Source organism: Lepeophtheirus salmonis, chromosome 6 (assembly GCF_016086655.4).
Source record: "Lepeophtheirus salmonis chromosome 6, UVic_Lsal_1.4, whole genome shotgun sequence".
Lineage (NCBI taxonomy): Eukaryota > Metazoa > Arthropoda > Copepoda > Siphonostomatoida > Caligidae > Lepeophtheirus > Lepeophtheirus salmonis.
Genome location: NC_052136.2, coordinates 5,904,485 through 6,048,663, shown reverse-complemented (window position 1 = coordinate 6,048,663; position 144,179 = coordinate 5,904,485). Strand labels below are relative to the sequence as shown.

General features: G+C 31.7%; 4 protein-coding genes and 2 long non-coding RNA genes across 7 annotated transcripts; 2 read left to right on the top strand and 4 right to left on the bottom strand.

Moving 5' to 3' along the window:
- Window positions 1-23,912: 23,912 nt before the first annotated feature.
- On the bottom strand, window positions 23,913-27,876 carry LOC121119337 (furin-like protease kpc-1). Of its 2 annotated transcripts, XM_040713978.2 has the most exons (8): window positions 27,329-27,876; window positions 27,119-27,241; window positions 26,788-27,022; window positions 26,489-26,721; window positions 26,265-26,439; window positions 25,234-26,077; window positions 24,737-25,174; window positions 23,913-24,662 (listed from the first exon to the last, which is right to left on the bottom strand). In XM_040713978.2, exons 3-8 carry the CDS (start codon window positions 26,859-26,861, stop codon window positions 24,297-24,299), a joined length of 2,130 nt encoding a protein of 709 aa, XP_040569912.1. In that variant the 5' UTR covers window positions 26,862-27,022; window positions 27,119-27,241; window positions 27,329-27,876; the 3' UTR covers window positions 23,913-24,296. The 2 variants fall into 2 exon arrangements, with proteins under 2 accessions (XP_040569912.1, XP_040569911.1); XM_040713977.2 differs by having other exon boundaries at window positions 27,119-27,414.
- Window positions 27,877-30,264: 2,388 nt separating this feature from the next.
- Window positions 30,265-80,347, bottom strand: LOC121119339 (uncharacterized). The gene is made up of 5 exons (XM_040713979.2): window positions 78,240-80,347; window positions 76,236-76,405; window positions 74,698-74,813; window positions 73,546-73,762; window positions 30,265-30,665 (listed from the first exon to the last, which is right to left on the bottom strand). The coding sequence occupies exons 1-5, from the start codon at window positions 78,493-78,495 to the stop codon at window positions 30,507-30,509; spliced, it is 918 nt and encodes a 305-aa protein (XP_040569913.2). The 5' UTR covers window positions 78,496-80,347; the 3' UTR covers window positions 30,265-30,506.
- Window positions 80,348-83,900: 3,553 nt separating this feature from the next.
- Mad (Mothers against dpp) lies at window positions 83,901-85,758 on the bottom strand. The gene is made up of 3 exons (XM_040714415.2): window positions 84,521-85,758; window positions 84,218-84,458; window positions 83,901-84,156 (listed from the first exon to the last, which is right to left on the bottom strand). Exons 1-3 carry the CDS (start codon window positions 85,527-85,529, stop codon window positions 83,997-83,999), a joined length of 1,410 nt encoding a protein of 469 aa, XP_040570349.1. The 5' UTR covers window positions 85,530-85,758; the 3' UTR covers window positions 83,901-83,996.
- On the top strand, window positions 85,747-88,573 carry LOC121119681 (uncharacterized). The gene is made up of 6 exons (XR_011780822.1): window positions 85,747-85,888; window positions 85,954-86,237; window positions 86,305-86,720; window positions 86,854-87,093; window positions 87,406-87,906; window positions 87,977-88,573. It is a non-coding gene; the product is annotated as an uncharacterized lncRNA (long non-coding RNA).
- A 4,593-nt stretch (window positions 88,574-93,166) lies between these two features.
- PMCA (plasma membrane calcium-transporting ATPase 3) lies at window positions 93,167-122,335 on the bottom strand. Its single transcript, XM_071889495.1, is given in 17 exon segments — window positions 93,167-93,382; window positions 94,366-94,589; window positions 103,919-103,987; window positions 110,516-110,666; window positions 112,454-112,605; window positions 112,669-112,880; window positions 113,004-113,064; window positions 113,066-113,203; window positions 113,270-113,476; window positions 113,551-113,745; window positions 113,814-114,500; window positions 114,606-114,860; window positions 114,933-115,300; window positions 115,374-115,647; window positions 115,894-116,315; window positions 121,616-121,784; window positions 122,028-122,335. Coding segments are annotated over 16 exon segments (3,585 nt in total). The 5' UTR covers window positions 121,761-121,784; window positions 122,028-122,335; the 3' UTR covers window positions 93,167-93,357.
- An 11,988-nt stretch (window positions 122,336-134,323) lies between these two features.
- On the top strand, window positions 134,324-134,775 carry LOC121119571 (uncharacterized). The gene is made up of 2 exons (XR_005864790.2): window positions 134,324-134,463; window positions 134,604-134,775. It is a non-coding gene; the product is annotated as an uncharacterized lncRNA (long non-coding RNA).
- Window positions 134,776-144,179: the final 9,404 nt, after the last annotated feature.

Sequence of the window (144,179 nt, the reverse complement as noted above, 5' to 3'; positions counted from 1 at the left end):
GTTATAATTTGAATGGTTTCTTAGTGTCGAGAAAGATCCAGAAAAATCTAATTTTAAATCTCTTACTATATTAATAAGGATGGAACGAGAAATTCACTATGCTATATATATATAGCATAGTCAATTTATCGTTAGTTACTATATATATTACTAATAATAATATGAATGTTTCGTTGTCGTGGAGAAATATCCTGATAATTTTAGTTATAATTCTCTGACTATGAATATAATAATGGAGCAGGAAATCTCACTATCACACTATATCAAGTAAGTAATTCTACACAGAATAAACACATTTAACAATATCCATGGTAAGTAATGATTTTTTTTATTTAATAATTGTAAAGATTAAAACTTTTAATATAAAAAAATTTGAGGAAGGGCACTCTGTACAGAGATTTGTATATTGACATTTTAAAATTGTAACATAATACGAGGGTCGTTTGAAAATCCTGTGTAAAGTCCAAGAAATGGTGCGTATCGGGATTATATTTAGTTAGGAGCAAGGTTCATAGAAATACAAGGTTATACAATAACGCGTGTAGGACTGATGTTTGACTTCCACTGCGCTTTTAATATTGACGTCATAGTGGATGAATGGTTGCGTGTTTTGTCAAAATTTGTTTTTCTTATCTAGCAGCTGGTACGATATATTCAATGGAAAATTATAGCAATAGACTATGAGTGGTTGCGTGTTGTTTTAACATAATCTGCCAATCTTGCCAAGCAGTCGGTACAATACATCAGATTGAAAATTCTAGCAAGCCCGATTACATTATGGTCTAACCTTGTATTTCTATTACCCTTCGTTAGTAGCATCTCTTGGAAGAACACACACCAACTTCCTGCCAGATCGGTCTATTTCTTTCTGTTTAGCATTTGTTAGAATCGAGGAAGTGCAGTGATTTTCAAAAAATGGACGGAAAAGAAGTTCGTGTGTTGATTAAAAATAATTTATGAAAACGCCTCAGGAGACTAAAAATAATCTTGATGAACATTATGGGGACTCTGCACCTTCGATTAGAACAGTTTAAAAGTAGTTTCAAAAATTTGGAGTGGCCATATGGGCACAAGTGACGTTAAACATTCTGGACACTCAGTTGAGGTGAATACTACAGAAAACATTGATAAAATCCAGGACATGGTCATCGATGACAGAAGAGTGAGTGTGCGTGAGATTGTGAGTGATGTGGACATCTCGAGTTGGAAGCTTATTTTCATTAATTTTCCTACCACAACTGCTTAGGTTTGAGCTGGTGCATTGTTGCGATGGAATAGGACTTTTTTTGGGCCAATCGTGGGAATTTTTCTTGCAACTCAGCTTGCAGTTTCTGGGAAGTTTAACTTTTGTTTGAATAGCTCTGGATATTTGAAATTTTATTACAAAAAATTATTTTTAATTTTTTTTTTAATTAAATAATTTAAATTTATTTTGCTAAAAAATTCAATATTTAAAATTATATTTTGAAACTTTTTCCCAACTTTTTTTTTGAATACCTATGGATTTTCAAAATATATTTTTTTTCGAAAAATTTAATATTTTAAATTTAAAAAACTGAAATCTTTTCGTATCAACTCTGAAATATCGAAATTTTTCTGAATAACTTTAATTTTTTAAATTTCAAATATAATTTTTTGGGAAAAGCTATTGATTTTTGAAGTTTTTCTTACAAAAAAATTAATATTTGACTTTTTTTCTAACAAACTGAATTTTTGGTAAATAGCTATGGATTGTTTGATTTTTTTTTCAAAAAAGTTATAAAATCAAGATTCCCCCCCCCCAAAAAAAAAAAATATATATATATAAGTATAATAATGTGGACAGTCTTGATAATTATAATTATTTAATTTAGAAAATTTTATTAAGTTAAATATTTAACTTTGTCAGGAGGGTTTGATTTTGTCTTCTTTAAGGACCGATAGGCAATAAGTTAGACAGGAATTGACAGCAATCTTTGGTCTTAAATAATGAACGACAAAGCGCTAGACAGAGGGACAAATGAAAAAACATGACTCCACAAACTTATAAATTTAAAAAAATGATTCGTATTAGAAAATGTGTTCCCTCTGTACCTTATTTTGTGTAAGCATCAAAGGAACCGGGACCAATTAAAAAATGGGGCCAGTTTTATAAAAAAAAATATTTCACACCATAATTACACAATTTTTAACTGTCGTATATTTCACAGAGTGAGAGGGGGGCTCTTTGAACCCCAAGTTCTGGCGCCTATGACGTCCACTTATATAATTAATGTTACAATCTCATTATATTAGTTTTACTTCTCAGTTTATAATTTAGGAAAAGAATCAACCATTTAAGAGATGACATCCTATTGTTAGTAGATTAATAGATCGGTTCATTATAATTAAAACTACATAATATTTCATTTACCAATTATTATATTATATATATATATTTTTTTTTTTTTTGACAAGTAATGTCAATAATTAATAGGATCAAAAATAAAGAATTCATACATTGAAAAATGTACCTTTTTCAACAGAAAGAACCAACCTTATTGCATAAATATTGTTTCCTAAAAAAATATTACTTTTTAAAATCAGATATGATCCATTATTTCAAAGAAAAGTGTCAAAAATAACAATTCAGATATTGCAGAAAAAGTGCCTGACGCACCATTTCCCGTCATTTCCCCTTTCATAATGAAGGAGTAATACCGGGATACATTAATGTAGAGTAAATTAAAAATAGTGCCAAACAATTCAGGTGAATGAAAAATATTTAAAGTTTAGCTAAACGAATTCATTTGGTAATATAGATAACTTTACTCTAGTATCAGCGACAATTATGTACCGGGTTGAACATTGAAATCTGAACATTACCTAATTGAATAATTTATGATTTTTGAGTGATTGAAATTAATTCACATTTCCACATATTAAAGCCTAAACAATTAGTTACAAAAAGAACTATGAACTCTCTTGTTTACGTACATTTAAAAAAAATGGCACCAACAATGAAAAAACCTCATTGCCTCCGTTGCAAAACTCTTTTAAATGTGTTTTTAATTAGTCTTTTGAGTTCTTTTGAACTCTTTATTGACACTTTTAGCCCCCTACAGCCCTGGTGACAACCACTTCGCCTATACCTTTTGGGTGCATGTTGAGGAGAAAACCTGTAGTGTCCGGTTACAAAACATTAATCGTATTGACAGAGTTTACATATAGATTTTTTTGTTTTTTTTTCGTCCACAAAATACACGTGATTTTCATCACTAATTATGACTGACGTCACACTTGAAAAAGATCTGCCAGTATGCTAAAAAAAAAATGATATATTCAATTGATGTGGCTTTCATCTCAATTTCAAGGATAATGCCACAGAAGTTCAAACCTCAGAATCTGTTTCATAAACTCATGAAAATTTGAAAGATCTCACAACGTTTTGAACGATGATCAAAGACAAAAATAGATTAGCATTATACCGGATATTGTTTAAGCAAAGTTCCACGATTCGAAACATTTTTTAAACCCAGGGATTCTTTAATATGTAACTTTTAATTTAATATATTATACTCTTCCAGTATATTTTACAGTGATACACAGTTTATTTTTTCAATTTAAAAAAAAAAAATTAAAATAAGATGTTTTGTGGAGAACTTTATTTGACTAAATCATCTGAAAATAGTGCTCGGCATAACTTTTTTTTATTAAGTCACCCCGTCAACTCTAATAATGCCTCAACAAGAGATCTAAATCCTTTGCAGACATTGACTATTTAGTCAGACTCGCTCTAGGCCCAGAAAATATTCTCCATATAATACCTCTAAAATTAGATTATATTTTTTTAAACCACGTGGTTTGAAGACGTTTTACATGAGGCAATAAGTATGAAATTTGCATAATTTTTGGTTTAATGATCCATTGATTATATATTTGTAAGCATGAAGTTTTTGACACAAAAAATTATCAAACTAATCCAATCCAGGATCCCAAAACTGGGATGGAGTTATAGTTTTGAATTATTCACAAATAAATCAAAAGTACAATTGATTTATTTTTGAGAATTTTTTCTTCAAAATAATGACGTCATTATGTATATACAGGGTATAAAAATGAAATCCTGTGTTTTTGATCTATTTACTTTAAATGATAATAAAATTGTCATTTTTTTAGATTTATTCAAAACACAAAAACTGAGCAACAGATATAATGATTGAGAATATATCTAGCCCAATGAAGTCTCCGATGACCTCGATAATAGCATCGATTTGGGTCATGAACTGCACGCATACCCTGAAAGCTAGAGTCCAGTCTAAATTCTTGCATTTCATGAGGATAGATATCTGTATCTCTAATCCCTTTTAGATAAATTCCGTCAACTTATTAATATTTGATTGTGATAATCAATTTTGGCTCTTAAGGTGCGATTTGTAATACACTCAAATAACTAATAAGAATAATTTGTAGATAAAAATTATAGATAATGCGTCAAAAAAAAACAGTGTCATCCAAACTCAATTTTGAGAAAAATCATTCTAGCCTTGCTATTGTGTATACGGCCCAAATATATAAAGTGGAACCTACAATTAGCGTTACGTCGGCCCTTATTTAAATCAGTTCAAGTCTGTCATTCAAAAGGACTTAAGAACCACTCCTGAGGACTGATAGAACCGATCCGTAGACTGGAATGAACCCAATAAATAAGAACGGACACAATATGTACATATATTTTTTTTATACAAGTATCATCTTGTATTTGAAGTTTTTAAAAGAAGGCATAAATAACTGTTCAATAATCAACCCAAGATAATTAATCACTTTTACTGAACGTGTTAAACAAGTCAACTATTAAGTCTACAATTAACGCTTTTATTTCGTTCTTATGAAAAATCACTCAAGTGGGACAAAATATTGGAAACAGGGGAAACTTAATAATTAGAATTGTAATAATAATGATGACCCGCCGGAAAGTTAAAAAACAAGAAACGGAAAATAACTTAATAACCCTGACAATTTGAAGAATATGTGGGAAAAGACAGCTGCGAGGGTAAGAAATAAACCCATATCCCCCTCCGTATATATGTAGAAGGGCATAGTCAGGAAATACTCCGATGTAGATCCTCAATTCATATCCGAGTCCAAAAAGGAGTAAATGTGAGTTGCCATTAATGTTGTTGCAGCAATCCGTATTTTTCGGTTCAGTACAGTGTTACGAGCAATTATATCGGTCCTTGACTGTGAGTCCTTGGTTTTTTATTATTTCTAAACACGTCGATTGTTTCTAAATCAAATAAGATATATCAGACATATATTAAGAACATTGCAGATATGTTACAAAAAAATCCCTTTTTTCATTATAGTGCAATAAAATACGAGCCTAGTATATTTACGGAATAATTATAAAAAGGGAAACTTCAATGACGTCAAGAGAAAGTTTTACTAGATAGAACCGGACAGAACTGGACAGCGGTTCACGGTCCAAAATAAGGACCAATACAATACTAGTTACCACAAGTTTATCATGCACAGGATTATATATATATAAATACATGGGTTTTTTTGTTTTTTTACAAATTACAAATATTATATTTTTCTGAAAAAAAAATTAATTAAAAAATCCATAGCTACTCACAAAAAAATTGTGCATTGTATCAAATGCACTCGCGGGCTGGATTTTGCTTGCGGCCCCTTTTTTAAACCCCTATTTCTCCTAAATTTTTGCATCTTGACAAAAAAAACCTAGTAAAAAACAAACATTTCTTAATTTAGGGTTCGCTACAGCCCTTCCAGACCACCCCATGTGGATGCCTCTGATGCACGTCTAAGAACTGTACAGCGTACATACTAGAATCTTCAAACCTCAACGATTCAACTTTACAAAGTAAAGAAGTTATGTGATTACATACTCCAGCGAAGTTGAATGAAGATTATGTAATCGGCTCCGTTTTTATGTTTGTAGTGATTGCAGAAAAAATTAGGGACCGATTTTGGTAATAATTTGTAGGAAGATATTAAAAGTTAGAGCCATTTAATTACTCTCTTAGAACGCTTAAAAGTATCATCAACGATAACTTTAGAATAAATTTAGAAACATTACTTCAATGAGATTTTAACGGAGTTTTGCGCTCATCTGAATGCCCTTCCTTGTTCAAAATGTCTCTTGTCTGGAGGACTAGAATGTTACTTTAATGATTTCATGCATCTAAAATTTAATTTATCAAGAAAATCAACATAGTAACACACCTCAATAAATCCTTAGCGTAACGTTCCATCTTATATGAGCACACACGGATGTTCAATCAGGTTTTGAATATAAATTAATATATTAAGCAAAGACTGTTCACACCTCAACAGTTAAATAATAATGACAACTGCTTAGGGGGAAAAAATCATTCTTCAAATTACAAATTGAAAATTAACAGGCCTGCTGAAAAACACCGGATTTTCATCATCGATCAATGATGTGGTAACTCACCTTATATTTGAATTACTACCATTCATCCACAAAAATTATATGGTACACCCACAGGTGAATAGAAATACAAGGTTATACTTTCATGTTATCGTAGGAATCAAAGAATTTTTGATTTTCACTATAAATTTTGTAGTCAGAATGAAAAAAATTTAAATAGAGGTAAAAAAAAAAAGCAGTCAACTCAAATTATGCAGCAGAGTGTAATATATACTCCTGGGGATACCCCTAAATCGGGCTTGCCATCAATTTTAATTTGATGTAGTGTACCGACTACTGGGCAAGACAGATATACTTTGACGTCACTATTAAAAAGCGTGGAGAAAGTCAAACATCAGTCAGGGGGTAAAACCTTATATTTCTATTAACCTTGGTACACCCTAGAAATCGAAACTAAGTAAATCTAAACTAATTCAATGTTTATACTTAAATATGTTGTATTCATAAGCTATACATACCGTTGTGTTTTTGAGATAATTTGAACATTTAATTTAAAATTTATTTAGGACATTTTCTTCAAACACTGAACAATGCGTAGTGATGAAAATTGTGTGTATTTTGGCATGTAAAAAAAAAGCAAAAATCAACACGGCACCCCTGACAATATGAATAACACTCATGACGTTTCATTGGATCAGTTACAATCAACTGTGACAAGGGAGGAGAGGGAAAAGTAAATACACAAGAACATTGTCAAAAATTACTCCGATGTCGATCCCCAATTCTTCTCTGAGTCCAAAAAGGTCTTACAAGTATAACTCCTCAAGAAATCCTTAGGGGTATTTTTATGAGCACGCACGAATGTTCAATGAGGTTTCGAGTATAATTTAACAAAGTTCAGTACTCAGGCGTTATTTAATAATAAGGTAATAAAAATTCATTTTTCAAATTAACCTATTCTAAAAAAACAGGCCAGCTAATAAATACACACGATTTACATCACTAACAAAAAACTAATTTTCCCACTGTAAAATTCACATTTGTGCATAGTTAAAGTAACTTACTCATTATCAGTGATGAAAATCCAGTTAGAATTGGCATGTTTAAAAGAAAGAAACCGAAAATCAACGTGGTAACCCAGATAGTTTGAAGAATGTTTTGGAAGAGAGAAATAATAATGTTCATGACGTTTTTGGATCAGGCGTGACAAGAAGGAAGGAGAAAAAGATATTTGATAGAATTACTCCAATATCGATCCCCTTTGAGTCCAACAAGGACTTACATTTATAACTCCGCATCAAATTATCAAGGTTACACTCATGTTTTGAATATAATTCAATCTGTTTATGAGAGGATACTATTCACTTCTCAGGAATTAAATAATAACGAGGACTCGTAAGAAAAAAAAATTCCTTTTTCTGATTACCAATCCAAAAAAATGGGCCAGCTAAAAAAATCTCCAGATTTTCATCAATACTCATTATCATTCTCCGCACACTTCTTCTTCCCTATAGTTGCATAAAATATGATTTACTGGGGTATGTAAAAATAAAAGAAACTAAAAAATGTCTTGGCAACTCTTACGATTATAACAATTTTTTTGGAGGAGAGCTGCTTAACTACCATTACGCATGAATATTGAATAAGGGGGTGAAAAACAACGAAAAAAATCCCAGCTTCGAGAATGAAAAAGGAAAAACGTTTACTGTGTTTGTTCATTCTTTAACCCCTTAAAGGACTGATCTATTTTTCAAATCGGTGTCAGTTTCTTGGCAAAAGAAATTCTAAAACATAACATTTATTTTATTGTAAAATCCACACACCTAAGATTATATAAAAGTAATATGGTAACTCTGATTCCTGAGAGATAGCATATCAGCTGTCCATATTTGAATCATTAGAGAGGGGTGGAGTCATCAATCATCATCAATCTGCAGCAAGAGATACATACATCTTGGATCAAAGAATGGATCGATCCTTTGGAAGGCTAAATCTTGAAATTTGGATATTTGGGGATGCTACAGCCACTCCAGCCCACCCCCACCAGAAACCCCTATATTTTCCCTTTTTATTTCCGGCCTAATCTAATTCGTCAACTTGGCATGTTAAAGACATATAACATATTTTGTTTTTTTTCTGAGTACTCTAATCCCAGAATATTTTATATTACGCAATATTTCCTGATAAGACAGGATATCACGTCAGCGGCAAAGAAAAAGTAAAAATTGAAACGAGGTATATTGTGTAGAATCCGTTAAAGGGTTAATAGATCGTCATGGTGTTAAAATCTTGCTCTGAAAGATGAATTTTCAGCTACTTTTGGTGACATTTTATTTTGGTGGATATATTTCTCTCAACGATGTTGGGTTTCCTTGTTGAATCATTTGTGAAACTGTTTTATCTATCTAACTTTGAACGTACCTATCATTTAATAAAAAATACGATCTTTTTTATTTCTTTTGATCAAGGGTTATAATAGTTCATTTTTGGGAATATTAAACATCCGAATAACTGGTTTCTCGTATATAAAGGAGATCGGTAATATTGCACATAAAATAAAATTATAATAATGACAATTAATAATAGGATCATTAAGTTTTCATCATATAAAATCAAACTTAAAAGGTCAAAATTTAAAGAAATTAAAACACATGTAATTTTCAACCATTTTAGATCAAATAAATATGCATTGAAAAAAAGTATACAGGATTTGGCAGTAAAACGTGGATGTTAATTTTCTCATTAATATAGGAAGGTTTAGTGACTATTTTTTGACATTCTGGATCAGCCATCCATTGTGCATAAACAAACGATTATAAACATTTTGTCCTCTCGTCATCTTGAGTGAGGAAGAAGCCAAAACGCAGCACATCTCAGATATCTTAGATTCTTAAGTTGAGGTGGCTTGGATTATGGACATTGGGAAGTACTTCAGGAGCCTGGTTTTCAAGCACAATTTAATGATATATATTTTTGGGATTCTGGTCCGAAGAGATATGAGCCCCTTTCTCACAAGATTTGAACCCGCTGTACTCTGCTGTGTGGGACACTTTGGAGAGAGAAACCAACAAAACTCCATACCCAAATGTGGACTCACTGAAGGCTGTCATTGTTTTTTGCGCGAATCAACTTGTCTGAGGAGTTTGTTATCAACTCATGCCAGATCTCCGAGACGTGTAAATGTTGTCATTGATCCTAAAAATTACCCTATTTAGTGACCAAGATTGCTAAGGTAATCTAACTTAATTACAAGTTTTGTTAAAATTATTTTCTTATGATATTATTGAAAATTAAAAAAATATACTGAAGTATATATATAAAGCAACCTTTCGAGTCCTCTTTTGGCTGGCTTAACTTGTAGTCTCTATCAAGAAATAATAATGTATTTTGCAAAAGTTTGCTAGCTACTTCAAAATTTAACTGGAGCGTTATAGCGTTGTATTTTGTTTACAACGTTTACAGACTTCGTACTTATTAATATTCCAAATACGTAATATGGGTCAAATCTAATATAAAACTGTCCTCAATTAAATATACATATATTAATTAAATACTTACAGTGACAGATTACTCGTGATGTAACATTACACTTTACAAAAAGTGTTGAAGTTTCATAGCTGTATTATTTATTTAGATTTTTTTAAAACGTCATTGGGATTTGTAGAAATTATTTCTTATTAGTATTGGAGGCAAAATATGCTTTCAGTAATATATGTAATTATATATATTTAAATCAAATAAATAACACTTATAATTTATGGTTGTATTAAATTTTTTAGTAAAAAGAACAAATTCCTTAGTTTCGGGGGAGGATGCAATACATTCAGCCCCCCTGCATACACCCTGCATTTGACAAATTATAGGTGGTGATCAATTCCTTGATTTTATAAAAGACTTCAGGACAGTCTCTGAAATCAATGAATCATCATCTTTTATGGTTGTGGAACACACTTCACTAATATATTTGCCAGTATTATCCTAATACCCACTAAATTATACCCTTTAGATTAAATAAAGGGTATAAGGATAAATATATTAAGATATAAATATAAATAGATTTTAAAACTATATGATTTTAAAACTTTTTAAAACTTTATTAAATATGATTTTAAAACTTTATTAAATATGATTTTAAAACTTTATTAAATATGATTTTAAAACTTTATTAAATATGATTTTAAAACTTTATTAAATATGATTTTAAAACTTTATTAAATATATATTAATTATTAAAAGATTTTAAAACTTTATTAAATAATTTTAAACACGGCCAGTGAATCCATGGCAAATAATTATGGCGAAATTTCCTAAGCCCTTTATTATCTAATCCCCCCCTCCTCTCTCCCCCAACAACAAAAAATAAACATAATATAACAGGCAGGTGAAGTTAGCAAGTGTTTCAATTTAATTAATACCTAAAGATGTCATTTTTGTAATGAAAAAACTCAGTTTAGAAACAAAAAAAGGAAATGTTTTTTCTTTTTTTATCATTATTTAATAAGTCGTGTGAGTGTTATTTTCTCCCTCTAAAAGAAGAACTCTCGCCTATCTTTGGTTTAAATTGATTTAAAAATGCATAATTATATATATGAATTTCACTATAATTAGTATATTTTTTCTGCTCTAATACACTTTTAAATGTAGAAGGTTCTTCTTTTAATATCAGTAATTCACAAGGTTGTGTCTGGTTCAGGTTCAGCGGTTCTATCGGTCCCGGTCTCGGTTCTTTCATTTCAACGATTTCGTTCTCGGTCTTGATTCGGCTTTATTAGTCTTGGTTCTTTTTAATATTATCAGTTTGGTAACAGGCACTTAAAATAAGGGGCGGGGCGTCACTAGAACAATCGGGCCAATGAAATGATATTTGATACAAACTGGGCCACAGTTACCTTTTACGCAGAGTACATCGAATACCAGCAGGGACTCCAAAAACTCGTATAAAAGGAATCTCAGGCTAAAATGTATTAGTGTAGGGGGAGCTTGGCATAGTGAAGTTTGGGAAACCCGGGCTTAAGAAATATTATTGTTATCATTTTATAAGGCTCTAACATGCTTATTAGCGTACCTGGATCCATAATCTACCACACCCATTCCCTCTTCAATTTAAATGTCTGGTGCCTAAAACCCATTTTTCAGATCCATAAGAAGCCCTTAGCTATTTGGAACTCGGATACAACTGTATCCCCCTGGCAACGTAAAATAAACATTCGAAAACGTTGCAATTTCACAGAAAGAAACTCCAAAAATTGACTTATTGATTAAAGCTAATTTTTGTTATATATAATATGTATTATATTTTCTTTATATATTATGTATAGGAACAGAAGCACAAGAATCATTGGTGAACAGCTTAATGCAATTGCACAAAAAAAAAAAAAAAAAAAAACTCAGAAAATTGACTTATTCATTTTTTATAATAAATGTTTCATTTTCCTTATATATTTTATATAGGAACAAAAGCACAAGAATCGAGACAGATAAGCAATAAATATATTGTGGTTTCGGTTCGACTTTGTCTGTTCCGATTCAAAAACCAGAACTGCTAGAACTGCAAGACCGTTAAGGCCACAACTTTGGTAATACAGATTATTCCCCCCTCCCAAAAACCAAAAAAATAATCATATAACAATGATAGTTTTAATTCAGTAATACTATAAGCCTCTCTTCTGCCTTCTCCTCATCCTCATTTTTACTTTACAAAAATGGCATCCTTACTAGTACCATAAATTTCGCTCCTTCCTTCTCCCTGTCCTTTACACAAATCCCATCAATACTTATAAGTTATAACTAGAGATAAGAAAATGGTGTAAAACCTCGTGAGTATAAATCAAAACGAAAAGTATGCGTTGTTAACCTTGAGAGACGACCCATTCCCTAGCTGAGATCACTATAAAGCCTATAGTACGCTATTTGATCGCTAATAAGTAAAGATGGGAAGAGTGTAAAGAAAAAAATATGTATCTATGGTGATAAGAAAGGGAAAAACGGATGCTCTTTTTTTAAATGATGGGCATTACTAATGATTATAGTTGATAATATTGTAGAGAAAAACGCGTGCAAGGAGGAGGGGGAAAAGACATATGGTATCATTGTTTAAAATACTGATGTGATTATCATCTGCCTGCTTTATTATGATTTTTGAGGGTATAACGAATGTATTTATTAGCAAAATGTTTAATGAAGATATACTACGTATAATTGACTTCGACGTTTTTTATCCGTTACAGTAGATTTGAAAACGTCACACTCCATGAAATTGTAATTCATTATGAACCTTATTCTCAGAATAATAGCTAATGAAACGACAAAGTAGAGTATTTGAAATATATTTGAAGCTCAAAGTTTAAAAAAGAAGGCTTTAATTAAATATAATCTACATACTAAAAAATAAACCATTAAACATTTAAGTTAAATATACAAAATTAAACATTTAAGTTAAATATACAAAATTAAACATTTAAGTTAAATATACAAAATTAAACAATTAAAATCATATAACTATTAATAATAATAAATTATAAATACAGAATATTGAAATAATAGATTGATCCAGATAATTTTTTCTTGTTCTAACATCGGAATTCAGTTAAATATGCCATAACTTTAGGTTGCAATACACAAACGAGACATGGAGTTTAATCAAAAAGATAATCACCCCTCTTCTTCATGTGGAAGTTGCTATATACAATTGTGCACAGGATAGATATATCTCTACCGATGAGATCTAACTAATTATTAATAGTAAAGTAAATGTCAAAATCATAAAATTAGACAATAAATATATTAATAAAAAAATGTTAGAAATAAATTCATCGTAAAGATTTAGAGCAAAAGCTAATTATGTAGTAATGTCCGGCGATATTACTCCCTATTAAGAGCATCAAAAAAGATTATTCCCCGTTATTTAGGTATGCTTATATAACAACATACTATTATCATAAAGGATATACCCAATTGTTAATTATAATGCAACACCCAATGCAACTACCCTCGTTGGTGTGACCATTTAAACAGTTGTTTTTGCCTTTTATGAGTTTTCTGAACACCATTTCTTGGAGCCCATCAACCTTAAGTGATAAAAAAGTAATATTTATTGACTATGTAATATTGGAAACCCTAATTATCATACCCAAGTCTTAAAGCGAAGTAAGTAGTCTCAGACAAACTAGTTGCAAACCATCCAAAGCTACTACCCCCGTTGTTGTGACCATTTAAGCAGTTGTTTTTGCCCTTTACTGAGTTGTGTTTCATAATTCTTGATATGTTTAGCTAAAATAGAATCATATATATGGTTAGATTTAAAAAAAAATTGAATACTTACTGTGAGATAGTACAAAATTCAGAGTTCCATTTCGATATTCGTAAATACTTTTTACTGATAACTTGATCGTCATTTGGTGTGGATGACTCAAAACATTTTTATATGTATTTCTATAAATGACATCAGTAACAACATCCTCCATTAATTTAATGATGGTTCCTCGGGAAGGGATATGTTTACCCCTGTATTTCTCCATAAATTTTTTGAACGTAGATGATTAGCAATGGATAAGGTTATACTACATGCAATAAGCATCGTTGTGAGATCAGAGTTAAAGTCTGACTTGATGTATTCATCGTTAAATTGATTTTATAGATGAATATCCATACTCTTGTTATGAGATGAGGATAATGAGTGGCGTGTAATTCTAGACAGGGGACTAAAGGCACATTTATATCGACAAATCCGACAAACCATCTGTTTCTCATCCGGTAATTCCTAGGCCTCCATTTTCAGAAATCCAGACAGAAGGCGACGTTATTTTTTGCATTTTATTCAGTTCTCTATCGACTATCCCCATCTAATATTATTATATTAATATTGAATAATAAAGGCGGGAATGATAACGTTCATGATTGATAGAAGAAGATGTATATTATTTAATCAATGATGCCATAAGTATTTCTTCTCTTCTCCTCGCACGCTTTTCTATTCTTACCAAAATTATCACCCTTACTAATGATGTAAATTCAGTGTGTTTTTAGCTGGCCTGTTAATTTATAATTGGTAATATAAAGAAGGAATTTTCTTTTCTTAGTAGTTGTCATTATTATTTAATTCTTAAGTAGTCAACATCCTTTCCTAAATAGATTCAATTATATTCAAAACATGACTGAACATTTGTTTGCGCTTATAAAAGAGGATTTGTTGCGGATTTATACTATAATTGTAAGTCCTTGTTGGACTCCTACTAGAATTGAGGATCAAAACCGGAGTAATTGCCTTCTCCTTGCACTCTTAAAAACATCTTATCTTTACTAATAAGTTTGAATTCTCAAAATAGGGAAAGGTAATTAATTTTAATACTAATCTCTTGCAGGTTAATAACTGCTACTTTTTTTAAATATATGCACACGAGGATTTCCGCAATTTTCACATACGTGATTATAACTCTCCAATAAATCCTCCGTATTGACCATGTCTTTCATGAACATACTAACCCGTAGTTACTTTACATATAGAGGTTATCTCTTCAATCTTCTCACTAATTCAAAAATATATATCACATGGGTTGTGCCATTTTGGAGCAAGGATTTATTTCATATTTAAATAATAGTTAAAAAATACCATTTTTTCTATCAGGGGCATCCACAGTATTAAATTTTATTTGGAGGGGTCTTGGTTTTGGATTTTTTTTTGAAAAAAATTAGAATTAATAAATTTCAAATATACAGTGATATATATAATTTTTTTGAAAAAATTCACAACTATTCGCATAAAGTTTCAAAAACACATGGCTGTTCTAAAAATTGGTAAATTTTTTACAAAAAAAAATACCAAAAAAGTAAAGCTCTACTTTTTTTTTTTTTCATAACATAGAAAAGTATTAAGTGGTTAAATACCAATCCCATTTCGATTAATTGTCCCATCACTAGTTCAAAGCTTAACAATAATAATATAGTTCAACCAATTAACGTCCAGATAATTGATATGTGAATAAGAAACAGAAATATCTGTATATGGTATCTTTGTGTTAGTGAGATAAAGCCTGTAGTTACCTTTATTGTATCACGAAAACTTTCCTCCAAAAAGAAATACAAAGAAAGCCCGAAATCATCTGGTAGTTAGCCAAATCATTCAATCATATCAACCGCTATTTATCTCTTAATTACTCGTAGACTATCAATTTCACACTATATCTTCCCCATTTTTAAAACGAATTACATATTATTAAAACATAGCATTTTATTCCATAACTTTTTTTATAACATTAATTAGTTTTTTTCAATTAATAAAGTGAAAATTTCAAAAATCTACAGATAAGCAACAAAATTTAATTTAAAAAAAAATTAATATAAATAAACTTCAAATAATAATTTTTTTAGGAAAAATTACAAAAATCCATAACTACTCACAAAAAAAATGAATAATTAAATTTTAAATATCAAATTTTCGGGAAAAAAATTTCAAAAATCTATACCTATTCACAAAAAAAGGATTTTTTTTTAAATTTCAAAAATCTATAGCTATTCACAAAAAAAGAATTTTTTTTTTAAATTTCAAAAATCCACACTCTTTCACAAGAAATTAAGTTTCGTGGAAAAAAAATTGAAAAACTAAATATTTTGAAACAAAATTTGAAAAATTATATTTTTTTTCAAAAGTGAAGTTTTTAATATCAATATATTTTGAGAAAAAAAAATCATCTTTTCTTTGTGTAGCTGTTTGTAGCCAACAACAACAAAAATTGCAAGCATAAAAATACTTAGGATTCAAAACCCTATGTGTACCCTCAGCAATTTGGGCTTTATGAGTGGTCTTAGCTATTGAGTCTAAAAATGTGTCAAAGTCCTGAAAGTATTTTGATACTTTTCAACTAAAAAAATATAACTTATGTGCAAATCTTTTTTGTAAATCAAGTCAAAGTCTAATCAACAACTCAAATTCTAACTTGTGACATGGAATGACAGAAAAAATGAGAATGGATTTATGGGGAAATCCTTTTACAATATTTGATTTCTATTTTGGATATTTCAAATCATGACCTATTGACCTACAATTGATTAATTAACTTCCTTTGTTCAGAATGTGCATGATTTGGCCCTTAAAATTTGTTAACTATTTGTATAGCTCTTTCCCAAATTTGGAATTTTCTAAATTTATTCAAAATCAAAGAAGAAATCGGTTAAAATTGCAGTTTTAGTTTTTTTTTTTTTTTTTGAGGTGCAAAAAAAATGGATTTCCATTGCAATATTGGATTCGTAGATAAAATCAAGGCTAATAGAAATACAAGGTTATACCATAACGCGTGTAGGACTGATGTTTGACTTCCACAACGCTTTTAATGTTGACGTCATAGTAAATGAGTGGTTGTGTGTTTTGTCAAAATCTTTTTTTCTTCACAACAGTCGGTACGATACATTAAATTGAAAATTCTAGGAATAGTTACGTCATAGACTGTGATTGGTTGCGTAGTTTGTCCAAATCTGCCTGTCTTGCCCTGCAGTCGGTATTAGATTAAAAATTCTAGTAAGCCCGAATACATGATGGTCTAACCTTACATTTCTATTAACCTTGGATAAAATAAAGTTTATAGAATGATTACACCATTTTTTTTTTTTTTAATTCGTTATAATAAATTTGATACAATACTGAGATTATAGATGTTATTATGCACATACAAAGAATTCGAAACTTGCTAATTCGCAGACAAACATACAAACACATACTATAATATTATACTGTAATAGATACAGGCTCTATATTACTATGATCGCCATTACATAGAAATAACATTTACCATTGTCAATGTTATTTCCCGCTCCCGCTCCGCAACGCCGGGTACCCCTTTGCTATTATAGTGATAAAATGTTCCTTATTACACACTATTTTACTGTAGTCTAAAGGGCATGAACGTTGTTTACTTATATTTGTCTGTAAACAAAGCGACAGAGAGTGCCGCCATCTTGCGACAAAATAATACAACTCCCTGAATGATAATATTATTTACTATAAACCATGGTTATGTTACACACATCGAGGGCCCTGTCTTTATTTTATTTCGATAAAAAACAATTGTATCAGTTCAGGAACAAAGTTAAGTATCGGTATTGTGGTAATTTTCGATACTTTTAAATTTAAAACAAAAATGTTGTTATATAAAATACAATTTGTAAGCTACGTGTTTGGCTGGAGGATTTGTTTATAATCTATTGGAGCAGCAATATTCTGAACTCAAATATGAATTCAGAATAGTACCATTTAAAAAGCAAATTGAAATTCACAACCTCTAATGCCTCCTAATCCAAATCAAACTATAATTCAGACAGTTTATATGATGGACAAAACAAAAAGTTTCAAAATATTATGTCGAGTTACAGAATCTTAATTTCTATATGACTCGAAATATTTTGTGTTCTTAGAAATTTACCCAGATCAGACAAGTTGCCGAGCTAACGTTAATTTCAAGTCGTGGAATCCAGATTTATGGAGGTCTTATTAGAAATACAAGAATTTTGACAAATAAAAAAATAAACGAATTAAACTTATTTAAATCATTAATTGTTCGCAAGATCAGCCATGTGCCATGCAACTAACAATGCAGTTGCCGTGATCTTGCTTGATTCATGAAAAAATTTGAAATGTGTCTTCGGAAAAAAGTTTATTTGAGTTAAATGAGAAAATGTCTATATAAATTGTATTGATTATTATATAAGGCCAACTGAAAAAATATATAATTATTTTTTTAAAAAAGAGAAGGGGTGTTGGATACATCAGTTAAATAATGCAAAATTAGGGAAGTATCAGAAACAGCTTCCTTTGATATGACCAACATACTTTGCGTTAATTTTACAAACTATATATCATGTAATTGTTGATTTCATAAATACATCCCTTTCGCCCAACCCGTGACTCAGCAATTATCTCATTTTCTCCACTGCAATGAGTTTGCAGTAAAATTATTTTTTAGAAAGACTTTTATAATCACAGCAGAGTTATTTTACTGAAGAAAAAGAAATCGCTTTTGATTCATCTTACCTTTATTGTATCACGAAACCTTTCATACAAAACTGGCATCAAAAAAAGATCACAAATCCGTTAATAGCTAGCCAATTCTTCCAGGCTATGAAGTTATTATTTAATAATTGTTGACAACTGTTCACAGATTTTGTTCCAGATTTATGGAGATCATATTAATAATACAAGAATTTTGACGAATAAAAAAAACGAATCAAACCTGTTTAACATTTATTGACAGCTGTATATTATTAATATTTTATTAATTATTTATATATAATCATAGAGAAATAAATATTATATACAATATACATGGAATTGAAGTCCTTCATTGATATAAATTAATATAGATAATCCAAATTCTATGTTAAACACTTTTTAAGTTCTTAATATGTAGAGTCAGCGGCTTTAAATGTCAGCTGTCCGTATTTCTCCTTATTTTAAACGTTGATTGGCTCAATGCAAATTAACTCTTGTTTTGCTGTGAACATTTTCTTTAGTAATTTTTCTATAATAGTTCCATAATTGGGAGAAAGAAATTGTTTAATTACTTCCAGAACTAATATTGGGCCATTTTTCTGTTTTTTCAACATGAAAGTTTGTGTTATAAAATAAAGATAACGACGTGTACAAGAGTCAAGTTGTGAAAATGAAGTAAAACAGTTGAGAGGAAAATACAGAGGATCGCTGATTATTTCAAAAAGCTAACCGTAATTATTATATTACCCAGGGTTGTTTGCATGACTGGGCCGAAGGGCCTGCAACCCCCAGTCAAATTGAGGAATGTTTACTTTTTACTACTAAATTGAATGCTTGAATTTAAATTAATTTTTCAATTTTTGATCAAAAAGTGTAATTTGTCAAAGTTTTTGTGAATAGCAGTAGATTTCGGAAATTTATTTTTACAAAAAATGATTTTTTTTTGTGAACAGCTGTGGATTTTTGAATTTTTTTCCCCATAGCTATGTGTTTTAAAATTATTATTTATATATTTAATATTATTTAATTTTTTTCCAAAATGGAGCTATTAGAAAGGCTCTGCATATATTGTATGTCAAACGTTCTTGCTCGGACTATGAAATATCCGTTGTTTTATCCGTTGTGAAACTTCACTTCTACAGTTCAGTGTTTTCTTTTCAAGTTTTTGTCTTTATCTTAGCATGATATATTCATTTTTGTATTATTCTTTGTCTTTGATTAAATTTTAGCAGACGTGTGTATGTTTGTATTATTGATTTCAATATTTTTTTAATTGTACTATTAAATTGAATTATAGATAAGCCTTGTCGGACAAAAAAAATCCCCAAAAATTTATTTCCAAAAATTTAGAAAAAAAACCAAGCAACCCTCGCCTTCAAAATATATATATATATATATAATCCTGTGGACCCCTCTGTTACCCTATTGTTTTAATTAGTTAAACGAAAAGGTTTGTGATAGTACGTGCAAACTAAATCCATTGCAAAATGGTTCAATATTCATAGAGTGCCTAATAGTAAATGCATGTAGTATAGACGTGTCATGATAACTATTTTTTAAAATAGAAAAAAAAAAGTTGATTTTAACAACGGTTACCTATCTTCTAAAAAACCTCGAAGATTAATATAATATAATCCTAGCACTCTAGCACGTAGTTACTTTTATTGGCTGTTACATGGAGACTTTCGAGTTATAATTTCAATAACATAATTTCCTATAACAAATTAGTATTAATACAATTATATTTTTATCAATTTTCTTCAGAACATTTACTTCTCAATGCAAACCCCCTTCCCTCCAATGTTCATTCACAGAGGTCTTCAGGGGGACGATATTCGAGTGGTGGATGGTACTGGACATTGACTCTAAGTACGGTCAGAAGATAAAGTAAAGCGTGTACAAGTCAGGTATGTATGGAGACCACATCGATTGGGGTCAAAACTCCAGCCTGTTTCTGTTTTTACAAAGGACCTTTTGTGTGCAGTTCTGGCTCCTCACGGCTGGTAAGCCGCTCCTCGACGATTTCGAATACTGATGAAAATCGTGTATGTTTAAAAAAATACGAAAATCAACATGGGAACCCTAACAATTTGAAGAATGTTATTTATAAAAGCAGCTTATACGTAATGACGGCTCATTAGATCAGCTACAAGAAGAAGTGGGAGTTATTTCCACCCAGAAAAGTGAATGGATATTTTTCCTAATGTATCTTTCTAAGATCAATTTTACCGTGAAAGTGACATGCGATGCAGGAAAACAAAAAAAAAACACGCAGCAGTTTCTTACACAATTTCAAACTTTAACATTGGTACCCGAAACCTTAAGTTAAAAGATTTAACAGGCGTCTCCTAATTTCAATGTGAATCCCAGTATTGTGTTTCGGTGTCTCGAAACCTCTCCTCTAAAAAGAAACATTACATAAAAGGCCCAAAATCCTTTGGTGGTTATTAGGGATGTATCACTTATCATTCCTTGATGTGCGACTCAAAATATGTGCCATAGATATAAAATACATAGAGTAATAGTACAGGAAATTCTTTGACACCCCACCAGCAGACGAGAAAAAAACAAGTTGACCAAAACGATCGAAAACATAGTATTTCCTGCTATAATTTTTTTTAAATCAATTTAAAGGCATAATTGTCCTGTCATTATTAATTACATGTTATCCACCCTCATATAATTACTACTCAAGTATTTTACTTAAATAATATATATATTTATAAGTCTTTTTTTTTTTTGTGTTATCACAAATGGAATCCAAAACGGTCGAATAGATAATTCTGAAATTTATCAAGTAGACGTTGAAATAGCTCAAAATGTTCCGGTGATATTTTTTGTGCCTCTGCAGTCATTAAGAGGCTATTTTTGACCAAAACATAACCTCCTTTCCCTTCTCTCTTTCTGTATCTCTCCCTGTCTCCCCCCTCTTCTATTCTACCTCTCTCTCCTTCTATATTCTTCTCTCTTTTCTTCGCCTTCATTCTTTGTTTCTATTCCCCTATATTCAGCCCTACCACGCAGGCACCCTCTGCTAGTAATATATATATACGTTATTGATGAAATCCTGTTTACAATGGACATGTTAAATAAGAAAAGAAAAAGAAAATCAACATGGTAAACCTGACATTTTGAAGAATTTTTTGGAGTAGAGAAAAAAAATGCTCATGACTTTTCATTAGATCAGCTACAATCAGCTGTGACAAGAAAAGAAGGAGAAAAGTATTAAACATGGACATTTGTTAGAATTACTCATATGTGGATCCCCAATCATACTCCTAGTCCAAAAAAGACTTAGAATTATGACTCCGATCCAAATCCTAAGGGTTAAGCTCAAAGTTTTATGAGCACAGACGAATGTTCCATCAAATTTTTGAATATGATGTAATCTATTTAGGCAAGGGTGTTCACTACTCAGGAATTACATAAATAATAATGACAACTGCTGAGGATAAGAAAATTCATTCTTCGGATTACCAATTCCAAAAAAACGAGTGAGCTAAAAAATTCACTGGATTTACATCACTGTATATCAATATATATCATATATATATGTAAGGTGTATCGATAAGAGATTTCTTTGATTTTCTTTACAATTGTACTGTCTAGTTTGATGAAGTCATAGCAGAGTCAAGAGGAGGAAGTTCAAATTTATAAAACTAATAGTATTTTATTTCCTTATCTATCTGACAATTCTATTAGTGTAAACTTTTACTCTCCAACAATTAAGCAACTCAAATTAATTTTAAAAAAAGATTAAAAGTGGCTTTGAATATAAAAAAAATAGTTCAATACATACATTTTCAAAAAAAATATATCATGAGTATAACGAAGAAATCAATAATATATTAAGAATAAGTGGATATTATGCACTAAATATTATATGCTTATTTGAAAAATATAAACTAACAATAAGATCTTAATTTGTCATTCATCTTGCGTATAATAAACATCAACATAATTATCCTGCTAAAATAACCGAATACAATGCCTTGAATAAGACAATTTTTCCTTGGGATTCCTGATTCAATAACTTTGAAAATTGTTACGACATTCAAATATTCCAATAAAATCTACAGAAGTTAAGAAGTCATTAATATTTTTTTAGCACATAATCACTTAATAGTTCGCAATAACTATTTATATACAAAGACAGAATAGAATAAACTATCGATAAAAGAGAGGCAGTATTCTCCTTCGGCTTCGAGTATTTATACATACTTATTAATTAACAATTATAAGTAGTGAGTAACACTAAACATGTCTCCTTTGTGACGTCCTCAAAAAGTTGTTAGCTAACATCAACCAGACTACCTTGCAAGTTTATTATCGAGACACCTTGTATATAATCACCTTGACTGTATCTTATCCAAGGTTGAATTCATATAATTAAGGTAATACATTTTTATGATTAAAATAAACTGCTCTGTGGAAATTTAGTTGAGAACCACTGCTAATCGACACTGTATATTAATATATTTATCCTTCTTTTTCTTGTGAAGAAATCAAAAAGATAAGTTTTAATCCCACTACTATTTAGTCTTGGTCATGACACTGAGACTAAAGAAGTTGAGGTCAAGATTATATCAAGATCTTCAAAAGTTGCTCTAAAGACAAAAGTTAATCTTAAGAATCATATCATTACTAAGGCATCCCATTAATGAATAATAAATACCGTGAAATGTATGTACTTCATTTTTATTTTAAGAAGAAATGAAAGATTTTAAGCTAATCTTACACATACAGCTCTAGTTTTCTGGAGTTAGGCACCATATTTCCTTTTCCCATATGAGTCAATTTATGAATATATCGTATTCAACATTTATAACAAATTTAAATCTTAACAATTATTTATGCAAAAAAATGAAATAAAAAAATAATGCTTATTATGGATATTGTTGAATGTATTTATTTCTTAAGAATTACCCACGAAAAATGGGTCTAAATACAAATTATGTTTCAAGCACTATAAGTGTATTAACTTTTTATATCAAGAAAGATCTATGACTCAAGTGGGAAAAATAATTTTAATGAAGCTGAAATTGACCTTTTATGCGATATAGTATGGCAAAAAAGAATTCTAAATAAAAGAAAAAAAAGCGGACAAAAGAAAATCATCGTTTCTGTCGAAAAATTCAAATTACTTCGTCGCTGTCGAATAAATTTAGGAAATATGGTCATCATTGAAATTAAGAGAAAGGCTATAATCAAATTAAAACATTAATTATTGCCTTCAAAATTAATTGTTGTGTAATCGTTTAACAAAACTATGGATAACAGAATCGAAAAATAAAGAATACTGTTCACGTTACAGTTACAAAAAGAGCGCGATCTTCTATTTTCATATTTTTTTAAACTATAGTCTAAACTATGAAATTAATGTTCAAAGCTGAACAGAAACTCATTCAAATTCACCTAATCAACACTGATCAAGGGAAAATAATCTGCAAGTCAATGGGCAGCTTCAAACAACAACAAAAAAATAAATTCAAGATAGCTGATGATTTCATAACAAAATGTAGTAAATGATTCAGTTTATATTTATAATTATGAAGCAGATTGAGGTAGATATCAAAATATTACTTCTTATATTTAACTTACTAAACATTTTCTACACAAAATATATATTCATTGGATAACATCATCAGATACAGTTAGTAGATACGTACCACAAAATCAACTTATAATAAGCCTTGTTTTTAGAGGATAGAGCCCCTTCAATTCATTAATTAATTTAATCATATAAAAATATACCTTCAATTCAAAAAAAAAAAAAAAATGAATAACAACATATTTTGTATAGTTAAAATACAAAACTCAGGACACAAAAATAATTAATTATAATAATTTAAAAAAAAAAAGAAATAAGTAATACATAAAGTTCACAATTTATTTAGATATCACAATTATGATATTTATCATATTATAAAAATATTACTATTTTTATTTATCGTCTGAGTATGGATTGGTGTATATAATCTCATCTTCACTTGAGAAATCATAGTCCCTAAATGGAACAGAGCTAGGACTCTGATTTAGTGTGGATCCCGTCTTTTTTGAAGTACTCGGTAAACCAAAGGAGTCTGTCATTTTGAAAGGAGTGTACTTGGATTTGCGCGAGGAATTAGAACAGCTTATAATATAGTTTATGAGGAATACGACAATGATTAAGTTGATAACTAATCCGATGGACAGAATGTAGTACCATCGTGACGAAGAAAATATCAAATTCATCATTGACGTATTAACACAATATTTCAAATTATTCGACTCCTTCATGAACTTTGCATCTCCAAAGCAACTCGTACACTGAAAGAGAGAGAGAAAATCAAAGTGGATTTTTTTTTCGAAACATAGATATAGTTGATATCAATTTTCCATACCTCATAATCATTGGGTCCGCTGCAAGTCTTACATGAATAATAACAAGGCACACAAGTTGGTTTCATATTGGAAACTCCAGCATAGTAACTTTGCGGACATGTCTTTTCACACCTCCCATTATGGAGAATGAAACCCTCTTCACAAGACGAGCACCAGCCCAAAGCTACTTGTGGGTCTATCTCTACACAATTATTAAGATAAACCTGAGGGTTTTTACCATTAGAAGAGTCATTAGAAGAGGGTTTCAACTTCTCAGGAATATCGACAGATGCAACAGTAGAGCTAACTTTTATTGTTGATTCTGTCAATGATTGTTGAGGATGGCCTGACGTGCCATATAATGTTAAACTCCACCGTCTAAGCTGTACCATTGACCTTCCATCATTACTCACTTCGAGTGTCCAAGTTCCAAACGGAGATTCTTCCCAAAAGTGAACCTACAAATAATTGTATTTTCTTTCTAAAATCTAAATTTCATAAATATATAAAATCTTACTGTTAAAAATGGCCAATCGTTGAAACCCATTTGAGAATAATCTTTTGGTCTACGAGCCAACAATTTTGATCTCGTACCCGATGGAGATATAATATAAATAATGATATCTCCTCTACGAGCTGCAGAAATAGTCACATGTACTTGAACGTGCTCCAAATACTTGATACCTCGAGTGTCTTTAACATTCATAGTAGACGTAGCTTTACTTTTTCCATGTATCGATACATCCACACGTCGGTCTCCAGCAATATCTGCTTGGAGTTGTGTAGGTACACTAACCCAATTTTTTGCTAATTTAACCATGCAATGAGTATCCATAATCCCATAACCGAATGAATGTGAAAAGTTTCTTCCCACAGCATTTGTGTCCCAGTCCTTGGCTCTTAGATTAGCCTTCTGTCCGCATCGTAGCGTAATATGTTGAACATCTCTCCAAGAGAGCTGAGGATTTATCTGAAGAATAAGAGCGACAATTCCTGCTGCTAATGGTGCAGAAGCAGATGTTCCTGTATGAGATGAAGTGCAGCCGTGATGAAGATCCGTTGTTACTATTTTCCTTTCGCCTGGTGATCCAGAACTATATGTAGATACTAAAGAGGAAGAACAAGCTTCCGAATACCATGGACTTAGTCCATTTTCTGAGGCAGAACTCACAGAGAGCGTCCAAATAGAGTTTGTGTATCCATCACAGTTACAGTTATCATGATGACGACCGCCGTTTCCAGAGGCCCAAACAAAAATACTACCCTTTCCTCCTCTTCCTTCCGCAATTCCCTTCATAAATGCTTTTTGAGCTAGTGTGCCAGGCCCATCAACTGTTAAACCATCGTCATCAGGTCCCCAACTGAAAAAAGGGAAAACATAAATACATAAGCACAAAGGCAACATTTAAAATCAACCAAATACCTATATCTACACTTATGAAAAAATGTTTAACTCAACGGCATCAAACAAGTAAGGCATTTAATATTACACATTATGACACAATTAAATAATGGCGCTGAACAAAAACTAATAAGTTTGACTTATACCTAGCCGAATATATGTCAATATGTTGATTGTGAAATAGAAGAGAATGTGCTTCAACTGCATCCGTCACGTCACCGTCTAGCATTCGAAGTCCCCCTATTCCTGCTTCATAAGCAACTCCAACTCCACATATCGAGTTGTTTGCAGTTGCAGCAACCTCTCCAGCACAGCGGGTTCCTAAACGCACAAATGTTAAAAGATTCATAGATTATATAGGACATTTTACCATGTTTGTTAGAATCCGAAATATCGTATCTAGGAGTAGGATCATCATCATTATCGTTCACATCAAAGGAAGACATGGGATCAAAATTTTGTCTCAGGTCAGGATGTGATCTTTCAACACCGTCGTCAAGTATAGTAACATGAACCCCTTTCCCTGTAGCTCCAAACTCCCATGCTTTTTGCACATTCATATCCACTTTACCTCCACGATTCAAATACCACATTTGATTCCATCTATTAAGATAATAGTACAACGATGACTTGCATCCAATTTTCACGTCAAGAAAAAACCGTACTTACCTTTCATCATTCAAACGAGCCAAGTCTATCAAATCTCCTCTTGGATATTGTGATTCTTGTGGAGGAGCAGGCATAGCCCATATTTGACGTTTTTTCCTGGATAAAACTCTCTGCTGTTCCCACCAGTGTATTCGAGAATGGTTTGTGAGAAGACTATGAAAATTAGAATGAATTTGAATGGAACGCTTTCGGATTCTCGTATGTGTGAATCTGTAAATATCATCAAAAAGGTGCCCTAATCATCATCATCATCATTGGTGCAAGAAGAGAAAAATAATATTTGTAATAATTGATAAGGAGCCGGACTCTGGATATATATTAAATAGGTTACCCCGATTAATGCAGTCCAATTCCTGGGCTAACCGGTGGGCTTCATGGCTCCCACCCCTCACTTGCACCGCGAATTCATTAGTGTATGAGATTCCGAGAGCGAATGGAAGAATGAGAAGAGGGACTAGAGATAAGAGATGTCTCATTTTCAGGAAGAATAGCAGATTAGAAAGAGAATATATCAATGTACAATGTACATATAGAAAATTACAATATATCCCATTAATTTCTCCTCAACTATTTCTTAATATGCAAGTCTATATTTTCACGTCAGGATTCGAATAGAGAGATAGAAAATCTATTCAAAACAAGTTCCAGTTAGAGAAAAGACTAAAGAGGGAGTGAGATGTTAGTCCACGGCGGCCTCTTCTCTTTTCCCTCCTTCTTCCTCCCACACCAAGAGTGTCGTTACTATCTCCACTATCCTCCACGCTCTTCCACGCTCCTCCTAGGCTTGATGATCACAATACCACAATATTCTTTCTACACAATAAACTTAATATCAAAAAGTCCAGGAGACTTTATTTATATCATTTATGGACTGATTAGTAATGAGTTTCACGTTCTCAAGAACTCTTATCTCTTCCTTGAGTTGGATAAAGGCTTCGCCTCACCTCACATTCAGTGTTCTACTACTACTTCAGGTATCATCACGATGGAAATCACCATTTCCATCGCTTTATCATCTTCCCATCATAACTCAGTTCATTCTCTCCCTCCCTAGCACTCGCTCGCTCGCTCGCTCACTTACACACTCCCTTCACAACTTCCCCTCTACTATTCCAGCTACTCATTCCATTTCCCTTTTTTTCCTATCTCTTTAGTGCATAGACGATGTAGTAATAGTTCTTAGATCTCTTCTTCTCTGGTTCATCGCGCGCCCTCGGAAACTTCAATTTATTTTATAAAATGAATTAAATAATTAGTATCCATATTTAATGAAAAAGCGTTTTCTTCATTTTCACAATCTTAAAGACGAAAATTTGCATATAGTTTGTAAATAAAGTTATCAGTATTATTATGACGGACGTTTTGGTATCCGTATCCCTTTGGAAATTGGGTTAACTTCGGAAAAATCCGTGTTTCAAAGGAAGTCTGCCTATTTTTTTTTTGTATAGATATACATTTTCTGTAAAATTTGCAATCCTAAAATAAGATTAAGAATTAAGAGTATTCGGGAAGATGAGGATATTGAATATTCCTTAGGTGGTTGATATATTAATGAGGGCAATTTTTGACAATTTAGTGGGAAATTACTAAATAATTAAATAAATATATATAATGTACGGATCAAAATAAAATGATAGCATCAATTAATTGTTGTTAATTAATTAAATGACGGATGTCGTCGTTAAATAAGACATTTTAAAGCGGTCAAATTGCAACTTGTACAATAAGCGTGTACAAGTTGCAACATAATATATTAGTTTATAATTATATTATTTTCTATATTGATAAAGCAAAGTTTGTATGTCTGTCTTTCTGTTCTGGCCTCATTTTTGAGTGTACGCTTAATATTTTAGGACTAAATGACGACTGGATTTATGAAACAATGATGTGTCGAAAAGTGTGTGTAATTAAAGCTCAGCTTGTCATATGAAAAGATAAAAGGGAAAAACATAACAAGGGATACTAAGTGCTTGCATTTTTTAGCTCAATTGTTTTTATGAAGTCAACAATCTGAAGAGGAAATTTTCTTTTCCTAAGCTGCTATCATTATGATTTAATTCCTGAGGACTGAACATCCTTTTCTACAATATACGAAACTGAATTAAACATTTGAGTGTGCTAATGTAAGAGGGAGAGTAACCCTGAGGGGTTGTTACAGAGTTGTACTTTTAAGTCCTTGTTAAATTTAGAGTAGAATTCAGGATCGACATCGGAGTTATTCTTGCCTTTATCTTTTTTTTACTTCCTTCCCCCCTCCCCTCATCAATGCTGCTTATACCTGATATAATAAAACAAAATGACGGCTAATATGCTCTATTCCAAAACATTCTTCAAACTGTCACAATTACCTTTTTTATGTTGGGTTTCTTTCTTTTTTTAACATGTCCTAAATACACCCAATTAGCTTCACTGCCATATATATATTATTAAAACAAAGTTCTCTGTCTGTTTGTCGACGCTTAATAACTCCCATTAGTGATCTAATAAGTTAAAGAAAACGGAATTTTACTATGGATTCAGGATTACTATATAAAGAAGTACTGATTCCTTGCCGGAGCTTTAGGGTACAAGGTTTTGGACTCTGAGTGAGGTTATGAAGGGCCTCAAGAAATACATTTTCTAAACAAAGGTCCGCAAATAGTGAGTCAAAATTAGTTGCTTCCCTTCCTCAGGCCCACTTAATGGCAGGGATAGTCTGGCCTACCAATGAGCTACAAAGGTATATTTTTGACATTTTAGTAGGGGCTACAAACCTTCAGCTGCAGCGTCTATCATAACGGTAATTGTCCAGCGTGGTAATGAAAAGATTATGAATCCTCCCCGGGGCGTCTGCAGGGGGTGGACTCGAGGGGTTGTAGCCTCCCCCCCCCCATTTAAGGAACTGTTGCTTATTCCTGGAAATGTTTTTCGTCATTCGGGCAAATTAAGCTGCAGAACAAACAATTTTTTTGAATAGCTATGGATTTTTGGAATCTTTTTCCAAAAAATTAATTTTTTGTTTATAGTTGTTGATTTTTATAATTTCTTTCAAAAAAATCAATATTTGAAAATTCATTTTTGAAATTGTTCTCAAAAATAATTAATTTTTCAAATCCTTTTCTAAAAAACTTACTTTTTCAAAGAAAATTTCTAAAATTTTGATTTTCTGTGAGTAATTGAAATTAAATTTTTGAACTATTTTTTCAAAAAATTTAATTTTCTTTGAATAGCTATGGATTTTTGAATTTTTTTTCAAAATATTTTAATTTTTGGATCTTTTTTTTCCAAAAAAATCCAAAAACCAAGCCTTCCCCAAAACATAAACATTTGGGCACCCCTGATCACTTATTTAAATACTCTTTACAAAATTGCAAATAATTATTTAATTATACTAAGGTTCGTCGTATATACAACTATTTGGGTTTTGAACAGACTGAATATGGACTTTTGTAGAACATATTAATTATTTGATTAAATAAAAGACTGATTACTATGATATATTGATATGAAATCACGAAATAATATTTATAATACAAATTCAAATCAATTCAATTCGATATTATTCAATACACAAAATAGGTATATACAACATATATGAAATGTTATTTTATGGATCAGCTAATGTTAATACTGTGCATATATTGTGTAAAGGCAGTGGAGGAAGGCATTATTTAGATTCTTGCCTCCTCACTCAAATAGCTATGATGGCATTTAATTTGAATCACGTTTGTTGCGTTATTCTACATTTCCTTTCCATACACCGTTACTTCATATCCAAATAGCTGTTCTTCATGTGAGTTGTTGAGTCGTCCACAGAGGGGCTTGATTTGATTATCGTGAACCATGAATCCCAATCCTTTTTCTCCTATCTCATCCTTGGATATGTGTATGGGTATTACCTAGCAATAAATAGGAAAAATGATCATTTATATTTTCTAAAATGCTTTGAAAGAATCCTAATATTAAGTACATAATGTATATTTTTGACGAGAATTGACCTTGATATTTATGAACATCCACGCCTTGATATTCAGTCAGAGATATTTAGTACCAAGGATTCACTTCAAATACAATGAATTCATACGGATATGATATTCACAATGCTACAATTAAAATATTTTCAATCGTTAAACAAATTTCATAGGAAATTGTCCTAGTAAATCGTAGTGATGCTGTTCCTTTGGGATTTACAAAGTATACTAGGACGTCTGCAAGGATAGAAGTGAGGGGCTGTAGCCCTCTCCATAAATTAAAGTAGTTTTCCTTTTTACTAGAAAATTTAGTATTTGAAATTTAATTTAATTTTTCAATTTTTTTTTCAAAAAATTTAATTCTTCAAATTGTTTTCCAATTTTTTTAAATTTTCTGTGAATAGCTATGAAATTTTGAAACTTTTCAAAAAAAATTAATACTTGAAATATTGCTCAATGAAAATTTAATATTTGAAATGTTCTTCCCAAAAATTTAATTTTTTGTGAACAGCTAAGGAATTTTTGCATTTTTTTCCAATAAATTTAATTTTTGACATTAAATTTTTTGTAAGTTTTTGTGAACGGCTGTGAGTTTTATAATTTTAAAACATGCCTCCCTACCTCAAAAAAATGTATTACTGCGGATGCCAATGCCGATACTAGAGAGATGGACATAATTGATACAGCTGTTGACTCCCTCTTCAAAATTCATTTAATTTATTATTTTTCTTTCATTGATTTGTTTGTTATTGTTGTTATTTCACTTTTATGACGTGACAAATATAATAATGAGAATTATAGAGATAAAATACGATTTCTAAGACACCTCGCCGAATTACTATTTTGCCGAAAAAAATAATAAATACATTTGATGATGATGCAATACAATTATCTGCTAAACTACTCCAATGACAAACACATTTTGATAATTATTGAGTCAGGGACAACCTTGGGATACATGAGTGACGATCAGGACTTAAACAAGTAAATAGAACCTCCAACACATTCCATCTAAAGGATTGATCCATTCGGATTTTCCATGGAATCATAACTATTGTTTGATTATTCTTTAGAAAAAAATTTAGTTTCTGATTTATTTATTAAGGATAGTGTTGGATCGGTCCTAGGACTGATGTCGTAATGAATCTTTTGTTTTGTTTTTATCATTCAGATCTTTTTTACCATGTCTTTCAGTCCTACGGTCCTAGCTAAAAAAAAATATAAAGAAACGAAAACTAGAACGTATAATAATACGTTCTAGTCACACACTTCCTACATTACTTCGTGTATCTTTTCTCTCTTTGGAGAAGGTTATGAATTATGATGAAACTTCTGCTATTTTAGTTTCCATAAAAGAGCGATAAGGATCGGTCAGACGACCGACAAATTTTATTAGGATCGGATTAGTAGGACTGCAGTCTTTTTATTTTGACCGATTAATCACTATTGGCCGTTATTATTATTTGTATTACAACGGTTGTAATGGCGGTTCGAGCCACCTGTTGAAGCATCATTATAATAAAAATTTTAATCATTAAAATGTGTGGCAAATAATTAAACATTTTATCTTTTAAAGTTGGAACAACATGATTGGGAAATCAAAATTACATAGTTCCTTGCAATATGAATCCTCTTCAAATATATGTATATTTTTTTCATCAAAGTGTCCGTTTGGCAAAATATCATTTGGGAATAAGGTTTTCAGCAGAGTGCCCGTGCACGATAAAGTACATAGAGTGCTTGTGCTGAGCAAAAATCTATTTTTTTAAGCCGAAAGTTAATGGCCCAAATATTGTTATTTGTACATCAATCACTCTCAATCTTGTTTTTAATCATCCTACATATTACTACATTGTATTTTGTTATCAACTGTTCATGTTTCTCCTTCGTTTCCCCTCATCTATCTGCATAAAATACACTCCATATTCATCTCACATTGAGAGGTTTAGAGTAAACAAATTGTCTAGTTACATATTTGAGGAGTCGACTTCAAAAAAGTTTGGGAAACACTGCCCCAGGGGACGCAAAATTATATTCGGACACAAATAAATTTGTGCATTAATTGATAATTTGGTTATCGTTTTGGAATTTGGTTTTAGCTTTTGTCCTTGAGTAAAAGATGTCTTCAGATAACAATAAAAAAGGAGTGAAGAATTGATCGGCTACAGAGCTTACAAAATCACTAGCCAATAACCTGAGGATAATGAATGTATTTTCAAGTGGGGGGAGGCATTGATTTTTTTTTTTTTCAATATTGACTTTAAATTTGTTATGGTTTGTTATAAAAGCCAATTCCGCAAAAAAAATAATTAAAATTCATCATTGTAAATCATCTTTTTACCTGAGTGATAATGATATAAAAAGCAAGCAAAATCAGGACTTGATGACTTAATAGATTGATGTGTTGTTAGATGAGAAACACTTGGAGGCAATTTAACTTATGAATCTACGTATATTAGTTATGTACATTGAACACTACACGCAGTAAATACTAATGAATCATCAAAAACAAATGAAAGTGATGTTTTATATCATATATTTGCTTGCCAAATCATATTGATAAAATAAATTCTGAGCACGATTTTCGAAAGAACAAAACGAAGGATTTCTACTCAAAATGGAAGGGGATTTATCTTAATACCACCTACAACGGTGTAGATAGCATGAGTAACGTGCTATCCATGATTTCAAATGACAGACTAATGAACTGAAGTGGGGATTTAAACTCAAGACTTGACAATCAACCTGGAATATATTATGGGTACTTGCGACTCGACAATATCACGCAATAAAAACGCCATTACCGGGCTGAATGGAGGGGAATAGAAACAAAGAATCAAGTTAGAAGAAAAAAGAAAGAGAGGGATGTAGAAAGAGACAGAGGGAGAAGAGGAGAGGGGAGAGACAGAGAGAAGGATAGATATTTACGTTTAGGAGGAGAGAAGGTATATGAGGTTTTATTTCCGTCAAAAACTGCCTCTTAATGTTTGGTTATTTTATATGTCCACTTGATAAATTTATGATTGATCTGTCTGGCCATTTTTGGTTCCATATGTGATAACACCAAAAACAGACTTATAAATATATATATAAGATATGATACAAATATGGGGAACGGGGGCTTCAGAAAGTTTTAGAGGTCTCACGTCCCCTCTTAAAAAAGGGCTAGTTACGTGAGACGGCCACACACACTTTACTATTCATTTTAGGAGTTATTTTGTTTTGACATGTCCCAGTAAATGGCATCATCTTTCAGGCATATTACATTCAAGCCAGTTGTGCCATACATTTAAAGAAGGGAAATATTTACTAATTTGGACCTTTTTTTGATGGATTTTTTTAATTTTTTCAATGGCACTCTATTATTGGGCTACATTTTTTGTGCAAAATAAAGATAAGAAAGCAAACTTAGAATACAATCTGTAAAATTATGAGGTAATAAACGTTAGTTTCTAAGAATGTACATGTTTTTAGTAACATGAGTCAATATATGAAATAGCTTTGTGGGGTAATATGAGAGAGACTAATTGGAGTCATATTGGCCATGGCTTTGTGGATGTTTCTGATATTGACATAAGGTTTCCTGGATAAGGTACAACTTTAAATTTCTGCAAAGATTCCTCAAACTGTGCAAAGTAGGAGATATAGCCTTATGAAGCCTAACAAACCCGTGTTCCCCACATTACATGGGCTGTCTAAATTATTTTAGCAATCATATTATACTGTATAAGCATTATACTCTAATTAGTAGCTCAATGAAAACATCAATGAAATTCATTTATACTAATGTAACTTTAGAGGCCTTTCTTACACTTAGCATGGGGTAATATGGACAATTGTAGGTTTTCAATAAATGCTTTTAACTTCAATTATTTTGTCAGTTAGAGATAAATCCAAACAATATGTACGGCACAATATGACACCAACTATTTTTTTTATATTTTATTTTTTTATTATTAAATGTTCTTTTATTTGATCAGATAGAGTTGCACTGATTAAGTATACGTCAACATTTTAATTTTACGTTTACTCGATCTGACCGAAGAATTTAATGATAACGACAACGTCTAAGAAAAATAAAATTATTTATTTATATGACCAATTACAAAAAACTGGGCCAGCTAAAAAATAAAAACGATTTACATCACTAATCATGAACAAAGGTCCAGTTAGATTAGGTGTTAATCTATTCTCCTTTACCCGGACAGGTCCTTTTTTTACATACTGTCCGAAGCATCTAAGGTTTTTTTTTATAAATTTCATAAAGGTTCAAAGAGGTTCCATAGTATTTTTGGCTAGGTTTAGAATCTAGAGAGAAAAATTACCCATATAACAGATATTGAATTAACCTATGGATTGGATGGCATCATTTTAGAGTATTAGTTCCATTCTATTCTTTCCTGAACAGGACTTGGAAATAGGGATATGAGTTGTAGGATTTAGAATTTCTCATTTAGGAAGATTTATCTTTATATTTTATTTAGCGTATTTCTCCTTCCCAAACCATATTATTATGGTGCCCTTCAACTGGAAGAATGACAACCAAAACCATGATAATAAACAAATATAAAACTGTACTCATATTTTGATAAAAATATGAGTCTTAACAAATTTTAAAAGCTACAGCAAAAAATTAAAAAAAAATTTTTTTGGACAAAAATTCGATAAATTAAATTTTTTGGGAAAAAAATCATAAATAAAATTACATACCGGGTATGCACTTATGAAATGAGACTTTTTTTTAAATTTTTGAACATTTATTGAGAAAAAATAGTTCCAAATTTAATTTTCAAGGTATGCGCCTTCGCTAGCCACATATTTCCCCCATCTTTCAGGCAATTTATGGATGCCTTTCAAAAAAAAAAAAGGGACGTCTTTGGCTGCAAACCAGCCATCGATCCATTTTTTGGCTTCAGGGTGAGAATCGAAGCGTAAATCATTGAGTGTGTGGATAATCAATGCAAACATATGATAATCAGAAGGCACCAGGTCTGAGTAAGCCGCATGAGCAAGACGTTCCTAGTTGTACGATTCAACAAGCTGACGGGTGGCTATAGAGCGATGCAGTGGAACGTTGTCATCAAGGAAAGTTACGTTGTGTTGCCTGGCTTCATATTTTGGGGTATAGCATGGTTCAAATCGGCAAATGGTTGTTGGTAACGATGACCATTAACGGTTAGACTGGGTTGGAGAAGGGCATACCATATGACACCCCACTGGTCCAAGAACACACACAGCATTACATTCTCACCGAAATTGTCTGGCCTAATGGTCGGTTTGGCCTTGAGCCACAGTCAACATAAGATCTTTTTCGTTTCAGATTCTTGAAATAGACCCACTATTCACAACCAGTTACGATTTGATACAAAAACGACTTTCTTTTGTACCGGGCGAGCAGCATTTTACAAGTAGTTTTTCGGTTTTCTTGCTGCCTTTCATTCAGTTCATGTGGCAACCATCTACCGATCTTTCAAATTTTTCCCATTGCATTGAAACATTTCCCAATGTTCCGACGGTCAATGCCCAATTGTTCATCGAGCAATGCCTGCAATTTGGCGTCTTCAAACTTTTTTGGTGGCCCGCCGCGCACTGCATTTCTCACGTCAAAATCACCACCTTGGAATTTTTTAAACCACCTGAATCACTGTCTTCTGCTTAGAGCATGTCCATCGTAAGCTTCTATAAGCATTCGATGGGCTTGAGAAGTGTTTTTCTTCAATCGGTAACAGAAAATCAATTAGGTCCGGACATCGTAGTTTGTAGGCACAAAATTAGACATCTTTACGAGCAAAAAAAAGGTGCATTGTTAAATGAAACTATACAATCAATGAATTAAATATTGTTGACACATGTCAAAATAAGCATTTAGATCTTAGGACCGATTTCTAATGTCTAACTGGCGACACCTAGGGACCAATAGCCGAAAGTTTCATTTCATAGGCGCACACCTAGTACATATAGGTATTATATTCTTTCGTAAAAATTTCAAAAATCCACAGCTATTCGAAAAAAAAATTCAAATATTAAATTTTTTGGAAAAAAATTGCAAAAACCCACAGCTATTTATTCAAGATTACAGTAAAACATCATTTAAAGTAGATTATATCATTATTTTTATTTTAAAGTAAAAAACTATTTATTCCAGATATTCCCAAAGTTTCAAATATAATATGTTCTAACTTCATAGTGCATGTTTATGTCCCAATATGACTTTAGAAGATCAGAATTTTTTTAATTTTAAAAACTTAAGCAATAAAACATGAAATATACAGTAATCATGTCCATTTGTATGTTATAAGGACAAGGGAGAACTCCCATTCTCCATTAGGCAGCATTCATACCTGTTTGTTAACTCTATTACTAAATTTAAATATTCAATGAGAAAATAACATTAATAATATTTATAAATTGAACTCAGAGAGCTAACTGTATATTTCACTTGTAATATAATTTAAGATTGATATCTTTGAAATGATATAATTTAAAAAAGAAAACGTTTTAAATTCAATATGTGTAGTTACAAATCCTAGGTCATATCCCTTTGATACATTATAGGAATTATAATATTCTTAAAAATTTCTCTTAAGGTAAAAATAATATTTTATAATTTGGAAGAGAGGAAGCTCAGACGACGATAGACATGAGATCTTTGCAGTTCGGAGTACTGATTATTATTAATCAAAAGAATACAATCCTGAAAGAAACGGACATAACTAAAACTGAGAAGCAAAAAATCCATATGAAATATTTATGAACAATTTGGAAAGAAATTTTAACAGATACTATTCTATTAATTCAAAACAAAATGACTGGGCACAAATTTAATTGACAAATTTGAAAAACTATGGTGAAATTAGAGATTTTTTACAGTTCAATTCAACTCAAATCTAACAAGACTTGTTGTTATTCCTCCCATTTATAATAAAGTGTTATGTTCAGTTGTATCAACTATTATAGCCGGATTATTTTTTTAGGGGGATATTTTGATATTAATTAAACCTAATTTGCTCACTCTACAGAGGGCTAATTAAAATATTTACATAAAAGAAATTGTAGAACATTAAACCAACATCGACTTAATATTAAGAAAAACAATCGTATGTTGTTTTCTTGTAACTGTCTGACATATATTGGGTATTTTATTACTTTTATGCATAAATTTTGGCAATCATATAAAAACGCAAATGTAAAACTACGCCTTTAATAAAATATTACTAACCAATATTATTAATACATTATTAATAAAAATGCTTTGTAGGAAATAAATATTATGAAATATATATATACGTAATTCATTTTAAAAATTATGGAGAAAAAGTATGACAATGATATTCTAGGATTACTTATGTACAGATAGCAGTTGGTATTACTGACTTATGTGGCTAACTGCCAGATGATTTTGCATTTCTTTATTTCTTTTTAAGGAAAAGTTGCGTTATTCAATAAAGGTAACGATGTGCAAAGTGACCAAAAGCACAGACCACCTGATCAGTATTTGTAAAAAATAATCTTCGTTGCGACACTTTTTTTTATTTGCTATAAGGGGTCGTATTTTTTAAATAAACGGAGATGTCGTGTATTTTCCTTTAAGCTGTTTTTATAAATTTCCATAAAAACTCGACACATGTATGATTTAAAGAAGTTGGCCCTACGCATTATGAACTCAGAAAAGGTCAATCTTAGCATTTTGATTTTTAAATTCATTTATATCAATCGAGGGCCTTTGTTTAGAATTCCTATCATTTCTAGAGATGGGATTTGTGATAGATCGTGAGGACAAGGCAGGAGAGAGACATATGGTATAACTTAATTAAGACCCTTGTTAATATACAACTGCCTGTTATAATTTTTTTTAGGGGAGGAGGATGAATTACTGTGATACAGAAGAAAACTTTCTACATTTAAAATAGTATTAATACAGGCAAAATATTATGATTATATTCAAATTAATATAAATTTATCTTACTATCCATTTTTAAGTCAATTTACACCAAAGTTTGGAGATAATTCTTCTTTGCAGGGGGAAATGCTAACACAACACGGCTTATTAAATAATGAACAAAAGAAAAGAAAGAGGACACGCAAAAATCATTTTTCCTTCTGTAATCGCTATTCTTTTTTTTTTCTTTACACACATCCCATATTTAGTTATTTCATACTCTGGTATTGGTACTTATTTTGATAAAATTATCAATTCAATATATATAATAATTAATAACCAGTGAGGAAAATCGTGTGTAGAATGGGCATGTTAAAAAAATAATCAAAATGGTAATCCTGACAATTTGAAGAATGTTTTGCAGGATATCCGCTATAATCAGCTGTGGCAGGGTAGGAGGAAATAAACAAAGACATTTTCTAAAATTACTCCGATGTCGATCCCTAATTCCACTCTTTTTATGAGCAAACACAATTGTTGAATAAGGTTTTGAATATAATTAAATCAAATCTAGTAGGAACGGATGTTCACTACTCAGGAATTAAATAATAATGAAAACTGCTAAGGAAAACAAAAATCCTTCTTCAGATTATCAATTTCAAAAAAACGGTCAAGCCCAAGATATTCACAGGATTTACATCACTATTAATAACTATTCTCTTAATAATCAACAACAGTTGGCAACAAGCAAAATACAGACGACTAGTTACCATATACTTTTTCAAATTTTTCGTTTCCCTTTTGACAGTTGAGGTTGAGAGTGGATAAAAAAGCTAGTCGTGTAGCTAGCACGGAGTTACCCAACAAACAAAAAAATATACACTGTATTTTGCTGTTAGCTGTTGATGTTGATATCCCCCTAATCAATGTTCTCAACATTGATTGGCTGAATTCTAATTAGTTCTTGTTACACTGTGAACAATTCTTACATCATTATAGAATAATAATTCAATATTTGGGAAAAATTAATTGCATAATAATGGAAGGTGATACCTTCTTGGGGGCTTTTGTACAACATAAGATAAACAAATTTCCAACATTTTCTTAATGAAACTTCTTAAGGAAATTTATTATTTGTACTAGAAAATTTAATATTTTTTTCTTTTTCCCAAAAAATTTAATTTTTTCCAATTTTTTTTTTTTTTTTCGTAAATAGCTTGGAATTTTTGATTTTTTTTAATTTAGTTATTTGGCAATAGCTATAGACTTTGGATTTTTTTTAAATTTGAAATTTTTTTCAAAAATTGAAAATTTGAAATTAAAAAAAAAAATTAAATCTATGAAGTTTAATTTTGAAATTTTTTGTAACTAGTTGGAGATTTTTGAATTATTTTTTCCAAAAAAATTAATTTTTTTGTGAATAGCTGTGGATTTTTGATTTTTCTTCTCCAAAAAATTGAATATTTGATTTTTTGCAAAATCATGCCCTCCCCCCCCCTTAATAGAATAATGCATACTAATATATAATATATAATAGAAAAAGCGTTAGATGGATAGATTTTGAGATACAATAACTATAAAATTTGTTTGTTTATGCCTCTCCCAAAATGGCCGACATCTACAAGGCTGACGTCACATGAAAATACTAAACAAAATCTTTTCATATCAATTTAAAAATCATGTCGTAAAGTTTAACATTTTCATTCATTATGAATCATTATTTCTGCAAACCTGTTTTAGAGAGAGCTCATAGTCCAATGATTGAGTTTTTACAACAAAAGAGTGACAAAGAGTCTAACAAAAGTTGATTTATAGGTTGTTGTTTTTTTAAAATATAGGGATGTATACTATTAAAGGCAATATTTTAATAAGTTATAATTTCAAGCCCGTCTCCTTTAATACAGAACTCCGAGTTTGAGCATCTTTTGAGATAGAGGATCAAGTTAAAAATATATTCCTTTGATTCCCCTTCATATTTCTTTGGTTCTAACTCTTGCAAAATACTGAACAAGTGCACTTTTTCCGATCTTAATTAATCAAGAATGGTTACACTATGCCACTAAATGAAGGTCTTGGAGCACTTTGATTATTATTATTTACGCCATAGAACACGAATATGACCATTAAAACTTTCAAAGAATGTAGATTTTTAAACCAATCAAGTTTTTTGGAGTATAACTACGATTCAATGCCCTATTTTGACATGAAATACCTATATAAATACAAATCAAATTAAATAACAAATTGATACAAACATTAAGTATTTGAAGAATGAATTATTTATTAATTTATCTTGATTACAAATAAATAAAAATGTATATAACCACTAAAAAATCGATTAAAATGAAGGACTTGACTTAGAAGCGAATATATTTTTTTATTTTTTCTTCAAATACTTTATATACTAAATGCAGTTTTAGATTAGACCTTACATATTAATTTTTTTTAAAAGTGCATTTAAAAAAGGTCGATTTTGATTGATTTTTGTCAATTTTTTTAATTATTTATTAAAAATTATGCAAGCAAGACTCAATTTAGTAGAAAATGAGTATGATTTGCTTTTATGTAGACAGGCCACATATGTATATTTTTGGTATCAATTACTTTGGAGTATTTGAAATCTAATCATGTTATACTCTACATAATATGATATTTATTAAGGAAATACATCATCTTTGATGGCTTGGTGTACGGAAGATATGTGATGAGTAAATGGAATTCAATTTTAAGACAGATATGCAATTTAGAAGTGACCTTCCAAACATACAGTGTGCAAGGTAAAATTGTGGACTTTTTGATAATGAACAAATATAAAAACTTTTGCAAGATTGAACCGGACTTTGAAGCCTTATCATAGACTTATTTATTGATATACAGGTGAGTAGGCAGGATTATATTCTGAGAGGAATTGGTTTTTGGAATTTTTTTGAAAAATTCCAAAAATCCATAGCTATTCACAGAAAATTCAACTTTTCAACATGGCCACCCACTACTACACGACAGAGTTCATCCAAATTTATGTAAGGGGTAGCACAGGCTCTCTTTTCGACTACGCCCTAAACGGCATAGTCGAGAAGGAACAGTCTGATTTTTGAAAGCTCTTTTATATTGCTTCTTAACCGGAATTGTCCTTATTTTTAATAACGCAACCTAGTATTTTAAAATTAGGTTAAATAAAAAGTTCTGAGTGGTTTCTTCGCTTGACGTCTTTAGTGAGCTATATCTCAAAATTAATACATTACAACAAAAAAAAAGCTTAAAGTATGCTTAAAGGTTAAGAGTACACTTAAAAAAAAGTTCATTTTCAGTTTTGTATTGGGTGAAACCAAATTGTATGTTACAGTGTCTCGAAATGGAAGTAAAAAAGAGAGAAAAATTCGATACATTCATTAGTATCACTACAACAAAGGTTGAAAGGCGGAGCAGGTAGGCATTTTTCTTCTTTGCTGTTTATGTACCCAATATAGTATCGAATGCAACAGCAAAGGGGTGATGCCAATTATTCTGTTCTGGTAATATGGACGTCAAAAATGTCGATAAAATAATGGAAATCGTCGAGTGGGACCGGCATTTGAGCACTTATTCCGTTGCCCAGGAACTGGAAATTAGCCATAAAACCGTTCAGAACCATCTAAATCGGATAATCCTAACAATGTTCAACTTATTATCAAAATAAAGGGGGAAAACGCACATAACTTTTTACTTCACCTATTATGCTCATTGTTCACCCTCAAGTAATCCAGATTATATGCAAAGTCAAGTCCAGAATTTTACCTCGCACACTGTATTATGATAATCAGAGATAATATATTGCATCATATCATTTAGAGATATATGTTTATATCTGCTGTAACGGAATAGTTCACTTGTCAGTTACATACATATATTCATTACTGCACAACAAAGTGAGCAAAGTATTATGTAGGACATAAAAAAGATATTTGGGCTAACGCCTATTAATTGTACAAACATAGGTAGCAACCTTGATTCAAGTTTAGGGATATGCACAAAGGGGCTAGGTAAATATATTTCATGTCATTTCATTCCCAGTTAATTAATTCCTACTTTGAAAAGATTTATTTTGTGACGTCATACTAGTTTTTGTTTTCGTGTAACACTGTACATGGAAGGGCCCCAAAACTTGTTTCGTGCTGAATTTGAGTTGTTCGTAGTGAAAAAATACGGCAAGGAAAATGTGTGAGCGAGACATATGCTGAATTAAGAACCTTGTTAATATCAGCTGCCTGTTTTATTATGTTTTAATATTGCGATTATATTTATCAATTTACACCAAAGATGGACGATAATTCTTTTTATAGAGAGATATGTTAACACAATCACGAATATTAAATAATGTATAAAAAAGAAGAAAATAACACTTGTGCACTATTCTATATGGCAACTTCCACATGAAGAAAAAGGGTTGACGATCTTTTTGATTAAACTCCACTTGTACTGGCTTGTACTCTTCTTAGTCGTTTAATTAGTTATTATTCTTAGAATATGGTTCATGATGAATTTCATGGAATGTGACGTTTTCAAATCTAGTTGTAACGGATAAAAAACGTCTAAGTCAATTATACTTAGTATATCTTTATTAAACATTTTGCTAATAAATACTTACGTTTACCATCAAAGATCATAATAAAGCAGGCAGCTGATAATCCCATCAGTAATTTAAACAATGATACCATAAGTCTTTCTCCCCCCCCCTTCTCCTTGCACGCCTTTTTCTCTACAGAATTATCAACTTTATTTATAATGCATTTTTAAAACAATTGACAGCAAAAATAGGAAATAATGCTTACTGTAGAAGGAGATGTTAACATCCCCACGACAGATTAAATAATGAACAAAAAGAAGAAAGAGCACACGTAACAACCGTTTTTCCTTTTCTTATTTTTAAGAGGTAGTTATTTCATTCCAAACTACTCAACTCTATGTCTGATATAAAGCAGCTGACTAGCCCTATTATGAACTCAAAAAAATTGTTTTATGTTAATTCATATCAATCAAGGACTTTTGTTTAGAACTCGAGTCATTTTTTACTCCCTCTTTGTTAAGATTATCGGAATTAGGTACTTTTGCCTTAAGCTATTTTGCCTCCGGACATTTTGCCAACGCCATTTTGCATTAGGACATTTTTCCTGACCGCAATTTTCCCTGAAGGATATTTCGCCTTAAAATATAAATAAATAATGGTAGAAATATGCCCAAAATTTCAATACATTCATATTTCAATGTAAATTTCACAATGTAATGAGTTAAAACTAGAGACAAAATAGTTAATAAAATTATTATAATAAGAAAAATTAAAATAGAAAACAGGACAACAATTAGAACGGAAGAAGTGCGTATCACTTCTCTGTTATATGATGGATTATTCATGTTACAAAGAATCATGGTTACAAGACAATAACATAATTCCATTTTTTTCCAACAGAAAACAACCATTTTACGCGTTTTATAGAAATACACAAAATATATTTTAATTCAATCATTCAATGGGAACATCAGTTTCAGGCAAAAACAAATAAAAACGACATATAAACCTTATTTGAGGGCGAAATATCGTTGAGGCAAAATGGCTCTATGGGAAGATGTCTTAAGTCAAAATGGTTTAAGGTAAAATCACCAAAAGCTAAATAGTTTAAGGCAAAATCACCAAAAGCTAAATAGTTTAAGACAAAATTACCTACCCCCCAACTCCTTAGCCCTATTGAAACAGTCTGAAAATCCACCAAGATGCCTATTTGGAGTTTTTGAAGACATATGTAATCTGTTTGTTCCCAAAGGTTAAGGCCCCTGTTTATACCGCTATGTTTTTTTCAAACTGACTTAAGAATGCCTGTTGTTGGTGCAGTGTATTATGTATTTGAATATGATATATACGTGTTCCTTGTAAAATCTATCATCGTCTTATTCATCCACCTTCCCCCTCATTCTCTCGGTCGTCCTGGAATCTTGTTATTAAATAGATTGTGTCTAACATGCCTCGTCATGGAACAACATTGGCAACTAGGATGGGATGGTTGTTTCTCCCAGGGACGGAAAGGGTGCTTGTGTTCCTAAAACCTCATCAAGGAGTGGATTCCTCCTATCTCCAGTGCACGTGCTCGGAGCACGGCATGACGGTAGAGATAAATGGAATGGTATAAGGTATCTTTCGGAGGCGTGTGTTAGATGGAATTGCCTTGTCGGTGTGCTAGCAAATTGTTCTGCATGGTGTCCTGCTTTAAATGTTTTTAAATGGTTTGTCAGCGCCTGGTTGTGGATGGAGCGGATCAAAAGTCTTCTGATTATGAAGCGAAACTGTGTAAAGCATCTGCATGTGCTTGTTACTTGGGGAGTGATGTAGAGTATTATGTATCTGAATACATATCTATTAAATAGATTGTTTCTAACACACTTCATCAAGGTACAACAGCCGGTATATAATTAGTAGTTTTATGGCTTATCATTTTAACAGATAGCAAATTGTAGATATCAATCACCCACATTTCAAAAGTTTAGCATACTTTAGCTAGATATATTCTACCATTTAAGTGTTGTAGAGTACTTTGGGGGGGGGGCAGTTGGCCTTTCTCTTCATCAGACCTACGACAACGGGATTTTTTATGTTGCATGGAATGGTTGAGAGGAAGGCTAATCAAATTTCAAAAATCAAATGGAAAAACCTCTTGGCCCGAATTAATTAATCTTAGGACAAATCTTAGAAGAAACATTGCGAGCCATCTGCAAAGTGTTAACAAAGTGCCATCTACAGAAGTCTATATAGTTTTTCCTTTCCTTTTTGGCAGTCGAGGTAGAAAGTGGCTTATTTTGAGTGTTGGTAACCTCGTGACTCACAACAAAATAATAGTTTGGTACATGTTTTCATAAATAATCTGAGCTATACGTTATAAGAGCAATTGAAGGGCAAGAACTAATGATCTTCTTCCTCTTTATGAATGTACAAATTGAATAAATATTTATGTTTCATTGACAACAGAATCGAACAATTGACTAGAGAACTTATGATGAATATTTATATTATATACAATATATATTAAAAAGTCAAACGTACAATTTTTGCAAGGTAAAAATATACACTCAGAATTAAAAGATGAATTCGAGAACATTATATGATAATATTTACATTATTTTAACTATGTATGTATATTATAAACTCAAAGTAATATACTAAGTACAATATATAATTACGTCTTACCTCCACACAAAAAAAATATTATATAAGTATTAGTGTTGGGTTTGGTCTGAAAATTCTAGACCGGTCTGAGAGGGTTATACTTTTTAGTGTTCGGGACTAATGCAGTCCTTCAAATAAGTTCGGTCAAGATCTATACAAAGTGGTCCATTAAAATCTGAATACTTTGAATTTTAAACTTTAACAATATATAATTGAATTTCAACAGAATTAATACTAAAAGTAATTGTCTATTTAGCAGCAATAATTGATTCCAGGCGGACGTAGAAGGTCTGACACCCACTGTAGTCCTCTGTCACGGCGTCCCAGTGCAGGTTAACATTAAGAGTTAGACGAGGGGGTTGTTATCAGGAATCTAGATGGGCCAAAAGTGTCGAAAAAAAGAGTTCAAATGACATATTCAAAAGAGTCTTACAACGGCGTAGAAGGGGATATTTCATTGCTGGTGTCAAAGTGGCTTCTCCAGCATCACAAAGCTCTTTACACACACTTTTTTTATAGCTCTCTGGACAGTCTGGTGTTAAACCCCAAGATCTCTTGTATGGGCACTCATGGAACTTGAGGAAATTGCTCTGTCCTCCGGGCACAGTCTAAATTTTTTAACAGATCCCTTCTTCCTTTCCAACGTTTCGGACTTGATGACAGCGTAGACGATGGTTCTAGAGACATCCAACTAATTGGAGTGGGCGAATGGAAATTCATCGATCACGTTCAAGTGTGATATTCTCGACTTGAACGTAAGTTCGAGACCTCAGTTTTTTCTTTTTTTTTTCTTTTTTTGTAACCAATAGTTTATACTTAAATATATCGAAATATGAATTAAATTTCAATCACTCAACCTTTGTCAATTAAATTATTGAATTAGTAAATGTTCAGATTTATATGGACCACCTGGAAGATGATTTGTTCATGACCTCAGCTATGTTTCAAAACTTTGATCTTGACCTGAAGTTAAATCATATTTGAACAACTCATAAATCAGGAACGGAGTTAACTTCAGCCCAAATATTGGTATAGAAAAAAAATAGTCTATTTATATAGACTGAAAAAATGGGTCCACGATATCACCTAAATTACGGTCCATGGTCTGATATGGCAATCTGGACCAACATGTCGGTACAAATCTGTCTAGAGAAAATCACTTGAAACAGAATTGAAAAAAATATCGGTCTAGGACCGAGTCTAAACACTGGTAAAAACTGGCACTAGGAAATTTGCCGGAGGAGAAAGATTGCAGAAAGTAAAATTGCACAAGGAGGGGAAATGTCTGTAGCGAAACACATAGAACTTTATCTGAAGAGGGCATTGTAGCAAAATAACAATTGAGACACAAGTATATTCAGATCAATTTTTTTTTTTTGTAAGAATCCACAATATATACTGATTAAACTTGTCTCCTTTATGAATTTGTGAATGAAAATAAAGATGATTTTTTTATTTTGTCAAACGATAAAATATAAAAATTAATTTTAATCATCCTGCTATATGTTTGAGCAAATGTTATTGAAAAAGGAAAATAAATAATGCAATTAGAGGCTTAACTTTGTAAATTAAGCCATATAATGTTAAAAGTAAATTAATCAAATATATTTTCTAAATTGTCTTTAAGACAAAACTAACTTTGGTGATGTCTGGGATTCTTTAGAATGACAATATTCCTTCTCGGATAATTTATCCCTTCAGGCAATTTTACTAGTACCCTAAAAAAAATAAGGCAATTTGTTGTTAAACTATTTCATCTGTTGAATAAACCATATTTGTACATAGGAGCTTCCTCAGGAGAACATATTTTTTTCTATAGGAGGGTGGGGGAGGTTGCAATTTTTTTTTTAATTAAAAATTTTAAAAAAACTACTTTAAAAAAGAAATTTTTCGGAGAGAAAATGAAAATGTTTTGGAAAATTTCTTAAAAAAAAGAAATACTAAATTTTTCGAAAAAAATTTATAGTTATTCCCAAAAATTTAAATTTTGTTGAAAAAAGTTCAAAAATTATATTTTGTGGAAAAAAAAATTCAAAAATCCACAGCTATTCTCGAAAAATTTCATTTTGTGGTAAAAAAATCCAATACTCAATTTCCATGTAAAAAGCCAAAATTCCTTTATTTTTTTTTTTGGGGGGGGGGCTACAGCTCCTCTAGACCTCCTCGATTTGAATATGTTTAAATTTCGGTCAACAGTCTAAGATCGGGGGTTTGTACCGAAATATTAGTCCGAATCCCTCCAGAAAATAATAATATAAGACCGAATCGAAAATAAAATTTGGTCTAGGACAGAGTCTTAAGACTATTATTTATTTATGTAGACAAATTCAGCATTTTCATAAGGCCAAATTTGAATCATGAATATCACTTAAACCAACGTCTTCAATCCAAATAAAGAAAAGATATTATATCTCAAATAATATAGTATACAAAAGTTAGAGATAAAGTCAAATAATTATTAAAATTACCAAAAAAAAAAAAAGACAAATGTGTCGTATTTAGATATTAATCATTTGACAGAAATTCTAATGAATTACGGGATAAATATTAGTGTTGAGACTCGGTCCGGTCTTCAAGGCGTTACTTTACTAACATAAAAATATACAAAGAACTTTTTGTTAACTGGAAATGTTTCTGCTTCTTTTCTTGAACGTTGATTAGTTAAATTCTAATTATTTCTTGTTAAGTTGTAAATAATAATTAATGACATAGTAATGAAAATTTAGCAAATTAAAAACCACTCATATTAGAGCTTTTATATGTTTCTTTTCAGAGAAAAGGTTGGGAGATACAATAAAAGTTTCTACTTCATCTTCCCTCTATGAATCGTTTGTCAGTTTAATCATGTATTATTTGGATATATAGGTTGTTTATTTTGTTTCTCGTTCGTTTACTTGACTCTGTTTTGAATGATTTTTTAGTTTGTGTTTCTTTTTGGAAGAAAGGTAGCGAGATACCAAGGTGAATTGAAATGCAAGGTTATTCCATAAAACTTTCCACACTGATACTTGATTTTCCCCACTCCTTTTAAAAGTGACGTCAAAGAGTATACCACAACTACTAAACATATAATTTCTGGTATTATATGCTGATAATATTCCATTGTTAGACTCTATGACGTCAATATATATAAATATATCTGTCTTGCCCAGCAGTCAGTACGGTACATCAAATTCAAAAATTGTGGTCCAGGGAACGAGTCTTGCTGGCGAGTACATTTTCATACGGCTCATAAAAATTATTTAACAATAATAAAATTAAAATAAATGCATTTGATGTTGGTATATTTAGTCTTAATTTTGTTATTATGGCAAGATGGACATGCACTACGCAATAGTCTCGGAAGATGGTAATCCAAAGAACGAATTCAGTATTCCCAGTTTTGATACTATATTTATTAAGGATGCCAGTCTGTTTTCTCTGAGATGAATGGGATGAAAAATAATAATTGTACAAAACTCACTCATGAGCACTGAAATCAGATAATGAGGATTGTCACAACCAGTCTGGAGGGCAAATTTATACAGATAGCTCAGAATTCACGAACAAATTACAGTTGTTAAAGTTATAATATGTTTAAGTAAAAATATTCAAACGTCAATAACTTTTATCATATTTATAGTACTTCCTGTCCAATTCAAAATTAAGCCAATACTTCGTCAGATAATCCCTTTATCACATAAAACACCCAAAAACAGTTGATAGCCTCTACAATATTGGTAAAAACGTGCTAGGTAACTCACTAAGGGAAAATTTTTTCCATAGTCAATTAAATTTGGACAGCAATTGATAGTGGGATAAAAAAAAGAAGGAATGAACGAAAAAATGATAATCGCGGTTGAATAATAATTTTTTAGGTGGAAAAAAAAAATGATTGAATGGAAATAGAGGGAATGGATCAAAGGCTGATCTGCCTGAAGTATTTTTTCTGGACTATTGTTGCGTCGTTCCTTATTTATTTGGTACAGTCTACTCATAAGATTGGTCCTATTGTGACCATGGGACCGTTTTTTATTACTGTTAGGCCTTAAACCCAGTCTTTAACTGTTGTTCCTTGGAACTTTTCCTATGAATATCGATGGTTAATTAATTTAAATAAGATATGTATTAAGAGTAATGCATATGTCTTGCAAAAAATATTCATATTTTCACTATAATGCAATATAATAAGAACACTTAATTATATAAAAAAATAATTAAAAAAAGGAAAAACATTCTGAATGACGTCACGAGGGATAGATTTTACCTTCTAGAGGGGGTGGAATTGTCTTCAATCCTAAATAAAAACTGACATAACACTAATCTGGATCAATGTTTGGGTCCCAACCAAAAGTTCTATTTTTCTTATTCTATTTTCTAAAAATGCCCTTATTTTTTGGACATTTGAATTTTCGTAAATTTAAAAAAAATCACGCAAAACCGCTTCAAAACCTATTTTTTTAACAGACAAATTACAGGGGCGTCCAAAGAGCTATAGCCTCCCTGCCTAAAAAAAATGAAGGAATTTTTTATTCTTACTTGAAAATTTAATATTTAAATTTTTTTTCTTAAATTTAATATATGAAATTTAATTTTTTGTGAAGAGATATGGACTTTTAAAATTGTTTTTTCCAAAAATCGTGATTTTTTGGATTTTTTTCTTCTAAACAAATTCCCAAAACCAAGCCTCCAGACGTCCCTGATATATACAATGAGGCCGAATTAATTCGACTTATAACAATCTCATACTGGTCTAGAATTTTCAAACTGAATGTCAACTCCAGTAAATATATGTATTTAACTAGTTAAAATGTAAAAATTTGCCTATTTATTATAAACGTCACAAAGGAAGGAGTTCTTCTACATATTTAATGATGTCAATCTTCATATTTATGAGGAAAATATTATATTGTAAAGAAACAACTTTTTTCTAATGAATCATCTGTGATTATGCACTTCGACAAACCTGGATGAATTTGCAAAAAAATATATATATTTAATATAATTGATGAAATGGATAAATTATGTAGTGTGTACCTAGGTAATAAGCTTTCTGCTTGATTTTATCAGTTGGTGTTAATGTAATGTAGAAGTATCTAAGACGGATTTTTTAACCGATTTTAATACCAAGGGCGTTTGAAAAGTACGTGCAAAATACGATAATGGCACTACTGGCACGTATCGAGGTTATGTTTTGTAAGTAGCATCTCTTAGAAGAACACAGACCAACTTTCAGCCAGATCGGTTTATTTCTTTCTGTTTTCTCTTTTGTTTTCTGTGTTAGATCATGTGAATGCTAGATAAACGCATCTTCCATTTCAGACGACAGATGATTACTTATGGCCGTAAAAGGAGTGTATCCATTTATGCTTTTGTGGAATGATATCTTCCTGGAAATAATTTTTAAAATCATCCAGAAAAGACTTATAAAAAATGTGTACATTCATCATATATTTAAGTTGTGATGTCACTCAAAGTAATCCCAATTTAAATTATATATATATTTTTTTTTAAATCAACTCGTCACCCCTCCGTTGTACCCTTCTAGCCCCACTTAGGAACAACTGATTTATGGAACACATTTAACTTCATATGACGTTATGGTGCGAATGCTCCTTATTTTGAAACACAACTGACATCATCAACTATACGACTCTGGCAATTAGGTGTATATTTTACTTCTTTACAAGGTTTAGTATATTTCGAGGCAATTTTTCGAATTGAGGACATAGTCTATGGTTCTACTTTTTTTCTTTTTCTTCTATTAACAGTGTTTCATGGTTTAAATGTACAAGTGGGAGGTACTTTTTTCATAGGGGATGGAGATTGCCATTAGCTGAAACAATAAGCTCAAATATCAAAGCTTTAAAACTTAGTAGATCTCTAAGTTAGTAAGAAGTAATGATAGGGTAAGAGTTCTTATAATTTTGGTATTCGGCTAATTTGTCAATTCAAAACTTACTTTGAGTGGACAAAAGAAAGGGAAGATGAGATGCAAGATCTGCAACAAGGAGATCACTACTTATCGAGTGGTCAATTAAAATCTGAACACTTTGAATTTGAAACTTCAACAAGATTTAACTTATTAATTAACAATAGAATTTTAACAAAATTATTATGTTAAATAGATGTGTGTCTGAGCTCTCTTAATCATTAATTTAGCCTCCCTTATTGGCAATGATGGCTTCCAGGCGGGGCCAGAAAGCTGGTGTGAAATCCCAATATCTCTTGCATGGGCCCTCATGGACTTCAGGGGATTGGTCTGGGCTGTTCTCTTTAACTCCTCCGGGTCCAGTTTGGCCTTTTTGACAGAGATATTCTTCCTGTCCAACGTTTCGGACTTATTGACGGCGTAAACGTTGGTTCTGGAGAATGAAAATTCGTAGATCACATTCAAGTGTCATTCTCTTAACTTGACCATAAGCTAGAGCTCAGATTTGTTTTGTAACAAATTGTTTATACTTTAATACATGGAAATATAAATATTAATTAATTATTGAATTAGTAAGTATTCAGATTTCAATGGAACACTCGGTACTTTGTGACTTTCATATGAATAATATCTAATTTTTATATGTTCACATTAGGTGGGGGATGCTAGCCGTGTTTAATTCAATAACCAGACATCTCTGACTCCCACCCCCTTATGCAAAATATTCATAATTCCTCCCTTGTTGGGAACCTCTGGTCTAGACGGATTCCCTTGTAATCCAAATGTCATTTGACACATTTTTACTTTAAAAAAATCATTTAGTGCAAAGAACCTACAAAATTAGCGGAATTATCCATAACGGAGTGACTAATGAAATTAGTGTATTAACAAAAAATTAGTGGGTGAAACAAACTAATAATAAGTAAACAACAGTCAAGCACCTATTCAAACCTATAAACTACAAAATATTTATTTGGTCAGGGATTGGAGTTATAACTGTAATATAGAGGTCTCGGTTTAATGCGTCTATAACCTTGACACATTTTTCAAAGGTAATTAGATTTTAATTGCACATAAATACCTAAATTTATTTAATTACTGTCATTAATCAATTAGTTCGTACTCTACAAAATTAAAATAATTAATATATACGCAACACATATAGTAGGTATTATCTTAATTTATGCTTCAGTCTGCTTTGTTATCATTAGGTATTATGTACAGTGTTGATCTTATCTAGTTATCTTACATTTTATTTTTTTCAATTTTTAAAGTGTAAAATTTAAATGAGAGGTTTTGTGAGGACATTTATTTTCATAAATCATCTGAAAATAGTGCTCAGTATAACTTTTATTCAATCTATGAGCCCTTAGCTCGAATAATTGTCTCAATACGAGGCATAAATCCTTTGCAGGCCTCGACTATGTAGTCAGACTCGAGCTTAGTCCACTCCTTCTTTATGGAAGCCTCAAGAGACTGGGCACTCCTTTGAGGAGTAGCACACACCTTCTCCTCCAGATGCACCTAGATAGAGTAGTCAAAGAGGTTTGCATCCGGAGAAGAAGGAGCACACATGTTGATGTTCCAAAAGTACAAAAAGTTGTCTCATATGATGGGGTGGCTCTTAGCGGCACGACATTTTCTCTGTCGCAAGGCAACACATTCTTATCCCGAAGTTTGAGGTAAACATTTGTATGGAGCCGCTTCTTTCTCTCCATAAAAATGGGAGGACAGGCTACGCCTGTACTGGCCAGTAGATTTTTTGTTCTAGCGACATGTCTCACTGTAGCTACGACATTGTCTGGATGTTGTAATGTAGCAGTTGTTCTGGTTATTCACAGTGGCATCAATGGGGATATATTTTCATGAGGAAAGAGGAAAACTTTGCTCGAATTTTTGTTGACCTTAAAAAATTTAGAATTTTCTTTGCTCTTTTCAACCGTCTTAGCCAGCTCTGTTCAGAGATAAGATGTCTTGTTGTCCTTTCTGATTTTGCATAAATGTCCTTCTGGATGGGAAATAATAACATGTGTACCACCAGATAAGATCAAACCTGTATTTAGCTAGATATTACCGGTATCTATATATATTTATTTATTTTAGGGAAACACCCGATAACCAATTTATCAGTGGATTATTTACTTTTCATTAACACATGATTATCCAGTAATAATAATAAGACCAAAGTTTTAGTATGACTGCTTCGGCCATTTTATACTTTTTCTCATCATCATAATTTTGAATTTTAACCCATTTTTGTATATAAAACATAGAAATCAAAAATGAATATGGTAACCCTAACTGCTTGAAGAATGTTTAGTAGTAGAACAACTTATCCGTCATGTCGTTTTATTGGATTAGCTACAAGCAGCCATAAAAAGAAGAAATAAACCCAAATCAATCTCTATATCTAGCAAGGACTTAGGACAAAGACAAGAATTACTCCGTTGCCAATCTTCAATTATATTCTGAGTCCAGAAAAAACTCACAATCCTCAGCTGTACTCTTCGTCATTAATGAGCAAACTCACTACATATATTACTTTATACTAAGATACAGCGCCTTTTTAGGGGGGGCGCTTGAGCCCCCCTCACATAAGGATTCCAAAATGGTAGAACAGATCAGTCAGAAATTTAGCAAGTAATAAAAAAAATAAACAAAACGACGTGGTAATCTGATTCATTTATATAATAAGGCGAAATTTCCCTGAGGCAAAATGACTTTCAGGCAAAAAGTCCTCAAGAAAAATAGTCTAAGGCAAAGTTACGTAGCGCCCATATATAGATACATACCAATATTTTATAGACCATGTGTGTAAAGGATAGGGGTTTTATTCAAATTTGTGGTATGATTTAAGATACTCAATCCTTTTTAGCTGTAGTGTAGAACATTTATTTAATTTAAGAGACTTTATTGCTCCCAATATGACCTCTTTCAAGCATGGAATCTATCAATTTCTCATTACTTCCGCTACAAAGTTGAACAGAGGTTATGTTTTTGCGTCTGTTTGTTTGTTAGTCACCAGGATTACAGTAAAAGTTATTGATGGATTTGGATCAAACTTAGTATGAAGATTTTAAATTGTCACAGTTGGAGGCCATTTCATTTTGCGAGGTCAAGGTAGATCAAAACGTAAAAAAATACATAATTGAACATAACTTTGGAACAAATTGAAATGCAACACTCAATTTGTTTTTTGGTGGAAGTTTTGCACTCTACGAATTGCCCATTCTAGTTATATACGAAGTGTGTCAAAACAAAAACAGTCTTGAAGGCACATCAAGAAAATGAGAAAATACAAATATATTTTTTTACTTCCTATATAATAAGTCGTTCAGGTAAATTTAGCTGCATCCTCATCAATAAGGGAAGCAAATTGAGGTTTGAAATTTTATTGACAAGTTCTAATAATACAAAAGAAAAAATTCATTCAATGTATCTTCGCGAATCATTCGCTCGATACGAGGCCTAAATGATTTGCAGGTCATTGCCACGTCCACAGGGGAGACTTTGTCCCGATTCTTGATTATGGAGCTTCAAGGAGTCGATGCTGCTGTGTGAATTGGCAGAAACCTTCCTCTCTAAATCATTCTAAAACAAGTCATCCATTTGATTCATATCGGGGGAGTTAGAGGGCTAGGTCTGGGGGTCCAAAAATAGCACCTTCTCTTCTTTTAACAAGTTTTGGGTCTTCCCCTTTTCACAAGGCCTGGAAAACCTTCCAGGCCTTGTGAAAAGGGGCAGAGTCTTGTCGAAACTGGAACTCGACACCATTGGACTCATCTTTCATCCAAGGTATCATTTGGTACGACAGGAGTCCAGAGTACTGTTCGGCACCCACACTATCCTTCGGCTCAAAGAAGATGGGAGGAATGGTACTGCCGATGCTGCCAATGACCCCAAGGGTCATGATACTGGCCGAAAACTTTGTTTTAAAGACGTGGAGGACATTAGCTCTTCTCTGTGGCCAACCATCTGTTGTTCTGGATGTTTTAGGATCTATTGACAGTCCAACGATTATCATCCGAATAAAAGATGATTCGGGCACCATGTCACTTCAAATCGTTCACCACGTCTTTAAAACAAAGTTTCCGCCCTGCATCATGACTTCATCCTTAGGTCAGTGTTGAAGGCCATGGGATTGTTGTACGGATTACTTGGCACTTTTTCGAAAGAATGTTAATTGGAGTCCCAGGAGATGCCTTCACAGACTGTTTTAGATCTACAAGGAATCTGGGAGTGCACTTGTTATCACTCCGGGACTTGTGGGCTTTTCTTTTATATGTCCGTCGTAAAGTGTGTTCGTTGTATACCAGAGAATATTCTTGATGTAAGCAAGGCTGTGTTCCGCACAAGAAAATTAGATGATGGTATTCCTCCGGTTCTCCTCTATCGTAAATACTTGTTTTGAATTAAAAATGGCGGATCTAACTTCAAGGTAACAGTTAATATCTCAATTTAAAATTGAAATAACCGAGTTAAATGATTTCCTTATTGTTCAAGATGTATTTAAGGATGGTCTGGATTAATCTGAATGATCTTGTAGTTTCAGAATAATATTTTATGATATATATTTGAGGCAATTATAGGTGTTGTATTCAAATTTGTAGGATGAGTAAAGATACCCAATAATTTTGGATGTAGTTTAGAATCTTTATTTAATTTAAGGTACATATATTGACAAAGATATGCCTTCTTTTATATATTAAATCAATTTGTCATTCTTCTGTTATAACAATCAATTTTGGCTCATTGAAGAGTAATTTGATGATCGCCTAATCAGTTAAGAATAATAATTAATTCGTTGATAGAAATTAACTATAATTTATCGTTACAAATGTAATCCACACACAATTTTGAGAAAAATAATTCTAGCTTACTTTTGTGTTGAAATGTTACAACTTGTACAAAAGCAAATTGTGCAAATTGCACTAAAAAATAGATTAATCATTTTATTTTTCAAATGAAAAGTATTTTACAGGTGGACTTCTGCTTAATATAACGCAATGATGGAAATCCCATTAGAGTTTCGATATATATTAAAACGGGTGGAATTATTGATTTTTAATGAAAATTAACACATAAATAATTGATTAGTATTCTCTGGCACATTATAAAATTCAAGGATCTACTTATATGAGTGTAGTTACATCACTCGTAAATACATAATAAATAATATCCAATTTTAATAGAGATAAAATGAACTGATGACATCTGTTAATTGATGGTAATTAAAATGATTATGATGTCATAGTCATCAAATAAGACGTTATGAGATGTAAAAATTGCGACTTGTACAATCAACTCAACTCTTATTTGTATGAATATTGGTGGTAGGACCCGGCATTGCTCTGAGTTATTAGGGGTAGACGAACAAATAAACATTGTTCTAATAATATAAAAGATAATTTCCCGAAATCCTCGGTTTAACCCTTCGTTTTTCATGAGCACACTCACACGTTCCTACTCACATAATACTTATCTCCTCAAGCATAATAATAATAGAGACTTGAGAACATTTTTTAAATATAACGTGATAATCCCGTCGAGGAGAAGGCCTCTTAAAACAAAGAAGCCCTCAAAGCCAGACAGAGGACTACATCTGCCATCATTGCCGCTAAGGATAGCTGCATTTATGATAAAAACAGCTTAGACACACTTATTGTGTTGAAATTCAATTGTTAAAGTATTCATACACCTCCAAGAAGGTAAAAATAACAAACACATTTTCTGTTGTTTTTTTTTATCATGGTGAACTTTGGAAAGATTAAGAGAGTTTTATAAAGTACCATCTGGTATATATTCAACTTCTAGTTCACCGTGATGTTAGTCAATGAGACAAAGATAGATTTATTTGGACACAATCAGTATCGGCACATTTGGCAACAGAAGTACCCAGCCCCATTACGTCCCCATTAGTAGTTGGAGCAAATTTGAATTTGACCTGATCATCAGGAGTCCTGCTAGATAGAGATATCTCATCATCACCACTACTAATTATACGTCCAACTTTTTGCATAAATGGAGGATCGTATTTCGTAATTTGGTGCAAAATTATTTCTCTTTTGTTGCATATTCAAGGGGGATTATTCAAAAGTAAATTTTGTGCCGAGTTTATCCTTCTTTTAATTGTCTGTTGTAGGATTCTGACTCCCTCACATATCCGATGATGTAATCTCTAAATCTTTTATCTCTAAAAAGAGAGCCTAATAAAGAAGGGGTTTTGCAAGTGGGTTTTCCCTCGAAACCAAAAAAAAAACATTAAAAGATGTTGTGTACTTAAACTAGAGCCCAAATATATTTATTTATTTCATACCAGTTTTGAAAAATGAGGCATTTTAACAGAAAAAAGGGCAAAATGAACGAAAGAGGTCAAAGTGAGCAATTGAGCAATCGCTCACAAATCCTAAGTCTACTAATCACTCTTTAGATTTAATAGTATATTCTTTAAAAACTGGTATCCTTCAAGTACGTGGATTTTACTAATCTACAAACTTTTAAGGTACATCCAAGATTAATATGTTGATCAATATTTATATAATCATCTTAGTAGTTTTAAAGATTATAATTATTTAACTATTATACAATTTTCTAAAAAGTTCGTAGCAAGGTAAAAGTCTTTACAAAGTTAAGTATTTACTTTTCTAAGGATCCCTACTGAATATTATACAATATTATTAGCAAAAATAGTGTTATACCAACATTTGCTTTAAAAAGTTATGTTATTTGCTACTCAAGGGTACAAATTACAAATGTCCTATCTGTTTCTGTAAATAAATGGGATTTAAAGGTCGTTTTTGTTATTTTTGAATAAAATTGATGTTCTTTTGGAATATTAAAATCAAAATATGTAATGTATATTACTATAAAACGTACTGAATGGTTGTTTTCTGTTGGAAAATGTTGGAATCTTTCCCCACAATTTCAATGCATACACCAACAAAATCTCACTATGTAACGAATTTGAATTATAGGCATTACTAAGAAAAATATAAATAAATAAATACGGCAACGATTCAAATAGGATAATTCCTAATGACTTTTCTGTTAGTGATTATCCAAGCAAGGTTGTTTGCCGAAGAAAATCCAAGAGTGAATCCAGGCAACCATGTACTTCTGGTTAAACGAATTCTTGCTACTGCAGAGCTCAGACCTCAACCCCCCTAGACTATTCCATCTAGGCGAACGTGTAGTCCAAGTCTTGTAGGAGACACTACAACAGTAACTTCGCTCTGAAGACCTCCGTCAACAAGGTCTGGGCCTCCATGATCCCCGAGTACATTCAGAGGGTCTGAAGCACCTTCCACTACCTCCTGGATCTCAACATCAATTATGACGGCGGATATATTGACTAAAACATGTCCTTTGGGTTATAATTAATGGTTAATAAACTTATTTCCTAATTCACCCAGGATCCCGCCATGGGCATAAATACTTTGTGTGTTACAATGGGAAAATAATAACGGTTGGACCAGTATATGTGAAGCATCATAGAAAAAAAGGCATGTTCCACCTAGCACTAAAATATCAACAACTTGAAGACCTCTATGGAGGAACAATGGGCCAAAATGGCAGTTTCGATCATAAAGTTAATGCCAACGTATGAGGAAAAGGTTTAAAAAGTGTAAGGGTTGCTTCAGGGGACAGAATTGTTGAGGCATACTGTATATTTTAATGTGACATAATGGACTTGTCTTCATTGAAAGAAAGACCACCTCCTCGTTTTCATCAACGCTGCAAAATTATTTTTGGCTTCATGGAATATTATATTGTACAGAGTTTGAATATTAATGTATATATGATGTGATGCCAATTTTTGTAAGACTTTATTTATTGTTCCAAGACAAATATCTACTTTTCAACTCTTTATTTTAAAATATAATTTATGCAGTTTCATAATTAATGTAATATAGTTAGATTAATTAATTTATATAATATTTTATCTAAAATAACTCATATTTTGAAACTGACACCTTTTTCAAATATTTTATGCAAGACGATTGACGAAATATGTAATAATTTTGTAGGGCCAGAAGGAAAAAGCAGAAGGATATCTTGAAATCGTATTAATTTCTCCAAGAAGTAAGGTGGGCTTGGTTTATTAAGATTTAAATATTTTTGGAAAACGGTGTATTTTACATGGTTTACACAAATTTTTTAATGAAATAAAATAGTGGAACAAACGTTTCTTAGAAGAATGGGCACATCACTAGAGGAAGAGAAAGGCAACGGACCATGTAAAATTATACGGATGACTAAGGATATAACCCAATTCTGGCAAAAAAAAAAATGAAGCAATTAATTGGGAATTGGCGGATAAAGTTTTATAAAGTATGGAATGGCAGGAATCACTTTAAGAGAACAGCAGATTGGCATATATATCGGATACATCTATAAAAAGAAAGATATCGCTCAACAATTCCAACAAAATTAAAACTATAAATAGATTTGTGCCTGAGCTATCTTAATATGATGGTTTACAGACGCTAGTGAAAGGCCTGGCATCCGCTGCGAATGTACTTCTCTATCATGGTGTTTCAGTGCTGGCTGACAGTGGCATTGAGGGTCTCGGTGTTTGGATGACGTACACTGTAGGTGTAGTCGATAGTATTGGCATCAAGCCTGTATAGGGGGAGGCAAAAAAGATTTCCCAAGAACTCTATTGACTAATTCAAAAGAGCTTTGCAACGGAGGAGATGGGTTTCTCTCATTGATAGTGTCAAAATTTGCCTCACCATCATGACAAGTCTTTTTTTTCATCCCCTATTATGGAGAGTCTGGTTTGAAACCCCGAGATATCTTGCATGGGCCATCATGGAGTTGAGAAAAAATGACCTAGGCTGTTTTCTTTGACACTTTCATGTCCAGTTTGGCCGTTTTGACAGAGCTTTTCTTCCTTCAGGTGTTTAGGGGCCAAAAGCCGTCCTCGGTGATGTTCTTGGCGGCGTCAATCAACGTGTATATCTGGACATGCTACAGTCCCAAGTACTTCTCTGGTTCTCATTGATTGCAATGGTGTAAAAAATATTTTTCGAGAAATAAGTATTAGTGTACTTTATTGCCTGTTCAAGGTGTCTTTAGGTTTATGGATTACACTGTATAAGAAGAAATCTTGGGCAACCTAAAAAATCATTTTGAAAGAAGGTAATAGATGTATATTTTTTTTAAATATTCAATTTCCTAAAAACTTGAAAAAGTAAAAACAGATCGGCAATAAATTGTAAATAAAGGACTCATATTTTTCAATACAAGGTTTCGAAATTATTATTTTTGCAAAATTTATTTTCTAAGAAACATAATAATTAAATTATGCCCCAATTTAAAATTCAAGGGTAAAAAAGTCCCCCACAGTACCGGTAAAACCGTCTCTGGCTTATGGTCTATAAAATAAAACCTGTTTGTACGTACTTTGACTTAATGTTGACAGTTGATTGTAGATTACAAATGCATATATAATTAATTAATTTTCATTTATCATATTATACAAAAACAAACAACAAAAATTAATGGCAAAACATTAATAATTCAATATTCATAGTTTTATCAAAAGAGTTGAGGTATGATATTGGTTGGACTTGGGTTTTGTTTGTTTTGTTTTTTAATTTAAGAATAGATTAACCATTTAATTGAGTCGAACAATTAAAGATACCTATCCATTCGAACCAAGTTGATAATGTCTCCAAAATTGTTTGAAAATTAAGGTTCAATATTTTGAATAAATTACAAATTCCAGTAATTTTTTCAGAACAAAATTGTACCTTGCTTGTTATTTAATTTTAAAAAATATATTGAGTGTTTTTTTTACCTTAACAGATATTTACCTTTATTATAGGATTGATCTTATCTAGGGGTACGCTTTATTTAAATTTTTATAAAACGGAAATGTATTCGTCGATTATCTTCAAACTCGGTGAAAGATAGGTTTTGTGACACAAAATTCTTTATGAAAGTTTCGACTATATTAAAAAAAAAAAAACGAGAACGAGCAAAATGGAGCAACAAAGGACTACTGAAATTTGTAGGCTTCTCTCACGTGGCATGTCTCTTATGGTCATTTCCTAGGAGATCAGGTGCAGCCGTACCACTGTTCATCTAACTAGATACTTATTCACCACAGCCATGGTCTTAGGCGTTGTGGTCAGCACTGGCAAAGGCTGTCCTCCCATTTTTGTGGAGAGGAAGGAGTGGCTCAATGTAGAGGCTTACATCGAACTTCTGGATAAGAAAGTGGTGCTTTGGGCCAGAAAAAAGATCGATAACAATTTTTTTTTCACTCAAGACAGAGCTCTGTGTCATTGCACCGCCAAGACGAATGCCTTCCTTGCAGACAACTTTCCGGACTTTTGAGTCCTCAACATGTGGATGCCCTCCTCTTCAGGCGCGAACCCCTTGGACTACTCTATGTAGGCGTGTCTGGAGGAGATGGTGAGTGCTACTCCTCACATGATTGTACAGTAATCATCAAAAAGGAGTGGACCAAGCTTGAGTCTGACAACATAGTCAAGGTCTGCAAGGGATTTAGGCCTCGTATCGAGGCAATTATTGGAGCACATATCTAACAATAGTTGTGTCGAGCACCACTAAATCAGATCAACCCTATATATATCGCGATGCTAGGTCCATTCTCTGTAAATTATTTTCCTGTCTTTTCATTCCTAGTAATTTCATTCACTGTCAAATTCATTCCTGGACACTTTGATGAGGGATCGTTAGTGAAGCCATACGGTTTATGTTTCTACATTAGTTAGTAGTTTTTTGTAGGGATTCATCCCTAATCGTCACTCATCTCCAGTACCAACTGCCACTGTCCAGTCCTCCCGCATAAACTATAAACTTGGAAAGATCTTTTGGTTTGATGTTTATAGTTTATGCGGGAGGACTGGACAGTGGCAGTTGGTACTGGAGATGAGTGACGATTAGGGATGAATGGGAGACGAAACTGAATGAGTTATGCTGTTAATGGATTAGAAACGACGTCATGATAAATAATTAATGGTGAGTAGGGTTGGAATCCCGACCCGTGGATATTATTTATACCTTTGGAAATAGAAGTAAATCCCGTCATGACTCTTCCTCTTGTTCATCGTCTATCACGACTCGCTCTTACTCCCTCTCATCCATCGATAATCATCATTATCATCATCCCCTTTTCCCTTCCATTCCACTTTTCACAATTCAAATCTATGTAAACAATAAACAAGTTTGCTCGAGTCCTCACTCCCTTCTCCAGGATCAATTACTCTCCCCTGCTTCAAGTTTAGCTCTGGATTGAATCCTACAACAATAATCATCATTCATAGGATCACGCTGGATACCATAACTCATTCATATCCGTCTATCAGTAGTCACCAATCATCTCCAGTACCGACTAGTGTAGAAACATAAACAGTATGACGTCACTAACAATCCCTCTTTAAACTTGGAATGAAATGTCCGGGAATTAATTAACTTGGAATTAAATTACTGGGAATAAAAGGACTGGGAATGAGTTTACTGGGAATATAGTTACCGCTTATTATATCGTGCAAACCTTTACCCCAAACAAAAACAAGGCGGGAAGGGCTCAAATCAAATGATAGCGGTTAGTTAATTCTTCCTAAATATGGATTGATTGTTTAAATGCAGTCAAACCTGTATTAAAATACGCTTATTACAGTAACACACTTATAACAGGTGGCGTTACATCGGATTTTATTTAATAGTTAATGATTATTGTTTATTGCACCTTAACAATAGCTCATTCAAATTCAACCACTCAATATTCAGAAGACTCATGAGATAAAAGGAAGTAGAAAAATCATTAGCAATCAACAAAATACGGTGTACTTATTTATGTTAGTGAGATCATGCCGTGTTAAACAGCATAGGCTAAATAAGAAAAAAAATGCAGATGATCTTGCTCACAGATCACCCTTTGTAAACAAAATCAAAGATCTTCTGAAAAATAATGTATAAAGAGATGCATGTTCAATTGTTTGAAGTAATACATGAAAAAGTTGTTTGAATGAGATAATCCCTTTTTTAACTCTCTAAATACATTTATATTTAGGGAGGAACTTGTATCGGAACAAATGTTTTAGAAAAGTGGATTGAGGGATATATACTGTTATTTAATATGTTATTTTAAGTAAATATTATATATAACTAATCTTCCTTCATGATATTGTTTGGAACATTCTACACCTCCATTTGAGGGGTAGCTTCTTAGTTGGTTTAAAGAGAAATAAAAAGCTGTCTTTTGACCTCACCTACACATTTAAAGCACTGACAAAAGACTACAAACATAAAACATCATGTGTGAAGACAAAGTTTATTTTTTAGCTCACTGTCAAGAACTCTAAGAAAAGAGCCATCAAGGAAAAATAAACAATTCAATCTAAGAACAATAGTATGTTCCTAACGTAGTCCCCCTTATTCTTCTCTTTTCACTAGAGAGGAGACTCAAACCTTCACTCCCCCCCATTGGCTGCGTACCTCCCTGAGGAACATGTAGCAGCTTCTAATTTCAAGCCAATCAGAATTGAGAACTACTAAACCCTACCTTCCTTGACCTGAGTGTCCATTTTTTGCTTACAGTCTTTTAGCTCAAAAGTTTTTTTTTTTTTTTTTTTGAGTTGGCAAACTGAAGAAATAATTTTATTATCCTCAGCTGTAGTCATAAAAGACAGAGAGAGAGTAACCTTAAGGATTTATTGCGGAGTTATAATTGTAAGTCCTTATTGGACTCAGAGTAGAATTGGGGATTGACATCAGAGTCATTCTTGTCCTTGTTTATTTCCTTCTTCAGGGGCGTCTGCAGGGGGTGGGCGGGATGAGATTCTCTTTTTAGTCTAAAAGAAAAGATTTTACAGGAAACTAGGGGTTTAAATATTTTCATTTGGGCAAATTAGGCAGCAAAGCAAATAATCTAATTTGTTGTGAATAGTTGTGGATTTTAGAAAAAATTTAGTTACAAGTAATATTAAAATTTTTAAAGGAATAATTTAATTTTTGAAATTTTTTTCCAAAGAATTAAATTTTCTGTTAATAATTATAGAATTATGATATTTTTTTCAAAAAAATAATTTTCTTTGAATAATTATAGATTTTTGAATTTTTTTTACAAAAGCTTTATTTTTTTTTCGTAGCTGTAGATTTTTGAAATTTTCTCTAAATAGCTATAGACTTCTGAATATTTTTTAAAAACAAATTAATATTTGAAATTTTATTTTTGAATTTTTTTGCAAAAAATTATATTCAAAACCAAGCTCCCTTCCCTACACCCCCAAAAAAAAAAAAAAAAAAAAAATATATATTTAATAATTATAATAATTCTCAGGAGTTATAAGTTTTATTCCTGATTGGACTAGCCTATATGTCCACCTTATATGCGGAGTAGTATTTGTGTTTCTTATATTCCTATGATCTAATGAAACGTCATGACAGCTATGTTGCTTTCATCAAAAAAAAAATCAAATTTTTAGGGCTTTCATTTTGATTTTTTGTTTATGTTTTATAGCATCTCCAAAACACGCACAATTTTCATTACTTCGAAAAAAAACAAAAACAATAGCCAATAATTTTAGAGATTGCTCAGAGCTCGAAATCGATGGACGAGTGATTCAGACGTATTTTACGTAAGAGCTCAATAACAAACGATAAGTTATATCATATATGGTTTTAACCAGATAAGTGTGAAGCACAAAATTAGATCAAAATCAATTTTTCAACTACAAACGATGATTAGAGGTGAAATTTTTGGAAAGGAGACACTTACAAGATCATTGGAATCCATAGCTCTTAACAACATGGGATTTTTAATTGTAATTCAAATATTTTCTTTGTTCCTTTTAGACAATAGTTGGATCCTTTTATGTGTTAGGGATCTTCTTTTTTAATAGAACTATGTTTCACTCCTCTGTATGTATGTATGTATAATGACACCAACTCTTGCTTCTTTCAATTGAAAATGATGTTCCATTTAGCGAGTAAGGGCATTTCATTATGTTACCATGATAATGATGTAGAATTTGAGTATTGAGTGAGTAAGTACAATTTGAAACATGTGTTCTTTTGCAAAAAAAAAAAATATATATCTTCCTAATTGCCGTGAAAAAGTCTTTAAAAAGTAACATTGATTCAAATTAAGAGCCCTCTAGTGAGTAAAAAAATATGTTTGTCTGAATGTATGTGTGAACTTTATATAGTGCTCTATAATGTATATTATATACGAACACAGTATTAACAAAAAAAAGAACTTGTAAAAAGAACTGTATTAAATGAATAAAATCTCTCCACCGTTTAGTTCAACTCATTAAAAAAGAAAAAAAAGGAAGTACTTTAGATATTTTTTTTTTAAAAAGGAATGTGACTTTGGATGAGGTTTAGTAACGACCTAAAGTACTCCCTGGTTCATCCAAAAATATATTTTTTTTTTTTCTTAAGCTGTTATTTCTATTTTTTTATTTTTGAAGAGAAAATGTCTAAGTATTGTGTGAGTGTGTTCATGAAAGACGGAGAGTAACATCCAGGCTTCGTTGGGGAGTTATATTCTACATTATTAAAACAAAATTTGTACATTCGTCGACGCCTACTAACTCTGAGCATTTAGAATGTTTTAGAAATCTCGATAGTCAAGAAAAGTTAGTCTGTGTAGGTCTCATTTGGAGCAAGTGCATAATGTCTTAGAACTACATCAGTACTTGATCTAAGATATAACTAGGTAGCAACAAGGGTGTGTAGCTCAGTACTCCATATTAAAAAAAATATAAAGAGTATATGCTATTAGAGCAATGTATTTCTGATGCTCACACCAAATAACTCTGACCCATGCAGAGTACTCCCGCTAGTATATAACCAGGGATGAAAATCCGTTGTATTTTTGAGCTGCCCCATTTATTTGAAATTGGTAATCGGAAGAAGGAATTTTCTTTTCCTACGCATTTGCTATTATTATTTAATTGCCAAGTAGTGAGCATCCTTTCCTAAATAGATTAAATTACTTTCAAAATCTGACTGAACATTCATTTGTGTTCATAAAAGACAGAGAGGATTTATTGTCGAGTTATAATTGTGAGTACTTTTTGTACTCACAGTAGAACTGGAGATCGACTTCGGAGTAATTCTACATGCTCATTCTACACTCGATTTTTTCATTGTATATAACACTATACAACAAAAACCAGGTCTTGGAACATCCCCTGTCTAAAACTTTATTATTTTTATTTAATCCATAGAACTCGAAATTGATCTTTAAAATATTTAATTGCAGAAGACTTGGTGGCCTTTAATGACTTTTTTTTAATCTAATTTATAATTTTGAAATAAAATAACTATATAATGAAAATTTAAGGAGATAACATTTGATAAAAAACATTCCAGCATTCGACAATAAAATATTTATTAAGTTATCTTGAATACAGTTCCTAGACAGTTGGTTTAATCATACAAAAATCAAATAAAATGAAGGCTGTTATTTAGAAGCTAATATTTTTTTCAATTGTATAATATTATAGACAAAACTAAGGAATATACTTTATATTACAAGTTAAAAAGATTTGCCGCCCAAAAAAAAGTTTGATTTTTATTTCTTTTTTCAGTTTAACTTTTAATTTTCCTGGATAATATTTAATAAATGAACTATGTTAAGTTGCGTGAAAATGTTTTAAAATTAAATATAGTTATGCAATTATTTAACCAATTGTTAGAAATAATGGATATTTTAGAGGCAGAAAAAGCTCAAACATTAAATATAAGTAAGTTGCCTGTATTACTTGCATCTAATCAATAAATATGCAACATGAAAAATATTTAAATTTTAAATCTTCCTGTTTATAAAATATTATTGACTTATTATAATTAATCACATAGTCAATTTAATTATACTTAATTTAGAAATATTTTTAGGATCCTCAAATTAATAATCTATTAATAATTCTACTAGTCAACGTCCAGAACACTGATTAGGAGGTGGGAAACAGAAACAACGACAGCTATCAACACAATGCACAATATTTCTTTACATTGAAGAGGTAACTCCTTGTATTATTCATTAATGAGTTTAATGAGTGTGAAAGGTTTTGTGAATATATTTAAAAATAATCCGAATAATATGTATCCGATACAGCTTGAGTGTGATTATTGATCGTGGGCCAAAAAGTAAGACTTGCCTGAAATAATTAATCAACGCAAAAAATAAAGAAGAATTATAGATAAGAAAATACATTTATTTTAAAAGAGAATACGTCAATTTATTAAGTGATTACGACAACTTAATCACCCTTTGTCAAAGTATTCAAAGCTGACTTATTCGTAATTCATTCATCCTTCACAAAGAAGTCGATAATTTCATACAGGGTGAAAATTTTAAATCGAGAAAAGTTAGGGATTATGTATATTACAATTTATTTCACAAATCTTTTGTTCTTACATGACTTGAATCTGAAGAACAGATTTCAGGTTTGCCAAGGTTTTGAGATCTAGACTTGTTCCAGATTTTGTTATAAAATTATTAATTATTGATTATTACTATATAATTATCATTTAACAGGTAATAATTTTATTTTTTTGAGTAAGGAAGATTGGAGACTCTTGCAAAACGAGAAAGTTGTAACAAACTCTTAAAAAATTTAATATATATAAATTCTTATAATATTTTCCAAAAAATTTAACAATTGAAATCTAATTATTCAAATTAGATTGCAAATTCCGCGAGGGACGATAGGAGGAGAATTCATTTCAAGATAAATATATACATACCTGCGGCGAATTCTAGACTATGTACACGACTCCCTCCACGTAACTGACTTTTTGAAAAATAGATTTGCTTCATTTATATACAAGATAACTCCCCCAACAAATTCTCAGAGTTATTCTTTGTTATTCATGAGCACGCACTTGTAGTTATAATTTATACTTATATGTTATATCCTCAAGATTTTTTTAAATTTGAGATGATGAGCTATGGAGTACTTTAGACTCTACAACGCTCTCTGGCTAAGAATTTAGTTACACACGCTCGTTATCAAAAAAAGTATTCTTAACTCATTTTTTTACTTAGATCAAGTATCTTCTTAGTCTTAGTATACACTCAAAAATGACTTTACAACACATACAAATATACATACAAACTTTGTATTATAAATAAACATTGATCGTTAACTTAAACCATTTGTGTCCTCAGCATTACTCTTTGTTTTTCATGAACAACCCCACACCTTGTAGTTACTCCATACTTAGAATTGATTTCGGCAAGAATAAAAGAATGATAACAACAGCTTGAGAAGATAAATAAACATCTTGACAACAAAAACAGAATTCACAGGCTAAAAATGCTTAAGAGTTACAACCCTAAATATATTCTTTCATTTTGTTAAGACCCACTGAGCTTCACTTGTTGCTAAACCTCCCTAAAGTTCATTTATACCTGCAAAGAATTACCCCGCTTTTCTGATGCCAAGGAAGGACTGGGAAATCCCAATGACTATAGTCAATGTTTTTCTTCTTAATGTTTAGACCCCTTCGGTGCGGAGAAGCATTATAACTTAGCGTCTTAATAAATATATAACTGTATTATTATGAATTTAAAGAAAAAAGTCTTTAAAACTTCAAATAACATACGAACCTATATGCGTCAAAAAATTTGTTTAGATGAGAAGTATAATAAAATGCTCTGGAAATTGACAATACAAAATAGCACAATTAAGGTTCAGGATCATATTTCCAAAATGCATCTTTTTGTGGCATTGGACAGGTTCAAAAGAGGCACCCCTGCAAAATTTCAGTCTCCTACGTTTAACGGTGGGAACACAAATAAAGGATGCACACAAACTCTATTATATATATGCAGATATGTACTCATTTTTTCCGTTTTAATATGACGTACTGAGCTTAAACTACACACGCTCGTTATTAAAAATGAGTCTTTATTAATATAGGTTGCAATTACTGCATAAATCTGCGCCCTCTTTTGCCTATATATATTTATTTTTTTAAGATTGTTCTTCTTCTATTTTGTTTTAACTTGTTGTTTTAAATATAATTACTATTCTATATCCTATTTTTGAAGATATTGAATAAAATTTCATTTTTAAGTGTTTAAAACGTATTCACTTTATTGAATCTTCTCGAAGATTATGATGATAGGTAGACGTTTATAAACAACACTCCTATTTATTCCTTGAACTTTAATATTGTTGAAATTAATAAGGATTTGTCTGTCTGTTGAATATCAAACAATATTGTCTGTTTTATTAAGCATATATAAAACATAAATATATGATATCCTTACCAAATAATAAATGACAATTTCAAGTGTGGCAAAAATGTGCATATTACAATGTCCCATTTAATTTAATAATTAACTATTCTATTCAGCTTTGAAGATGCATTGTAGAAGTAGGTGCATCATTTCCTGGGAAATTGTCTTTGAGCGGGAAACCGGGATAAATATTTTAAAACTTTGTTAGTGTTTCCTACCTCTACTGATGGAAATGGTATATAGCATGACTACTGAGCGACTGTTCTCTTTTCCAACAAATCATCTTTTTAGATTTATTATTCATTAAATATCCAGGTTCTTATGCATGCATAGGATTTTTGTTTAGTTACATAATCCAAAGAGAAAATTGAACAATGAATCAGATATTGGAATAATCCATGGAATGGATTGCATCATCTTAGAGTATCAGTTCCATTCTATTCCTTCCTAAGACGGAGTTGGAAATAGGGATATAATTTTTGGGATTTGTGCTACATTAAGGAAGGTTAATCTATATATTTTATAGTTTTGATCTATTCCAGTGGTACACATTTTATTATTTTCAAACCAGAATGGTATTGTTGCAAAATCTCGAAGGAGGACAACAAGACTTCCTATGTTTGAACAAAGGAAGCTGAGAAGGCTGGAAAGAACAAAGAAGATTCTAAATTTTTTCAAGGGCAAGAAAAATTGTGCCAAAGTTTTACTCTTTTCTCGTGAATAAATTTTCAACGTTGTTGCCACTGTGAATAAGCAGAACAGCCGATACATCACAATCGAACATTCATACAATGTATAAGCTTCTGTTAAGCATGTCTTCATCGGGAACAACTTTTTTTTACCTCAAGACGGAGCACCACTAAGACCCAGGCCATTCTGAGAAATAACTTTCCGGCCTTTTGTGACCTTAGCATATGGTAGCTCTCCTCTCCAGACGCGAACCTCTTGGACTACTCTTTATAGGTGCGCCTAAAGAAGAGGGTGTGTGCTAATCCTCGTAGGAGTGTCCATTTTCCAGAGGCTTCCATCAAGAAAGAGTGGACCAAGCCTGACTACATACTGGGTCGTAGTCTGCTTGGCCCACTCCTTCTTGATCGAAGCCTCTGGAAACTGGACACCCCATTTGGCGCATATTAACTTATATATACGTCATATACATATATAACGTATGGATATAACTCTTATGATTACCATTTTTAATGAATATATCTGCCATTGGCTGCGATACGGGGCTCAAGGTGAGGGAAATTTGGCATAGATTTACCAAAGGTACTTGGAGGACATTGAGGCCCAGGTCTTGTCCATCGCAGCCATGAGGGAATTCACGTTGGGGTGGCGAACTTTACAGGCCTTAGCCTTAATATGTACCTAGATGCTGTAGTCCAGTGAGTTGAGGTCAGAACTCTGGGGGACCAAAATTCCATAGCCCATTAAGTAACGTTCTTGTGGAAATTCTTGTCCAGAAAGTTTTGGACGGCTTGGTCTATGTACACGGGCCCTGTCCTGCTGGAATACGACGTACCCCTCCCTGGGCAATTTCTGAAGCCACAGCACTACCTTATTCTTGATGATGTCGAGGTAATCGTCAGCTTTAATGCGATATCCGGTGGGGGAACCAGATTGGTTTCATACCGTTGGATGCGACGAGGCCAATTATTATCACGGATGCAGTATGTATCAAGGTCTTTAAGGGGTTTAGGTCTGACATTGAAGTAATTATTAGAACTGGTGTCTGAAATATTGATTAAATGTTGTTCGGAGCAGCAGTTTCAGATAACTTTGTTAAATAAATGGCATCAAACCATCGACATTTTTAACAAAAATTCAAGAGACGGACGGTTAAGGACCTGTTCCTAGAACTGATAGGACCGGCCGTAAGACTAGACTGAACTTAATAAACCAACACCAACCCAACACTACGTATAAGTGTGCTCAAAAGATATTTTTGGGGGAGTTATCTTCTATATCATCAAATAAAAGTTTGACTGTTCGTCGACCCCTAATAATTCCGGGCAATTCCTGATAGTAAATAATAAACACTTTGAAATTTAAGAATTTATTTTTATACTTTAATATGCTTAAATATACAAAGACAAAAATATCATTCATATCTTTTCAAAAACAAATGAGTAATATTTTTATCTCAAGCCATTCAACCCGAAAATATAAATCTTAGTGACGAACTTGGCCCTTCTAAAATTTTTGTGCACCTCCTTGGATATTGGAGTCTGGCTACAGGACTGGATGTAGTAGTACTGATTGCAAAATATAAACTATTTCAGAGCATTTTACTGCATAAAAACATACTGGCCTGCATAATTTATAATTGTCCACCAACAAAGTCGAATATGAATTAGATTTGTCAAATGACAAGTTAAAGTAATTAATTATATTTTCATATTCAAATAATACATATACTTCATTAATTAATTATTAATGGTTGGTGCAATTAAATATCAACATGTGCTTTCTAAATAATTTTTCCGTTCTTGATGTTAATTTATTATCCTATTACTCAGAGTTATTAGAGGACGACGAAAGGAAAAAATGTGCTCTAATATTATAGAAGATCACTCCCCAGTATTGTTGTCCTTTTGTCATGAGTAAACTTAAACGTAGATACTCAATACTTATATGTTATCTCCTCATAAATAAAAATTTTCAAAAAATAACACCTAAAAAAAAAAATAATACAACGTGATGAGGAAGGGGAGGGAATTGAACTTTAGCTACATACGCTCGTTACTAAACCTTATCTTAAGTATGATTCATTATTTTGATTTGCTATATAACTTGTGATGAAAATCGTGTGTATTTTGGACTTGTTAAAAAAAAAGAAACTGAAACTCAACACTGACAATTAATGTCTGATTAAAAAGAAACTCTCAACTCTCATTCGATTCTCAAATTTATGTCTTTATGTTTGTACACATGTCCATAACGCTTTTGCATTGTTAGTCTGTTCTTGGAAGATAAAAAGGTTAGACGTCTTTTGGTATTCTCTGCAATGGTTTCTTATTAGATACAAATTCAGGGCCTAGTCCAAAGATAAATGTCTTTTCTTTCGTTTTTTTTAAAGTCAAATATTATTATTAAAGATAGAAAATATAGTCGAATTAAGCAATCACGCAAGAAAAACTGAAAAAGCGACCCCTTTAGTCCAGGTGACCTCTTAAACCAAGTTTTTCTATTCTGTAGCAATTATAAATTTAAGAAAAGGATATGGGATTTACTTTGGTAATACAACTAAAACCGATGTCCTTTCGGAACAGGTTTGACTTTATTCGGAGTCACTTTTTTAATATCGAGAGGACATTTATATTTTTTTTTTAAATTTTAGTTGATATTTTTTACCAGAATGCCAGAGCTAAATTGACGTTTTTTTAGGTAAGATACTATTTTGATTGCCTTATTTTAGAAAAAGGACTTATAAAAAAGATTTCTAGTTTTAAAAAAAATATACTCTGACTTTAATCAGGCGTAGAGCCAATTTAAATAACCACAATGTACCTACAAAAGCGACCCTGTATGGACATATCGATATTATTAAAAAATAGTCTCATTTGTCAAATTACAAAAAGAAATTCCTACCGGACCCGTGAAACTCCGTTGAGATGTCAACCCATTTTCTGAAGAGAGTCGTTTGTACTCTTCCTCTCGAAATAAAGCTATAGTTGCCGCATATCTTGAAGCCTCTACAGTAGAGCCAATGAAGTAGACCCATAAATGCCAATTTGGAGGGATTCTCATGCATTCCAAAAAGAATCTTTTGCCATCATATTGCATTTCATTGGTCACCCAACTCATTCTAACGTAATAATATTAATAGAATTAAAGAATATCCGACATTGAATTAGTAAAATATATGGATTGAGTTGTAAAAATATATTACTTGAAACGCGTGCAATATATTTGGCTATGGGAGTAGGGTTTTTTTTATTTACCAAAGATGTTATTTTATTCTTGATCTAACTCAACTTTACCTCACTAACACAAAAATGTACACTATATTTTATTATCAACTGTCGCTGTTTTTACATATTTTCTCCAATTATGTAATTTGTCTGAATGTCCTTTTTTTAGAAAATAATTCCTTAACAAAAAATTTTGACCTCTATTTTCTAGTAAATTTTTTTTCACCTTAACGTAAAAAAACATTCTACCTTCCACCCCAGCCCCTTGCGGACGCCCTTGGTGAGGTTTATGAACATATATTATTTCTTCACCATTTTTAAAACATATTTGTAATATTTCAATCTACATTGTATTTGATTCCTTCGATTATTATTTTATTGCTTAATAATATTTTTTTTAAAGAGTAGCTATTAATTTGTATTGCTATTTGATAGCCAAAATGTCTTCATATAAATAATAAGATGGCCAAGATATATATTATATAAACGAGAATAACTTATTACTTAGTTTGTTTATCAAAAAGAATACATTATGAAATAGCCATCGCGTATTGAGCGAGATGAGGCAATCGACAGCTGACAACAAAATACATAGGGTATTTTTGTGTTAGCGAGGTAACACCGTGGCCCTGTAATAAACACAAATACAACACTGTATCTATGAAGGACTTAGACCTATAACACCTCAGCGTGACTCTCCATCATTCATGAGAAAGCGCACTCGTGGTTGCACTTTATTTTTAGATGTTCCCTCTTCAAGAATGAAGGAATAATTACAATAGCTTTGGAGAATAAAATAATATTTATAGTACTTTAAGTATTTACTTACTTGTTTTTTTTATAAAATATAGGTTCATTATCAATGTTGACATAGCTTGAAACTAAGTGATTGGTATCATTGTGACAAATTTTGTCCTTTCCCTTGGTATTTCCATCATGTAGTTCCTAATATAAAGTTCACAGCATCATTAATGGTGTATTGGGTTTAAAAAAATATAGTAAAAATACAAATAAAAAGCTTTTTTGCTTGTTTATGAATATAAGTAGGCTTGGAGATTGAGCGGAAAATGAGGGCTCTGTATGCTTTTCGTTCATTTTTGAGTGCTTGAACGAAAAAAAACCGTTGAACGGCGTTCATTCCTTCACTCATTTTTTATTGTTCTTCAAAGACACCTTTTTACTCCCAAGTTAAAAGCTAAAAGAAAATGGTGAACAGAGGATCAAGTGATCATTGTTGTCTAAATTTAGTTGGCTACATGAATACTTTTAGTCCACTAGGAGCACTGAGGATATCATGAATTATTAATTGGGCAACCTCCATGAATTCTCAAGGTAAGTTATACTCATATATCGTGCCCCAGGGATGAAGATAAATTAAATTTTTCTTCCCAATATTAAGACTTAAGTATAAGAAGTTTGTCCACAAGTCATACTTTCTCTTTCTATCTGCAAATTGGATACCGCGTAAGCGGTAAGATGAAAATCAATTATCGTAACCCTTTAATAATAAGGCAGGTACTTGGCACTGTGATTGTCGTAGGGAGAGAAGAATCCTACGGTTTTTCGAGATATTTATACAATGAGTACTTTGGAGGATCACGAAAGGAGATGGAAGGTTTCATTATGTGAAGGAGATTGTGAGTTATTCGCTTATGAATAATTGGGGGTGAGGGACTCAGATTCCATCCATGGGCTGAGGGATGAGGTGACATAGAAAAAAAGTAGTTTTACCTTACATAATGAGATCTGATCTCTTCCGGCCTCATCCCTTAGTTCACGGATCGATTCAAAGTATCTCCCCCGAATATTCCATTAGAGACAAACTCACACGCTTCTCCACATAGGTAATGGGATATAATTATCCTCCAAAGTGCGCATTGTCCAAATATCTAGAAAAAGTTGATAGCCATCAGCTCCTCCTCCAATAATATAGTCACAGATGGAAAGTATGGCCTGCGGACAAATTTATATAGTGTACACCTCTTCATAAGGAAGATAAATTTAATTTATCTTCATCCGATTTGTCCAATGGTGGGCAATATATGAGTCCTTTTGTAAGATTATACTTAATACGTCACAAAATTAAGCATGTTTTGCTATCATTTTTTCAAGAAAGCAGTGTCTCTGATATACTTTGTCTCAAGGTACGTTGATTTATGGTATCTGAAATGCCACATCTCACGAAGAAAAAAGTTTTTTATTAGCCAATGAAATATGAACAAAATTGATCACGTGGTCTTCGTTTATTTGGTTGGTTTTTTTTTTTTTTAATGAAGGATTGAAAAAGAATGGATGAACAGAATATATAAGTGTGAACGGGTTCCTGTCTAAATATATGATAGATATATAAATGAAGGAAGTAAGTACATTTATGTGCTTCCATAAGCCGTGCAAAGAAGGAGTTTCTTCGCAAGTTAATGACGGACATCTCAAGGGTCGAAACTGGCATTCATTTCTTTCGTGGTAGATTATCTTTGGCACTTCAAATTTACATCCTACAGTTTGATATCGGCATTTATCATAAAATCCAAAGTCATCTATAATTAGTAATCAAATTGAGAGTTAGTAATACTTATACAATCCCATTAAATTACACATTTTTATGTTCTAAGATTGAAATATCAAAAACATAATTGCTTTTTTTTTAAGAATCATAGACTGATAGAGAAAAAAATAAGACCATGTTATTTAGAATTAGGAAATTAAACTATACTAATTTTAGCCTATTTTGATCTTGAGACATTTTTGCTATAAAATAGTATTAGCGGGGCTACGCAAGAGGGGAAAAGAGGCTATGGTCATAGATTATAATATTATAAATAGTTGTGTATATCGTGTGTAATAACTTGATAACTGAAGAATGAATTTTCGTTTCCTTAGCGATTGTCATAATTATTTAACTCCTCAGTAATGAACTTCTTTTCCTAATATATGAGCTCATATAACCTTCACGTTTTGTTGCATAGTTATAATTAATTGTAAGTCCTTGTTGAAATTCAAGTAGAATTGAGGATCGACATTGGAGTAATTCTTGTTTATGTCCTCGTTTATTTCCTCCTCTCTCCCTCCTAGCTCCTCAAGCTAACCTGTTCTCCCCGAAAGCATTCTTCAAATTGTCGTGGTTATCATATTGAATTCGTTTTTTTTATTTCCCAAAATACATACGATATATCACTAGTTATATAACAATGTAAAATAATGAACGTGACTTTAGATGAGGTTTATCTAGCTAAAGCTCAACCAGGGAGTACTTTAATTGAGAGACCCTGGCTCATCACGTCATATTAAAAAAATATATATATCCAGCTGTTGTTATTATTATTTTATTCTTGAAGAGAAACTGTCTAAGCATTGAGTAACTGGGTTTGAGTGTGCTCATGAAAAATGGAGAGGGATACTGAGAATTTGTTGGGGGTTATCTTCAATCATGTTAGGCACCGTTTCTCCTTTCAAAATACACAAGATTTTCATCACTAAATATGACCTACCGGTATGTTAAAAAAAAAGCGAAAATTAATTTGGTACCCCTAACAATTTGAAGAATGCTTTGGAGGAGAGTAGTTTAGCTGCCGTACCGTATCATTAGACTATCAACAAATAGCTATAAGAGGAAATAAACACAACCCCACTCAGCATCTAACAATGATATATGCAGGGATTACAACGATGTCGATCCTCAATTCTACTCAGAGTCCAACGTGGAATTACACTTATAATTCCACAACAAATGATCACAGTCACTCTTTGTCTTTAGAGATTATTTTATATTTATTGTTCTCTCTTCAAGAATAATAATAACAGCTTTGGAAAATAAAAAATCCTGTTTAGATTGCAATTACACAAAGAGCGCGAACTTCAATTTTAAATATTTTTTTAACCAATAGCCGTGGTCTATCCATTTTATGAAATTTACAACGGGAGAAAAATGTTCTTCATCTAATTACAATTATTAACCCCAACACCAACTTTCAAGGCACTAGGACTGTATCGGTTCTTAATAGGACTTAAAATTACTTAAAAGACTGTTATACGGGACAGCTTATGCGTCCGATTCGGACTTTCCTTAGTATTTAGGTCGAGGGTTCAAAATTTTATAACTGATACCAGGGCGTCCACAGGGGATACGCTATAGAGACTGTATTCCACCCTTCCAATGAAGGAATTTTTTTTTTTTTTTGAAATAGAAAAAATTATTGCAAGATAAAAATTAATGGGAAGACCGAGATTAGAAGTTTTGATTTATTTTCTTAAAAAAAGGACATTCGACCCCATTATGGAGTGGAGTTAAATTTTTTCCAAGAACAAATATATATATAATCCTGCAACTGCCCCTGGATACATCCCTAAAAGGCACTATCAAATTCAAATTACCTTCACGTGAATTATTCAGAAGAGTTTCTTGTTTGCGAAGATGACTTCGAACTTCATTCAAATCGAATGCCAACAGATTTTTCTGCTCTTCATTTTCCTCCAATTTCATTCGATAACCTTTAAGAAGCTTCTCTTTATTGTCTAATTGCCCTTCTGCCATTCGCAATTTATCCATCAATTGAATATAAGCGGATACAAGTGTAGAATGATTCATTTTCTCTAAGTTTTCTTCCAGTTCAGATTTGTTCATTGACATGTAAACTGAATAAAAGAAAACTTTAGAATTAATCGTGTCGATGGTATATAATCAGGCTTGGATATTGAGTGGAAAATGTATGACGTTCACCCTTTCCGTTGATTTTGAATTTTGAATCGAATAACGGAAAAAAACATTAATTTCTTACCTTTTTAATTTTGGCCAAAAGACAGATTTACTGCAGGAGCAAAGGTAAAACCAAGTCGCGAAACGATGACCACGTGATCAATTATCACTAAATTTAATTGGCTAAAATAATACTTTTTTGTCCGCAAGGAGCACTGAAAGTATAAATTACTCTACCAAAACCAACTCAACCTCTATGAATTAACAAGATGAATTCTGCAGGGAAAAATTGCATACGTAAGAAGGGAAAATGAGAAAGTGACTTCGTCTGTGGACATATTGCACACGTCGTTAAATGTATTATACCAAGAAATGTTATTTCATTCGAAAAGAAATAGGGGCCAAAAACAGTAGTTAGTTAGTCATTTTTTTCCAAATATGCACTTAATATTAAATATTTTTTTATAATTGATTATTGCTAAATAAGAGTTCATTCTAATTTAACCAATCAACGTTAAGAAAACTGAGAAAATAAGTACAACATCGACAGCTGACCTTGTATTTTTTTGTTTATTTTTTTGTTAATAAGCTGTGTGCGAAGGAATTAAAAACTGCACACATTATGCAAGAAACCTTGTAGTGAACAAGGCGTTACCTCGATAACAAAAAAAAAATACAATACAGTGTATTTTGTTGACAGCCGTCGATGTTTCTGCTTCTTTTCTCCTTATAGCTTCTTTTACCGTTTTGTTAGTTGAATTAGATTTAACTATTGTTAAGCTGAGAACAATTTCCGAATCATTGAACTATAGTTCCATAGTTGGGAGGAATTGTCTACTACAAACTGACTTTTTCTGTTTGTTTTCGGAAGAAAGGTTGTGTGATACAATAAAGGTTTCATTTCAATGTTCCCTTGGTTAAGAAGAAAAATAATTGAGTGACGTCATCTGGGGTATCTCAAAATCGAACGCAGCCTTATTTCGCTTGCACACAAATACCAACTCCAATTTGTTGTCAGCTGTCGATTCCCTCCTCTCATTTGATACGTTATGACTATTTCATACTTTATTATTTTAGAAAAATAAAGGAAATAATCAGCCAAGAATACTTATACTCCGCTTCCAAAAGGACAGGAATACAATTTATTGTTGATCCCTCATGGCATTTATATTGCCCATTTTATTAATTATATGAAGAAATTTTTGTTATCATATAAAAATGTATAGCTACGCTTTTGATAAAATGTTCCTGTGAAATTTATATATGTAACTCATTTTAAAAACTACAAAGAAATAATATGACAATGATAGTCTGAGAGTACTTAATAGCATTTGGTATGATCGACTTATTTGGCTCACTACCAACTGATTGTGTGCCTTTTTCTGTTTCTTTTTTGGATGAAAGGTTACATGATTCATTTAAGAAATTTCGCAAGGAATAATGTGTTTTTGTTTTTTTGTAGCCAAATAAATTTCTTATGTATTAACCACGTGATCGTTATTTTGTTTTATTAAAAAATGAACAGAAAAAGTATGAAGGGATCCAAGCCTGAATCAAAGACTACTAGAATGATTGAAATAATCTTGGAGAACATTTTAATTAAATTCAATGGGACATTAGAATTGTTTACTTATATTAGTTTGTAAACAAACCGACAGCAAGTGACGCCGTCTTGTGACAAAATAAGACAACTCCCTGTATGATAATATTATTTGATAAAAAATAACATGCACAATCCCCGTCCAAACGTTATTATTTAATCATCTTTATTATAGAAGAGGATTTATATAGCAGCGCTCCTCCGCGCGGAATGGCCCCACCTCGAGGATATCTCCCATGCATGAAGACATGGTAAATCCTCTTCTTTGAGGCCCCAGTGTACTCCCAATGACCTTCTGGGACAATTCCCTCGCGGAGGAGCGCTGCTATCTCAATCCTCTTCTCGTACTGTGTAGTCATAGTTGCGACTAGGGCAATGTTTTTCTTAGCAATCGACATTTAATTATGTGTTCTACATAAATGATTATTGGAAATTTCTTAAAAAAGTTGCTCTTAATCTCTCATAAGTTACATAATAGAGATGAGTAAGTAATAACGGCTGGCCTGATATGTTTCTCACATAGAGATGCTGTTAAAATTATTCTGAACAAGCGTTCAGAAGATAAACAACAAGCTAAAGACAGTAACGCCACCTTGCAGATAATACATATACTTTTAGTTTATTCATGCCCTATTGAATCGTTAACGGTCAAGGATAGTAGAAACTTGAATGAAAAATCTTCAACATTAAATATGCACCTATGTTTTTCATACTTGTATCCATTAGGGAAGCAAGATAAGTATCACAGGTAAATTCACGTGTTAAATAATAATATTATAAATTTCCTGTGCTCTATTATAAGAACATAATTCTATAACATAGGTACAAAATACAAATGTCCTTCATGTCAGAGATTTCGTTCCATTGTTCAATTGGGATGTTTTATGTAGCATTACATATATACTTGATAGCAGAATCAAACAATAAACAGCATATTTATATAAATATAATATGTGATACAATTGATAAATAAATCAAAGCAACAAAGCTTTAATGCATCCCTTTTGACCTTCCGAGAGGAAATGATATATGTAGCATTAAGTATGAAGAAATCAAAATTGATTATAAATAATAATTTCTATAAGAGCTAATCAAAAAACATAAAGTATTTAAAATCAGAGTAATTAATTGAAAATAAATTCATATGCGGCCCGTCAACACAAAAGCAAGCTAGAATGATTTTTCCAAAATGGAGTCTGGGATTACATAACTTTTATTCTTCCATGGATTAATTATCATCAAGGAATATTTTGACTTATCCCTTGGGTACTGAAAGTCCCTCAAAATGCATCGTCACAATGAAATAGTTAGAAATGAATGGAATCTATGTATTTGAAAGCCCATATCGTGGCCAAATACATTTGCATAAATCACATAAAGGTTTTAAACTACATTTGATATTTTTGAGTGTCTCACCATATCCTAGAAATTTGAATATAAAGCCAATAGTGAATGGAAATATTGAGATGTTTAAAAATAAATTGGACATATTTTCTTTTTTTCTTGATAGTTGTTCAAGATCGTTTTTGTATTAACTCACCACATACATAATATGTCAGTATGATTCAATTTCCCATCCACCCCCACCCCACACACTGCTCAAAAGGTTTTTAGAACGGAAATATCAATTATATAAGTAATTATCCATACTGAAATTCGAAAGAAATATTATTAGATATTAGGAAGATTACTATATATTTATACCAACTTACCACGAACTATCAAGACGAAACTCCTTCTTTGGTCGGTAGCTGACCACACCTGTGGGTATCTTGGACAATAATACAGATTTTGTGAATCTCTTAGTTTCTTTATCCTTTGTAGTATTATCCATTTCTTTGGTTAGAGAAAGCTGAGGCGATGAAGCTATTGCCACACGAGGGAAAATGTAATTACTATGAAGGTTCGCCATGCGTTATACTTAATTCTAACGTTCGCTAATAAATGTACAAACTTTTTATCGTTCACTATGTGCCTAGTAATGTGCTATACTGACAAAAACTCCAACAAATAAGTAATATATCATTACTTCCAAAATATACATGTGTTTAAATGTTGAGTCCCACTACCTCTATGAAATGACAGGCCTTAACAGAATTACATAGTATTTACTATTTAATACACAAGAGTCAAAAAGTATTAGACTCCTTGTAAAAGCAACATGACAAATATTTACCGACGCTCCTAAATATGACCTTCTATAATAGGATTCATATTAAATATCTAACAAAATGCAATGATGACAAGTGATTGTAATGTTAAACATAATGGACCAGGGTTTTTCTCCCAAAAATTTGCTTTCCCAGGATTTTACACCCACATATAATTATTTCATAATATAAGCATTATTCAATTATTATAATCACCTTTGTCAACAAAAGTGAACGGAGGTTGTGCAATTGCCTCCGTTTTTCTGTTTGTAAGCAGTAAGAAGCCATTAAACGTCAAGCAAAACGTAAAAAATGCATAATCGACCACACTTTTGAACAAATTGAGATACATAACTCATTATGGAAAATGATTTTATGAGGACATTTGTGCTCTGCAATGTGCCCATTCTAGTTATAAATGTATAAAGATTCTTCTTTTAACCCGCGGGCCGGGTTGTGTATTTTACAATTGTACACCAAAAAATAGGTCTTCATCGGCTCCTATTTAAGTTATTTATTGGAGGTGAGATCGAGTTACTGAAATCTAAAAGCTGAATCCACCAGCTTTAATAAAAATAATCTTCACACTATAACTGATACTAATAAAATGAGAATAAATGGGTAAGACTATCCATAAATGTAATCATTTTTCTAAAAATGTAATAATAGTCACTAAAATTGTACTTAAATTATTTACTATTGGGATCCAGATATTTCCCGGAAATGAGAAAGCCTGATAAGGACCATCTAAGGTAGATTTGAAGAGTATTTTATTTTTAGCCAGAGCTGGATTAAAAATTCCTATTTTACAAGTCCAAGTAGAATCCGCAGTCTTTGGTATCAAGTCTCAAATCTATACTCACAATTACTACAGAATATTTCTATAGAGTGCATAATAATGATTTGGTTGTTAATGTGGTCTTTAGGGTTTTCTTGAATTGTTCAGCATAAATTAGTGATAAGAAATCAAAAATAATGTCCCCCCCACAACCGAATAAAATCTCAATTGTTAAAATTTTTGCTACTTATTCTGAATTGAATGGAGTTTTTTTCACCATCCAAGTTACTTTCAGGATTATTTACATTGTCTTGTAAAAAAATGAAATGAATTTGAAAAAATTAATTCTTAAAAAGTTAATCCCAAATCCAGTAATGTCTTGTGCTTTCTAGTTTAAGGGAAATCTAGTCTTCGATTTTGAGCTCTAACCAAGCTTCAAGACTTCAAAATAAGGATTTGAGACCAAGTCTGTACCACTAATATTTTTTTTAATGACCTTCAACTCAAAGATTTATCAAAAAATGAAAAATATTTCTCATCGTACATGTACATAGGATTTACTGAGGGAGACGTTGAGTACAAATGGTACCCACTAAAACATCGAATTTCACAATTCAACTACTAGAATTATTGATGATATCATTATCTTAACTATGTTTTTCAAACTCTCGTGCGTAAGAGAGAATTGTAGCCACTCCAAGGGATCTATGAACATCCAATTTATTGAAATATCTTTCAGTGTGACGAGTTGCGACCAATAATGAAATATTCTCAATTATTATAGAAAAAGGTTGAATAAAAAGGAACTGGGTAGTAAATATTAATCTTTATTTTGATTTTAAAGAATTTTTGTATATATATATATATAAATGATGTACTCTAGGTAATGATTTAATTTCAATCCTTTTTAAGAGACTGAAGATATATGATTTTGAGGAGAGCCCATTTGTGTTAGAACCTTATCTAACCACTGAAGAGGGCCATGCAAGTGTATTTCAATCCAGCAAGGAGTAGAAGTTACATCCTGTCGATGATATTCGGCTCCCCATCCTTTGACAAACGACATTCTAAAATGAGAGAACAAAAAAAAATTCTTAACTAACAAATGAATATGATAATATATTATACCTAATTGTACACATCTTGGTAAGCTCATAAACAGCTTCAAACCCATGATTGACAGATTGAGAGAGAAGTTGAGCAAACTCTTGATTATTGAATATTTTTAAAGAGCATCCTGGAGGAATTTTGCATACGGTAGTAGGGTGAAACCCATGATGATAGTTGCAATTGCGTGATTGCACGAAAATAGCACTGTCAGAGAGACATTCTGCATAGACTTCACCTCCAACATAATAAAAATGAACACCTAGAAGAGAGATATAAAATATAAATAGGAATGAAAAAATGCAAACATGGATTCCTTCACACCTTTGCCAATGTGTCTTCTCGTATTTTCAATGGTGGAGTTTCTATTCACATTGGATAATTGACCTAAACAGAAGCGATTATTGTTGTTGGATGGGTTTGTGAAGCCATCCACAAGGATGGAGTGAGTTTGTGCATGATAAAACTCTCCAACTCTGGAGTTAAGCTCATAGTAAGCAATGGAACACCAATAAGGAGGCTCTTGATAGGGTACAGCATTGGAGTCATTCATAGGTGCTTCCGGGGATGTAACAGAGACTGTTTCCATAGCATGCTCATCTTGCTGCGAGGTTCGCCTACTAGGATCTTCGTTGGACGGCGTGTATGCGGGAGGAGGTGTATCGGGGCCAACAAATAGGGGACTCTGTGGATTAATAGAAGAAGCTGGCGAAGGTTGTTGTGCCTGTTGTTGTTGTTGTTGTTGCTGCTGTTGCTGCTGCTGGGAGGGGGGTTGTAGGGGAGCTGCAACAGATGGAGGCGGAGAGTTGAAGCCATTTTGTGTGTATGAGACATTTTGTGGCATGGGAGGCTCTGGAACTTGCTGAAAGGGAAGAAGAGAGTGTCCCGGGACGTAGTCTGAATGTCTCGGAACGAGAACTGGAGGTAGAACGGGGGATTCAACCCGTTTGTAGTGATATGGATTAATGCAAACCTCCTTGTGCTTCTTGTCGAATGAATATTGACAGACATCAAGCGCCTTGAGTTCGTGATGCGACTGTAGATCTGGCCAACGCCAGACGCGGCAGTAGATGACATGTGGCAGCCCCTTCCGATGCGACACTTGGAGTCTCCCATCCAAACTTCGAGGTATCGTCACACATTTGGCCACTTCATTTGGACAACTAAGTGCTTTTTCTAGCTCAGCAATTGCTCCTTTCGTCTTTTTGAGCTTTTTAACGAGAGAGTCGATGGCTTTTTCGGCCCATTTCTCTTCCTCATCACCCTGCTTCCAACCCAAGAGTTTCTTCACAGCAGGAGAAGTGAAGGAAAAAAGGGAATTCAAATTACTCATTCCACCACTTTGAACGAGCTTTACTCATTAACTACGACATTCTTCCTTGTATAATAGAAGAGTTTATTAGTATTTTAATTCGAGTTTGCCACAAATGTCGCGTAGATTTAAAACCTGCCCCAACAGGCCCATCAACCCTCCACCTGCTACATAAACATGCCCATCTTATCACAACATTCTGATTCTTTCACACGTACGCTCTCCAGTCTGCAGCATCATTCAATCGTTTTTCTTCTCTTCTCCCCCTCCTAGTCCTAGCGAACACACTTCTCACTTCTTAGCAACTCACGTCTCGCCGTCTCCCTCCTCCTTAGTCCTACTCTAGCCTCGACCCACACTCCACGCTAGACTACAAACTAGTAATTAATAATTGCAAACCTAGTACATTGTATTATTATTTATTAAATGTCCTCCATTTCTCCAGTACCTCAAGCAGAGACAGCCTAGCTCACATCTTCTATAATAATTCCTAAAGAAATTTTATTTTAAGTGATATAAGAATGGTCAAAAATTATTGAAGCCATCGTGACTCATTAAAGAGATTCAGTCAAATCCTGATATAAAAAAATACGCTTATAGTTCTTTTTAATACATAAAATACTTTGCATAGAAGAAAGAAGAGGTAAAAAGTCTTCAATTCATATGTTCTTCGCTTTTTTTGTATCAACTTCATAGAAATTCATGAGATGGAATAAATCTATTTTATAGGTACAGATCGTAAGCTGGCTCCAACATTTTTTACTCTTATGTTTCTTTTTTAATTCATTTCACATAGCTTTTTAATCAAACCGGTCACATATGAGTGTCCTCCGACAAACACTTTCCCTGAAAGATAAGCTACAAATCATCAATGATCTGTCAAAATCAGGTTCTAATCAAACACGGGTTGCCTCGAAATATAAATTTTCAAAATTACTTATTTACATAAGTATCCTAAAATTATGGGTTTTTTTACATACTTCGGATAATAAAAAATCCGGACATAGTCTACTTTTCATCTAAAAAATACCAGTTACCTTTATCCGGATTTGACTATATTTAGTCCGGGATCTAATAACATATGTAGTTGATAAAATCATGGAACTTTGGATAACTGGAATAGAGACATCATTTTTCCTTCTCCAAAACGAGTCATTTTTTTAAATTATACATATACAGTGTGCGAAACCAAAATTTGAGCAAGCATAAAAGGTTTGAAATGGAGAGTAGAGTTACAAGTTTGAAATGCCTACTGAATTTTTATAATTTTATCAAGAAAATTTGCGAGCAACTATTTTAATATTTTGTTTTGATTTAAATCATGGAAGAAACAAAACGAAACAAGGTCCTGACTTTACTCCGCGCGGAAATAAAGCCCAGGAACATTGCCAATGTAGCCCATATCATCACCAGATCTTAATCCATTGGATTACAGCATATGGAATATTCTTGAGGGGGAAGCTTGTGCACCTCCCCCACACCAGGGATGTATATGAACTGAAGGTTTTCATCATTGCAGCCTTGGACAAAATGCACAAGGGCTTGAATTAAGTCTGTAGGACCCGGTTGGAGGCTGTTGTGGCAAGTAATGAGAATCATATTGAATAAACGATAACTTAATTATATGATAATTTATTAGAATAAAATTTCAAGTATCTATCTCACATTGTTTATGAGAGATATAATCAAATATTGTTGTGCTAACTTTGGTTACGCACACAGTACAATAATATATCAGTGGTCCAAAAATACCAAGTGGTCCATATAATCTGAACACTTTTAATTTTAAACTTCAATAAGATATAACTTATTAATTTAAAATAGAATGTCAACAAAATGAATACTATAAATGGATGTGTGTCTGAGCTCTTTTAATCATTAATATAACCATCCTTAGCGACAATGATAGCTTGCAGGCGGCGGCGGAAGGCGTATTACCCGGCCAGTGCTGGCTAAAAGTGGCTTTGAGGGCCCCTCATTGTTATGATGAAGGAGACTGCAGGCCTTCCCCTCGACATGCTTCCAATAGGTGTATTGTGTAGGTGGCCAAAAGTGTCAAAAAAAGAGTTGCAACGGAGGAGATGGGATTCTATCATCACTGGTGTCAAAAGTGGCCTCTCCACCCTTGAAATGATCTTTCCACTTACTTTTTTGATAGTTCTCTGGAGAGTCTTGTGTGAACCCCCAAGCTTTCTTGGATGGGCTTGAGGGGTTTGGCTTGGGCTATTTTTATTAACTTCCTCGGACCAGTTTGCCCTTTTTGTCAGAGTCCTTCCTCCTCTACAACGTTTCGGACTTGCTGATGGTGTACAAGTTGGTCCTGGAGACGACCAACTACTTTGATTGCGCGAATGAGAATTCGTCGATCACGTTCAATTGTGATGTTCTTGACTTATACGTAAGCTACAGAGTTTAGATTTTTTTTTTTTTTGTAACTAATTGTTTATTCTTTAATATATTGAAATAAGGATTCGAACACTCAACCTTCATTAATTATTGAATTAGTAAGTGTACAGATTTCAATGGACCACCTGGAATATTGTGTTTAACATTTTTAAAATATCAAACTACAAATTTCAGTAAAGAACGGCTTCATATTTTTTTAATTTCACATTTTAATCTTAAAATTTATTTTATACAAAAATCATTTCTTAACCTGGATATCGTATGATATTTATTTTTAAAGAAGTACAGTCTAAAAATGTATCTAAATACAAATTAAGCACTAAGAACTGAAAGTGTATTAGATATATGTTATAAGAAGAAGGGATCTATGACTCAAGTGGGAACCAAAACATATGGACGTCGATAGACTTTCATGTATCTAGAATTCCTTGATTAAATGTAGGGCAGATCTGGAACTGTTGCTATAGACACATTTTCTCGAATATATAAAAACTATAGCTACCAAATTTAAATTATAATTTTATAGAATAATTCAATTAATAACTTTCAGATATTGGATAAAAACTGGTAAAGGTATTAAATAATTGCCCTATGGAGGAGCAAATTTTTTGTAATAATGCAATTAGTTTTTCTTTGGTTTAATATAACAGATATCGTTTGAATTATGGATTCTTTTGCAATCAATTTTTATAATATTTCAGAATTCAAAACTCATTCAGTGAGGATAAATTTGAGATATTACAACACTGACATAGTAGATGTAAAAGAGTCGCAACGAGGATTTCTCATTTACTAGGGTTAAGCGGGATCCTGTTAGCCAATATTAAATACTGTGAAATTTAAAAAGAAATAATACATTTTAAGCTAGAATCCTTCCTAGAAAGACTAAGGAAAGAGACGACATATCGATTATAATCATTATAAATAAATAAAAATGTAACGGGCCGTGCAGAATTATTTACCGATTTTTGTTCAAAACATATCGCGGACAATAATGACATTTCGAATGACTTGAGAAACAATTATTCATACATTTTTAGAATAATAAAATAGTTTGTGATCAAATTTAATCAATGTCGCCACCATTTGACTCAATGACACTGGTTAGGCGACGTCTGAAGCTGCCACAGACTTGCTGGATGTAATCGGCGTCCATGGAGGGCCAGGCCTTGTTAACAGCAGCCTTTAAGGTATTTATGTTCTTGTGTCGTTTTTTGCAGGCCTTGGTCTCCACGTGCACCTAGATAGAGAAGTCTAGTGGGTTCAGATCTGGGCTCTGAGGGGGCCAGTAGTCCTTGGCCAAAAGCTCATGTTGTCCTTGAGCCACTCCTGAGCTTTCTTGGAAGCGTGGGCGGGTGTTCCATCTTGTTAAAAAACCCAAGGAGAGTTGCCGACTATGGATTTGATCCACAGAAGAACCTTGGCTTCATGGCCTTCCCGTTGGAGGCCACGAGACCCAACATCATCACCGAAGCAGGGTGCTTTGCTGTTGCCACATAGCGGTACTTATCTTGCACATCTCCAAAGCTCACAACACGGTCATTTTGCCTGTTGAAAACAGGATCGACCGTAAAAGTTTTCTCATCTGAAAAAATGATGATGCGTCCAGAGGAGCTCTTGATATCATTCAAGATTTTCTGGCACGCTCAAGTCTGACTTCTCGCTGACGTTCAGTTAGCAGAGGGCGTTCAGTACGCCTCAGGGACTTTCCTCCATCCCTTTCCAATGCCCTTGAAACAGTTGATCTCGACGTTCCCATCTTTCTGGCCATGTCGGCAATGTACCTTGTGGGAGTCCTCTTGAACACTGCCTTTACTTGCCTTGTTGAGACAGTTGGCTTCCTGCCAGCCCCAGGGGAATGCTTGAGATCACCCCCAGCCTCCAAGGGCTTGGAAACGTTGTAAATTGTCTTCAACGAGGCCCCAAACTGTTCCTTAATGTTGTTATGAGGCACTCCCGCTCGGAGGAGTGCTGTAATTTCGATCCTCTTTGTTTCCTGATTGGACATGGTCTCACGTGTGGCAGTTGTTACGCTCTCACAGGAAGGATTTTTGTTTATTTTAACAGTAACAATACGAAACAATCAGATTGGTTGCCAACAAACCTCTTAAAAAGTATATTTTCATCATCGGTAAATAATTTTGCACGGCCCTGTACCTCAAATATGTTCAGTCATTCACACACTCTTGATCAAAAGATGTTCATTGCGCAAGGTGACAAGATTTTATGTCTAAAAGTATTCGTATTTTCCAATTATGTCTGTCGACTCCTTCGTCCTAATACATAATTTATTCTGATACCCATGTTCTTCGTTTTTAACATCTTCAGTGTACAATTGAATGCAGGATTTCTTGAGAATTTTCCATAGGTGTAAAACCCAGGAAAAATTCCGGAAAACAGGATTCTGTTTAAGAAAAACAGTCGCAACGAGTGCTGCAGCTTTCCTTATATTGTTTATTTGCTTAAAAGCTTAAAGCAAAAAGTGCTGCAATTATCCGTAGTCAATTCAATTTTCCTCCCCATAATTTAACAATATATATTTGCATAAAATAGGAATATAATAGTTTAAGGATTATATTTACGCAATCATTCTTTAAGTATTTGTAAACTAATGAATTGAACCAAATAACTGGATTTTTATATCTCTAATAATAACTAATGTAATAATTATCTATGTCAAAGGAAAGCATTGAGGATTTGATGTATTTGAGATAATAATTAGTTAATTAATTATTAAAGATGGACCAATATGAAATGCAAATTATGTCATTAATACCCTAGGTTATAAGTATTTTTTGTACAATTTTTTAAAATCTTTAACAGCAGGCTGTTTTGTTTAGTATAGAAAATCATACAATAATTAAGCCTAAATTACGGCCTTGGCATGTATATACAGGAAAGGTCAAAACAAATATCACAAATTTTAACTCGCCAAAATCAACAATAAATTAGTCATTTTTAAAGGGTCATGAATCATTTTTGGTTGTCTGTATTTGAATTCTATTAAATAAGATTGTTTTTCAGACTATTGTTTCAAAAAGAACAAGATTATCCAACCAATATTCATTTGAATTCTATATTGAGCTTGAGTAAGAATTGAGACTCAAAATATAATGAAATAGTACATCGTACAACTATCGTCAACTGGCAATATAGACCCCATTGTTGACATATTATTAATTATGTATTAAGCAGGGTCCGTTAAAAATGTGGGTCCGCAACCATTGCTTATGTATGTATCTGGTATGACTATTAAATTTGCTATCATTCGAAAATACTATATCTTTCAAGAAACTTATTGCAAACTATTTGTAAATATTTTCTTTACAAGTAAATGTATTCATGATTCCATTTAATGTGTAGTTAAGTTTATTGAAGGTAGATACTAGCTCTAAACATAAGATTAAGAGTTTTTACTGAGGAATCATTCTAAAAGCCTTATAAAAAACTGCAGAATAGTCAAGGATGAATTTTTACTCATTCACTTCAATTTTAAAAAAAAATTATAAAAGATTGTTAAAAAGTAATTCACTTCAATCGTAAATAATTATTCCTAATCACTTTTTAAAGATAATGTTTTCCTCCTATTTCTTATATGAGAATATTAAAGCATCCGTAACTTCTAAAAACGCATTTATTTTTTTCGGATTCAAAAAGTGTCACGTCCACAAAAGGAAGACAGCATTTTGTTTCGAGGCGACTAAAAAATGTGAATCTTATTATTACTAATTAGAGAAGGGAAAAATATTTTTTGAATTACAAATTTTCATATAATTCGGTATATATATAATAAGATTTTTGACTGACGAATTTGTTAGCCTGCAAAAAGTGTTATATAGAGTCGAGGGGATTCGCAGGGATTTGTACTGCAGGGGCTACACACTGTAGTGCTCTTAAATCAATGAATTTTTTTCTTTATCAACCCAAAATTATAGATTCGGCAAAAATTGTAAGTTTAAAGTATCGCAGGTAATTCAGAGTTTTTTTCTTCTTCTTGAAACTCTCTATTTTTGAAAGTAAATGGTCTCACCTCGCCCATTCAAAGTAACTTACTCGGAATGGATTTCAATTGTGTAATTGTGGAGCAATTAAATTCTTACATTTTTCTAAATCCCAAAATATGTATTTCCCAATGATAGCAAATATGAATTATATCCCAATGTGGCTACTCAAACTATATCTAGAAGCATTTATTCCATATTCCCATTTTTGACACACCCTGGTGACCTCGACGCAAAGTGTGGATTAGGGGGATTCGAACATTGGGAGAGAGCAAAGACACACAGATTCGAGAATGAAATAATTTTTTGAAATAAGAATAAATGTTTTATAATTTCCTTCTAAATATTATATATCAATAATAAGGAAATAATAGAAGTTGTCAAATAATAAAATTTCAATAAGAACAAATAAATAAATTAATCAGTAAATGAGGGAAATTAAACAAGACAAAAAAATCTTTCACATACACATCGCATCTTATCATCATTAATCATAATAGTAGTAGGTAATAATAAAGACTTCTTATTTGTTCTCGATAATTAATTAATTAACAGTTTAATAAAATAAAATAATAATAATAGTTATTATTAATAAATATGTGTATTTCGGTCCATTGTTGTTCACTTTCTTTGTTCTCAAATGGAACAAGTAGAAAATTTTAGTAAAAAGACCGAAAATTGACAAAAAAAAAAATATATTATTTTTAACGGAGGCAGTAAAATGCAGCGAATAATGTAGTAACTATATTAAGTACAAATAAAAATAGTAATTAATAGTAGTAACAATAATATAATAATAATTTTTTAAGTAATTAATTAATTAAATATATATGTATATATAAATAAATAAATCTTAATTTATTTTTGCAGCCCTGAGAAGGAAGCTATTATTTTCAGTTTTTTTTTTCTTTTCTTTGTTATCATAATTATTAATCATCTTATCATATTCATTATTATTATTATTATATATATATATATATAAGTATTTTAGCCCTAAAAATTGTGTTGTTTTTTTCTTTTTAAAAAAACTAATAATTAATTTTAAAAAAATCATGCACAAAACTGCCAGAACTTGAGAGAAACAAAATTCATGGATAATTATTATAAATGGTTTTGTATACTTTCTTTCTTTCGATTTAAAAAAGACCTACAATCATATTATATTAATATATATCAATAATAATATGTTTCAGGTTTTTGGTCCACACCAATTAAAGGTTATGTAGTATATTCGCATATATATATATATACTTAACATTTTCTTAGCATTCTTCTTTTTCTATAACTTTGGGGATATAATATTTGTTGAAATGGTAAAAAAACGAACATTTGGGATGGATAATAAGAAAAGGGGTAGCAAAAAATATATTTTAAAAAGAATGAAAAGTAGAGAGCAAGTTGTTTGTTTGGTTGGTTGGATTTCATGGTTTAGTAGTAGTTTATTAGAGTAATAGTGTTTCTTTCTTTCTATATTATTGAAAATAATCAAATATGTATATGTAGATATCTTGTTTATATATATATATGCATTATTAAAACTATGCATACTAAATTATGGTTTTTTAAAAAACTAATCAAAAATCAAAAAAGGGAGGATGGAGTTGTATAGGTATTGTTTTTGTTGTTTTTATATTTGGTGATGGTGGTTTTGGATGTTGTCGGTGTGAGAGTTAAGGGGTGGATTTCCACATCTATGGGACGTGTATTCATGGCACACGACAGTACATGTTACGAAATGGAATGTATATTTCTAATAATGGCTCGTCTCTATAAGAGTGGCTTTCACTCACGTACGAAATGAACAGAGAGGACCAGGCTGGAGAGTATGTACTAAATTTTATAACTAATAAACCTCCACACTGGTGACCTTGTATGCTCAGTGTGGCGTTACATGTGAAAACACTTACAATTATCTTCCCGTTTTTCCCGAATGAAGGGGGTGTACATATTTGTATGATTAAAATGTTAGCTATGACATAAATTAAATTATGAAAGCAGGTGATCAACGGTTAATAAGATGATGTTCAAAATGTATCTTTTGTAGCATTTTTTCTTCTCGTCAACTAAACATTTTGAATCATACTGCAAGAAAAAAATATAACAAAAATGGTCCTGAAGAATTAATGCGGAGATTTTCCATCCTTCAATGACGGGTTTCCCTCATAATTTGTCTTCAAGGAACCTAATGTGTGTTGTTTTTTTTAACTGATATGATAACTCTTAAGAGTAACCGAGCAATTACTTTGTATGTATAGGAGATAATTGTTTGAGACTTAGGAATTAATATAGGTATATAAATAGCATGTATAAAGTGCCCATTTCATAACAAGTATTTTGGCCGTGTATTACAGACACACACGTCCATGTGGAAAACTCACATGTTTATGTTATATTTTTAATAATAATAATAAAAAAACAGCGTTGAATCTATATATACATATATATTTTACACTGCAGTTTCTGTATGAGAATGTGAATGTTCAATCATTTTGATTCTTGTTGCAGCAGTTACTGGTGCATTTCCAACAGCATTTTCCGGCATGTTTGAGGCCGAAGATAATCTTTTATTCAGCGATGCTTGTTTTTGAAGAACACGTTGTATATTGGGATTACTCGTAGCTTGTTGAAGATGTTGAGAATCCATTCCCGTCCTAAATGCGTTGACTACGCGGATCTGCAAAAAGGAAAATAATTATGATTAAAGGATCATGGAAATAATATCAACTGTAATAACAACTACAACTCAGTTGTCGTCAAGTTATCAACCATACATTATTATGTTTTTGGAAAACAGTATGTGTATAAACGAAAAATAACGAATATATATATGTATAATAATAAGAATAGATATGGATGATGTATTTAAGTATAAAATATATATAGAGAGAGATTAATAGAGTAACAGCTAAACATTTAATATATTATGTATCCCCTGATTGTCAAGTGTGTGTGGTTAATAATTTATTGAGTAATTTTACAGACATAACAATATATGTATGTATATTAGTAACGCGAATTCCGTTTCTAACCATTTCGTTGTTATATTATATACATATAAATATGGCAGCTATTGTATTTAATTATTAGAAATGACAAAATAATAGATTAGGAGCATTGAGCTTAACATGTTATGCAAGGGTATAAAAAATATGTATATGTATATATTACCATACCAGGTTCGCTATTAGAGAGTTGAAAGCAGATATTTATTATTCATTTTATAGATATATTGGTGTCCCAACAACATTTGAAGGGAAGAGTATAGTGTACACGTCCGATGGATGTGGAAACTCATTTATAAATACATTCTGTTTAGATATTAGGGTTGTATCGGTCCTTCATATGAGACTTAAAATCAATCATGTTTTTCAAAAACATCCCAAATTTAGAAAGGCCCTCTGAAAGACATCATTGTCACCAATATTATAGTAAAGTACTTCAGTTTATTTACGAATAGGGTATCAGCAAACTTTAAAAAATATTATCCGCAAGGTGGTTTGACAGTGTGTAGCTTGTTGTTTAAAAAACTCTGGCGCATGCGGTGAATAATTTTCACAGCGCACCCTCTATGTGAGTTGCATAGACCTACATTTTTTTAATAAACAATATTATCATTCAGGGAGGTGTTGTATTATTTTGCCACTCTATCGCTTTGTTTACAAACTAATAAAATATGCAAACAACGCTCATACCTCGTGATGAAAATCATGGTTCTTTTGGTCATGTAAATATAAGAAAGAAACAAAAAACAACATGGTAACCCTAAAAATTTGAGGAATGTTCTAGAGATCAGCTACAATCAGCTGTGAAAAAAGGAACAAATCCTTAGGGTACCGCTCCGTCTTTTATGAGCTCACACGAATGTTCAATCAGGTTTTCAATACAATTGAATCTATTCAGGAAAGGATGCTCACTACTCAGGAATTAAATAATAATTAAAATTACTAAGGAAAAGAAAATTCATTCTTCAGATTACCAATTCCTCAAAACGGGCACATAAAAATTGAATTCGTTCATATAAACTTATAAAACTATAAAAATAGTTATTGAGGCATGATGACAGTAGAGTAGAGCCTTTTCAAGTCCACTATTACATAACTAATTCCGAGACTTTTATAAATGTCCACACTATAAACAAAAATAGCGTGTTGACAGCCATAAACAAGGGGGATCTATTGTATTTAGTAGTCTTATCCGAAATCACAAAAGCTGGAATGAGTTTTCTCACAATTTAATCTAGATTACAATATTATCCTTCAACGAATTATTATAAATTATCCTTTTGATGCACCGCAAATAGCAGTACTTTAAGTAGTTAAAATCCATCGTCACAATCAAACAATTAGGAAATGATGGATTTTATAACTTTTAAAAGGTGTCATATGGGGGTCAAATACAGTCTCATAAAACAAATAAAAGCTTTAGACTTATACCAGAAATTTGAATACATATTATTGAGCAAAATATATGTCTATGAAATATGGTGCTTGTTGTAGGATATGGCGAGAGCCCCAATTATCGTAATTCAAAAATTAGAAATATTGGTGTTATTGCCTATTTGTAATCTTAGAAGTCTAATATTTAATGTTAGTACTTAAAAACAGAGAAATTGAAAGACTGTTGAAATGAATTTCTTGGATCCATGATATGATGTAAAAAAAGAATTCATTGAACATTTTTCTTCCTTTTCTTAATTAGTGTTCAAAATTGTTTTTCACAACAAATATTGAATGCTTTCATATACCTTCAATTGATGATGACATCAGTGGTCGTGTATATGATAATGTCAAGGAGCAAAGATTGTGCTACTTTTGCGTCCGATTCGAGACGTCAAATTTGTAGGACCGATACATCCCTAATATATATGTATGTAAAATACTAACTATAACTGATTTCAACCTTTACTCACGTCCCGAATGATACAGAATGGATATAAATCGTTAGAAATAGGAAAGAAGCACCATACAAATAATTATTTTAAATCCATTAAAATGGTTAGGAGTTAGCAAAAACTTGTATGTATAAATATAAAAGTGCTGTTAATATGTAAGTATACTGTAGTATGTATAAGGAAAGTTAATATTATTATGTACAAGTATGTAGAACTTCTTTCTTTCTTTATCAATGAATTTTCCCTCGTTACTATGTATAATTAATATTTTTTTAAATATTGGATAGAGTGCATTATTACACTGAATGCAAACTAAAATAAAATAGTGTTATTTTTATACCTTACTATTTATTTTTAATTTGTATTCGATGGGGCTTAAGAGATTATTATTATTATTATTAATTGATATTAATGCAATGGAATCTAGGAGAAAGAGTTAGCTTTCATGTTTTGTTTTTGTGAGGGGGAAAAAAATATCTGGCATGTGTATTTATTTATTTAGTAACTTACTTTTGAACGTTTCTTAACAAATGATACATGTAAAAGTCAAAATTCTGAGAAGAAGAAGACAGGAAAAATTCTTATTTTTCCTGTCTAAAGACACACACACACACACACTCTTAACATTAAAACTATAATTATAATAATATATCAGGCCGTTATCATCTTTATTGTAGATATTACGCAACCTTTCATTCAAAAAGAAAGATGGCGGCTTCAAAATAAATTAATGTATTTTAGTTAGTCCATTATTCCTCATTGAGCTAATTAGGGCAGTGATTCCCAACCTTTCATCACTCCAGTATATAAACAATCAAATATTTTGTTAATTTATTTATGTAACCTCTCACGGAGCCCCTGTTGGGAACCACTGAATTATGGAATTATTATTATTTAATTTAACCCCTCAACAACGTTCAGTAGAAAATCGACAGCTGGCAACCCAATACCGATGAGACCGTGATATATGTATTATAATATATAACTATAGATTAATATACATGGAAACAACTTTAGGAGAACAAACAAGTAATTAACTATCATGCAAGAAATAATATGTTTTCTAGTGACCTATGTAGAAAGGTAAATGTCATAAATATATATATTGTAAGACATGTCGCATCAAATTCATATTTTTTTATGTTCATGCAATAATCATTTTGATTGGGTGTCGTGGTGATGGTGAGGTCAATAATATATTGGAATAGGACACTGAATACTACATATAGATATAAATATACAAAAAAATAATATTTATCTCTTTTTTTTTTGCTTTAAGTCAGTAAACTAAAATATTTATATATTATAATTGAGGGAGGAGTTGGGGCGGCCATAATGCTCTAATAAAACTAAACAAACCAGGTTATTATGACAATTTGTAGTAATAATGCTACTTAAAAAGGGTACATATGAAATAATAAATACCTGAAATACCCCCGCAACTAACGAGACAATTTGATTGAAAAATGCGAGATGGATATGATTAATTAATTAATAATTTTTGTGATTACTTTTACTGTCTCTTTTATGGTGAGTTCATAGGAAAAAATTAAATTAAATCAACAAAATATATATTATAACAAGAGATGTAAAAATTATTGAAATACTGGCAAGCGTATATTGAAAAATAAAAGTATTGTTGATCATTTGATAAACAATTGTGCTATACAGAGGACAATAATGATATTACCATATTTTTTTAACATTATCTCAAGCATGTTTTCAAGCACACCGGGATTCCAGCAATTTTTACACCTCTAATTATGACAACTTAAGGGTAGTAGTAGCAATGGTGGTGATGGTAGTACTGAAGAGGTTTATAAAGCACACTGATTGATCAAAATAATAAGAAAATCAAAACACTCTCCTTCTTTCAAGATAGGGATAAATTTTTTGGTAAATATGTATTGAAGGTGTTCAATTAGGAAGAGACAAAAAGAAGATATATACAAACGATTGAGAGATTATTTAAGGTAATTTAAATACTTAAGAAAGAAACTTGAGTTGTTGTTTTTAACCCGTGCATACATGACAATTTTAAAGAACGTTTGTGCAGGAAGGGGGTCCCAAACTGCAGCCCCATACATTTTTATTTATATAATGTAAGCAATTACTGATGTGAAATATATTTTTGTAATTATGTCATAAGTATTCCTTGTATGTTTGTCTATGTTTCGGAAAAATATATATTTTTTTTGTGATAATACTTGAGATCAAGAGTAGATAATTGCAAAGGAAAACTGCTCTATAAACGGGAGTCACGATAATACTAACTTCTGAAGAGTAAACAACATAAGGTTCACTAAATATATGATCAGGGATGTGAATATTGGCTAAATTGAGGTGAGCGTAATAACCGCGCCTGAAAGAATGTCGTACAAAATATGTTAACTTTGAGAGACGACAAATCTGCTGGCAGATATCACTATAAACTCTCTATAGTGTTCCTTGCCTCCCGATAGGTTAGAATGATCAAAACTCATATTTTTTTCTTACCAACATATTTTTTTTTTATTTGACACTCGCTGCAATTTAGCTTCTGTTCACATCCCTAAATAAGAATGGAGTCGATTTTTACGTATCTATAAAATTTGTGTGATAAGTTTGAAACATCCAATATAAATAGAAGTTGTTTTATAAACTTTGGGGCGCGGCATGCATCTACGGATTAAAAATGATTTCAAAGAAAGTTTCTAATTGAAAAAAGGCGCATTTATATTATGTAATCCTCAATATATAAAAAAAGAAAGTTAACATTAAAGATATTGTGGTACCTTCAAATTTGTTATTGGTAATTTGTAAAGCCATGAAATAAGATACTAAATTCGTGCAATAAGTAACAAAACGATTAAAACGAATACCTGCAAAAAGTATACATTTGTGAGTCTGCTCCATGTTAAAGGAAAACCAAAGCCATTGAGTGAGTCAACCAAACAAACAAAAAATATCCTTCGTTCGTTTTTCTTTAATAATTATTTGGTTCATTTATATATATATATATATATATTTAAGTATATTAGTCTCATGAGAATAATTAGCTAAGTAGTGATAGTAGTATAGGTAAATAATAAAAATTATTTACAGCATTTGTTTGTGTTTTTTTAAAATTATTGTTGTTGTTGTTGTTGGTACTTTTAAAAACCAATTACTACAGGAGGGAGGTTTAAATAGATTATATATATTAAATTATAATACTATAACAACCCATAATAACTGGACAAAATATGTAAACAATTAATTATTACTATTATTGATACGGATCTGTAATTTAAAAAAAATCCACAGAAAACGTTAGTTCATAATAAAAAACGCCCTCTCAAAAAAATAAACAAAATATTAATGGATATAATATATATATATGTAAATCATAGTATGTTTTATAATTAATTATTAGTAGTAGTATAAGTATAATAAAAGGTATTTTTAAATATGTTTGTAGTATATAAAATCATAATTATTTATTATTAAATAAACCAAATGAGTAAATATATATTATTTTTAAATGAGGATCAAAGCAGGGCTCTTTCTCTTTTGCTTTAAAATCAAAATATCAGACTAAAAAAAGGAGGGGAGAGAAATCAGCCTTTGACTAATATTAGCGCAGCAATCATTCATTAAATCATGTGATTTACATAATACACTCAAATAAAGTAGAAAAAAATATAAACAAATGATTGCAATTCAATTAGGGATTGATTCATTATAGTTCAGTGCAACGCAATATATGGTTACCGTTTTAATATGTATGTTAAGAGATGAGTTTCTACATCTATCGGACGTATATACAGGATAGAATTACTTTGGAAATGGACAACTTATTTCTATGAACTCTCTATACCCATAAAAATGTATCCATAAAAATATAATGGATAATTATATTTCAAACGCGAACAACTCCCCATTCAAAAGGAGTAGATGTTCCCTGAAAATCAAGATGTGTTACTATAAGAATATTTTTGTAAATTTTAGTATTGAGATTCGGTCCGAGATGGTTTTTTTTTTCTGGTTCGGCCTTAAATGTTTTTTTCTTGACGGATTTGGATAGATAAAACTGCTTCTGCTCGAGGAACAATCCCCTTCTCATTAACATTTTTAGTATTATTTAAATAATACCTAATTATTATTTCGTTAAATTTATACTTTTTCACATTAATTATTAAATATTTACTATAATAAGGCCTTAAGAAAGAATGATCTAATTTCACTCTTTCAGTAGCAATTATTTATTTCATACTAATAGGCATTATTCGACTTATACTAAGCTTTATAGTAAAAAAATATTCTAATATCTACTCACAGAAATTGTGAATTGGTATATATTTTCAAATGAGTGATTGATTTAAAAGGAATTTTCAATAAGACCAATCTTCTTCAACCCTTTGTCAGTGAACTGGGATTTTCTGTACCTCAAATATAATATACTGATTCTAATTCATGTTTAAACAACACTTTATCTTCAAAATTTGTAAATGTACGACCAGTAAAAATATATGCAACTTTTGGTTGTTGTATAAACATTGGTTCTATGAATTATTCGAATATTTTGCAATTATTAACCAAATGTTTGGTGAATTTAATTTATATATTACCTTCGAAGTCGTTCTTAAGAGTTTCATTTTTTCAATTTGTGCGACGTATATATTGCTACTTTCTAGCATAAGCTGATGCTTTTTAAATATATAATTCGTTAAAAGTAATGAATATTTCATATAAATTTGTATCTAAAATTAAATTCCAACATTTTAACTACATATATTAATAACAAATTGTGTCTTGTTCAGACCATCAAACTAATGTTTCTTTATACTATTTTTATACAAGTATTTCAGCATTTTAATTGATATTTACGAGTGCAAAATGCATTAAAAGGAAAAGAGAATATTACAAATTTAAATGTTCTAACCTTATTGTCTATGTCGATACTATGTCATGTAATATATTTTTCTAATGTTTTTTTTTTTACAAAAGTAGTTTTTAAAAGGATGCTCACTAACGGGGAGGGGGCAGAATCAGTCAAAAAAAAAAATTGTTAAAATATCCCGACGGAGAGTAAACACCTTACACAAAGACATTGTCGACCGTGCTTCCCAAAATGTGACACTCCTACAAACATTTTAAATCAGAGAACATCCGTCCTTTTGATACTAAAGTTGTCTTAAAAATAAGTTGCCCGTTCTGTAACACGTTTGATAGGCGTAGCAAGTCATCCCTTAGGTTGTTTGTATATTATAGTATTATAAGAGGATTTCAGGTCTCGCGATTGCTAAAAGTAGTAGTTGTAGTAGTCTTGGGGGATCAATAAAATAAGAGTTGATTATGAACTCTTTATATGTGTGTGAAAATATGATAACTGAATGAAAAATAAAGAGAAATAAAAACCTGGCGAATGATGTATGGGCCTCAATCATTTTTGTATTGAACAATAAAACCCCAAACCAAAAACGAATGGTAGGTAAAGAGTAATTATAATAGAATGAATGTGATGAGACAGAAGGAGATAAAGACAGAGAACAAAGACTTGGATAGATAAAAAAATGCATATAATAATATCTAAATAGGAAGGATAATTAATTAATTAGTATTATAGGAACTACTAAGTAGGTACTATGTAGAGATTGGATGAGTAGACGAGTGCATGCATAAAAAAAGACAATACGTATACTATATAGTTGTAAGAAGGAAAGAAATAAATCAAGGCTAATTGAGTATGTCTATTATTTAGCCCTACAAATATTGAGGAGCTCTTTCGTTCTTTCTTTCTTTCTCACTCTTTGATGGGAAAAGCAAATTGAATTCAGAATTGTAACAACACTTATCATTATGATAAGTGTGTTGCTAAAGGAAGTGTGTTAATTTGCAAGTCCAAGAGTCCTAACAATAAATATTAATTATTAAATGAGCACCAGCGACCATAAAAAGCCTTATAATAACGAAAATAATAATGAAAAAAAAGTCTCTTATTCCAGAACACAAATAATAATATTAATAATGAGAATAAAAATGGAATTCTTGTTCAAAATAAATTTAAAAAAATGAATGGACTTTTCATGCAATTTGATTATGTTTTTGTTAAGATTTATTAGTATGAAGGTAAAAAGAAATTCCAGCATCATGTGGGCAAGAAAAATTGGGCCAAAATATTATTATGTATGATTGCACTTCATATAGTATATATATACCCCGTCAACACAAAAGCAAGCTGGGATGCTTTTTCTGAAAAGTGATTAATATCTTAATCGTAATGCAACATAAATTTTGTCCATCAGTTATAGAAAAATATATATTTGAAAGGTATACATCGGAGGGAGCTATACAAAGTCTCATATTACATTAAATGAAGACTCCAGGCGGTCGCCAATACTCTTACGTATCTCTATCTACAAAACTTGAAGTATTATATTTATGTTGTAAGACAATAGATTTGATTCAAGATTGCTTCTGTGTTGACACACTGCATATTTTTTATATTTATATATACTTGAAATAATAGAGTTATATCGGTCCTTGATATGTGAGACTTAAAATCCGTTCCGTCCTTATCGATCCTCGCAAAACGTTCAAATGTTAAAGTGCCCTCTATAAGTCACAAATATTTTAGTAAATCGTATCTTGCAGTTTACCGTTTGTATCATTTCAGTGCAACTAGTTAAAGTATCCTTCAAACACGGGAATATTCTGCCCTTATTAGTAAATTATAATGTACATATTAAATAAAATGAAAGATGATTATTCTATGGAAGGGCTTTTGCGTTTGATTTGGACGGAATGGAAGGAGACCGATAATTCTCTATGAAAAAAATATGTAGCAAGATATCCATAATATAATGCCAGTGTGTGTACTTGATGCGGTTATTTGTACGAGAGAAAAAAAATATTCCTAAAAAATGAGCAAACAAAAAACTGTAAGGATATCTATTCAATTTATATCTACATAATATACATATATATATATATATATATGAAAACTATATAATATAAAAGAAACAGGGAAAAAAAGGAAGTTACTATTTCACTAAAGAAGACAAGATATATATATATATATGTAAATATATGAAGGAAATAGTTAATAAGAATGATTAATTATTGAACAGCAACAGGAATATAGCCCTTACTGCCTGGTCCGTAGTAGATTTACTATAAGGAATAGGAATAAGTCGCTCTTGAAGATCGCCCCCAATCACCTGTATGAAAGGGAACAGTAATAATAAATAAATATTCGGTGAATCCTTGGGCGCACAAATCTCTCTCTCTCTCTCTCTCTCTCTTTTAAAAACATATACATTTTTGAATCAAGGGATGATTGAATAAGGTACTATGAAGGTAGGTAGGTATGTAATAAGGGTGGTTTGGAAGGGGTCTGGATATGATTATACACATTTTGTTGTAGTTTATATATTATTAGAAGAGAAAAGGGAAATGAATTAGAAAATTTAAGTAGTAGACGTTGTTGTTAGTAGTAATAGAGTACAAGGAATGAATAGATGTTAGATATTAGAGTGTGACAGTAAATATGAATAAGGAAATTAGTAAAGATATTAATGATTATGTTAATAATAGAGTGATTGTTTGTAATAATATATATAAAATAATAGGGTAATATATATTGGTGTGAGTTTATCATCATGCCCATGAGAGTGCGTTATCAAATATCTTCAAATAAGTAAAGTAGTTTGAGTACAATTAATTTAAGTAGGTTAATAAGTAAGAAAGTATTTTATATATTCTATTTCATAGTTGTTGTTTTTAATATATAGACATATAGTCGAATGTTTAAAATGTAATCATACACAAGACATGGATTTATTTTCTTATTTGTTCATCAGCCATGACCGTAATGGAAAAACAGTAGTCTATGTATGTAAATGTTTGAAGGGGGAAATGAAGGAAATGATGCAGTTTTTTGAAAAAGTGAAAGGGAAAAGGGAAAATAGAAAGATAATTATATTGATTATAGAGGGGTCATTCTTATTACTATAATGTTAGGAGCAAAATATGTCGTTAATGGGTCAAATACACGTACGTACACATATATCAACATTATATAGACTTCCAGAGCTATAAAACAAGCTGAAGTAATGCCAGGCGTTATGAGCTAGAAAAGATCACCTTGGCTACGAGAAAACGGTTGCCTCCGCTAGATGTCACTTCATTTGAGGTTAATATTAATGCAATTTTCCCTCATTTGTCGAGTTATATAAATTCGACACCTGTACATAATTACTTCAGAAACTGGAGATAATGTACTAAATGTAATAACCATATAAATTTGGTGATGCACCCTGTCCATTATGAAGTCACGTGAGAACGCTCTGTAAAAGGTTATTATAGTACTCTCAGCACCCCCTAACGGGAAAAAAGTATCCTCGTAGCCACTTGAATTTTAAACAAAAATGAATTACGTGATCATCATTTTCTCCACGTAGTTTTATAGGTTGGGGTATACCCAGAGAAGTCGGATCCTATCTTTTTAAGACAAAAGAGTCTAGTCCTATAAAAATGGCATCAATTACTACTACAATTATTAGTGACACAATAACCACGCATCTTTAACTTAACTTAATAATTCAAAAAGTGGTACATATGTTGTTCCGAGGCCTGTGTATGCATATAATAAGCGAAATATATAGCGTCTTTGTCTATGGAATGACATGATTGTACATATGACTATAGCTGCCTATATATATCTATGTGTGTAACATTCAGAGCAAGAAATGAACAGAAAAACCTTATACATAATATCAAATATGTTATAATAAGGCTAAGTATTATTTAATCTCCCTCAAAGTAGGAAATAAATAATATGAATACAGTCCCTTTCTTTAAACATGCATCAGTCCCGTCTCCCATGCATTTTTTGGTGGATATTGATTGTGGAACTCTCATATGATGTGGTATATAATATGGTATAGTTAAGAATAGTGTAAGTTACGAGTCAATTTAATCCATTAATAACATGAAAGAATATTACTCTCATCTACGCCATAACATGGAGGAGGATAAAATAAACAATTGTTTGCTGTTGTTGTGAATTCATATCAGTCGACTGATGATGCTATTAAATAATACATATTTTAAAAAGAAAGAGACTCAGAATCCGAAATCTAACTTTAGCAACAAACAAAAAAAGCCACTCAAAAACCAAAAAATACTCTTTCGCCAGATACTTTTTAAAGACTAAAAATAACTAAAAAAATCATTTGATGCAACAAAACAAAATAAAGATACTATGGTAAAAAATAATAACAACATAGGAAGAAAAAAGAAAGAAACTGAAACGAAATTAATAAATTAATGATGATAATAATAATTAATTCTTGAGGCCTTAAAAATATATGATTTCTTGCTGTTAAGTATACATATACTTGATATTTCTCTCACTCTCTTTTAAACACTTATTAACTATAGTTTTTAAAAAGGGGTCCTTACTTACTAAAAGAAAGAATGGAATGTTCATTATTGCATGGGGCACTATGACAATTCAGAAGAGGGGGGGGGGACCACATAATAACACTATCCAACCTAATTCACACTTTTTATTACTGTTATTTAAGTCGTAGAATACATAAGATGTTGATGATAATTAAAACCTTTACAATTCATTAAAAAAAATGTGTTCAATCATAAATTACATTGAGTCAATTTTTTTCGCCATTATAAAATTAACTTTTTGAAAAAAAAAAAAAAAAAAAAAAAGAAGAGTCGTTTTTGATTGTATTGTTTTCTCTACAGTTTAGGTAGCAGTTTTTCATACACTTATTGAGTAGTATTAAATAAATAAGCAATGTAAGGCTCCGTTAAATAAAGTATACGTCAGTGGGTCTTAACCCTGTTCGAGGTACTGAAACCCCCTACAGTTTCATATGAACATTCACCAAAGCCTTCTTAATTGTTCAAACGGAGCGTGTTACAAATTGTATTTGTCTTGACGCCCACAGAACGCAGGTTATGAACCACTCGTATAAATAATCTTAAATTACATAAAATAACCTTTTCGTACTCTACAGTTAAAACAGCATGAATAAATGTGGATTTCATGGCAGGCAAATCGGTATTACATAGTGGAATTACTGATTCTATCAGAGTTTTCAATTGATGAAAAATTAATTTTTTAATATTTGGTGCCCATAGAAGGAGGAGGGGGTACTTGTCATCGTCTATGAGCTATCAATGAATGATTGAAAGAAATCCCTTGCTTTAATCCTCAATAAACTTAGAAATTCATACAAAATCCTTTCCTTGGTATATTCTTTGCAGAGCATTGATTTACTATGAAACGGAAACATGTAATTGTATGTATGTAGAGAGTATATCGACATATCATTATATTATTTTATTATAAATATTGTAGTAATAGTAATATTATGAAGGAAGGGGGGAATTAAGAGGAGGAATGATTCAAAACGGTAAGTAAGATGGGGTTGTTTTTCTTGTTTGGTAATTATAATCAGATATTTAATAATAATATGTTTATTATTTGTAGATGTGGAATAATAAAGCTCTACTCATTCTTACAAAGTTTCACATTCATTATATTACATATGTATAGTAATATGGGGGCTGGCTGGCAAAAGAAGTAAAGTGGTGTAGTACGCGCTCAAAACAAATGAGATATCAAAAGGTTAAATCCATAGTAGTAATAACATATTAGTAATACTTGACTTGCCTTTCTTATTTGTTCTTCTCATAAATTAATTATTATTTATTAGAGAAGAGGATGATGATATAATTAAAGTATGGAAGTATACATTTTGAAAAACCGAGCAAGCAAAATAGAAATGAATCTCACCTCTCTACAACAAAAGTAGTGCATGTGTCAAGGGAGGAGGATTAAAAGGAAACCATATAGTAAGGGGGGCTAATACATTAGCTACTAATAATTGTTATTTATTGAATATATTAATTATTATTATATGAATGAGTAGTCGTCTATCTGTAGTACACTCCTGTTTGATTAAGAAGAAGATGAAAACATCAAAGATTTTAAAATATTATGGAGAGTATGGATTACCAGTAGATAAATGATTTAATCATAGAGGATGTGACATTGGACAAAAAGGCAAGAGACAGACATAATAATAATTATGATTGGACTAAAGGAACAGGAGCAAGGGTAGGACTTGTTGAGCATGTAGAAAATTAAGCCAAGTTAATATAACATACGCCACTTATTAATTGAGAAACATAATATCAATAAATAGAATATCAGGTAAAAAAATTTGTATTAGAATGATTTGATTTGGAGGGGGAGTGAAATGATGGAATGGAGGGGTGGTTTGAGATGGAACTATTTGACTATATACTCGTTTCATGAATTAACTTGGGAATGTCTTGGGCTCTGGTAGTAGTTGTTGTGGGAGCGGGGATTTGTGGGATCCATTCACTAGATGGATTATTAATAATGGGGTTTATTCTTTCATGAGTGGGGATACCACCAGCATTGGCATGCGCAGCAGCAGATGGAGAAGAAGAAAAATAAGGGGAAGAGGCTAGTCTACCATGAGGATGCCTAGGACTAATGGGTTGCTGAATGTATACAGGTGTGGGGGGTGGACCGAAACTCGAATCAAAGGAACCTGGCATTGAGTTGGGATTGAGATAATGATGCTGGTGCGTAGGAGGAGGGGGCAGGATGATTCCAGCGCCGGAAGAACGTCGATTGTTATCGCAAGGGACACTCAATTCAGAAGCGCCACCGCCGCCAATGCTAGGACGACGCACCAACTCATACTGGTAGCCATCAGCAGCTTGACCAAGAAATTGGCAGTATGTTGGGTCATAACCACCATATGAAACCACAGGATGAAAAACAGGTGAAGTTAAAAGATGTGTATGTAAGCCACCACCCACCGCCGTGGGGTATAACATGTTTCCGGAGGGTATAGGGGAGGGAGAGCAGCTTCTATTCACTACATAGGATGGCTGAGAAAAAGAAGGATCCGGTGCCAAAGGGACTATGTTTGGGGCACAACCCATAGGGAAGTCTCCAACAGGAACACCCCCACCACTCAAAGTATTATTACTACTACTATTGACTTTAATAATATCTCCATTTGTTGTTGAAGCATCAACAAAAAAGCTAGTTTCCGTACTTTGAGTTTGAGCATCAGAGTGGGAAAAGGATTGTCTTTCTTTGGATGATGTGTTCGAGGAGCAAGACACAGGTATATTATCATCCACATCATTACTGACAATGAGTGCAGTATTGAAGGTATTATTAGAAGGGGCATTATTATATTTGTTATTTGCATTAAAATTATTATTGTTATTATAAAGTGGTGTATTAGTTGTGGTTGAGGCAGTTGCAGTAGCTGTTGTGTTATTTGAATTGCTGCAACTCCTCCGAACTCTATAAGCCTGCCCTTCTACTTTAAGAAAGTTGTTAGAGGAAGAAGTGTTAGTTGCAGTAGTTGAAGTAGTATTATTAAGAAGATTATCCGTCACCACAGGAATCTTACGTGTTGACGACGACGTTGAACTATTATTGACACTACAATTCATGGAGTGTCCATTATTGTTAGATCTTAAATTATTTTTTCCTTGAATGATGTGCTCTTCCTCAATTCTATTTATATCTGAAGATGCTGTGGGTCGTGTATTAAAATAACTCCTGTTGGAACGATAGGAATGTATAGAATGAACTGAGCGTTTTTCTTCCATATCCTCGAGAGTTGATTTAAACGCACGAATCACGCGAAGCTGTAAGAAGGGGCAATTAAATCAAAAAGAAACACAAAAACAAAATAAAAATCATAAATCAATTCATACTCTGAAAAAAAAATCATACTTTTCAAACACAAAAAATCAATAAAAAAATATAAAATCATAAAATACACAATAATAAATAAGCAACTAAGAATGTGAGTCTCCTAATTTCTTATCTTTATACATATGTAGTAAAAAACTAAGTCTTCTATAGAGAGAGACTAGCAATTATAATATAAAGCTTAGTAGTTGTAAAAAAATATGAAAGAAGCAAATAAAGTAAAATATCAAGTTAGCAAAAAAATAAGAAAAAAACAAAAACAAAAAACAAGTCGATTAAAATAAAAAAAAAGAAATATAAATAAAGAAATAACGAATGTCTACAGCCACAATCGTTAATAGCAACAAATGCGAACTTTGGCGAATTATTATGATTTTAAAAAACGATTATTATTTAGGAAAAGTCATTTCTTAAAACTGTTTCTACATTTATGCATTGTTTGTATACCTTTACTCACACTCAATATTATTAATGAGCATACCTACAAAAATGAATAATCAGAGCAGCAAGGCCAGTTGGAAATTTCCTTTTCTCCAATTATAAGAGACTTCTGATTTCTAGGCTAATCATTTTATATAATTCAATTTAATTTCAAGGTTGAATTCAAATAGTTTTTGCTCATTTACAATTTTGATAAGTAAAACATCTCTGGAAAGTGGATTCCAAAGCTACTTACAAATTAAATTACAAGAAAGACTCCTCTTTGGGCAAATGAAGTCAAGGGGGAAAATATATGTAATAAGTAGACCACCCATGTATCGCTATGTGCAATCACATATTACTGCCTGAAAAGGGTTCTTTATAAATCTTAAATTATGATAAGAGACTCATGATGATCCGAATTTATGAATTAAAAAAAATAAACAATTTATTTTGTATTTATTTATGAAAAAATAAAGAAAATAAATGCAGTTAAGTTGTGAGTGACTCTCTCTCTCTCTCTTACCTGAGTTTGAAGACGGGTAAGACCACGGATCCATAGAATTTGGCCGGATCTTGAGCCAGAAAGGGGAATATCATGATGGTGATGATGGCCACCCTCATGACCAGACATGGCGAGAGGAGATGTTGGTTCGGTAGGAGGTTGGCGACCAATTCTACGAATTAAATTGATTAAGTTCCGTTGCATTGATAAGAAGGAGTTATTAATTTATTCAAATTATATTTTGACAAAATATCATTTATTTTATAAAATTTCAAAAATTCATATTTTATGTTGTAAAATCAATTATTTATCTGGTAAAAAGAGAGTTCAATTAAATTGATAAATAAATTCCAATAATTACAAATTTCGAGCTCGAAATCTCTTTGCCCTAGTAATGTTTATCAAATAAATAATATTTTTACACGAATATCCAATTTAATAGTTTAAATAACTAAATATTAAAAAAAACTTCCCATTCAAACTTGTATTACGCGGTGAGGCAAGGGAAAATGTAATATGGATCGCTTAATCTAGTCAACTGATGGCTAGTGGACTGATTTCAAAATATTTTCCTATCAGATATCATAAAAAAAATATTTTTCAATCTGGTATTTTACAAATGATTAGATGTACCCGTATGTTTGAAATTTTTGCTTTGTTTCTAAGGATAGGATATTTAAAAAAAAAAAATCTAAACTAAACATTGATTATTAGGGTTTCAATGACAAGATTTTTATTAGGTTCTAGGATTTGAAAGCTCATTTTAAGAGATGTAATAATTTAAGAAAATGTTGCTCATTCATTTTGATTAACCCTTGTTGGTTAATGCTTTACCTGATCGAAAAGGCTGACTCATGAAAGACAAATTTATTTGAATAAAAAATAAGAGTTATAAAGTACAAATTCATCAATTTGATCCCCCGCCCTTTTCAATATTATTAGCTAGATGACTTGAAAAAAAGAGCTATTTTTAAGCCTTATTAATTAATAAATAAATCTTATCTTGTATTTTATACCTATTGTAATAACCAGGGGGCAAACTTTGAGGCAGACTCTTTTTAAGAAGTACACAAGTAATAACAGATGTATAAACTAATTAATTATTATTCATTTATTTATATGATTATCTTATTTATTATCGAAATTTCTAAGAACTTTCTGATGCAGATTTGAGATATTAGGGGAGAAACTGAGTGGTCCATTAAAATCTTAACTCAAAAGACTTTTTCAAAAAAGTCTTGTAACGGAGGAGATGGGTTTATTTCATTGCTTGTGTCAAAAGTGGCCTCTACACCCTCACAAGGCTATCATACTCCACATTTTTGATAGCTCTCCGGACAGTCTGTTTAACCCAGAGATCTCTTGCATGGGGCCTCATGAACTAGAGAGGAATGCCCTAGACTGGTTTTTTTAACTACTCCGGGTCCAGTTTGGCCTTTTTGATAGGGCCCTTCTTCCTCTCCAAATTTTGGACTTACTGACGGCGTAGAGTCCTTTTCTCGACTTGTACGTAAGCTAGAGAGACGAAGTTGGTTTTGTTTTGTAACTCATTGTTTATGCTTTAATGAATCGAAATATAAATTGATTTCAATAACTCAACCTTAATTAATTATTGAATTAGTAAGTGTTTAGAATTCAATGGACCACCCCTGTAACTCGGTTCTCCAATTTCGATCCGATATATCATACCAGGGTTATATTAAACCAGATTTTCTATTTTGTAATAATTTTAAATTTGAAAAAGAGATATGATGGCTTAGTTCGGTGACACAAAAGGATTCGAAACTAATCTTTCAAGAAAAGGTAAAAATTTACGATTTTTTATTTTTATTTTTTTGATAATTTATTCTCTGTTCTTCGCACATTATATTTCAATCCTCCCAAAATATAATTTAAATAAATAAATATCTTGATCACCATAGTTGTATGGTGTATAATATGTAATATAGAACAACTTACGCGAGGGACTTAGGAATACAGCTTGTTGGAATAGAAGTAACCAATTGTTGCCAGACAAGCGTGCCAATACCAAGAAAAATGCACCATACCCACTGTTCTAAATTCAGTGGTGATGTAGAAAAGGCGATACCTCCAAATTGAACAATAACAATCTTAAAGTAAAATAAAAGATTTAAAAAACATGGTCAAATGATTCATCACTTTTAAGTACAAACCTGTCCAACAAAAGTTAGTATCCAAATAATATAATATATTGGATTAGAAAATAACCCAATAAAAATATTTCTCTGACCGTGAATTTTACGGGCATTAATTTCATTAAAAATCGTCATCATAACAAAAGAATTGAATATCATTGTAAAATGAGGTGTTGGAGGGGAGTGAAGACCCGCACCCCTGCCATTATCAATATCCAATAATTTATCACCTATTAATCAAATTAATAATGTTCATGTTACAAATACATACTTAAATTAGTAGAATTGTTATTTGTTTTCATTTTAAAGGATAATTATCATTTAAAGAAAAGAAGACAAAGAAAAGAGCCTACCATAAAACATCATCCCAAAAGTGATAACTAATTGATACACTCCTTGACCAAGTATATTTTTTTGCCATAACCCTGGATATGAGAGGTTTTGTACGTCCATATGGTTTGCGGTTAAGTAAATCCGGGGTTGGCATTTCAGTTGCAAGTGCTAGCGATGCCAGTGTATCCATAATTAGATTTACCCATAACATTTGTACAGCCTTCAGAAACACAATAACACACATTTAGCACTTTGAAGTATAAAGAAAACTGAATACAAAGCTCACCTTCAATGGAGAATCTTGTATAGCACAAGCGCCAATAAAAGCTACAATGACAGCCACGACATTAACCGTCAATTGAAATTGTAAAAACTTTGCGATACTATCATACACATTTCTACCCCACATTACTGCTTTCACAATACTACTAAAGTTATCATCTGTTAATATTATGTCTGAAGCTTCCTTAGCCACATCTGTACCAGCAATTCCCTGTTTGATAAATAAAAAAGTACATTTATTGCTGAGTGAGGCAAAAATATATAGGGTATAAGGAAAAAGGGTACCATTGCAAATCCCACATCTGCCTTTTTTAATGCAGGTCCATCGTTTGTTCCATCACCAGTGACAGCAACTACTTCTCTATTGGAACTGATCTTACTGTCAATGATTCCTTTTACTAAAGTATATTTATCAATTGGTTGCGAGCGTGCCAAAACACGCAAATTTGGCCAAACTTTATCGAGAAGATGTTGAGAGACCTAAGGATAATATTTGTGGACATGAAAGGATTTGAAGCATTTATTAGAATAATATGATATATAATTACTTCTCCTGAGGCATCACGTATCCTCTGATTAAATTCTTTGCCGTCCATTACTAAAAAGTTGTCTCCTTGTTTTATAATCCCACATTTTGTTGCTATTGCTCGAGCTGTATTAATGTTATCACCTGTTACCATTCTAACAGTAATACCGGCACTTTGACATTGTTTGATGGCTTGAGGAACCTCAGGACGAACAGGATCCTCGATTCCAACAACACACAAGCATGTAAGATTGTTAATTATTCGATCTTCTTCATCCCAATTAGGTTCATTTTCATAGTGAACTTGATTAATCTCTGCACGTGATGGAACAAAATCACGATATGCGATGGATATAGTACGAAGTCCATCCTTGGCCATTGGCTCAATGATTTCCCTCACAGTTCGTTCTTGAGAAGAACAAGTAAACTTGTCAACTTTTCCTCCTTCTCCAAGAATGAATGAACACTTTTTCATGATGATTTCACTTGCTCCTTTTGTGTAGACTCGATAGCCGCCCTTTTCCAATGGTATAATTGTGCTCATTGACTTTCGAGCAGAATTGAAAGTATAAACTTTAGTGAAATTGGAGTCAGGGTTGTTACTCCGTATGTTACGGTAGTCTTCCCCCAAATCTTGAACAAATCCTAATAATGAACACTCAGTTTTGTTTCCAATTTGCTGTGGAAGTTCGTTTGGATTCTTCGATGTCTTTAAGTAAAAATAAATAAAAATAATTATTCCTCTAGAATATAAAAGTAAAGTGATGATATGTGATATAAAAGTAAACTTGACTAAATAATAATATAATAATACCACTATATCCGTAGAATAAGAGCTATTAACACTGATTCCCTGAGTGATAAGCTTTCCAGCGTTGGATGCAAAATCTTTTAATTTAGGCAAAAAGGATCGATTAGGTTTATAATGCCTTCCACATATATACGCTTGGACCACAGTCATTCGATTGGTTGTAAGAGTCCCCGTTTTGTCTGAACAAATAGTAGTTGCATTGCCCATTGTTTCGCAAGCATCCAAATGTCTCACAAGATTATTGTCAGCCATCATTTTCTAAAATATGTACATAACATTAATAATGAACCTTACAATACTTTATCTTGTCATTTTTGGAGTAATACTTACTTTAACGGAATATGCAAGAGAAAGTGTAACAGCAAGTGGCAAACCCTCGGGAACAGCAACGACGAGCACAGTAACACCAATTATGACGAATTTTACATAGAAATTGATGTAGTACATCTCCCATTCATTTCCTTCGTCCACAAATTTCTTGATGGAGAACTGAATACAGAGTATGAAGACAGTCAGAAGAGAAACTGCCATTCCACCGTAACCAATTTGAATGGCAAGGTTGGTTAATTTTGCTTGAAGAACAGATTTCTCTCCAACATCAACGGGAGGATGGCTTTCTGAAGGACCATCATCGATGATTTTATCGTTGACTGCATTATGGAAGTGTGAATTGCCAACGCCTTCTTCAACATCTACACCTTATAAAACCAAATAAAAAATCAGTCAGTGGATTATCATTAGAAGAAGATGAATTTTATGATATATCAATACCAGCTTTTTTTCTTTTTTTATCCTCTTTTTCAACTTCATCTACTGCGGCTCCAAGTAAAGTAAATATTATTCCAGCCTGAGAGTTAACTCCAACAGCTGTAATAATAACTTTGCCACTACCTTCCATGACATGTGTACCAGATAATACCATAGGATCAATATCGACTCCTTTACGGACGTGGTCGGATTCACCGGTAAGGGAAGACTCATCAATTTTAAGATCATTGCTTTGAACAACGATACCGTCTGCTGGTAATAAATCACCATACTTAACCTGTGTTATAGCAAATATAAAAGCACTTATCAATAGAATACTTTCATTTACTTGGCTTACAATTAGTTATATCAAATAATATTTGATTCAAGTTATTATGAGAGATTTACAAAAATTGGGGATCAATTATGATGCAAGAGTCATCATTCAGAGTATGATATTCGAAATTTTGTTTCTTATAGTATTTGAAAACTTATGAACCTCTTGCTAACTTCAATAAGTTTGTAAAATAAATAAATGTAATACCTGAATTAAGTCGCCAACAACCAATTCCCCGATTTGAATTTGTATTGCCGTTGATCCTCTAATGACATTAAATGTCTGCTCTCCTTCTATTCGATCTTGCAATCCTCTAAATTGTTTTTCTTTGGACCAATCATTAAAAGCAGTAACAAGTACAACAATAACAACTGCAATGAGAATTGCTAAACCCTCAATCCAGCCATGTTTATCATCTTCTACCTCGACAGGACTGTTCTCTATTTTTGGAGGTTGGTAAAAGGACAGGACAAGGGATATCACGGCAGCAATTTCTAAAATAATGAGGGTTACATCTTGAAGAGCTTCCCAAACGAGTTGGAGAAAGGTTTTTGGAGGTCTTGGAGGGATAATATTTGAACCAAACACATCTCTCCGCAACTCTAGATCTGCTATATCTCCAGTCAAACCTATTTTGCAAAAAAAAATAATACTAAAATTATTGCAGGAATCTAGATTTAATCAAAATAAGCTAAGCTATAATCAAGTTTAAAAGCAAAAAAATACATTTAATCAAGGGATTGTAGGGTTTTAGATTACATAGGGTGAACAAATAAGTTTTTAGGGATCTATAAAAGATTGTTCAACAACTAGCATTAAATCGTAGCGAATCAACATGTAATTATATTTATGTTGAGGCTTCCTCATTTCCCACTAAATCAGTATGCGTCATGTAGCTGAAGTCATTATTTCATTTTGATCATGTTATCTTTTATGTCGTCTGAACAATTTTATTTTAAGCGCTTCATTTTTGCTTTGTTTTGCAATGAATCGTGATGGGGGACGAAGAGTGGATTCAATAACACAATTCAAACTACAGAATTTAGGTTCATGAATACACTTTAATTGCATTTGTAGAAAGAAGCTAAAAATGTAAACTCGGAAGTAATGAGCTAATTATCCTAAAGGGACGACGTTACTAACAATGGATACAATTAGTCGAGTATTCAAGTCCAAATATACGTAATAAAAAACTTATTTCGAATAATATGTCAAAAGGATCACCCTCAACCCCTATTTTGCAAAAATCGTCAAGGGCAAATTGGAGGCGCTTTAACAGCGTAACATAACCCAGAGTTTAAAAATATACGAATTGTGCTCTCCCCTCCCTCCGCTTTCAAAAAAGTAAGTAAATTAAAAACTGTAAAACACTCAACTTTCGAATGTATCTAAAGTATGTTCACGCCCTCCTTCGAATAACTCAGGACGCATACACTTTAGCTTGAAAATTCTTATACTAATTAAACCGCTGTAGCCAATATATATTGTTCCGGTCAATGACTCAAGCACTAGCAGAGGAACAGTACAATAAACTCTTACCTAAGAAGTGGGTCAATTTTTAGATTTCCAAAAAAAGAATTTGCAAATAAAACACAGTCTTTGTTCTATCCAAAAGATGGGGAAAAGTCATGATGGGTCCAGCAATTTATAGCTACAAAATTTAAATAACTATGTATTTTTAACTTATTTGTTCCCCATACATTCCTTAACTCATAATACAATATAAAATTCATGGAAAATAGATTCTACATTTTTTTTAATCATATATTAAATGAGCATTTACTTTAAAACTACATCAATTTTAGGGTAAAAAGATGAAAATATAATGTGTTTACATATAAAAAAAATTCGTCTTAATTATTTTTATTTTACAGGCAACATTATTTCTACTTTAAAAAAAATAACTTATAATTTTGTAAATATTTACATGAATGAAACATTATGAAAATAAAAATTGCTTACATTAGGTAAAACATAAAATATGTATAAGAAAAGTTCTGATTGATAAATAGTTTTAGAGAGTCTTCCATAAATAGATAAGACTAGTTAACAAAAAAACACAAAAAAACTTCACGGATGAATTACATAAAAAAATGGACATAGAATTAAGCTTGGTCATAATAATAGATCCAGTAAATACTAGATGAGATTGCCAATAACGCAATAGTATTGTATGTCAAATAATATCATATTAGGAGGGTATTATGATGCAGCAAAGACTTTAAATATAGATATGTATGTAATATTCAGGTATTACAACAAACTACATAGTATAGAAGAAGATTATCTTAAAAGGATAAATGAATGAAATTCGTTTTAAGACACTACATACGAGTATTTGTTCCTCAGAGGAGATATTGATTGATGTTCAAAGAAGAAAATACCTAATTTATAATAACTATACGTAAAATTTTGGGGAATAAAATGTATTATCAGAGGGAGGGCAAGAGGTAATGGTAGATGAGCCTTGATCACGACAAATTATGACGTAAAACATTAATAATTGTGAAAAATCCATGCTCATAGCAAATTAATAAATCACAAGAAAATGATGCTCCGAAGATTGATTTTTTTTGACCTCTTAGTGTTTAAAATTTGAGGTCCCAGGGGGGTCCGTATAATTTTATTTAGGGGGGAGGAGGCTAACTTAAATGAAAATTTTCGGAATTTTTTTCAAAAATTCATAGCTATTCACAGAAAATAAAAAAAAATCGAAACAAATTTCAAAAATTCCATTTATAATATTACATTTTTTTTTTTGGGAAATTTTTTCAAAATCCATATCTATTTTTAAAAAATTAAATTTTTTGGAAAAAATTTAATTTTTATGGAAAAAAACAAAATTTCTTAATTTGGGAAGAGCTACAGTCCCTCCAACCCTCCCTCTGTGGATCCTATTGGGTTTTGATTTAATAAAAGAGGCGCCTTAGTAGTTATTCTTGTACTCTTGTACATCAAACAGTCTCTATAGTAAGTTTCATTCAAACAATAAGAAAAATTCCTTCATTGATCTTTCAATACTAATGTAAGGAGCAGTAGCATCACTAGTCCATACACAACACAATATTATCATATATATATAATACACCAATTTATATAAGTAACTGTATTACGGCGTTTATTATTTGTGGGGCTAAGGCCCTCTAAATTATGAAGGCTTGCAAGACCTCTTTTAAGGAATTTGGCAGTTAATCAATCTGTAGCGTAGGGACACTAAAATTTACACACGACATCATCCCCTGTGAAAGTTGAGCCATTGATAAGAGCAGAGGTTGGGTAATTTTTTTGGTGTTACCCCAAAAGAACTTGTAGTAAAATTAATTTACCCCAAAATAGTGGCATGATGTTTGTTCGCTTGTTTCACTTAACACTAGGAACACACTCTCCCATTACCCCCAAAATTTTCAAAAGTAACCCAATTAGGGTAATTTACCCCTGTTGCCCGATCATTGGCTTAGAAGAACATATACCGGCAGGATATTGTTCTTTAGGTAAAAAAATAGTTTGAAATCTAAATTAAATTGACTTATTATATATTTTTTCATCATTACAGAAAATCCCACGAATTAAAATATGTCCGGAGAAGTGAGGACACCCAAGATAAAGCAGCAAAAAAAAAATTACAGTTATTGTTACCCCAATTTTTTAAAATGGTGCACGGAGTCTGATATTGTAGATTATGTTGCATCAAACACCCTTCTGTTCTTGAATTGGCTTACCCATTCTCTCAAATGTGACATTTGGTGATACAAAACATGTATGCAAAAAATCAACGTATTCGAGATATGGTTCTGAGTGGCCACCAAGCGCTTATGTATAAATATATGTATTCAGGGCCCAAAACATAAGAATCATTAATGGTCTTGTTTTTTTCCCTCTTCAAACCAAGTAATGTGTGGTATTCTTTCAACATGTTAATATTTGTGTTATTAACATCAAGAGCTTTAATTTATTAATAAACATGAAGGTTATGTCCCCGAGTACATATAACCGGGCCACCCGTTATTATACATTGTCCTAGTCGCCATACATGGAAATACTATAAATAGTCTTCCAAAAGATCCCAGTCTTCTCGCAGATGGCATTCTGGGATAATCCAACGTGGAGGAGCGCTGCTATCTCAATCCTCTTTTGTCCTGTGTGGTCATGGTTGTGACTAGGACAATATTTTTCTCAGCAATTGACAGCTAATTATGTGTTTTACAACATTGTAAATAGGAAAATTGTAGAAAAATGACTCTTAACCTTTTAAAATTTACATCATAGAGATGAGTAAATAATAACGGTTGACCCTGTATAAGCGCACGGGCCACTCAGGACACTCAACTTTAGTTGATTTTTCTATCATCAAGTGTTACATTTGAGATAATACGGATGAAAATCCATCAACGATACACCCTAATGTAGGTAATATTTTAGACTCATTATGTATCTTAAAATGACTCATTCTCCAGGAGGAAAAAAAAACAGAATATAAACACATCTTCATTTGTAATTTTCAAAATACTTTTTATTTCATGACAGCATGTTTATAAACAAGCATTGTCTTATATTCACTGATTTTAAGCATTTTGAGTTTGAACAAGAAAAACTAAATTGAAATATATACATATATATACAATGATTTTGCTGACATTTAAAAAATAAAGAGGCAAGTAATGAAATATAATAAGCGTAAGAAAACATATAACTAACTGACTTTATTTATGCATATTATACTTCCATTATTATAGATGCCAAGAATATAAAATATACTTCGAATTGCATTTTGTTATTAATATTTCAAATTAATTTCTTTTCTCATATTTAATCCCAAGAAATATTTTCATAAGCGTAGGATATTGCAGTGTATGGATTGAGTGAAATATTAGAGAAAATAAGGTAAAAATAGAAAAGAATAAGACATTTTTCATAATTGTCATAATTTGTGTCCATTGTTCATACATAAGGATTACATATTTACTCGAAATGAACAACATAATATATGTACATAATATATCATACAGATCCAATGAGTAAGAGTTCTTTTTTTTTTTTTTTTTTCATTGAAACTTAAAAGGATTACGAATTCATAAATCAAAAAAGATTACAATTTAATATTTAGTACAAGGTATGTGGTTTGTTACAAATTTGTTGTCAATCCTAACATAATGCATGACAATTAACATTACTTAGTTCAACTATTTAGAAAATATGAGGTCAATAATGATAAACACATTCGACAATTCATTATTATCAGTAAATCTAACATTTTTTTTTTTTTTAAATTATAAAATTTCCATTTTTTTAAAATGAGTTGTGTATTTATTGACCTCTTAGATGAATATAGGGTCGTTCATTCACATCTTATTGTATGCTTTGTACAAGTTGCAACATGTATAAGCAAGGTTGCACAAGTTTTATTTTGTGTAATATCATAACACCTTATTGAAAATGACAACATCCGTCATTTTAATTACCCACTACTAACTCAATTCATTTTGACATATTTATTATATAATAACAAGTGATGGAACTATTGGATAATTATCTAATGTGCGCCAAAATGCTTTATTAATTAGTGAAGTATAATAATTAAAAACCAATAATAAATATATGTAATATAAAAGGATTATTTTCGTCACATGTGCACTCTACATTTCTAATTATTTAATGCTATATTTAAAAATATTTTTTAATTGCAACATGTACAATTTGCTTATACAACTTGACCACAGCATATGCAGTACAATATATATTTAAATGATATTTGCGGAATAAGAAAAAAATCTATTTGAAATTCTAAGGAGATTTGGTTAAAATGTATTAAAAATTGGTGAAATGACAGCGGGGGGAAATGAAATGGTGTTTTCTGTAGATTAGGATGTATTAGGAGTTTTGACTAATAAGTAATGCCTAAGTAGTAAGATAAGTGAATGACTACGCTTACCGTTAGTACAAGAAGTGTTTAGCTTTTTCGAGATTTCTTCTGTTCCTCCAAGTTGTTGAATTTTATCAATCCCTTCGGCTCCTCGATACTCCATAAGCTCGCGGAGCTGTTTAAGAGGGACCCCATAACGTGATCCTCCCGCCATTCTTCACTTTGGGAAGAATATCACCTTTAAAAGCAAAGCAAACAACAATAATTATAAATTTGCCACTCTCAGACTAAGTGAACAAACAAATTCTCAATGTTCCCCATCCTTGACAAGTCACACACTCATTCCATTCTCACGCACACACACACACACACAAATCATAAGTAAGGAACAAGCAAGGCTTCAAATAAATAATAAGTAAAAATAGGAGCAGAAGTCGTGGACTCGACAATTGCAACACTCATGAAAAAAGGTCTGACTCACGTCATGCACTTGCAAAGGCCTTTCCAACTCAATTATAGATCAATAGCGAAATGACGGAAGTAGTAAACGACTCCGGGTTGATGACGAACTTGAGGAGACTCACATACAGCCCATCGGGTCGTCGTCGTTCCTTCCTTCTTATCTATTTTGTATTACAGCTTGTCTGCGTTCTCCTTCCCTTAACTAAGACACTTCTCTCTCTCTCTCTCTCTCTTTTCCCTTCCTTCTTTCTCTCTCCTTTTCTCTCTCTCCTCACGTACACACTCCAAATACTTCCTCACTCCCTGATCCACCACTTACCTACTAATACATTTAGCAGTACTTCTCTCTCTATAACATACACACTCTCATCTTATCTCTTTATTTTTTTTTACTCACTCTCCCCCCACCAATCTCAATTCCCTCTCTCTTCTAACTTTTTCTCTTTCTTTTTTTTATCTTCCTCTTTCATTTCATCCTATCGCCTATCCGCTATCCCTTTTTCCTCTTGCCTTACTTCTCTGTCCATCATCTATTTTCTACAAAATCCTTTGCTCATCCGAACATGCTTCCCCCCTATCCTCGATTCACCAACAACAAAATCCAGGAGCCGATCACGATATCAATTCCGGTCCATACAGCACGCTCGTTATATACATATTACTGTTTCATCTGGTCAATCTAAAGATCCCGCCCATCTACTTAACTAGTACTATCTGTTCATATACTTCAATTCTCAAATTTCTGTTGTTGATTTTAGTCGTTTCTCATCTTGTGTTAGGAAGGGACCCTTAATGTACATAATATATGAGAAATTTTCTTTTATCAAAAGAATCATTCCAATGTTACTTACCTTAGTTACTTATATTAATATTACGTTCATGACTTATAGGCCTGCATTAATATCTTACAAGACAAAAACGGAAATGATGTAGAGACTACATTTGTTTGTTTTTGCTCTTTTTATAATGGTAGTTTAATAATGCAGATTGGAGCGTTTTCATGCGATAAAGGCCCTTATGGGGGCCTAAACAACTATGCCTTATAAGAATATTTACCCCTTTTCCAATAATATTAAGTTAAATAGAGAATTATTAGATGTCAAAATGGGACCAACAAATTAACGGACTTAAGCCTTATCGTCTATCACAAATATATCCCTTTAACGTTTAGTTATATTATATATCCACCCTAATATTATGTATTAAAAATAATTTATTTCATCGTTACTCAATCTTATTTCCAAAATGTTGACAATCAATTGACAATTACAATGGAAATCCGCAGGATTTTACCTTGAGGGAGACTCCCTTTGAATATATATATTTTTTTTTGTAGTTTAAAGCAATTTGTCTCTAATTAATGTGCATTACTTGTCCCTAATTGATTAACAAACAAACATGGTACAAATCTAGCCATTTTCATAGATTTGCATCACATATTACTATCATTTTGTTCAAATATCACCATCTACCAACAACGGCGTCCCCAGGATTTCATAATTATATATATATATATATATATATTTTTAAAAAAAATCCATAGTTATCCACAAAAAAATTGAAAATTAAATTTTAGGGCAAAAAAATTAACAAATTAAATTTCAAATGTGAATTTTTTTGCAAAAAAATTTCAAAAATTACATTTCAAATTGGAAATTTTTTCCTCTACTACATAATATGTCCGAATGACAAAAAACATTATAGTTAAAAGGCAAAAATTACTTAGTTTAAGGAGGGCCCACACCCTGCGGACGCCTTTGATCATAGGTAGGAGTGTAAAAAAACATATAAATACTTGTGTGTTTAAAATATTTAAAAAAGTATATGATGGCAATATATATACATATTTGCTGACAGAGATTACTATAATAGAAATATAGTGTACCTTCCTCGCTAATAATACGTTAGAATGTTCAAAAGAGGGGGAAATAATTAATAAGGGTACTATAAATATCTTGCAGGTTACCAGCATATATATATATATATTTTTAATGTATAGACACGAGGATTTCGACATTTTTCACATGCGTAATTATAGGTATCAAGTAGTATTTAATGTAGGTATTAAGTCCTTCTTTTTCTTATTCATACAGCCATTTGATAAAGTTTCACCTAAATTTATTCAGTTTATTTAGTAAAAATATCAACTATGATCCTCAAAAATGGGGTCGCCTTGAATGATAATGCAATTTATGATGTCAGTGAAAACTAGAGATGGGACAGTTAAAAAAAATCGATACCGATGCGATTCTATTAAAAATGAGTGATACGGATTCCGGTTCTTTAATATTTTAAATAATAATTAAAAAATACCATTTTGCTATCAGGGGCGTCGACAGGATTATATTTCAGGGCCTTTTTTTTTTTTTTTTTTAAAACATTCTAATATATCATTTGATATTTAAAATATATTCATAGAAAATTAAATTTTTTGTAGAAAAATTTCAAAAATACTTAGTTATTCATTGAAAATTAATTTTTTTATAAATATTTTTTAAATTTTGTAATAAAAAGCAAAATTTCCTTGGTAAAAGGGATACATGCAAAGAAAAAACTATGTATAGCGATTAGAAGAGGATAAAACAATTGATGCGTGTGCTCTTTTTCTTCTTTTTTTCATTATTATTTAATATGTCATGGGGGTGTTAACATCTCGTTCTATATAAAGAATTCTTTAGAAATGCATAATAAAATATATTTCATTCTTTATAGGAGTAATTCATTTTCTCCCCCAAAAAAAAAAAAAAAATCATCATCATCATATAACAGGCAGTTGATATTAACAATGGTCTTGATCCAGTAATACCATATGTCTTGCTCCCGCCTTCTCCTCGCGCTCTTACATAAATCCCATTTCTAGTCATGCCCTATGTTTACACATTATCCTCATCTACCGGTGCCGAAATGTATTTGCAAGAGGGAGGGGAAATTATATACTAATGACGTCATCAAGAGAACCAGCATGCTTTTTTTTTTTTTGGGGGGGGAGCAGAGCCGTTCGGTTTTTTTGACAATTTCGACTGGACTTTAGGACTGGTTGAATTAAACCTGATTTAAACAAAAGTTAAGCGATGTCATTAAGGACTTAACTGTACCGGACCAAAACTGAACTGGACATGACTGCAGTTCTATATAAGGACCAATACAAGACTAGTTATAACTATTAAAATTCAGCAAAAGGGAGGGGGCAACGCTTATGCCACATTTGTACATTATCACAAGTCCTTTTTCCTTCTGAAATATTAATTCTATTTTCTGGCTGGAACTTGCACAATTTCCTTATACAAGTTGTAAATTGTATAAGGAAATGATGTAGGTATATCGAACAAGTCCAAAATTGAACCATTAATAACATTAGTCAACAACACGATAACTTTTTATTCTTTTTACCGCAAGAAACATGAAAATGACCTTTATAACTCAATATCTATGGTTTTGTGTCCGATAGAGTTTTTTTTTTCTTCAACATCTACACGGTTTATTAATGTTTAATTATCGCCTTGAAATCTATATTAAAGTTTGTCTTTCTTTCTGTATGAATATATGAATATGAGTTACCGGGTGCTCTGTAAATGATATCCACCCCAAACATATTTTGATCTAAGAAATAACAATGTAGTCGTAGTATTAATAAACTATTGTAGGAGTGTGCATATAGCATCGAACGTGTGTACAGGGTGCACTGTATATAGCGTACCCGCATGTAAATCATATACATATTTTTTATTTAAAAATAATATTGTAGTCGTATTAATGCAATATTGTAGGCGTCTGCATGTATAACAAGAGTACAGTTTTTGTTCGTTTTTGTTATGGGCATCTTATGAATATCAAAGTTTTGAATTAAATATAAGCGCTTTTAAATGAATTTTGTTTCTTTTTATAAGTGAGGGCTCTTAAGCCTAAAGCATTCATCAATCATCCCAATATATTAAGTTTCTTTTTTCAAACTCTTATTCTTTCATTCCTGAGGACAGAAGACGCCAAATGAATTGATAAAAGTATTGAGAAGTTACCTGTGAGTGTCCTCATGAAAAAACAGCGAGTAACAATAATAATAATTTAATGAGTCAACGCCTAATTACTTCTGGCAATGCCGGGTACAACCGCTAGTATCTAAAAAAAAATAAAACACATAAAATATACTTTGTAGGCAGATATTATGTATTCGTTTCTGAATTGGAGAAAATGCCTTGTAAGTTCAAAAAAAAAAAAAAATGGACCCTTTAATTGAAAGTCCAATAAGTTCCACATTTTTTATCACAATTGACAAACATCATAGTCTGTCGTAAAGTGAAGACATTCAACGTTATAATTAAAAACATATTTAAAAAATGAATATTTCAAAAGTTATTTAAGATCTGTTGCTTAAGAAAATTTTATATATATACTAATTAAGCTATCAAGACTTATTGATACCGGGTGGTCCATTGAAATCTGAGCACTTACTTATTCAATAATTAATGAAAGTTGAGCGATTGAAATTAATTCATATTCCGATATCTATATTATAGGTTAAGCAATTAGTTACAAAACAAAACAAATTTGAGCCCTTTAGCTTACATACAAGTAAAGGAAAATGACACTTGAACGTGATCGAAGAATTTCCCTTCGTATCCAGAAAACCTTCTGTCAAAAGGCCAAACTGGACTCGAAGGAGTGAAAGAAAATAGCTCAGTCCCATCCTCTCAAGGCCACAAGGGACCATGCAAGAGATTTCAGGGTTTGACACCAGACTGTCCAGAGAGCTATCAAAAAAGTAGATGGAAAAAGCCTTGTTGGAGTGATGAGGCCACTTTTGACAACAGAAATGAAAGAAACACATTTCCTCCATTGCAAGACTCTTTTGAACTTTTTACTTTTTTTTTACAGTTTTGGCTACCCTATAGCCCTGATTCCAACCCCCTTGACTGCACCTTTTGGGTGCATGTCGAGAAGAAAGTCTGCAGTGTCCTTCACCCAAACACCGAGGCTCTCAATGCCACTATAAGTCAGCACTGGGATGAAATAACAGAAGTATACATCCACAGTGGGTACCAGGACTTCCGCCATCGCCCAGCAACAATCATTGCCGGTAAGGATGGCAGAATTAATGATTAAGAGACCTCAGACAAACATCAATTAATAGTATGAATTTAGTTGAAATTATATTCTTAATTAATCAATTATATCTTGTATAAATTTATAATTCAAAGTGTTCCGACTTTAATGGACCACTCGGTAGTATATAAAATGATGCTCTCTGTAGACCACAAAAATGTAAATTTTGGGCTATAAAAGGTTTTTCCATTTTTTTCGAGGTAACAGAAATAGGAACAAACCACCTCAATTTAAGGGGTATATTTTGATGGCTAGTGTAATGATATATGGACCATCCAAAGAATATTCAATTATGGCATTATCCTCATCAATAGTTCACTGTAAATTCATGATTTAAACTTATTATTGCAACTTGTCAATAAACTAATACAAGTTACAACATGTATAAGAAATAAAAAAATTCAAAATTACACCAAAAATATATCAATCATTCAAGTCGTCTTGAGCATTTTCACTCATGTCATAAATTGGATTATAATTGAAGGAGACGTCATCTTGAGGGCTCATAAGTCATATTCCTGATATTTTTACAACATAAAATGTAATAACTTCACATCAATATTGATTAAACTCCATCAAATGGCTTTATGAATAGATTAAAAAGACACCTACGAATTGATGGCAATGATAAACAGTGATATTTGAAATAAATCAAAGTACTGAAAATACCGAAAATTTGTAATATTTTTTATTGAGAAAAATAAGATCATTAAAGAACAATCTCTCATTCTTCCAATTGTGATCAGGGGTGTCCGCAGGGGGAGGGCTGGAGGGTATGTAACACTTCCCTTATATTAAGGAATTTTTACTTTATACTAGAAAATTTAATTTTTGAACTTGTAAAAAAAAAGATTAATATTTGAAATTTAATTTTGTTTTTCAATTACTTTTCCCAAAAATTAATTTATATGAATAGATATGGATTTTTGAAATTTTTCCTCAACAAATTATTATTTGAAATTTAATTTTCGAAATTTTTTCGAAAAAAGTTAATTTTTCAATTTTTTTTCAAATAAATTTAATATCTACAGACTTTTTAAATGTTTTTTTTCCAAAAATATAATATTTTCATATTTAACTTTTCAATTTTTTTTTCCAAAAATTTAATTTTCTGTAAATAGCTATGGATTATATTTTCAAAAAATATAATATTTGAAATTTAATTAAATTAAAATATATCAACTATTCATAGAGCATTTAATCATTGCATGATCTTCGTCACAATTCCTACTCTAAATTCATCATTTAAAATGATTCATCCCATTTTTTATTTCACAAATTACAACTATTTTTATATATATAAAAGTAAAAAAAAATGACACATTAATAATATATCAAGTATCCAAAGTTTATCTTCTCACAACACTTCATCTCATTTTTGAGTTGCAACTTGTACAGTCTGCGTGTAGAAGTTAAGATATATAGGTATGTATACTATAAACGAGGGTCATTTGAAAAGTCCATGCAAACTCAGAGAGATGGCAGTATTGGCGCGTATCGAGGTTATGTTTAGTTAGTAACATCTCTTGGAAGAACAAACACCAACTTTCAGCCAGATCAGTCTATTCCTATCAAGGAAGTGGAGTGATATTTTCTAAAAATGGACGAAAAATCATTTCGTGTGTTGATTAAACATTACTTTATGTAAGACAAAACCCCTCAGGAGACTAAAAAAGAAGCTTGATAAAAATTATGGAGTCTCTGCACCTTAAATTAGAACAGTTTATAAGTGGTGTCAACAATTTAGGAGTAGCCTATGGGCCCAAGTGACGCTGAAGTGCTGTTGGTATCTCGAGTTGAAACTCCATTTCCATTAACTTTGGGACCACAACTGTTGAGGTGTGAGCGGGTGCATTGTCGTGATGGAAAATGATTTTTTTCTGTAATAGTTTTACCCTTTTACAGATATTCGATGAGGATTATTCCTTGTCAAATCCAAAAGATAGTCGCCATAATATTTCCGGCAATTCCTTGATTCCAACGAATGCCAAATAGAAAGAAATGTACCGATCCGACTAAAAGTTGGTGTGTGTTTTTCCAAGAGATGCTACTAACTAAACATAACCTCAATACGCACCAGTAGTGCCATCTCTCGGACTTTGTACGGACTTTTCAAATGCCCCTCGTATATATACATTTTAAGTAAGGTTTTCTCATATCTTTTTCAATATTCAAGGTCAAGAAGTTTTCACATACTACATATATAATTTTTTCTTTTTTAAAAAACCAGGGGAGTAGGTCGTTGTTACATATTTTATTATAATATGTAAGTTATATTTTTGTTGTGTTGGATCGGTCCTAGGACTGATTTCCTTATCAGTATCCCCCCTCCCTTTCAATTTTTTTTTTATCGGTCCAATTTTTTTTTACTTTGTAGCGGTACTTAGAACCGATAAATGGCTCATTCAGTCCTATGATCCTCCCGTTTCAGTCTTTTTTTTATCAGTCCGATCTTTTTTTTACATTTCAATGGTCCTAATGACCGAAACCTCGGTTTTTCAATCCTAAGGTCCCAGCTACTTTTTTTATTTTCTCGACTCCTAGCTAGAATTGAACAATATAAGAACCAAGAAAATAATTAACGATTGTTCGAATGCCTAATAATACGTTCCAGTTACAAACCTTCTACTTTTAATTCCATGTATCTTGTCTCTTTGAAAGAGTTTATGACACTTTTAGGGACTCAAATGACGTAGACCGAACTGAAAGGACTGCAGTATTTTTAGTTATTTTTATACCGATCCAACTCTAATTATTAGAAACAATGGGGGATCCTTATTTAGGAGGACTAGACAATCTCGGTCCTGTCTAGTTCAGTCTTTCATACTAGTCCTAAAACTGATACAGTTTGTTCCATCACCAAACTATATATATTTTTTTTTATTAGTTCTAAGACTCTAAGTCCTACGGACTTAGAGTCTTACGGTCCGGTCTTAAAAATGGACTGGATTGGACCGAATAGATAGGGACAGACGCAACACTAGTAGTTAATACTACACGACTTATATATTATATGTATAGGTATATAGGTATTTAGAATGGAAGTAGTAATGATACGGTTTTGTTATTATTCTTCAAAGCCAAGGCTAAAGTATATATGTATACATTATACGAATTTTTGTGTTAAGATATAAATAAACGTATAGCATGGAGTGAGTACCTTGAAAACATGGCTTATATATTATATCATTATGTTTCAGGTCTCATGAGGTTTTACCTGTGGGATTCTCATTTTTATTTGTATTGGAAGACGTAAAAAATAATATATAGGTATATATAAGGTTCAAAAATTTCTTCCTAATCAGTGGAATGAGATCTTTAAACTACTAGGTAAATACTGTAGATACTTTTCTTACAATTCATCGTCCTCCATAATAATAGATAATATTAATAACACGAGACATAAAGTTTAGACGATGTATTTAGATAATAGGACGCATAGGCGGAGTTTACCTGATTCTCAAGATTTATTATGTAAACATAGATATTAATTATGTAGCTAGTATGTAAATAATAGTAATTTGCCCCCTCCTAGTATACATATAAAACTCCACCTATGATAGGAAGAGGAGATGTACTTTAGAGTTGTAGAAAATATGATCTGTCAGTCAGTATGTTCAAATAATAAACATGGTCATCCTGACAGTTTGAAGAAAGTTAGGAAGAAGAGCAGCTTCGTTATCATAACGTTTCATTAACTTATCCTAATCATAAGCACATGTTAGCATGCGAGTTTTGTTGTTTCTGGCAAACTGAGCAGTTTTTTTGTTATCATTATTCTATCATTCTTGAGGAGAGTACATATATGTACATATTACGTGTAACTACGGGTATGTCTTCTCATAAATGAGGGAGAGTAATGCTAAGGAGTTAAAAGTATGGTTTCTTCTTCGACTCGGAGTAGAATTGAGGATCGAAAACGGAGTATTTCCTGCCTATGTTCTTGCTTGATACGTAGTGGGACTTGTGTGTGTGGTTTTTTTTTACATACCGAGCGTTGTCTATTAAAATCTGAACATTTTGAATTTTTTAAATTCTATGAGATATAATTTAATAGTATACAATAGAATTTCAACTAAATTCATACTATAAATTGATGTGTGTCTGAGATCTCATTAATGTAGCTGCCCTTAGTGGCAATGATGGCTTCCGGGTAGCGGTAGGATTCCTCGTAATCCCTGTGTATTTAGTCATTCCCTTGACTACACCAAAAAGGTGTGGTCAAGGGGATGGACAACAGGGTTGGAGGGGACCAAAAGTGTCAAAAAAGAGTTCAAAAGAGTCTTGCAACAGAGGAAATGGGTTTCTTTCATTACTGGTGTCGAATGGACTTGAGGGGATTGGCCTGGGCTGTTTTCCTTAACTCTTCTGGGTCCAGTTTGGTCTTTTTGACAGAGGCCTTATGTCTCTCCAACGTTTCAGACTTGGTAACCTCGAGACGCCCAACTGCTTAGAGTGCATTAATAGAAATTCGTCGATCACGTTCAAGTGTCATTTTATCGGCTTGTACGTAAGCTAGAAAACTCAGGTTTGCTTTGTTTTGTAACTAATTACGTATGCTTTAATATTTAGAAATATGAATTAATTTCAATTAATCAACCTTCATTACTAATTGAATTAGTAAGTATTCAGATTTCAATGGATCACCCGGAGCCGAAACAGTGTTCTTTTTATTTTCTAAAGCTGTTATGTACACGTCCCTTAAAAACTTTAAAGAAACACAAATATAACTAAAATTAATATTCACCTTAGAATTTGGAGTGCTCTTCTTTGTATATAAGTCTGATTAGAGGATTGAGCAGGGTGAAGCGTAGCACTCCGGGAGGAATATTTGAAGGGACATTTTTTTCAAAAAGAAAATAATCATACTTCTTTCTTTTTAAAAAAACAAGATTAATATTATTTCAGAATACAATGTGAATCCAGATTAAAACTGTTTACAATTACTTCTATGTTATTCAATGTACACTATATAGTTAGTTAGTTAGTTAGAGCTCTATAATTATAAATGCTGCTGCTATGTAATGTGACTAGTTAACAATATGTATGATCCGTGATGTCACAACCCCTTTTCCTCCTGATGATCGTAATCAACTATTATTAGTATATTATGTATATAATATTTGATAACTGCATGTTCTGTTACATCAATACAGCAACAACACATTTGTGCATCAATGTTGATGCACATACATATATGTATATTATTAAAACTTTCTGATATAAAAGTGGACAGATCCACGTAAGGAATACAAGTCCTAATCCTACTTCATTAATAAAAAAATAACTATTGATTATTACGAGCCTATGCATTTAATAAACAGGCTGTTACCTCACAAGGACAAAAAATTAGAGAGTATTTGATGTTAGCTGTGGATGTGTCTACTTCTTTTCCTTCTAATGCTGTTGATTGGTTGAATTATAACAAAGGCTTACAATTAGGCAGAAACGATAACCAAATAAATATATCTATGAGCTCAAAATCCAAAACGGATTTCTATTTTTCTCTTAGTCATCTGAATTTTGAAATATCCGGGATTATAGGGATTTGGGACTATTATTGCTCAGAGTCATTTGTACACTTAAAATAATCCCCAAATTAAAAGTAGAATTAATAAAACTTATGTAAAAGGGTTTTTATTGATTCTGTATCTTGTTCTGAACTACAAATATTTTCATTATATTGATGAAAAACGACACTCTTATTTAGAACCTTTTAATATTTTTTGTTCAATATTTAATCATTCGTGTGTGTGTGTGTGTGTGTTAACATCTCACAGCGTCAGTTCCCATACACAAAAATACATTATCCCTATTTCATAATTTATTCTTTTTGATAAATAAACAAAATAAGAAGTTATGCAATACTTATGCTCCGCTTCCAAAAGACCAGGAATACAATTTCTGGTTGATCTCATTGAATATTTAAATTCAAATATATTTATTTTCTTATGCATTTTTCAAACAATTTACATCAAAGATAGGAGAGAAGGCTGGCTGGCTTACTTCAAAAGGAAGATGTAAATACCACGACGACTTTTTGAATAATGTGCAATAAAGAAGAAAGAGAACACGGAAAAACCTTTTTTCCTTTTGTAATTTGTAAAATTAGTCTTTTAATTAAAAGTATGACATATGTAATTACTTTTCACTAAATTGGGCATGAGCTTTGTTTACTTATATTACCATATAAAGAAACCGACATAGAGTTTTGTGGCAAAATAATACAAAAGAGAGGACCAAGTTGCATTCGTCTAGAATTGAGTAGTTTGTAATGAAAAAAACTACCTTTCAAAATAGAAAGTTTGTTGCGTTAGCTATTTCTTCTTTTTAGTTCAGTATTTAATTGGTCGTCGGGGAGTTAACTTCGCCCTCTGAAGCACGCATCATCCCCTATCTTTGGTGTAAATTGTTGTAAAAAGCATAAGAAAATAAGTATTTATTAATTTAAATATAATTCCATATAATATGATGTTATTTTAAACCTTGAAGGCTCACTTCTTTATTGCAGTAATTCAGTTTCTCCCCCGAAATCCTATAACAGGAATCCGATATTACAAGGGTTTTAATTCAATATCATAGGTATCACTCCCACCTTCTGATTTTATTTTTACAAAATTGACATCAGTCTCTATAGGGCTCAACAGTGATGAAAAGGATAGGAATCACTGCTTTAGTTCATGAAATAGAGCTACTATGGGAGGAAAATCGAAATAATAACAGCTTCTTCATTCCCTTCCTTATTAGTTAAGATTTGACAGCATACCAGTTGACATGATGTTTCTCAGCGTTACCATATTTGGAAAATATGACTACTTTTTTTTTTTAACATTCTTCCTATTTTGAAAATTCTAACGCATCATCGAGCAGGAATTATAACCTTGACAATTGAAAGAAAGGTTGGTAGAAAAAAAGGGGTTCGCTGTCATAACACTTACATTTTCCGTGCACAAATGCTATTTTAAATGTAGATAGTGCCCCACTTTATAGCAGTAACTCATTTTCTCCCCCCCCATCAGTAGCTGATATTAAAAAGTGTCTCACTCACTCTCGCCTTCTCCTTGGACTATTTCTTTCATTTCAAACTACTCAACTCTACTATTGGCGCATTAGAGAAAATGGTTAAATCACTTTTTTGTACTCTAATCATAAAAAGCGACATCTTACGTTGTGAAAAAAAATTATCAGTAAGAGTCGCCTTTCTCAATTTTGTTTCAAAGCTTAACCAATTCAAAAATAATATCATCGACATCGTCGTAACAACACACGTCCACGTCCGGAATTGAATAATATGTATCTGCCATATAGAGATGGAAAATATTGGACTCGAAGGAATACAAGTCTACGCATATTAGGTAAGTATTGAAAAAGTATGCAGATAGATATAATAGGATAATACATTAGGAATCCATGAGTCATAATAGTTAGTGAGGGATGTCTGCATTCCATGTTAGTAGAATATACAATCATTAAAATAATAATCTTTCTTTTCAAGGATCGTAAAATGCATACAGGCAAAAATGAAGAAAGAAAGAGAGATAGATAGAAAAAAAACGAAGCAAATAAAATGTGTGTACACATATAACTATGATACCTCTAGTGTTTAACTTTACAAATGTAAATATAGAGTATATGAATATTGTATACATATGTTGTACACGGGGAAATGACTTTTGACTTTTTTATAATTAATTCCCTTTACCCTCAGTTCATGTATTTTTACCTACAAATGATATGCGTGAACTTTATTTTATACCAGTAACAAAAAAGTTCACGCATACTTCATTTTAAAGGTTATTCCTAAGAATATACACATATTTATACAATATAGTGTTGTTGCGTATACCGTGATACTGAAACAATTCCAACGGAGATGTACTATACAGATATTGAAACTGGTAGTTTTTGCATCTCCACTACATCATCAAAAAATTGAGCTAACCTCTAAAACACGACATTAACTCAATAACACAAAAATATACTTTGTATTTTGTTGTCAAGCGTCAATATTTATGTTTTTCCCATCTTAATCAGTGTTCTGAACAACATTGATTAGTTAAATATTATTTTTAAGCTTCAAACAATTCCAAACAGTCATTTAATAAAAACGAGTGGTCCATTAAAATCTGAACACTTACTAATTCAATAATTATTTAAGGTTGAGTGATTGAAATCCATTCATATTTCGATACATTAAAGCATACACAATTAGTTATAGAACAAAACAAACCTGAACACTCTAGAATGCAGTACTAGTCGACGAATTTTCATTCGCACACTCCAAGCAGTTGGGCGTTTCCAGGTTAGCAAGTCCGAAACGTTGGTAAGGAAGAAGGACTATTTCAAAAAGGCCATCCGAAGAAGTTAAAGAAACCAGCCCGGATCAATCCTCTCAAGTTCGTGAGGGTCCATGCAAGAGATATCGGGGTTTCACACTCAGGAGCTATCAAAAAAGTGGATGGAAAGAGCATTGGTAGGCTGGAGAGGCCACTTTTGAGAATGAAAGAATGTTGAATTTCTATTAATTAATTCATTTTATCTTGATGAAGTTTAAAATTCAATGTGTTCATATTTTAATGGGCCACTCGGTAGTTCCATAGTTAGGAAAAATTGGTTAACTACCAACTGATTTTGGGCCTTTTTCATTGTTTTTGGGGTTTTAAGGAACAGTTGCATGATACAATAAAGGTACGCCCTATATAAGTGTTGTGTGGAGGACTTCCGGATCCAATCTAATTCAGTCCCATAATAGAATAAATTATTGAACTAAGTAAAAATAAAATATGTTCCGTTTTATATTCCATTATAATTAAAACATTAATATTTATAGAGTTACTGATAGAGTTGTGTCGACCCTTATTTATTCGGTCCAGTTCAGTCATACGACCGGTCTTAAGGACTGCCAGTCTCTTTACTATCGCTTCTCGGAATTTTACTTAAAAATGTTGATGCTTTATTAAGGCAATGAAGATATATGAGATATGTATTATTCTTTACACATATCAAAAAAATTATAAAAAACAATTATAAATATAATTCTACGGACGCCCATGAACATTGCAAAGAGTCACTAAGAAACCTAACAATGTGGAATTTCAAACTGCGCTGCACAGATACTCTGACCAGATTGTACTGTATATATGCCTTACTTATCTTGATGTATGGATCCAAAGTGTGGAAACCAGCACAATTTTACCTAATCAATGCATTTGAGAAAGTTCAGAGGAGATTTGTTAAATTAATATACAATGAGGACTCCTACGAAGAGAGTCTCAGATAGGTTGGCCTACAGTCCAGTATAGTCCCATTCAGCCAAATCCCAATTGTCGGTCCTTAAAGAAGGTAAAATCGATCCCTCGTCACCCCAATAATGTGTTTTCCTTTTTTAAGGGCTCTGTTATATAATAAAATGTGTCTCAATACATATACCATATACCTTATTTCGATTAATAAACCAATGAATTTTTTAGAACAAAAATCAAGAACCGTCGGTTAACGACCAGTCCAAGAACTGACAGTCCTAATGAACGGTTTCCAGTCAACAGTACCGATCCTAAGACTGGAATAATAATGACTGACATAAAACTACTCTCCTTCCACTCTAAACAAAAATGTTTTTTTATTTAAAAAAGCAAGACTAAAATTTTTATTTCATAAGGTAAAGTCTTTTCTGAGCAAGCCTCCACCCACAACAAAATCTTGAAAACACCCCTGTAAGTGCGTGTCATTCCTTATTAATGACATTTTGAAATATATATTTTTGGTAAAAAAGTTTTGAAAAGTACCAGAATACCCATATTTTTGATCCGGAACGACTACAAAAATATCAGTATCGTCGCATCACTAACACAACTTTTATAAATATTTAATTTGGCAGTTTCATAAGAAAGTACACACTGTTGTAATATTGGCTGAGGTCTAACCCCCGTAGGCCCCACCACATATATATAAATGTTTTATAGATATATAAATATTACTACTATGTATTAGAGGAATTTTTGTCAATAGGTGGTCTGTGACCCAAAAGTAGGTCATGGATACCTTATAGTTAGATTGTAGATAGTTGATTTAGAATGTAAATATCTTATTATCCCCTTGTGCTAAACATTTCAAGGTGTTGAATCCATACACTATTTGTATGGATTCAGTCGTAAAAAGGATAGCTCATCTCTAGAATTCATTACACCCGATGACTGCATGAATTGGGATTCTTGAAGGGTCTAACGATTTAGATGTTATTCTGTCTTCATGTAATTCATAAATTTGTATTAAAATAATTATATTTTATTTGTCAACCTGAATAAATAGTTTTATATGGAGGATTTACAGTACTTTGGATAAGGATAATGCAATAATGCACTTGGATTTGGATGATCAATATATTAATGGTGCTATAATTGACCTTTTTAATATAAATTACTAAAATATAAGTATTCTGTGGTCTATTAAGAAGTTTAAATCCCTGGAGATATTTTACTCATAAATACATATTAACTAATTAATTTGAATAAATTAAATGATACTATCAATTCGTTATTTGAATGACCAATATTCTAATTAAATAATGAAATTTGGAGACAAGGCAATTACAACTTGTACCATTTGATTATCCTGGTTGCAACTTGTACAGAACAGATGTACAAAATTAAATAAAAAGCTTATCACATAAAATTAAAATCCTGTCATGCCTGATGTTTTTTATTCAAATCACTTAAAAATTCAATTTTATTTCAATTTGATATACAACTCATTCAACAATGACTCAGGAATATGATATTGTAAAATAATCATTACCCTAATTGCACACACTGCTTACGTACAGACATAAGTTCTTCTTCAATGCCAAATACCTGTGTAGCCTGTTGAGTAAATACAATACATATGTAAGCAGTAGTACTAGGGCAAATTATAATATAATATTAAAATATATTACATTATAGAATAGGCTTATTTTTAACCTAATTTCATTACTTTAATAGCTTTATATTATACATATAACTTACTGGGTGTCACATAGAAATTAGAACACATTTGAATTAAAGTTTCACTAAAAAATACGTAGAAGAGCTACCTACAGCTTTATTTCAATGTTCTTCACACACTACTAGAAAACAATTACTTCTCATTGAAGTCGCCCTTGTCAACAATGATGGCTTTCAGGCAGTGTCTAAAGACAGCACAACTGTTGCAGATAGGCAGGGTGTCCGCAGGGGTGGGCTGGAGCCCCCCTTTCCAATTAAGAATGTTTTGCTTTTCAAAAGAAAATATAATATTTGAAATTAAATTTAATTTTTTAGATTTTTTTGGGAACAAATTTAATTTTTAGTAAAAAACTGATTTTTGGAATGTTTTACCAAAAATTTAATTTTTGAATTTCTTTCAGAAAATTTGAGTTATTAAATTTTGTTTCTCTATTTTTTGTTTTTTTGTGAGCACCTATAGATTTTTGAAAAAGTTTTCTTAAAAAAATAATTTCTTGGGATTAGCTACTGATTTTTTATTTCTTTTGGAGAACATTCATGTACTTTTGAAATTTTTTTATATACCACTGTGGATTTTTCTAAATGTTTTCCGAAATATCTGAATTTTTAGATTTCTTGTCAAAGGAATTCTAAAACCCAAGCCCCCCCAAAAAAAAAAAAAAAAAAAAATATATATATATATATATAATCCTGTGGAGACCCTTGATAGTCTCCTTGCTCATAGCCTCCCAATGTTCGTTGACAGAGGCCTTTTGGGTGTTTATGTTCGGAATACAGATAGTGTATGGTCAAAGAGCTCTTTATTCTCACTGCTGGTAAGTCGGTGTTCCTAGACACCTTGAACTGATCAGAAATTTGTGTTGGAGTTATTCCTGTCCAGAGAAGTGTAGAGATCTTGATTGAAATGTCTCTTTGTGAACTCATTTTAATCGCGAGAATGACATACGATGCATGAAAACAAAGGAAAATTCATAAATTTTCTGAATCAATTTTAAGCTTTGGAATTAATTCACACAATCTTGTGTTATAAGAGTTAACAGGAGTGTCCTAATTTCCATGCAAACCCCGGTATTGAAGCTATGTAAACTGTTGAAACATATTTACAAGAAATATTTATATTAGACAATAACACAAACAAAAAGAAAGGCGAAAAGTTATTCTTTACAACTTTTATAAGCAGATTGTGTTCGTCTTATGATTAGAGTTGCAAATCGTAAGGATTTTCGGAGTGTAAAAAAGAAATTAAAAATGTAAACCTGACAATTTGAAGAATCTTCACGACTACCTTTTTTGAAATGTAGTTTATTTTCCTTTCAGCTGTTTACATTAATGTTTATAAGTTGACTCTTGAATGATTTAAAGCAGCTGACTCTACGTATTAAAAAGCGTTGATTGGCTAAAGCTAAAAAAATACAGTATAATTTGTTGTCAACTGTGGATGTTCTTTTACTCCTTAAAATTAGTGTTGAGTTAATCCTTATTTATTCGGTCCAGTCCAGTATTAGGGTCAGTCCTATGAGTTCTTGAGACTGGTCCTTTGAACTGTTGGTACTAGAACAGATTGAAAAAAAAAAAAAAAAAAAATAAGTTGAGTGACATCATCAAGGATCAAACTTTTTAAGTTTTAGGTCTAAAGTGGACCGGACCGATACTTAACTAGACAGCTCCTAGATAAGGATAGAAACAACAATATTTATAATTGTTCTGAACGTTGATAGATTAAATAGAATTAGCTCTTTTTTATCAGGCAGCTGATGTTAAGATGGTTCTTAATTCAGTAGAGCCAGGATAATTATATTTAATTAGGAATTTTTAGGAAAAATTACACCATTCATCCAATGAAGGTTCAATTGTTACATTTCCTCATCACAATTCCTACTCTAAATTCATCATTTAAAATTATTCTTCCCATTTTGGGGTTGCAAATTGCACTTGTACACATCATAGATATGTTAATAACGCAAAATTTGTATGCATGTACATTGTATAGTGATTTTTAGGTGTATCTTACGCCAGCGTAAATACCTGTTCCATGAAATAACAATGCCACGAGCTTGCACGTCCTATTTAAAAAATAATAGAAAAGGGAGTATTTATGCTTATAGAGTTGCATTAAAATGCCCCCACCCCAAAAAATAAAAAAATCATTGTTTTTGAATAGCTATAGATTTTATAATTTTTTCTACAAAAAATTTTATATTTGAAATTTAATTTCAGAAATTTCCAAAAATTTCATTTTTTTTGTAAACAGCTCTGAATTTAAGATATTGTTTTCCAAAAAAAATTCATTTTTTGTACACAGGTCTGGATTTTTGATTTTCTTTTCTGTAAAATTTTATTAGTTGACAATAGTTATGAATTTTAGATATTTTTTTACAAAAATTTCATTTTTTTGTGAACAGCTCTGGGTTTTTGAATTTTTTTTCCGAATAATTTAGTAATTAAATTTTTTTCAAAAAATTTTATACTTGAAATTTAATTTCAGAAATTTCCAAAATTTCATTTTTTGTAAACAGCTATGGCTTTTAGAAATGTTTTTCCAAAAAGAAAATTTGTAAAAAAATTCTAAAAATCAACTACAGCGTCATATTAAAAAAGAAAAGAAACGATAAGTACATATGTGTGGCGATAATATAAAAGAAGGTTATAATTTTTTTAGATGAAACAGAGGAAAACGCAATAACAGTTCTTTGCTTCAATGAAAAACCGAGTAGGAAATTTTTTAATTGACAAATGGAATCTTAAAGGACTGAAAAACTGTCCAACAAGTGATTAATATGACTGAGGCAGTTTGTGAGGCGTGTTCTTAACCGGCTAATCATTTTCTTCTTTCGTTATTCTTGCAACGTGAATACTTATACACTCTTCTTTAAAAATAATTAGCATGTTATGACTCACGTATCAGTCAGTATCTTTTATGATCAGTTTTACCAAACTGCCAATTTTTATCAGGTTCAGTTAATCTTGTAAACCGCAGCTCCTAAGGACTTTATCACTTTTTTAAAGTAATATAACTCATTTTTATGTTATCGCCACACGTATATAAAATTTTAAATTATAATTGTGATTTTGGGATGAGGTTCAGCAACAAGCGTGTGTAGATAAAGCTTAGTTAGGACGCACTCTAGATACTAAAGTACTCCCTGACTTATCAGTTCATATTTAAAAAAATGGCAAGTACATATATTTATGGTTGTAAATACTAAGCATTCTTTAATATATTAGTTATTGTTTTTTTTTGTTTTCGGCGCTCTAAACAATATTTTTTAATTCCTCAAGCTGCTATTGTCACTCTTTAAATGAGAACAACACCAAAGTATTGAGCAACTAAGTGTGAGTGTCCTTAGGAAAAACGGAGAGTAACACTGAAGATTTATTGGGAAGCAATTTTCTTTATTAGTTCCATAAATTGTGTCTGTTCGTTGACGCCTAATTACTCCAGGGACTACCGCTAGTATATATAATACTTATATAAAGTTAAAAATTACACCATTAATATATCTATCTTCTAAGAAATATTATATATGAGGCATTACTTTAATCACAATTCCATGATATGATTCCATCATTTAAAATGATGGAATCATAATTTCTGGTTGCAACTTGTTCAAAATACCAACTAGTACATCATATGTACTTTTATAAAAGAATTCAAAAATTGCACCATAAATATAATATCGACTTTCTAGTACAGAGACAGGAGCGTCCGCAGGGTGTGAGCTGGAGGGGCTGGAGTCCCCCCAAAATTGAGAAATTTTTCTCTATACTAGAAAATTTAACATTTGAACTTTTTTTCAAAAATCTAATATTGCAAATTTAATTTAATTTTTTCAAAAAAAAATTCTAAAAATTTTATTTTATGTAAATAGCTATGGATTTTTGAAATTTTTATCCGAAAATGTTATATTTGAAATATTTTTCAAATTTTTCAAAAATTTATATATATATAGTCCCGTGGACGCCCAGAGAGATGCTAACCCGTATTTAGGAGCACCCCACTAATCATTCCCTCTTCCAGTAGTCTTTTTTTTAGCAAAATTGTCACAATATCATCAAAACGTGTAGAATACGGATAATACATACAACCATGGAATAATATTTGACGACATCTCGTATTTTCCGAGACTCTAATAGTTTCCAGATTGGCCCTTATTAAACAGTTTGTTCTTGAAAAATTAGATCTTGTTTTGTTTTTTTAAATTTGGCCTAAATAGAAATAAAATTGTATTTAATAGTTTTGTTTTATATAGCCATTTTTGGAAAAAATTTAACTTAATTGATTCTGAGGCCTATTAAAATATTTCAGAGAAAATGTGGCCCATTATATCAAAAGGTTGGACATTCTTCCTGTTCTAATCTAAAGAATATTCAACAATTACATTATTCTCATCACAATTCCTACTCAAAATTCTTCACCTCATTTATAGAATTACAAATTGTACAATCTACTTATATCACGTCGATATCTTTATTCTATCACAAAACCTATCATCCAAAAAGAAAGGGGGGAAGGTTCAAAATCATTTTGGTAGTAGGCCAATTCTTCCCAACTATGGAACAGCCTAAAATTAGGTAATTCAAATTCAACCAATCAACGTTCAGTACACAGATTAGGAGAAAAAAAATCAGAAATATGCAAAATATCAACATACACCTTATATTTTTGTGTTAGTGAGGTAACAAAGGCAGGGGCTGGACTAGAGGGATTGTAGTCCCCCCCCCCAAAAAAAAAAAATTAAGGGACTTTTGCTTTTTACTAGAAAAATAAATATAAAAAAAAATTCAAAAAATTGAATATTTGAAAATTCATTAAATTTTTCATTTAATTCATTTTTAATTATTTTCTTTTTCCAAATTTTTTCCCAAAAAATTTAATTTTTAATATAATTTTCGAAAAAATTTAATTTTCAGAGCCTTGGATTTTTTAAATTTTTCTCAAAAAAGATTTACGTTTGAAATTTTTTCCTAAAAATTTCATTTTTTTGAAAATAGCTATAGATTTTTGAATTTTTTTAGTGAATAACTGAAGATTTTTGAATTTTTTTAGTGAATAACTGAAGATTTTTGAATTTTTTTCCTCAAAATTTAATTTTTTGTGAACAGCTGTGGATTTCTTAAATATTTCAAAATATTAAATATTTTAACTTTTTTTTCAAAAAATTTTAGTTAAAAAAAAATCCAAATATTAATACAAATCCTCATATTATCCTGCGTACGCTCCTGTTAAACACAGTAATCACGAGAAGGCCATGAGTATTTATCGACCTATTAATGATGAGTCATCCATAGTCATTCAAATACCCTCCCCCCTCCTCTTGAATACCAATACCTTGATTATAATATTATGTAGCAGTCTTTCAAATTATAACCGGTACATAAAATACCAACTTGTACACAAAAATATATGGATATAATTACTGGTAAAAAGTTGTATGTCAAGTTTATCTATATTTAATTATAGCAAACAGTATGAGATATAACATATATATTTGCCAGAGAGCAAAGCAGCATCACGTGAATCTATTTTTACACTATACATATAGATAATTATTTTAGCTTGACTCAACATGTATTAAAGATAGATTATAATATGTAAGCAATAACTTAGTTGGAGATGATAAACAGTCGATCAGAAGAAGGATGAGGGTACTGCTTTTAATATTTTGATACTAGTAGTAGTATTAGAGATAGGGCAGGGCATGGAACCGGATCTGAAGTATACAGGTACAATACAAAGTAAACTTGTATTATCCGAAAAGATACAAATTCGAACCGGTTTTGAGAAATCGAAATTTTTACGGATCTTAAAATACTTTTACATAGGTTTGCTTAATCCTACTTAAAAATAGATATTATCTATGTATATGGAAGGTAGGTAGCATCTCTATTTATCTTGAATTATGCATGATTATATCTAAATAAACGGTTGCAAAGTATTCACAGCTCATTCTTTTCTCTCAGAAGAAACAGAAAAAAGACAAAAAATCAGTTGGTAGTGAGTCGATTCTTACTAACTATGGAACTATTATTTAATAATTGTTGAGAATTATTCAGAGCTTATAAGGAGATTATTCTAATGCAATCAGTGA

Coding starts and splice junctions, on each gene's coding strand:
- LOC121119337 (XM_040713977.2), bottom strand. CDS start 27,263: ATGAGACATCTCTTATCTCTAGTCCCTCTTCTCATTCTTCCATTCGCT. Junction 26,722..26,787: donor GCTCGTTTGAATGATGAAAG/GTAAGTACGGTT, acceptor TTATCTTAATAG/ATGGAATCAAATGTGGTATT. Junction 25,175..25,233: donor ACGATTGGCCATTTTTAACA/GTAAGATTTTAT, acceptor AATTATTTGTAG/GTTCACTTTTGGGAAGAATC.
- LOC121119339 (XM_040713979.2), bottom strand. CDS start 78,495: ATGTCAATGAACAAATCTGAACTGGAAGAAAACTTAGAGAAAATGAAT. Junction 74,814..76,235: donor GCTTATGGAAGCACATAAAT/GTACTTACTTCC, acceptor ACTTTATATTAG/GAACTACATGATGGAAATAC. Junction 30,666..73,545: donor AACGGAGTTTCACGGGTCCG/GTAGGAATTTCT, acceptor ATTTATTGCTAG/GTAATACCCATACACATATC.
- Mad (XM_040714415.2), bottom strand. CDS start 85,529: ATGAGTAATTTGAATTCCCTTTTTTCCTTCACTTCTCCTGCTGTGAAG. Junction 84,459..84,520: donor GAGAAGACACATTGGCAAAG/GTGTGAAGGAAT, acceptor TCTCTCTTCTAG/GTGTTCATTTTTATTATGTT. Junction 84,157..84,217: donor ACCAAGATGTGTACAATTAG/GTATAATATATT, acceptor CTCTCATTTTAG/AATGTCGTTTGTCAAAGGAT.